We start from the raw sequence: 118,781 nt of genomic DNA, 5'->3' as shown, positions 1-118,781 counted from the left end.
TCTTTACAGTGCCAGAAAGGAAAGCCTCCACGCCAGCTCTTTCTTGGCCGTTGGACTGATTTCCCAAACAGAGCTTGTTTTTGGCATCTCCTCTCCCTCCCCACAGCTCTCTGCCCCCCTTTCTGAGACACAGCTGTTGTCTCTTGCAGACTAGAGCTAAGAGGCAGAAACGCTGTCCCTACAGGAGGGGGGCCCACCAGGGCAGCGGGGCTGTCACCCCAGCGCCCGTGTCTACTCTGGCAAGATTTCTGGAGAGTTCCAACCTAGATCCCAGCGAGGACTGTGGCTTGGCCTGGAGGAGAAGCTGGCTATCAGATTTTTCAGCCCACCGCCTGGTGGTTTTAGTATGCAGCTAGGACTGCAATCAAGAGGACAAGTAAATAAGATTCATGTGTTCTATTTTACTTTCAAAGGAGAGCAGGAGCCTGGGGTCGAGGCCCAGGGTCCTGGCCTGCTGCTGTGGATGGAAACTGACACATGGCAAATATGTAACGGTAAGTAAACGTGGTGTTCCCCTTGGCCTGTGTAAACTACTAGCTTTGTTCTCCTTTTATGACTTGTGCATAGTTCAGTGATCCCTATAAAAATATTTTGCTAATCTTTGCCCACAAAACTGAGAAAACCTTTAGTAGCCACCCATAGATTGAGGTATTAATCTCCTACTTAAAAAACTAAAACGGAGGACTGTTGGAGTTGTAGGCAAATGTTTAATTCTGCTCATATGCACATCTGAAAGCATGAGACACAGTCCACAGACAGCACGCACTGGAGCTGGTGAGGCAGATGGGCACTCGCCGATTAGGTATTAATGTCAATAATACTTGCATAAAGTGCTGATAAATAACTTAAGTGTTACAAAAACGGACGGTCCACGGTGAGTCCAGGCTGCAGGCACACGCAGGCGGGACTGGGTCAGACACTCCAGGGCTGCACGTGCTCCAGCTGGCCTGAGTCCGACACGTCGTAGCTGGCCTTGTACTTGGCCAGGATCTTCATGAGGGGCCGTAGCTTGAGCCACCACTGTTCTTTGGGAATCCTGTGCCTGTGGAGGGAAGAGGAGACAGCAGTGAGGCCTGCAGTCACCACGGGGAGATGCCTCCGCCTGCCCTGCGCGCAACAGCCAGTACAGCGAGCAGTCCTGCCAGAAACACGAGGTTTGTAGGGTCGGCTGAATCAAGCAGATGATAAAGCCAAATTCAGGGTCAAATGAAACCATTGTTTAAAATTATTCCCAAAGACCTAGTGGTGTTTTCTTTGAGATGGAGTCTCGTTCTGTTGCCAGGCTGGCGTACAATGGTGCAATTTCAGCTCACTGCAACCTCTGCCTCCCGGGTTGAAGCGATTTCTCCTGCCTCAGCCTCCTGCGTAGCTGGGACTACAGGTGTGCGTCACCACGCCCGGCTAATTTTTGTATTTTTAGTAGAGATGGGGTTTCACCATGTGAGCCAGGTTGGTCTCGATCTCTTGACCTTGTGATCCACCCGCCTCGGCCTCCCAAAGTGCTGGGATTACAGGCGTGAGCCACCGCACCTGGCCAAGACGTAGTATTTTTTTAACTGAGCTTCAGAAAAGCCAGTTCCTCAAACCCCTGAATGAGTTGCCGACAGCAATGGCCATTGCCCTGTCTCGTACTCACATTGGCTAGATTCACTGAGGCAATAAGACCCCAACTTACTCAAAATCCGTTTGCTTCTTCAGCTCTGCCACAGGTTGAAAAATAACGTTTCTTTTGCTTATTCCCAGCACACAAACGGAATCATCAGTGGTAAATTTTTTTCCTATAAAAGGTTTAAAAAAAAGATTAATAACACCCTGTCACATGGGCAGGTAGGGGAGCAGAATCACGGGGCGAGATGAGAACTGAGATTCCTCAGAACCATGCTGAACCTGGCCTGGAAGCCCAGGTGAGACTGAACAGCCGCACAGTGTGGCCAGTGCTCTTGTGGGACCGCCCTGATGGCTTCCTGGAAAGCAGCTTTTGTTTTTTCTCCCAGTGGAGAGAGAGAATTTTTCACTAAATAGTGGAATAGGGAAATTAGCTTAAATTACAGCAAAACACTAATTTATGCTCATGAATACACACACTGAGAGGCAAGAAGCATCCATAGCTAAATTAGCAAAAGAAAATCAGTGTAGAAAGAATCAAAGCCAAAGTCAGTTCTTCAAAAAGACAAACTGATTGAAACTATTCACATCACTGTTTTTTGTAGACTGTCATTTTTCTAAGTCGGACATTGGCAGTGATACGTGGTTTGCCGTAATAAAAGCACACATCTGCTATGGCTGAGGGGGTGGGGGTGAGAAAGATGCTGGCACAAATAGCCACTCTGGAATGAGTGGGGACCAGCCATGTTGGAACCATTAACAAGAGTATTATAAAAAATGTCATGTTTTTTGAAACTTTTCAGTTTCTAAAGATTTCTTAGAATATATAACTTACAAAACTGATTTAAGGAAAAACATGCATAGTTCTACAAACACGAACAATTCATTCAGCAGTCAAATCTTCCTCAAAACTGGAAGTTTTGATGGAGGTTGTCCTACCAAACATCCAAAAAATAGAAGGCCCCACTTAAACTGTGAGGGGAAATTGCTGGCCAACGTTCAGGACCTCCAGAGCAAAAAGCCTGCACAAAAGAACTGCAGATTGAATCTAGCAGTGATAAAAGAGAACATGTCATGCCCAAGCTGATCTTATCCCAGGAATCCAAGGTTGGTTAAATAGCAACACTCAGATCAGCAGGAGTAAAACATCACATGCAGCTCAGTACTGAACTGAAGAAGGAACCAGCACCCTACTTCTCCCCGATAGGACGGCCTCCATCACGAGGCTGTGGCCTCCCTCCCCGGACCCCTTACCTCTGCCCCGGGCCTCCTTGAGTTTCGCAGTGATCCACTCCATAGCTCTGGCAGAGATTTTGGTTCCAAAGTTTCTATCAAATGGAGAGGGTGCCCCACCCTGTTGGTGGTTAGAGTTATATGAAACATCAGTTATACAGTAACACTTTGCTGTTAAAAATTAAATAATGACAATTTCTATTTCACAGAATTCATGTTCTTATTTCTAGGTCCTTACAGATAGTTGGAACAGAACAAAACAAAACCTGTGATTCCCGTAGCCTGAACTTGGCCTGTTAAGCAAAAGTATCAAGTGTTCCCCCTACCAAGATAAGGATTTTAATAAACCAAACAAGTCAACTAACAATCTGCATTATTTTAAAATCTTAAATCAGGATTTCGTAAACTCATCTGGGGTGGGGATGGGTCACAACTTTAAGAATGTGATAACCGTTGTGGATTCTTTAATCACACATAGGCCTACTATTTCATCATCATTTCAGGTGATTCATGAGCCCTTTGACATAAATTCACGGGCTCTGGCTTAAAAGTATAAAGAATAGGAGATGGTGAGGAATGAGTGTGTGCGAGTTAGGAGGCCTGGACCGCTGTGTCCCAGGCTTAGCTCATAATACGCGTGTGCCCGTGCGCAGCTTATTCCAGGTCATTCTGATTTGGGGTGAGTGTCAAGTATACTACATGTCTGATAATCCATTTTAAATCTTAGGAAGCTCCAGTTTTTAACTTGATGAAGTGTTTAATTTGAATAAGCATTTCCAAGTAATGGGGGTATCACTGTTTTCATGAAAGCTGACAGTTCCCTTAAAATCCCCATACTCAAACCTCACCAACAAAAGAATCCTAAAGCTGGTGATGTTTGGCATGACTTAAAAGTTCAGATGTTTTGGCTGGGCACGGTGGCTCACGCCTGTAATCCCACCACTTTGGGAGGCTGAGGTGGGCGAATCACCTGAGGTCAGGAGTTTGAGACCAGCCTGGCCAACGTGGTGAAACCCCATCTCTACTAAAAATACAAGAATTAGCTGGGCGTGGTGGTGGGTGCCTGTACTGCCATCTACTCGGGAGGCTAAAGCAGGAGAATCACTTGAACCTGGAAGGTGGAGGTTGCAGTGAGCCAAGATCGTACCACTGCACTCCAGCCCGGGCAACAGAGCAAGACTCTGTCTCAAGAAGTTCAGATGTTTTTTATCATCTTGGGATTTACTTATACATTTTTCCCCAAAATGGCTAAAATAAGACATTAATCTTTTAAGTCACACGACAGGGGCTTTGCGGACCCCTCATGCGGTCTCAGGCCTACCTGCTGCATGTGGCCCAGCACGTTCTTCCTACAGTCAAACACGCCTTTGCCCTCTTCCGAATAGAGCTGGTAAATGAAGTCGGTGGTGTAGTTTTCACTGCAGCTCTCATTTCTGAAACGAGCAAGAAGGAGCCACTTTGTTTAGCGTGCAGTGGGCACGAGGCTCCCTGCCTGGGGAGACGGCCCTGGGAGGCTGGCCTCCCACATCCCCCGACCCTATGGTGATTCTACATCAACACCGGTCCCTCCAGTTCACAGGTTTGCTTTCTGCAGTTTGTTACCCATGGTCCAGTGGTCAACTGAGGCCCACAAATATTAAATGGAAAATTCCAGAAATGTGAGTTTTAAATTGCACACCATTCTGAGTAGCATGATGAAATCTTGTGCTGTCTTGCTCTGTCCCACCCAGAACATGAATCATCCCTGTGCCCTGCATCTCCATGCTGTCTGTGTCTCCTGCCCCTGAGTCACTCAGTAGCCGCCTTGGTTATCAGATGGAAGAAACCTCGTGTATACAGGGGGCGGGTACTATCCCCAGGTTCAGGTACCCACTGGAGTCTTGGGACACATTCCCTGAGGCTAAGAGGGATGACTGTATTTCCTTCTTCCTTCATAAAAGTCAGGTGCTAATTAGGGAAATGATTGCGAGATATCTAAAAGAATAAGAGACTATACAGCAAAAATTTTAGTTGTCTAAATGCAGGCAAGTCCTTAGAGCAACGCACCACAGCTCTCTTCTGCATCTGCTCAGTGTGTGTAGTGCACTCTAGCGGCAAAGAAATGAGCACTCATCCAGCCCAAGTCACAGACTAGAATCTAAGAACCGGGGTGTGGCGGTGAGGGTAAAATCAGCCCTGGTCTCTCCCACTCACCTGAGCACAAGCCCTCTCTGGATGGTGGTCTTCATTTTCTCCGTCAGGTGCTCCACATTGGACTAGAAGAGAGTATTTTGTTAATCAGACAATAAACCTCTACTAAGTACCTCCTGTGTGCCCGGCCCTGCAGGCCGGGAAGTGCCAACCAAGTGTGGCGGTGAGCGTGGCCCAGGAGGCTGCAGCTCTCACGGCTTGGGTCTTTGGAGGCCTCCTCCCAGACAGGGAGGGCATGTCTGCAGCGATGAATGCTGAGGACAGGGCATGGTAAGCAGCCCTCACGGCGGCCACTAGAAACACCTTCCAGAGTCAACAGGGTCCCTCTGAAAACGGTAATTCCGTGCTTTGCCTAGTGCTCAGTCATGGCGCTATTGCTCCTTGTTTATTTGCATGACGATGTTCTCTCGGTGCCCTCAGAGGAAAAGAGTGACCTGTGGCCTTTCTGTGGAGTCTCATGTGACGGCCTGATGAACAGTGTCTGACCAAAGAATTCTGTAGACTCACATTCCTCCACAGATTTCTTAAGGAAAAGATGGTCTTAGAAAAGAGTAAGAACATCCCATTTCAGATCACGTTGGGAGGATTACAAGAGGGAGGTAATTCTCTAATGATTCATCCTAAGAAAATGGAGGTTTTTACATCTAATCAAATCTGTCACTGGGCGCGATGGCAGAATTTCACAAAGTAGGAGGCCAGGCATGGTGGCTCACGCCTGTAATCCCAGCACTTTGGGAGGCCAAGGCGGATAGATTGCCTGAGGTCAGGAGTTTGAGAGCAGCCTGGCCAACATGGTGAACCCCCGTCTCTACTAAAAATACAAAAAATTAGCCAGGCGTGGTGGCGGGCGCCTGTAGTCCCACCTACTTGGGAGGCTGACGCAGAAGAGTTGCTTGAACCCAGGAGGCAGAAGTTGCAGTGAGCCGAGATTGTGCCACTGCACTCCAGCCTGGGTGACAGAGCGAGACTCCGTCTCAAAAATTAAAAAAGCAAAAAATAAAAATCTGTCATCATTTCTCTTCTTAAGCACTTGCCATGTTGAGTGCTGGTGAGGCAGGATCTCTGGACAGATTTCTGAAATATGGTCATGAGTCACGTAACAGTGGGATATGTTCTGAGAAATGCATTGCTAGGTGACTTAAGCCTTGTGCAAACATCTTACAGTGAACTCACACAAACCCAGGAGGCAGGGCCTGCTGCACACCTGTTGTTCCTGGCTACAAACCTGAATGTCTGGGACTGTTGAATACTGCAGGCAATTGTGTATCTAAACAGGTCTAGACGTAGAAAAGCACAGTAAAAGATATATATATATATATAAAATATATATATTTTTATAAAAAGTATATGTATCTTTTTATAAATTATATTTATTATAAAAAGATACATGTATCTTTATAAATTTATTATAAAAATACATATATTTTATATTATAAAAATATTTTTATAATATAAAATATATGTAATAGATATATCTATAATATAGTTTATGACTATATATTTATGACTATGTTTATAAAAAGATATATATCTTTTTATAATAAATATAGTTTATAAAAAGATACATATACATATATAAGGATATATATATCTTTTTATAAAAGATAAAAAACTGCACCTGTTTGGGGCGGCTCCATTATAATCTTATGGGACCCACTGTTGACAGAAACATCGTGATGCAGTGAGTGACTCCACAAGTATTTACTTTGACATGGTGAAGAAATTCGTGATTCACATGTCACATAATTAGTGCCAAGGCCCTTTTTACTTGATCTATTTGGCTCAGAAACAAGTAACATCCTAACTTTTTAAAAGACAATGGTGCCGGGCGTGGTGGCTCATGCTTGTAATCCCAGCACTTTGGGAGGCCGAGGTGGGCAGATCACGAGGTCAGGAGTTCGAGACCAGCCTGACCAACATGGTGAAACCTCATCTCTACTAAAAATACAAAACTTAGCCGGGTGTGGTGGCGGGTGCCTGTAATCCCAGCTACTTGGAAGGCTAAGGCAGGAGAATCGCTTGAACCTGGGAGTCGGAGGTTGCAGTGAGCCGAGATCGCGCCACTGCACTCCAGCCTAGGTGACAGAGCAAGACTCCCTCTCTAAATAAATAAATAAAGACAATTGTTCAAGTAGCATTTTATCTGCCAAGGCCTGTCATCTTGCATGGAGTTTAGCAACTTTGAACATTGCATGGTCCAGGACTGGATTCTGCTGTGTCGTCCAAGTAGGGACAGACCGCGGGGTTGGCGACACCCTTCCCTAAAAAAGCCACAGATGCCAAGAAACCACGGCCGTGTCTGTGTCAGTTTAGAGGCAGACGCAGCATCAGGGGCCTCAGGATTTAAAAGAAGCTGCAGCAACCTTCAGAGCCAGTCACAGATGTGGGTGGTGACTGTCAGCGGAGGCTCTCAAATCATAAGTGAGACAACATTAATTACACAACAGACTACGTCAAACAAACAAACTTGTGTTTCATGCGAGACTAGAAGGTGTCCTCAACCAGGCACACCTGCCGTCACCTGACACGCGGTAGAGGCACCTGGGCGATGCGAAGTGCATCAGGCGTGGCGTGTTCTGTAGCACCTCCGTCTCCATGCCCCTTGGAAAGCAAACCACCCTAGACACGATGATTCACTCCACAGCACCGAGTGGATCCCAAGGGGACGGGCCCTAAGGCCAGCCCTGTCACATACCTGCAGATCCCTGATGTCGAAGGGCTCTTCGAAAATGTATGCAGCATCAGCTCCGGCCGCGAGCCCCCCCATGTTGGCCAGGTAGCCGCAGTAGCCGCCCATGGTCTCGATGATGAACACGCGCCGCTTGGTTCCGCTGGCGGACTGCTTGATGCGGTCGCAGGTCTGGTCACAGAGAAGAGATCAGTCACTCCAGCCCAGGGCTGAGGTCCACTCACCATCCCAGAGCTCCCCCACAAGTGAGTGCAGCAAGGCCCCCCACCGCGCCTGAGCATGCGGCCCCAGCATCCCAGAGGTGAAGGGTGTGCAGCAGCCGGGATGTGCCCTCGGAGTGGGTGTGAACGTGGTCTCCCGCAACCCCACCGTGGCAGCCACCTGGAGGTGACCTCAATGACCCGTAGTGGGGGCCTGGCCATCTGCCGCTCCCTTCTCCCAGGCCCCATAGGAGGGGATGGAAAAGATGACCCCACAAGCCAGCTCACTCCACGCTGCTCTGTGACTGTCCCTGCTGAAGCCGCTTTCACTGGACATGGACACTGTTAGGTGTGAGCTGAGATATTAGGGGACTATCCCCTGCCAGCTTAGTCCATGGGAACCACTGTGCTATTCTACTTTCTTCTGAAAAGCTCCCTGTGATTTTAGAGGTGTGGCCATCTTCCATCCATTGGTGAGTGTTACGTTTATGGAAACTCTCCTCAAAGGCAGACGGTGGTTCTTAGACTCAGGCGCCTGGGGAAGTCTTCCGGATGCACAGGCATCGGGTCCCAGAGTGAAATGTCTGTCATCCGCCCTCCATGAGGACCCAAGCTCAACGGGGAGAAAAACAGCAAAGAAATGCATCGGCCGCCTTCCCACCCATACACCAGTCCGGGCTGCAACGCCCTCTCCTGGGACTCTGCAAAGCCTCTGCCTGGGCCTCAGCTCCCACCACGGGACCCTCCAATCTGTTCACACAAAATGGAGACCCATCTATAAAAAACATACATCTGATACAGTTCTTGGTTTATTCAAAACCCTTTGCTCACTTCAAGTATACGTCAAGCCTTTCTTGGGAACCCCCGGCCCCGCCTGCTCCCGGCACCAGGTCCCGCTCCAGCCACCCCAGGTCCTCCTGGGGCCTTTGGATATGCTGGCCACTGTGCATCACATTCCGGCACAGTGGTGGGTGGGAGAGCGGCCCCCAAAGGAATCCCAGTCCTAATCCCTGGAACCTGGGAATGTTCCCTCATGCGGTGATAAAGGTGAATCCTGAGGACTACCCAGGTGGGCCCTACATGCCATCACCTGCATCAGCAGATGAGGGGTGCAGAAGCTGAAGGCCCTGGAGCGGGATGCTGCACACCCACATGGGAGGCGGCGCCAGGGAACAAGGTGTGCAAGGCCCGCAGCTCTGGGCACCTGAACGGGCCACGAGGGACTCTCCTGGAGCAAACACTCTGGCCTCAGCCCATGGCTCCTGCCCTCCAGAGCTATGGGAGAGTGAGTATTATTTTCCAGCCCCAGGTGTGTGATCAGTGTCACAGCGGCCACGGGACACACAGAGCCACCTTCCTCAGCTCTGATCCAGAGGGAAATGTCATTTCCTCAGGAAAACACCATCTGGTTTCTAGGACCACAAAGTTCCCCCTGTCAGGGGCTCTCGGAGCACCCCATGTCCTCTCTTCATAGAAATTATCCCGGTGTCTCTCCCTGCAGTTACCTCGTGGTTATTTGACTTGGGAGGATCTTCCTCACTAGGCTGCAAATTCCATGAGGACAGGAACTGTGGGCTGGGCTTACACCAGTGCACCATCAGCAGCACCCGGCCGAGCCCCCACAGCAGGCGCTCAAGAAATGCTTGTCTCCGAATGACATAAGCACGGTATTCCCCAGCCAGCCATCCGTCTATCCTGGTCAACGGCTGATCCTGCAGGATTCCCTAACCAGCCTCCATGGGACTCAGCCAAGAGTAAGAGCATGAAGTGGGGGTGTGGACTTGAGACTAGGAGCCACGTGAGAGTCTGTGCACCCAAGTTTAACACCCATTGGGAAATTTTCACTTGAGTACTTTGGATGAAATCTAAAAGCGCACTTTGATTAATAAATGCAGGCTTGATTAAGCCATTCCAACCTAATTTCTTTGGCAGATTCTTTTCTTCCCAAAATAATTGGTTGATGTATTCAAAACTGAACACGGGCTCTAGTTAGCGGGCCACTTTGCACTGTGTAGAAGCCGAGAAGGGGAGAGAAACAGACAATGGGAAGAATTCCCTTCTTTGTGCTTAGGAGGACACAGGACAGAACCCCGTCAAGGGTCCAAAGAGCCGACAACTGCCTTCTTGAAGGGCCAGTGCAGAATTCTGAGGGTTTCACTGTTCCATCTGTACTGGGTCTCTCTCTAAATGTGATCTAAGACTTAAGATGCTGTAAGGCTTTAAGACTTGTCCTTTGTCTTAGAGAATCCCAGGCGTGGGTGGGGCCTCAGGACCCCCAGAGGCACAAAACCTCATGGGTTACTTTTCCAACTGAATCTCCTCCGCGGCCCACCCTGAGGTGGGGAATTACCGTCACTCATTCAAAGAATGACATCAACCGCTTAATGGCAAAAGAATTCTCCAGGCAAAGCAGCTCTCCCAAGAGGCTGAGCATGTCTGAGTTCTGGTCCCTCCAGCCTGCCACTGGGGGGTGTGGAACAGCACAGCCCTGACACCTGAGCCACGCCTCCGACTGTGTGCTCCTCTCAGTGTAAACGCAGCGACAGCTGGGACGGAAGAGGCCGCCTTTGCTGGAGCTTAGATACAGCTTTCCTGAACGCTCTCCTCATTACCTAGATGGCATCTGAAGCCTGAATTAGCTTCTAAAAATAGCAAGTCACTCCGGCCATGCCTCAGGCAATTAGTCAAAGTAGCACTGACAAGAAGGCGGCAGATCCCAAGCGTGGCCCTTCCTGCCTGCAGTGTCGCACGGAGGCGCCTCCCTGGCTCCCGAGTGGGCGGAAGGATGGCAGAGGGCTGTGTCCCAGGCCTGGCACATGGACAGCAGCCATGAGTGGCATTTATCAGGCAAAGCCTGTGACCTCAGCCATTCCCCCTGCACTATGGGATGTGCCCGGCAGACACCACCCCCTGCAAGGGCACACAGGCGATCCTGCTAGGAAATTCCCCGAGGAGTCCCATGGGAGCGAGAGCCCCAGGCTACAGTTCAAACATCACCAGCACTTTGCTCCATGGGTGTTAAGAAATATAAATTGGTGGTGAAAGATAAGGTGGCGTTTGCTACAGCGTTAAGGCAGAAAAAAGCCACTGACTTCTCTGTGACAACCACCTTGTTCGGTGAATCTGCAGGGAGGCCAGTTTTCCCACGACTGGTATCCCTCACGGCAGTCAAGCCTCTGCTGAAGTCGGTGGCCAGATGGGACAGGGGGTGGGGGTCCTGTCCCTGCTACAGCAAGGGACCTGCAGCAAAGCACAGCTGCTGGCCGGGGTAGGGCTGCGTTGCGTGTGGGGTGCGAGGGTGGAAGCGTGCATGGACATCTACAAGGTGCTAAAAGAGAGTGAAGCCAGCGATGGCCGGACCCTAATGGCATTCACCCAACAGGGGTCAAGTGCGGGGCCCAAGAAAGTCCTGGGAACAAGCCGGGGCCAGCCTCTGCAAGGCCACCACAGCACTGGGGAATGTGACACGCAGAAGCCCAGGAGAGAGATGGCCAGGACACGCCCCTCAGCTCGAGTGGGAGGCTGAGGCTCAGAGGCACAGGAAGCTGCAGCCGACCTCATGGCTTCTCTGCTCCCTTCCCTGCACTGTAACTCAGCTCCGAGGGAAGTACCCAGAATAGAACTGCTGTTTTCCGAGGTTCTGTGCCAAGCTGAACTAAGGAGTCTCCAACAGGGCTGGGAGTTTTCACTGCAAACTCCGGAGCTGGCTTGGACATCAACATCTAAGGTAAAGGCCAGCGGCTGCTGTCCCCGCACGAAATGCAGGCCTACCCCGGCCAGCAGCTGTGCTTTGCTGCGGGTCCCTTGCACCAGGCGGCCAAGTCACGGACGCGACCCCACATGCCACGGTGGCCACCGTCCTGTCTGCAGCTGAGTGAGGACCCTCTCTGCAGCAAAGGCCTGTGGAACTACCATAGGTCCTCATGTCTAGCTCATGACCATAGACGTGGGTCAGAGTATCAGGGACCGGAGGGGCCACCATGCAGATGTCAGCACCACACCCACGACCGGCAGAATCCACCCCTCCCAAGGCACATGTTGGTGAAACGGCCTGCCCAGGAGGGCGTGATTTCGGCTCTCTAAAGAGCGTCTCGTCTCACCAGGAAGGCTGTTTTCCAGGCAGCGGCCCCCAGTGGGTACGGCTCTGTCCCGGAGCTCGTACTTACCGGGCACTTACACCGCTTCCTGCAGGCTCCCACGGCTGGCCCTGCAGCCTTACTACTCAGCGTGGGCAGGAGAGGCAGCCTCCAGAGAAATGGTGCCTGCCTCCCCTAGTCTAGGTGGGATAGAAACACGATCCCAAGGACTGGATATATCATCTCATTTTTAATCAATAAAGACAGGCTCTCCCTAAGGCAGAGAAGCTGAAAAAAAAACTTACCCTGTTCTGGCCAGTGTGACATAAAGCCAAGCTAACAAAGGGGGGAGAAAGAGTAATAATAAATCTGGTTCATTCTTAGCACAGAAGAAACAAGTTGCTAAAATAAATGAAGGAAAGCAATGGGAGGAAACGGGGTTCTCTTACCTCAACAACAGCATTCAGGCCAGTGTCGGAGCCCAGGCTTATTTCTGTGCCTGGGACATTGTTGCTAATCGTGGCCGGCACCACACACAGGGGGATGCAAAGCTCCTGGTGGAGGCCTCGTGCCTCGGCCATGTCACATGCGCTCTTGTAAGCCTGAAGCAGCAGGGCCAAGCAGTTAGCGGGCGTGCCGGGTGCTCACCTGCCAGGCCCAGGGCCCGCGCTGAGGTCCAGGAAGGGACAGGAGGGGACTGAGTCGCCAGGGAAAGCCGGTTCATGCGGGTCAAGGGGCCGAGGGGAGCTCTGGAGGCCGTGCGGGAGCAGGACAGGCCTCGGCGACACAGGGGGCCACCTGGGCACAGCCCAGGTCCTCATGAAAGGGGGGGGCCTGCAGGCAGTACAGCGGAGTGGGTGCGAGGCAGGCAACAGAGCAGGTTGCAGGCAACGGCGAGTTAGTCACGAGCAGGACAACTCAGCCCTCAGCATCTCACGTTGGGTAAGGGAGGCCAGGGCAGTCAGGACGTTTAAAGGCAAAGCCAATTCCGTAGCTTTCTGCAGGCAGGCAAGGATCAGTGGATGGGGCACACGGCTGTAAGGACCATACCAAGTGACTGCCTTCATCGCGCAGAGGCGGCGCCTACGTGCAGGCAGGAAGGAGGCATGCAGCTGGATTACCAGTGGGCCACACTCAGCCCCATGCCACATCTCTGCTCTCTGGGGGGAAGCTGCCATTTCTGCCCTCGGCAAGCCACACACAAAGCCGCACAGGCGAGCAAGAACCTGAGTTGCTGCTCTGGGGTTCCACTGGGAAATGGGTTCTGGTATCAGAAAGGGGAGCGGTTCTCGAGCCTGTGTACACCGGGGTTTTTCAGACTCCACCTCAGGGTGTTAACCAAAGTCACAGCAGGACAGGTCCACACGCCCACTGTTCCCACCTCCAAGTGGCCCCACACAGCAAGGTGTTTTTGACATCCACTTGGTGGCAAAACCAACTATTTATGGTCTTGGACGTGTCGGTCTTACTGTGAATATCCCCACATCTGCTGCAGAAATGCTACTGGTGGGACACAGGGCGGGGCCCATGCCTCCCTGGGAGAGTTGGACAGTGAGCGATCTGGGCTCTGCAGCCCTGGTGGAACGCAAAGCATCCCAAGGCCTGGAGCCCGTGTGGGCCAAGGGCTTCAGACAGTGGGTGTAGACCCATGGCAGGTGAGTTCACAGTGCAGTGGGTAGGAGGGTGGGGCTGGTAGGTCAGTGCTGGGTGACCACAAGGTGAGCTGTGAGCACGGTCCGTGCTGGGTGACCACGAGGTGAGCTGTGAGCAGGGTCAGTGCTGGGTGACCACGAGGTGAGCTGTGAGCAGGGTCAGTGCTGGGTGACCACGAGGTGAGCTGTGAGCAGGGTCAGTGCTGGGTGACCACGAGGTGAGCTGTGAGCAGGGTCAGTGCTGGGTGACCACAAGGTGAGCTGTGAGCAGGGTCCCCCGCGCCCCATGGCACAGCCTCCACGTCCACCCAGGCCCAGCACATGCCCAGCTCTTGGGCCGCTCTGTGCAGGTTCTGCCTGGCAGGCTCTGGCCATAGCAGTTTTTGCAGGACTTCAATCCAAATGCCAGCTGCTTCCCAGCCAGCAACACTCATGTGGGGGCACTGGCTGGCCTGGTGCCCAGGATGCAGCCCCTCAGCACCACCACGTGAGAGGCTCCCTATGCTTTTCAGACAGGTAATGTCACTCACTTTACTGTGGAATACCTGAGCTCAGGACTGACCAAGACTGGCTGCGGGGAGCTGGCTGTTTCTCCGAGAAGCCCTCGCTGGAAGCCAGTCCGTGTGGGTGACCTGGGACCAGGAGGGGCCTGAGGCACACAGGAAGGCAGGTGGGGGTCTCGGCACCTTAACTCCGCATTGCAATCTGTGGGGACGGCCACATTGCTGCAAATCCTCTCTACCCTCTTCCCTATCACCTCTTTTCCTTTCTTCAGTCTCCAAAAAAGGGGAGGGAAGCTTCAAGACGGGGGAGACCCTGCCCAGGAAAGCATAAAATTCTCAAGACCAAGCACAGCCAGGCTGTGAATCACTCACGAGGCTGTGGTCACTGCCACCTTCGCGGCAGCTGACGGGAGCATGGCACCCAACTTACTCTGTTTCTGATGTGACCTGATCAAGCTTACAGGATGGAGTAATGCACCAGCGCTAAGGAATGAAAGGAGTCAGACTGAAACTCCCTGCAGCCATATCCTGAGAATGTGTAACACCTGCTCCGAGGCATTTCATTCATTCTGTTCTGCCCGGAAGACCACTCACCAGCACCGCATAGATTCTGAGGGGCTGCGTCGTAAGCTAAGCATCAATGCTGGCAAGAAGGAAATCACGAGAGAGGATGAGGATGCACGTGTCCAAGGAAGATGACGGCTTCACCACATCAGACCCAACCAGGGCTTCTGAAGCGCAACACGATGACGTCCTGAGCCAGACTCCTATTATGGAGCCTGCCCTGTGCTCGGAGGGACGTTCCACAGCGTCCCTTGTCTCCAGCCCCAGATGCTGGGAGCATCCCTTCTCCCAGTCCTAACCAGAAACCTTCCTGGACGTTGCAAACATCCCCTGGGGCAAAATCACCCCCGATGAGAATCACCAAATTTTCTGAACAATAGAAGCCAGTATACTGGAGCCATCTACAGACCTCAAACCTAAATGCTGCCCAGGGCCACGCCATGAGTCACTGGTCACAGAGGGTGTGGCCAGACAGGGAAGAGATGCTCACTTCCATGCGTCCTCAGCCTCCGACAGCTTCAGGACAGTGGCCAGGGGGACCTGGAGCCATCCACGTCCAGTTGCCTCATGCCCTCATTTCCTGAGGACGCCACCAGCTCATGTTCTTCTATGGCCAGACAAGCCCAGTTCAGACCCAAATCCAAACCTTCTCAGGATTCACCCCATTTGGCCATCAGTAAACAGGGCTCTGGAGAAAACAGCTGCCATGTTCACATCTCAGTCCCTCCCCCTTCAGGGTCCACAGAGGGACCCTCAGCGGCTTTCTCTTCTCTGCCCCAGCTCCCGAGCATCCGCAGCATTCACCACGGTGACCTCAGTCAGACGGCGTCACTCACCCATCACGAGACTAGAACCACTGCACCCCCAAGACAGCCTTGTTCCTTGGAGCTCAGGATCAGAAGGGCAACGAGGACACACACATGCACTTACCAAGGTGGCTGTGCCTGGCCAACGGGAGGCTCAACTAACTACACGCTCCAGTTCTTTCTCAGACATTGTAATCAGTTAACTTCAGGCCCGGCATGGTGGCTCATCCCTGTAACCCCAGGGCTTTGAGAGCCCAAGACAGGGGGATTGCTTGAGCCCAGAAGTTTGAGACCAGCCTGGGCAACACAGGGAGACCCCGTCTCTATAGAAATACAACAAACTAGCTGGGTACGGTGGCACGCACCTGTAGTCCCAGCTACTCAGGAGGCTGAGGTGGGAGGATCACCTACGCCTGGGAGGTTGAGGCTGCAGTGAATAGTGATTGCACCACTGCACTCCAGCCTGGGAAACAGAGTGAGGCCCTGTCTCCAAAAAAAAAAAAAAAGAAAAAAAAAGAAAAAGAAATTGTTTAACCTAGCTTTGAGAAACTCGAATGAATGAAAAACTGCATTTAAAACAATCGCATAAATCACACAATCCCTTCAAGGGAAGTAAAAGCGGGTGGAACTGATCATTTGTGGGGTGTTTGCCCCACGCATTTTGGCTTTCGTAAGTTTGACCCTACGCATTTGTTACATATTTACAATCTGAAAAAAAAATAATTTATAGCAGAGGACCCTGGAATTAAAAAGAGAGATTTTCTTCATGCCTGAAAGTACACATCACATACCACAAGGATCTATGCTTTGTGTGGAAACTTGAAAATAAAAACAGTCACAGGGAGATCAACACCAGCTTTGTCCCACATCTTCAGATGCTCAGCTAACCGCAGTGACTACTCTCAAATTCTCCACCCATTCCCTCTGGGCAAGTTCCAATTAGGTAACAATTAGGGAAAAAAGAAGCTTCAGTCCCTCCCATTGCACACCCAACTTTCACAGACCCAAAAATCTAGCTAAAGCAGGCGAAAGAGCAGTGAAAGCAATGAGGGAATCCACTCTGTGAAAGATGTTCATCTTCACATTCACAGCGCAAATGTCGGCCCAGAGCCGGGCCAGCCCCGCAGCAGCAGAACTGTAATGCCCATCACCAGGAGAACAGAAGCAACGTCTAGGTCAGAGATTAGCGACTGCCAAAAATAAGGTGAAAGTTGCCCCCAAAGCCAGTGAACACAGGAAAACCTGGGCAGGTTTCCTTCGCAAAGAAAATGAAGAAAGTTTAAGGCGCTCAGAAAAGCAAGAAACGAGTGCTAAGCGTTACTTACCATATGAGCTGTATGTTAAAAGCTTGTTTTTTTATTTACCAGTGCTAGAAATAAGTTTCATGCCAAGGGTTTACAAAAAAAAAAAAAATCTTAGAAAAATATTCGTGAGAACCAAGTCTCACAAGAAAAGTTAAAACTTGAGAATTACTGAAAAATTTTAGACATCAAATTTTAAAAAAATGAAATGCTTTCTGCATTAGGTACGGATCTTCAAACTCCCATGTCAATTACCAAGTGTGACACACAAACATGGGAACAGGCATTTATTTCTTTTAGCCGAGAATGGTGGCACTTGCCTGTGGTCCCAGGTACTTGGGAGGCTGAGGTGAGAGGATCACCTGAGCCCGGGAGGTCGAGGCTGCAGTGAGCCGAGATCACACCACTGCACTCAAGCCTGGGTGACAGAGTAAGACCCCGTCTCATAAAGAAAAAAAAAAAAAAAGAATATATTTCTATGTTTTATTATTGTCTCTTGGCAAAAAAACTAAACTAGCACCAATATTGCCTTAGACGTAATTTAACATCCCCAATTTACAAAGGGGAACATGAGGTCAACAGCGAAGAACACAGGAATAACAAACGCAATGGTGCATTCGGGGCAATGAACAAAATTATAAAATATTCAGTTCAATTTCTACCCTCAGCATCAAGGCAGGGGTTCGTCATAATGGGTATTGGAGGCTCAAAGAAAATTTAGGCTCAGCACAAAAAAAGAAAAAAAAAAAAAAAGCTATTTTAATGCTGGTGCAATCACAGGAGACTGCGACCCAGCCCTTCTCAGCGACGCAGGTGCTCACGGGCACTCCCGGAGTCTCGGCCACGCTACCTCCCCCTCGTGGCCACACAGAAGAAGAGGTGGTAAAACTTTTTGGGAGTGAGATCAAAAATTTTCAGAATCTAAAAAGATACTTTTCTGGGGGGGGGGTCGGAAAGAATGAGAAGCTCTCATTCAGGGTATTCGTAAAAGGCTGTTTCTAGCGCACTGGTAGATAAAAAGGGCCGGGGCCCGCCTGGCGGGGCGCGCACGGACTTACGTCGGTGATAGTGTTCAGGGCTGTGTCTGCCCCGATGCTGAAATCGGAACCCGGCACATTGTTGGACACAGTAGCGGGAACCATGACCATGGGGACACAGAACTCCTCGTGCTTCTCCCGGGCGGCTGACAGCTCCAGGAGTCCCAGGTAGGCCTGTCAGACAAGCGTGGGAGTTGTGGGGCGAGAGGGAAGCTGGGGAGGAGGGGGGTCTCGCTAGGACAGCCTGGGAGAGCCACCTCCACCACAGCACGCAGGGAGCACACTGGGGCGTCACGAAAACACTACGAGATCAACACAGAGTCGCGTTAAGACCACAGACAAGGATGGGCAGGTTCTAAGCACAAAGGGCGCAGGACAGACATGATCAGTTAGAAGACTAAACCTCTCATGGGTAAGAGTCTCATTTCTGAGGTCCTTACTTTGTTTTTTTTTGTTTTTTTTTTTTTTGAGATGGAGTCTCGCTTTGTTACCCAGACTGGAGTGCAGTGGTGCAATCTCGTCTCACTGCAACCTCTGCCTCCCGGGTTCAAGCGATTCTCCTGCCTCAGCATCCCGGGTAGCTAGGACTACAGGTGCCCGCCACCACGCCTGGCTAATTTTTGTATTTTTAGTAGAGACAGGGTTTCACCATGTTGGTCAGGCTGGTCTTGAACTCCTGACCTCAGGTGATCTTGCCCGCCTCGGCCTCCCAAAGTGCTGGGATTACAGGCGTGAGCCACTGCGCCCAGCCGGTTTTTACTTTTCCTAAAAGTAAATGGAAAGGTTACCATGGCACTAATCTTCATTGAATAGAAAAATATCAGGGTCTACAGTCCAATATGTGATTTTAAACAAAATTCTAGGTATAACTACCTTACTCTCTAAGTAGCCACTGGACTCTGGACTCAAGAGAGAGAATTACTTCCACAGGCCTGAAATACATCAAGAGCTCACTGAATAGATGAGGCCCAGTTAAGGAGTCAAGCTTTTGCTTCTCGGTTAAGTTGCTTTATTGGAACTGGGCCACTCGTAGGCCATGTCTTAGCACCTGCTATTCTGCTGTTCTACAATTCTCCAGTGGCCGCTGGGTCTGGGAACCTATCATCTCGGATCGTGGCCAGTAGCCAACAAGTAGCTTAATGTTTAGCCAACACAGGGCGCGGCTCACACCTGCAAGACCAGCAAGAGAGAAACGGTAACGTACCTCAAATCCACCGATGATCAGCAGCGCGTTGATGCTGTGCGTGCGCATCTGTGTGGCGATCTCCTCTAAGTACTTCCCCGGGAGAACACTGAAAATAGCCACATGGAGAATGATGTCAGACACCCCAAACTCCACGCGGTCCGCGGGACGCCACGCTGGGAACCCCCGAGAAACCACACCGGTCCCTACCCTGCCGCCTTCCCCAGTCTGTGGTTTTAAGGAGCGGTAAACGTTTGCCTTTTCACTCATGCCGTTGTGGCTGGCAGATGGCAGAACGACCAGGAATCTCATCTCAAAACAGTGTTTTCATGGGAAAATGGAATAAAGCATTTCAGCTCATACCTTGACCTAAAAAGAACTCTATTGCCCCATTAGAAAAAATAAAAAATAAATAAGTTATAATTATTAACAATTTTTTTTTTGAGATGGAGTCTCGCTCTGTCACCAGGCTGGAGTGCAGTGGCGCAATCTCGGCTCACTGCAAGCTCTGCCTCCCGGGTTCAAGTGATTCTCCTGCCTCAGCCTCCCAAGTAGCTGGGGACTACAGGCGCCCGCCAACACGCCCGGCTAATTTTTTGCATTTTTAGTAGAGACAGGGTTTCACCATGTTGCCCAGGATGGTCTCCATCTCTTGACCTCATGGATCCACCTGCCTCAGCCTCCCAAAGTGCTGGGATTACAGGCGTGAGCCAAAGTGCCTGATAATTGTTTAAATGGAAATTTCCAGTTTCCAAATAACTTACATATGCATTATCCACTATTGATCTCATTTAAAATCCCATCTGCTCATACCTGCTCTCCCTCCCCCATGCTCTCACCAATGTCACATGACAGGGCTAACAAGTGCAACACCAGACTGTGCCCCTCCCTGGATCCCATCCCAAGCCCACCCAAAGGTTTCATGTTGATTGGAAGAAGTACTTGTACTCTTCGTAGATTTATAAGACATCGTAGGGCAAAAACGTTCAGGCCAGGCAATCAGAGCAGAGAAGTGGATGCAGCTAACTGCAAACCTATGTTGGCCCCTAAGGTGAGGTTTCTTAAGCCTCTTCAGGACGAGCCCACAACAGCCAGCGAGTCCTCTCTACGTTCTCGAGAGCAGCGCCCTGGCTGGCTTATCAAGCACCTGTGCCCGGGGTGTCAGCGGCCAGTCCTCAGCCCCGGGACGCACACCAAGGGATCCACCTGCCTCTACCTAGAGGTTTACCGTCTGGGGCACCGACACGCAGAGCTCATGAGAACAGCCAGGAGGCAGCTGCAGAGCTAACCCAGCTCTGAGGCTCCTCGCCAGTGGCTGGGAGTACCAGGGTCCTGGCTGTAAAGCAAAGCAAAGCAAAGCAAAGGGTAAAGCTAACTCCCTTGGAACAATAAGCCAGAATTACGTGGAATCCATCATTTATTATATTTGCCAAAAACTACCTTCCTTCCATATGAGACTGTAATGTGTAGTGATGACAGATGTTAATATTCACACCCCTGACATGATCAAAGGCGAGAATCACTCAGGCTTCATCTACGTTAGAAAATCCCATCGTCCCCAGCAATGCAGGGACGCGAGGCTTACTGTAGGTCCGAAAAAGAGATTTCTAGACTAGAATTCCCTGGGTCCTTTCCTCGGCTATGGAAATCTGAGCCTCGAGTCACAGCTGCTCAGGGCTACTCTTCCCACCAATGCTACCTGCTATCCAGGCTGCTTTAGGGTTTGCTTAGAGTGGCGTCTCCACGGCTCCGTGATGCCACTCATCTTTATGACCTCCAAGTGGAGGCTTTAGGCTTGCCAGTAGGCTTTTCAAATGAATGGAAATATGAATTAGAGGGAGGCGTTCACAAGTTACCTCCTCATCTCTCTTACACCCTGGGATGAATCCCCAGCTCCCTGGAACACGGGCAGTTCCACTGGAGGGAGGACCGGTAACTGCCTGCTCCCCTCCCTTAGGGATGCCTTTACAGGAACTGCAAATGGCATCGGCACCCAGCGATTCTCTCCCAGAACACGGCTCTTCCTTCTTCCTTAAAAGCAGATCATAAGAGTTGAGATTTGGAAGTTACCGTTTTGTCCCAAGAATGGAGCCTCCTTGGCCGGTCCAGCCCCCGACATCTGTCCAGCCGATTTCTTTGATCTAATGTGCAAACACAGAATGAAACGGCTGAAGCGAACAACAAAAGGCAAGTTAGAAAGTGCTAAAAATAGCTTTCTGTACTTTTCAACAGGCTGCATTCCGGTAAAGATTTGAGAGGCGTATGAGACAGCATTTATCACGATGCCCGGATGAATCAAGGGGAGAAACAGAAGCCCAAGGTTAACAACTCATGAAGAACAGCAGAGGGGCTGCATTCTCCCTGCCTGTGGGGGCCTCTGCGTCTCATCCCGAGCCATGTGTGAGATACATCAGCTCCCCGTATCCCGCCACCGGCAACTAAAAGAAAAGTAATATGATGGTTTCTAAACTGGTAAAAGATTAAGGGAAAATTTCGTTTCTTACAAACTAGGGAGAAAAAAAGGAAAACAGATTATTAAGCAAACTAAGGTAATCGCAGAAAGAGGATGCCACTGCGAGGACGGCAGGGCCGCGGGACGAGAACCCATGGGGCTCGAACCCCAGCTCCGCAGCTTCCGGTCACAAGATTCTGGGTAAGTTCACGGATTTGGTGGACACGCTGCTATGCTGCAGGGGGATCTCCAGGTAAACTACATTAGAAAAAAGATCATTCTACATCAAAAGGTAAATACTATACAAGGTGTGTGTGTGTGTGTGTGTGTGTGTGTGTATATACACAAATATATATACACACAAATATACATACATATATATACAAATATACATACAAATATATATACACAAATATACATACAAATATACACATATATACATATAAATATATACACATATATACATATAAATATATACACATATATACATATAAATATATACAAATATATACATATATACAAATATATACATATATACAAATATATACATATAAATATATATATACATACACACACAAATATATATATATATATATATATTTGACAGAACCATATAAGTCAGGCTTTTTTTTTCCCACATAAATCAGTTTTGAAGGCAGTATTTCTTTAAATAAAGCAAATACCAGTTTTAAGCTAATTAATTTTCACAAGTCTGAACAAGAAAGACAGGGAAAGCAAGATCCACCCAGGACAGAACGGTTCCTAATCTGGTTCCTGCTGCTGAGATGCGGGTGGATGGGCCAACACGGAAAGGGGGCCAGCAGTGGTGGAAGGTGGATCATCTGTGTTCCCAGGGATGCCACAGGGCATCTCCACCCCACCTCTCTGCCACTCCTGAGTCTCCTGGGCTGGGGTTTCCTCTTCCCACCCTACTCTTAACAATGGCGCCCTGAGGACTCAGTCCTGGACCTGCTGTCTCTCCTGCCTGCACTCAGGCCCTCAGGGAAGCTCTGTGAGTTCTGCACCTTTAACTACATGGAGACGTGGAGCCGCTGAAGACTCCTAAACCCACGAGCTGAGCCAAACCCTCCTGAAGATGCTGGGACACAGGGGCTTACTGCACATTCTTGGCCGCGGGACACACACCTTCACCCCAGCATTCCCAGTCCTGTCCTCAGCTGAGGGACACACACCTTCACCCCGGCATCCCCAGTCCTGTCCTGGGCTGAGGGACACACACCTTCACCCCAGCATCCCCAGTCCTGTCCCCAGCTGAGGGACACACACCTTCACCCCGGCATCCCCAGTCCTGTCCCCAGCTGAGGGACAAACCCCTTCACCCCGGCATCCCCAGTCCTGTCCCCGGCCGTGGGACACACACCTTCACCCCGGCATCCCCAGTCCTGTCCTCGGCCATGGGACACACACCTTCACCCTGGCCTCATGAGTCTCCGCTCCTCATCCTTCCTGCAAGCAGTGTGTCTCAGGGCTTCCTAGTCCTCATAAGTTGCAACTCTACCCTTTCCATGTGCTCAGGCCAGGAACGGAGTGATCCTTGCCTCCTCTGTTTATGCCTGTGTGTACTTAGTGAGCAAATCCCTTCTGCCCTCCGTGCCCTCCATACCTCCAGACCCTTGGAGGTTTCTCGCCATCTGCACAGTAGCCAGTCTGGACCCACCATCTCTTGCTAGGTGACTGCAAAGCCCCGCTGGGAGCCCTGCCTCCTGCCTCCGCCTCAGTGAACACCACAGGGTCCTTTTAGAAAGCTCTTGGTGTGGGCCAGTCCCTGCTCAGGACCTTCGAATCTCACATAACATAAAAGCCAACCTCCTCAGGCTGCCCACAAACAAGCCGGCCCTGCCCCTGCAGTTCCCATCCTCACTGCCCTGTGTGGGCTCGGAGCCCCCGCCCCTGTGAGCATCAGCTCCAGAGCATCCTTTCCCTCCGCCTGGGATTAGTGTCCCCTGAGGGCCCCATGAGCCGCCTGCTCATCTTCTGACCTGCAGCCTGGGAGCACCTTCCCCAGCGTGGCTGTCTAGGGGATCTCCAGCAGGCCCTCCTCAGCATGCCTCTGAGCACTGCTCACTGTCCAGAGAGCAGGGGGATCCTCAGTCACTGTCCTCTCTCCCCGTCTAAAACGCAATCTCCATGGAACCAGAGAGTTGTGTCTGCTTTGCTCACTCATTTAATTCCTCAGCATAAGAATTCCACAAAGTAGGAGGCCGGGCACGGTGGGTCATGCCTGTAATCCCAGCACTTTGGGAGGCCGAGGTGGGTGGGTCACCTGAGGTCAGGAGGTCGAGACCAGCCTGGCCAACATGATGAAACCCCCTCTCTACTAAAAATACAAAAATGAGCTGTGCGTGGTGGCGTGTGCCTGTAATTTCAGCTACTCAGGAGGCTGAGGCAGGAGAATCGCTCGAACCCAGGAGGCGGAGGTTGCAGTGAGCCAAGATCGCGCCATTGCACTCCAGCCTGGGCAACAGAGCGAGACTTCATCTCAAAAAAAGGATTTCACAAAGTAGGTATTTGTTGGCTAATCAGACAAACAAATAGCCACAAGTTCAGCCCCTGGTCAGGAGCTCAGAATCCTGTTTCCAGTCCTCCCTCGTGCACCCAAGCCCAGTTGGCATCCCTGTGCCTCAGTTTTCTTGTAAGGAAAATGGGGATAACATCTTAGATTTAGTGTGAGGCTTAAATGGGTGAACACGTGTCAATCCCACAGAACAACTGGATACAGCACACATCAGGAGGTGTTACCTGTGTTCACTAAGGTTTGTATTTCAGTGGGTGCTTGTGCATACCAGACACCACCTGCTTTTCCTCCAGTGCCTGGTTTAAACCAACCACAGCCTCTGAGACAATGTCACCTTCCTTCTCACCTAATGTCAGGGCCATCAGACCCCAGAGGCACTGCCATCCCCCAGCACCTTTTCAGAAAATTCAAAAGCACATCATACCCTGGGCTCCATTTGAGGGCCTGAAACCTACCTTAGGGTGAGATTTTACTCCAGAAGCCATGCCTTAAATAAGTAGTCATTCAGTCACAATATCACAGGATCCTGGACTGAGGCGTGAAAAGATATGAGGGCCGTGGAGGGGGCCCCCCCCCACATCCACTGCGCTCAGAGCCAGGGTGTCTGCCTGCCTACGGCATCCTGGGTGACTCACCTGGCCCTTGGCGAAGCCGTCAAAGCCATCATAGATGGCGAGCATCCTGTGGCCGTCGGCAATGCCAACGCGCACAGCTGAGCGTACGGCTGCGTTCATCCCAGCCGCGGGCGCCCCCACGTTGATGACAGCCACGTTGCAATTGGTCTGCAAAACAGAAGGCAGGTGAGCGCTGGGTCACGGGCACACGAGAGCTCCATTTGCTGCACACTCTGGCAGTGGCCCATGCTGTGCCAGGCCTGAAAACAGGTGGCCTCATTCAGCGAGGCAGAGGCCATGAGGGGAGGCCGGGGCATCGCGGGAGGCCGGCCACCTACCTTGGGGATCTGATCATCTGGCAGCTTGATGGCAAGTCGCTTGTAGGTGTTCAGGTTGCCCGCAAAGCTCCTAAAGGAAGAGGGTGTCATTGGACCGGAGTCGAGAATACCGGACACAACTCAGGGCTCATGTGGAGAAACGGCGGCTTATCTGCCAGCACTCAATGTGTCTGCCTACTATCTGCGCAGAAGGAGGAGGCCCCAGAATTCCACGTGCACGGCAGAGCCCTTAGCCGTGACCCGCGGTGCTGTCCGTGTCTGGTGGAAATGGACTGAGAGAAAAGGGCATGCTTCTACACTTCATAACTTTCTCTTGCAAAACATGGGCCATGGCCGGGTGTGGTGGCTCAAGCCTGTAATCCCAGCACTTTGGGAGGCTGAGGCAGGTGGATCATTTGAGGTCAGGAGTTTGACACCAGCCTGGCCAACATGGTGAAACCTCGTCTGTACTAAAAATACAAAAATTAGCTGCACACGGTAACACGCACTGGTACGCGCTGGTAGTCCCAGCTACTCGGGAGGCTGAGGCACGAGAATTGCTTGAACATGGGAGGCAGACGTTGCAGGGAGCTGAGATGGCACCACTGCACTCCAGCCTGGGCAACAGAAGGAGACTCCGTTTTTTGTTTTGGTTTGTTTTTAAAAGGCCATAAGTCACCTTGTGCCTTAATCTCATTAGCTCCTAAGCAACCACCACCTTGCCAAAAAGGACCAATGGCAAATTTAGAAAATGATTTCTCTCTAACCAGTCACCAGGGCCTGCTACCGCAAAAGCGGTGCTGTGAGTACTGCCTGACTTTCTGATTTTTCATATTGACATAGAACAAGCACAACCCCTAAGCACATTTGCAGTGGCCGGGCCTGAGGGGTATGTGTTCCTGACAGGGCAGAGCTTTCTCCAAAGCACCTCACCTCCCTCGGAGTCGAACCGCATCTTGAAATCTCCTCTCGTCCATCGCCTTCTGCACATCCTGAGTCTTTTAAAACAATGATGAAAAGAAGAATGTGTCAGGACCTGGTGCATCATGGATGGGGTGGGTGGAGACTGGCTCGGTCCTTCCCACCAGCCTCCTCCAGTCTGACCCAGGCAGCTGGCAGCCCCAGGGTTAATGGTCTAGACGACCGGCCGCCAAGTGTGTCCTAATGCTGGTTGGCAGCCAGCCTCTCACTGCCCGGCTGTGAGGTCAGAGCCCTGGGGACTGCTTAGCTCAGGAGGCTTCTGAGGAAAAAGAGAAGGTGTCACCTGCTGTTTGTGGACACAACATTGTGAAGATTTAGCTCCAAGAGAACAAAGCCAGAGGAAATGAAATCTCTCAGGCATGGTTCTAAGGAATTCTCAATTTGATTATGGTGGGGAAAAACAAAACAAAACACACCAGCTCACTGGGGGATATGGGACGGGAGCAACGTCACAGCGGGCGGGGGAGCTAAGGGGCCCGGATGGAGGCCCTGGGACACGGGGCTGGGCCTGATGCACGCCAGGCAGCCCCAGGCAACGTCAGGATCTCGGGCAAGTTCTTTCTCGCTCTGAACTTCAATTTCCTCATCTGTAAGATGAGAAAAATACTCCTACTTCCAGCAATCTCTAAGGTTATTCAAACACGTCAGACCCTCAGGAAGACGCCTGACAAACAGCAGGTGCACAGTAGTGGCTCCCTCAGCTTTAAAAACAAAGCCACACAAGGGTGGTTTCAAGGTCAGGGCAAGTGACACCTACCACGGTCATCTCTAGACAAGCAGAGACACGAGACACAGGCTCAAAATACACGTACCGCATGTCGTTCAGTGCTCTGAGCCTTTTAAGCCTACTGCCTCTCACATGCACACAGGCACACACTAACATGCAGACACACACTACCTCACACTCATACCAACATGCACACAGATGCATATAAACATACCTGCACACACAAACATGCAAACACATGCTACCTCACACTCATGCCAACATGCACACATCTGCATAGAAACGTACCTGCACACACACACAAACATGCAGGCACATACTACCTCTCCCAAACATACACACACATGCATATAAACATACGTGCACAGACATGCAGACACATTACCTCACACACACATGCATATAAACATACATGCACACACTAACATGCAGATACATACCTCACACTCAAATGTACACATATGCGTATACACACATGCACACAAACATGCAGACACACACCTCACAAAAACATGCATACTCATGCATATAAACATACACACACGCAGACACAAACTACCTCACACTCACAAACACGCACACATATGCATAAACCTGCATGTACATGCATATACAGAGACACACATGCACACACATATACATACATACACAGAGACATAAGCCTGCACACACACACACACACACACACATACACACAAATACTATTTTCTCCCTTGGGCTTTTGGAAATTATGTTTACAAGGTGACTTTCAACAAGTCCCTGACTTGATTGCTTCATGACTTCTTTGTGTGTGTTAAGAGGCAACAAAACAGGAGTCATGAATCATGAATGAACTCTGAAAAATAAAACAACAGCCGGGCACAGTGGCTCACGCCTGTAATCCCAGCACTTTGGGAGGCCGAGGTGGACGGATCACAAGGTCAGGAGATCCAGACCATCCTGGCTAACACGGTGAAATCCCACCTCTACTAAAAATACAAAAAAAAAAAAAAAAATTCAGCCGGGCGTGGTGGCGGGCACCTGTAGTCCCAGCTACTCGGGAGGCTGAGGCAGGAGAATGGCGTGAACCAAGGAGGCGGAGCTTGCAGTGAGCCGAGATCGCGCCACTGCACTCCAGCCTGGGCAACAGAGTGAGACTCCGTCTCTAAATAAATAAATAAGTAAATAAATAAATACAATAACTTCAAATGCAGCTAACTCCACAGCCACCTCCACTACTGAGCAATGCCTGAAAAGCTGGAACTGCTTTTCCCTTTGTTCATTTGCAGGCAGGCAGTTCCCTGGCCCAAGAAGGGTGGTTGTATCTTCGGGTGACCAGAGCTATCCCTGTGTCCCATCACAGACCTGAATGTCCTTGGGGATAGGAGGACAGGAAGTGGCTGAAACTGGAGAAGTTTGGGAAGGTCCCACCTTCTGTACAAAATACCACCCCACAGATCTCTCTCACACCCGCCTCCCTGCCTCCCTGCCCCCTCTGCCCCACGGAAGTCTGTCACTCCCTCCTCCCCTGCACTCTGTCCATGGATCTCTCTCTCTCTCGGCCACCTCCCTGCACTGTCCTTCTGCAGCACCTGGCGCCCTGGGGCCACCTGCATCCTTGACTGTTGAGGATCCCGATGCTCTAGACCCCCCTCAGGGAAGGTTACGACTATGTGCCACAGAGATGGATGGTAACTTAGAAAACCAAAGAGTGAAGACGGCGCAGGCTCTGCAGGTGTGGGTGAGAACACAAGCCTGCTCCCTCCCCACAGACAGCTCACCTCCTTCTCAGAAAGGCCGTGTAACGCAGTGTGCACCGACGAGACACCCGAGGTGCCCAGGCTGGCCCGACAAGCAGCATGTGTCCCAGCCGTCCCCGCCCCGCCCTTGGCCATGGGCTGCCCACTCACCATCTGCACGCACTCCATCAGCGGCAGGCGCACGGCGTGGTTCCCGTTCAGTGACACGACACAAGCTGGGGTGTCCGGGGTGGCCTCTAGCAAGGCAATGACTGCCTCCACTCCCATGCGGCTGGCCTGGAAACCAGGTCCGTGTGGGTCAGGGGCCGCCTCCCGCCCTGTCCGGTCCCTGTCACCTCCTGCTATCTTTCCATGACCTCCAATGACCTCAGTCAGGTGCTCACAGTCCCTCCCACTTCCAGCCCAACTCTTTAGAGCCAAGGGATTTCCACTCCTTTAGAATCGGCAAGACGGGAACAGAGGGGCGATCAGAGCAGATGGAGAGCAGGAGTGTTAAGAACTGAGGGTTTGTACTTGGGATTCCTGCTGCCCCGAGTTGGGTTTCAGAAACTCACACTAGAAACACAGCCTTTCTGCCCTGGGGTTGTGCCCTCTGGGGTCCACGTCATGCCAACACCAGGCACTGCCTTCCCACATTAGGGAGCTCTCCCTGCATCTGAATGGCTGCAGGCCTAGAGACTGGTCTACACCAAAGGTCTCAAGGATCGTTAAGATGAGGGCCGGGCCGCTGGCATCTCTGGGGGAGGATCTTGCCAGCCTCCATGGCTGGCTGGCGCCTGTGCCTCTCCAGAAACGCTTCCTCCTAGAGACCTTGTGAAGATGTCCAACCCTTCCCAACTCACCAAGATCCTGTCGAATGCCGAAGGGGTCCCTCCTCTCTGCACGTGCCCGAGGATGGTCACACGTGTGTCGTAGCCCAGCTGCGTGACGACGAGCTGCAAGGAAATGTCTCATTAGGAAATGGAACTGTGATGTGGACACAGCAGCCCAGATCTGGAAGGAGGTACTGGGCACTGGAAAAGGTTTTTCGCTCTTTCTTCAGATCTAAATGGGAAAAGTTATTTCTAAATTTTGTTTCCTAGCAGAACGTTTAGTGTATATAACAGGCAGCTGAAACTTGGTTTTGAAAATAATACTGTTGTTACCAGACAAAATCTTGGCTCGCACCTAGAAAATGAACACAAGTAACATGTTCGTTGCTTTAAAAAAGAAAAATAAAAAAATAAAGTTTGAGTAGCTTGCATTTAAACTATTACTTATATTTTGCAAAAAAATGTAAACATCTTCCTTTAACCAGCTTAAATTTGTTCAGCTGTGATTTGAACAGCACAACCCAGTCCAATCAAGGCACTCCCCTCACCCCAGCCCACGGACACGCCGGCCCGGTGATCTGGAGAGGCCACTGACTGTCTCTAGAACTCAGCTTATTCCTCTGTAAGAACAGTGGGGCTGGGCTATGTGAATTCCTTGGTTCCTTCTTGGTCCATTGTCCTATAATTTAATTACAGTTAAGTGGGAAATAAAATCTTTGCCTCGACTTTATGGATGACCACTTATAAATATTGGCAGATGTCTTTCCCAGGTGTCCGTCACTGTTTTCATATCCGGAGACATGTTTTGCTCCTTAACTGACCATAACAAAGCACAATAAAGAAGCCGGCTTGCAAAGCCAGGTGGGGACGTCTTCTGCCCCGCGGCTGCTGCAGCCACAACCCATCCCCAGCCCCGGTAGCCTGCAGCCCCGTCTACAGCAGGGGCGCAGCGCATGGCATCAGAGTCCTCTGCAGACGGGCAGGCACCGGCCTGAGCAAGTCCCAGGGCATGAAGCCTGCCAGAGCCTGTCCCCGGGCAGGGCCACGAGGACACAGCGGCTTTCTTTGTGAGTAAGAATGTGCTCAGCTGATGCTCTGGGTTACAGGAGGGCACAGGGAACAGCAAGACGCCGCCTTTTCCCACTGCGGCAAACAGAAGCCTGGGTCGGCTGCCAAGCGGTCAGTCCTCATTCTCAGAGCAGCGCACGTTTAAGAGCCGGAACATTCCAATCCAAAGAACACGCGTGGCTACTCGAGCTGACCCCCTCTACGTCTGCTGGGGAGCCCAGAACCTCCAGGGGCTTGGCAAGAGGGGACGTAAGTGGAATGGGCTCCCAGGAGCGGAAGCTGCGTGTTTCCCCTGCCGTCCAACTTCTGAGTCATTATGAAAATGTTTTAAATATCAAGGACGAAAAGTTAATAATTCAATGTTCTAAACCAAGCCTGCCCATGACACTAGCCTCCCCTGCTTCCAGGCAGAAACCGAGGGAAAGTGAGCAGCTACACGCACTCACCTCTTTGATTTTCTCAGAGGTAATGGGTTTATTTTGGGTATCAATTGCTCCTTCGGCCACAATAATAATATTCAGCCTTTTTTTCCGGGCACGGTTCTGCGGAGACAGAAAATTAAAGCTCTCGAATTCCTAATCCTGTTCTTAGCAACAACTGCAACAAAACCACAGAAGTTTGTCTCAAACTGAACTGGCCTCTTTCTGGGTAGGAATCTTTGCCTAACTTCCTAAGAGCTGCTTCCCAGTGACATCAGAAGGTGGTGAAAGGTGCTCTGGGTGACAGCAGGGAGGGGCAGGGGTAAAGGGGGAGGGGCAGGGGTAAAGGGGAAGGGGCAGGGGTGAAGAGAGGGGCAGGGGTGAAGGGGCAGGGCAGGGGCAGGGCAGGGGTGAAGAGAGGGGCAGGGGTGAGGAGAGGGGCAGGGGTGAAGGGGCAGGGATACAGGGGTGAAGGGGCAGGGATTCAGGGGCGGGGCAAGGAGAGGGGCAGGGATGAAGGGGCAGGGCAGGGACGAGGAGGGGGCAGGGGTGAAGGGGCAGGGGCAAGGAGAGGGGCAGGGGTGAAGGGGCAGGGCAGGGACGAGGAGGGGGCAGGGGTGAAGGGGCAGGGGCAAGGAGAGGGGCAGGGGTGAAGGGGTAGGGCAGGGATGAGAAGAGAGGCAGGGGTGAAGGGGCAGAGCAGGGGCAGGGCAGGGGTGAAGAGAGGGGCAGGGGTGAAGAGAGGGGCAGGGGTGAAGAGAGGGGCAGGGGTGAAGGGGCAGGGGCGAGGAGAGAGGCAGGGGTGAAGGGGCAGGGCAGGGACGAGGAGAGGGGCAGGGGTGAAGGGGCAGGGGCAGGGCAGGGGCAAGGAGAAGGGCAGGGGTGCAGGGGCAGGGCAGGGGCAAGGAGAAGGGGAGGGGTGAAGGGGCGGGGCAGGGCAGGGGCAAGGAGAAGGGCAGGGGTGAAGGGGCAGGGCAGGGGTGAGGAGAGGGGCAGGGGTGAAGGGGCAGGGCAGGGAGGGGGGGCAGGGGTGAAGGGGCAGGTGCAGGGGCAAGGAGAGGGGCAGGGATGAAGGGGCAGGGCAGGGACGAGGAGGGGGCAGGGGTGAAGGGGCAGGGACGAGGAGGGGGCAGGGGTGAAGGGGCAGGGGCGAGGAGAGAGGCAGGGGTGAAGGGGCAGGGCAGGGACGAGGAGAGAGGCAGGGGTGAAGGGGCAGGGCAGGGACGAGGAGAGGGGCAGGGGTGAAGGGGCAGGGCAGGGACGAGGAGAGAGGCAGGGGTGAAGGGGCAGGGCAGGGACGAGGAGAGAGGCAGGGGTGAAGGGGCAGGGCAGGGACAAGGAGAGGGGCAGGGGTGAAGGGGCAGGGGTGAAGGGGCAGGGGCAGGGCAGGGGCAAGGAGAAGGGCAGGGGTGAAGGGGCAGGGCAGGGGCAAGGAGAAGGGCAGGGGTGAAGGGGCAGGGCAGGGACAAGAAGAAGGGCAGGGGTGAAGGGGCAGGGCAGGGGCAAGGAGAGGGGCAGGGGTGAAGGGGCAGGGGCAGGGGTGAGGAGGGGGCAGGGGTGAGGAGAGGGGCAGGGGTGAGGAGAGGGGCAGGGGTGAGGAGAGGGGCAGGGGTGAGGAGAGGGGCAGGGGTGAAGGGGCAGGGCAGCTGTGGCTCACTGGAAGAGAGCTCTTTGGGACTGGGAGCTCACATCACCACCACAGATAGAAATGTGGCCCCCAGTCAGCCCCAGGTAGAGGGTGCTGGTGTGATTGACAGGAGTTCCCATGAGGAAGGACACACAGGTGGACGCCCCACAGGCGCCTCGTGCACTCCATGCTTCCTGCCTCCCTCCAGAGTTTCCTGCCACCTTCCTGTGAATCACTCCCCCCCGGCCCCTCCCAGGGGAGGCCCCAAAGCCTGGCCACTGGGATGAGGTTGTATTGCGCACAGGCTCTAGCAGCAGAGAGTCTGGAGAGAAAACACAGCGTGAGTGGACACAGGGCCCAGACAGTGGGTTTCTGGCGGCCGCAGCTGCACCCAAAAGGCCTCACACTGCTGGGCCACCATGGCTGCTGTCCCCATCGTCCTTCCTGTGCTCACTGCAGTCACATGAGCCTAAAGAGGTCGCCAAAGGAACGTAGCGACCACTCCACGATGTGGATTAACTCATCCTCAATGGACTCGCTTTCTATAAAGCCCCAAACTAAAGACCCGCCCGTAGAAAATGGTAGGGGTGGCTGTGTGGAGCCTGGAGCCAACAGTGCCTGAAGTCCACCTGCCAGAGTTAGGCACGCATGGGGCATTCTAACCAGGCTCACTCTGTCTCAGCCTCAGGTCTTAAATGAGACCTCTTCTGCCTTGAGTCTCAGCCTCCATAGAGGAAAACATGCCCCACGCTCACAGTCCATAGACTGAAATACAAAGTGTGACAAACTGGAGACAGAGAAATTTTTTCACTTGCTTAAAATGCCGTAGCACTTGGGATCCTGATTAAAGCAACGCAGCCAGCATCGCCCGCTATCAACGGCCATGGGACCCACATTACCTCCGAGAGTTTGACACACATCTGCTCCTCCCAGCCTTCCTCTGGCGGAGATTCTGGAAGGAACACCCAGTCTGCACCGCAGGCCAAGGCACTCACCAGGGCCAGGTACCTATGTGGATAAGGCAACGACATCAACACCCCAGAAGGATCCTTCCCACGAGGGCACCCCAGGCACCCCACTCAGCGAGACGGGCAGACCTAATGCCAGGTATGAAGCGGGACGCCAGCCCCTCCAGGACTCTCCACGGGAGCATTCAGGATGTGGTATGCAGCCTCAGGGAGATGATGCTAAGGGTCCCCCACCTGAACCGCGTCCACCGGACCCACCGCAGGTACGTACCCACAGTGTCGTCCCATCACCTCCAGAACGAAGGTCCTCTGGTGGCTGGAAGAGAAAGAGAGGGAGCCCCGGACACAGCTGAGAAAGCGGAGAAATAGAGGGAGCACCCACTCAGCCCTGGACACAGCTCAGAAAGCAGAGAAACAGAGGGAGCACCCACTCAGCCCTGGACACAGCTCAGAAAGCAGAGAAAAGGGGCTTTGACAGCCGAGTTAGCCAGGAGGCCTGCAGGGACCTAGGCTTCAAAAATGGTCCATTTTCTACTAAGGCAAACTCTATGCAGTAGCCTTCCAGACTCCTGTGAGGAAGGGGACTTGAGCCACCTCTGTGCTCTCCAGTTGCACATTTAACACCGTCTGCCTGCCTGTGCCAGGACACACTCACACTCCCAGGCCCCGTGCTGGGCTCTTTCCCAGATACCTTCTCTATTGGGCACAGTCGGCAGCTGCTATCGAGAGCCACGGCTGGATCTCTCCCACGGAAACAAGTGAGTGCCAGTGTCCCTAAGTGGTTAATGCCCAGAGACTGTGGGTCTTCCCAGGGAATGGAAAAATCCAACTGCTCCCAGCAGCCTTCCAGCTTGGTGATTTTCCACCAACTGTGGGGTTCACGCCCACACACTGAGAATGTCCAGTGAGGCATCACTGGGAACAGGACATGCACACAGAGGACTGGGAGGCGCCATGCTGGGGACTGGATTCAGCACTCTCCCAGTCTCAAGCACCTCATCCTTAAGGGGAGACACTTATTCTATTTACCATTTCACATGGTTTCATGCAAATTGCTTCAGAAATTGTACAGTGCCCCACAGAGTCATTAGTGATAACCTGCTGAGCCTAGAGCACCTCGGATCAAACGCTGTGGCCCCCACGACACTTCGTGAATCCCTAGGTTACACAGGGCAGGACATCGCTGGCTGCATTTCTAATGAGTGGTGTGGAAAATCCACACGACAGTTTCCCGCTTGCCACTCCTTCCGGAGATGTTTGGGTAGGACATTTAGATGATAATTACTTTGTTTCTTCCTTCCAAATTCTAATCAACTGTTTTCTTTTATCATCAGGTTAAAAACAAGGAATGTTTTAAAATTAAAAATGAAAAGCAGACCAGAGAACAATTTTCTGGCAACAGCTCCTAAAAGCCAAGTTACGAGACCAGCACCAGGACACGCAATCTGCAGAATGTTCTAGAGCCCGTGGTAACGTCTGAGCTGGGCACACATCGGGCCCCACTGGCCTCCCGCCGGTTCCTCTGAGCGCTTTACCTCTGGGCCGTGGTCATGATGGCGTCAACAACCTCAATGATCCTGTGCAGGGCGGAGTCAGTGCCGATGGTCATGTCGGTGCCGCAGAAGTCATTGTCGATGGAGCCCACCATGCCCACCACGTTGAGGTAGGCGTACTTCTGCACGGCCTCCTTATCGATCTGGCCTGCGTGGGGAGCAAACAACACGTCTCGTCGCCGTAACCACGGCGCATTCGGGGGGTGCCCCACTAGGGGTGAGGCAGAATGGCCGTGGGTAGAGAAATCAACCACTCTCTTATTTGTTATTGGTATCATTTCTTTATTATCATTTTTTTTGAGACAGGGTCTCACTCTGTTGACCAGGCTGGAGTGCAGTGGCACCGTCATAGCTCACTGCAGCCTTGAACTCCTGGGTTCAGGCAATCCTTCTGCCTCAGTCTCCTGAGAAGCTAGAACTATGCCTGGCTGATTTCTCAATTTTTTTTGTAGAGCCAGACTCTATGTTGCCCAGGCTGGTCTTAAATTCCTGGGCTCAAGTGACCCTCCTGCCTTGGCCTCCCAAAGTGCTGGGACTATAGGTGTGAGCTACTGCCCTGGCCGATTCTTTATTTTCTCAGAACTCAAGGCAACCAGATTCTGCATAGTTAAGGAAAGAGAAGCCAGACAAAGCTGGCAGCAGTTACACACAATGGGCGCTGTCACCTGGCACTTAGACAAGAGCAGTGGATTAGAAAAATAAAAGAAAGGATCCACGTTTGCAATCGGTAAACAAAAATCTCAGTACTTCCTGGCAACAGCTTCAGAGAATGACACGGCTTTGAACAAGGATACGTTACAATTACGGAATTAAGAATCTAAGACACTAGGCCATCTTCACACTGGTTTCTCATGCATCTGTGGGAAGCTGGATCGTGGGTGGGCATCTACCTCGCACTCAGGACAGACCTGGGCTGGGCAGTTCTGCATAAAGGGAATCGGAACCATTGAAGGGCCAGGGGCAAGCTTAGGCCCAGACTCATGGCCACTGTCCCGGTCAGTGCACTCACTATGCTGTGCCAGACAGGATGAGGTGGACAAGCGGGAACCGTGAGGCCTGGCTGCTTCCAACAGGCAGCCTTCTCCATCCCCTACGAAGACGTTCACAAACCTGGGGACAGCTGCTTTGCCTCAATGCCGCCTCTCATCGAGTTGCTATAAACAATATGCTTCCCTGGTCATATTTAATATTGCATTGAAATTACATAATAACCGCTTCAAGGGAGAAAAACTACACTTCAGGAGGCCGAAGCAGGTGGATGACCTGAGGTCAGGAGTTCGAGACCAGCCTGGCCAACATTGTGAAACCCTATCTCTACTAAAAATAAAAAAATTTAAAAAAAGCTGGGTGTGGTGGCGCATGCCTGTAATCCCAGCTACTTGGGAGGCTGAGGCAGGAGAATTGCTTGAACCCAGGAGGCAGATGTTGCAGTGAGCCAAGATCGTGCCACTGCACTCCAGCCTGGGCAATGGAGAGAGACTCTGTCTCAAAACAAACAAAATCAAACAATCAAACAAAACAAACAAAAAAAAACCTCATACACACCGGGCTCTCAGAAATGCTTTCCTAAGTACTGCCAAAGTTAGTACTGGATGATGTATTGGCAGAGATTTATCATCTAAATAAATTAAAGTCCTGTGACAACTTCAGTTTTAAAGGACCCCAGCGAGCTGGAGGGATACAGTGTGAGGGCTGAAAGGTGGATGCTAGTGTCCCAGGCTGCTGGGGACCCGACTCGCCCCACGGCTGAGTGGCCATTTGATTCCTCATCTGTAAATGGGATGATCTAAAACCTGGCTTAGATGGCTGTCGTGAGGATTCCATAAAACCATCTGTGTAAAAGGTCAAAGGGTGCCTGGCACATGGTAAGGTTAAATTACTAGCATTCTTATGATCATTGAGGTTGTTTTTGAGATCATAAAAAGTCCTGAGACGGTGACCTGCAAGATCTGTGAGAACAGGTGCTTCTGCCACAGTGAAGAGCGAAACGTGTCTGTTCCAAAGCTCGGAAACAGGGCAAAAACCCGCAGGACAGAGGAGCAGGTGTCCACTCACTGTTCCTGGCCAGCTCCTCCAGCAGCCCGCTCCACTCCTTCCGGAAGAGGTTGGCCCCGGTGAGGCTCCCGTCCCCGCCGATCACACACAGGTTGGTGATGCCACGCTGCAGCAGGTTGCAGGCAGCCTTCAGGCGGCCTTCCCGCGTGCGGAAGGCCTGGCACCGCGCGCTGCCAATGATCGTCCCACCCTGGGAAAGACGACACCAGCTAATTTATCTCCTCTCAGTATGACAGAGAGCCAGGTGGATGGCACACACAGGCCGACTATAAACACGGGGTGCCGGAATTTACATTCTTCTCATTTTCATCTTGTGAGTTAGTAACTAGCTATGGAAGACTGTGATTTTCCTGTTTTTAGTCCCAGACCAGCATTCCGTGGACAAAGACAGGCGCATCACACCCACGAGGAGCCAGGGACGGTGCAGAGCCAGGCACACGGCAACCGTCAATTAAATACATGGAGCAGGAACCAGCCTGCGGTGTCACAGCAGCCGCCACAGCAGCCGCCTCAGCACCAGCCAACGAGTTCAACCAGGTGCACGTGGAACCAAAGACAAGCCCACTGACCACCAGAGCATGCCGGCCAGGACAAGGGAAGTGGTGTGACCAGCAGCCAGGCTTCTCCCTTCAGTCACCCCTTACAGCACCTGCAAGTAAAACCAGCAGGAACCTGGGGCCAGGGGGATTTTTTTTTTTTTTTTGCACCACATACCCACTGCCCCTTTTAAAGAGCTACATCTTCAGGATCATAAATTCTTTCATCCAAACTTCCAGCAGACATAGATCATGATTTGTCACACTTGGTTTTCCAAAAACTAAGAATTGTTGTTGGGATCCACAAATGCAGGATTTCTTTAAATAAAACCATGAATGCACCAACAAACTCCATCCGTACGGGATCCCTAAGCGCGTGCTGACTTTGTCAAGCAAGGTGCTCATAAGCACAGCGGGGGTTGTCTCTGCACTGGAGGCAAAGCTCTCCCTGACTTCGGTCTGCAGGCAGCTCCCAGGAGACCCCTGCGGTGATGTGAGTGCGTGTTTCGATACACCAATGGTGCACACACACAGCTCATTTTCACATACAGAGACTTACTAATATTCCAAATCCCAGAAAAGCTCATATTTTTACATGAAACCTACCACTAATTTATCAAAACATTATGAAAAGGTTACAGAAACTGGAATTCACTCCACACGATCCTACGTCACTGGCACCAAGCGTGACCGAGACCACTTACAACCCAACCCCCAAGGCAGGTAAGGGTGGGGGTGCAGAGCAGGGCAGGGGTGCTCTCTGGACTCTGCCTGGACAAAAACCTGGGGGGCGGCATGAGAGCCAGCACAATGGGAGGTAGAGCCAGCAACCCAGAAACTCCAACCAAAGAGACGAGGTGGCCGCAACTCAGGAACGAAACCAGGATAACTGGGCTGCAGAGGAGTGGGTGCCATTCCCATTCTCTCGCTCACTCTCTTTCACACACACACACACACCACACACACCTACACATACAAGGACACCACATATACACACACCCCACACACAGATACACATTCACTAGCCACAAACTCACACAGTTAACACATACACACTCACACACCTACATACAGACACACACCAAACTCACACAGTTACACACACACCGAGATTCACACACCACATATACCACACACAGAAACACAGACTCACTGATACACATACACACTTCAACTCTCCGTTCACGTCTTGTCTTCCTCCGTCAATCACGACCGCAGAACGGAAACGCTCCCCTGTGTGAATTCAGCCCACACTGTCCCGATGTTTTGTAAATGTTGCTCCACCTAACTTCCGTGGTTGTCAAAATTCCCTCCACCTCTCTTCTGATGTGTCAGAGCTCAGGAGGCACCCAGTGCAGAGAGAGCCTGGACCAGCACGAAGGTGTGGGCCCCATAAGCGTCTTCAGCAGGGAGGCACCGATTTGGATTATTTATATTAACAAGTACTCAAAGTGACTCACAGATTAACACATGCATTTCTAAAAATCAAACCACAAGTAAAGAGCTGCTCACAAAGTCTGTTCTGTCCACATAATCTCTATTTCTCAACTGATCTGAGCTCAAGTGTTCTGGGAACTTACTAGACATAAAAGAGTCTCTAACTCAGAGAACCCTGTGGACACAGCCCAGTACCTACCACTTGCAGGATGCTGGAGACGCTCTCCCAGTCAGCCTCCGCGATGTTCGAGCCTCCGTCCACCATGCCCTGGTAGCCCTAGGGGAGAAAGGGAGAATCTTTTAAAAATGAGATAAACTTCACTAAATGGGAAGTGATCCTTAAATTACATAAAACGGGAAAAACGACAGTGAATGTCAGTTCCTGAGCATCCGCTGGTCAGAAGACAGGGCAGTTCCAGCGCTGGATAAAAGCAGTGAATTGTGGGAAGGTCCTCACCTTGAGTCCCTAGTAATGGGAACGTCTGCCTAGACTCAGCCTCAGAGTGCAACGAGGAATCAAGCCATTCTCCTATGGCCCAGCGTTTCCCGAGAGGTTGAAAGGCATCACGTTCACCCAACGTGTTTATCATACTTCAGCACAAACTCACAGGCACACAGCATTGTCGACCACAGGACATACACGGGAGCATTTTGTCAGGGGCTCCATCTGCCAAGGCAACCTGGGCCACTTGGGATATATGTTAAATAGTATTAAACAGCACAGCTGAATAATAATTGTCTGCCTTACCCTCCATTAATGACACACTGCTGCATTAGGGAATCAGATATCAATATGTGAGGACATATTGATAGAAGAAGCCCAAGGACAATTACCTTTCTTTTTTTTTTTTTTTTTTTTTTTTTTTGAGACGGAGCCTCACTCTGTCACCCAGGCTGGAGTGCAGTGGCGTGATGTCAGCTCACTGCAACCTGCCTCCTGGGTTCAAGTGATTCTCCTGCCTCAGCCTCAGCCTCCTGAGCAGCTGGGATTACAGGTGCCTGCCACTGCACCTGGCTAATTTTTGTAGTTTTTAGTAGATACGTGGTTTCATCTTGTTGGCCATGCTGGTCTCGAACTCCTGACCTGATGATTCACCTGCCTCGACCTCCCAAAGTGCTGGAATTACAGGTGTGAGCCACCGCGCCCGGCCGACAATCACCTTTCACTGCTAAATGCATCCCCATCTTTATCTCCACGGAATACACAAGATCAGGAAATGCAGCGATGCCCACTGGTAACTTCATCTACGTAACTTGCTTTCCACAGCATTTAATCTTAAGAAGGAATAACTATTAAGGATTTAGAAAAGCTCATGACAGATTACTGTTGGATCCATAAGCCCACCTTAGTGATGGTCAGGAGGACGGGAAAAATGAAGAAAGGTTTTAAAAATTGAAATGACTCATAGATTATGGAGTTCTATATATAAATTAATCAATAGTGCAGGCACCTTGATAGCTGGCCAATTTGTATACTTATATTTATAAATGTAAATTTCTACCAGAAATATCATATATATACGTGTGCTTATTTTATTTTATTTTATTTTGAGACAGAGTCTTGCTCTGTTGCCCAGGCTGGAGTGCAGTGGCACGATCTCGGCTCACTGCAACCTACATCTCCCAGGTTCAAGCAATTCTCCTGCCTCAGCCTCCGGAGTACTTGGGATTACAGGAACACACTACCAACATCTGGCTAATTTTGTTTTTGTTTTTCTGTTTTAAAGTAGAGACAGGGTTTCACCATGTTGGCCAGGCTGGTTTCCAACTCCTGACCTCAAGTGATCTGCCTGCCTGGGCCTCCCAAAGTGCTGGGATTACAGGCATGAGCCACCATGCCTGGCCACCTGTGTGTTTATAATTTAGTGTCATACATGTAATAAACAAGAAAGGAGAAAACAGTCTGGAATGGAACAGAACCCAAAACAGAGCTGGTTCATTTCAGCACCGGCAGCCCCGTCTGCACCTCCTGAGACCCCCTAGGCACCTAGCCACTGGCTCACAGGCTGGTACAGGGACTGCCCATCACCAGGCCCCCTACCTCCATGACAAAGCAGTGGAACATCTTCTAAACACAGCCCAGTCTCACTCTAGGGATTATTATTATTATTATTGTCTCCCCTTGCTCTGAAAACAGATTTCCTTTGCAGTGCAGATGAGCCCAGTATAGCTGTCCCCCGGAGGGCAGGGGTGAGCAAGTGTGAGATCGGATGCAGGCCTCGCCTCTGCACAGGGCACCCTGGGAGGCACCGTTTATGTTCTGTCCTGCTGCGAGTGCTCTGTCCACACAAGGACTCACTAGTAACAGATGGCCACGTGCAAAGCCATGAATGACTCTTGGAGGCCATATTCCTTAGAATATTATAAGTACAATAGGTAGGTAGGTGGGTGGGTGGATACATAAATAAAGAGATAACCTAGCCTTGGGGTTGCATTTGTAGTGACCTCTACCACCCCAAACTCCCAGGTTTCTCTTTTTTTTTTGAGACAGAGTCTCGCTGTGTTGCCCAGGCTGGAGTGCAGTGGCGCGATCTCGGCTCACTGCAAGCTCCGCCTCCCGGGTTCCTGCCATTCTCCCGCCTCAGCCTCCCTAGTAGCTGGGACTACAGGCGACTGCCACCACGCCCGGCTAATTTTTTTGTATTTTTAGTAGAGACGGGGTTTCACCATGTTAGCCAGGATGGTCTCGATCTCCTGACCTCGTGATCCGCCTGCCTTGGCCTCCCAAAGTGCTGGGATTACAGGCATGAGCCACCGCGCCCGGCCTCCCTGGTTTCTGCTAAGAATTATGCTTCATTCTGCATGCACAATAGAGTGCTCCATTCTTCAGGTCTGGGAGCAACACTGAACAAACTGCCATCTGCAGTGATCCTGACTTTCCAGATTGACTTCCATGAAGCTCGGGGGGCAAGGAAACAAGGAAGCAGGCATGTGGCCTGGGCCGAAGAGACGGAGCCTGCACCACCAAGAAACGGACCCTTCTTAGGGTGACGATGTCCCATCCTCCAAGCCCACATCTCAGGAGGAGAAAAGATGACCCATGATGAGGCCTGAACTGCAGCAGAAACTGGGACCTCCCTGAGAGGACTGGGATGTAAAGCGGCCGTAACCCTGGGGCTCCGGCAAAACTGAAAACAGACAGCTCCTAAATTCCCATACCCAGAGCTGCTGCTGTCATTTCTGTGCATGCAGTTTTTTGGTAAATAAAGAGACTGAGGGGAAGGCGCCAGTCCCAGCCGCCGCCCTGCTGAAGAGGATGCCACCAAGGCTGCTGCAGCATCCTGAGGCCGTCTCAGGCCCAGGAGTCAACCATGCAACCCTAACGGCATCAGCTTTCAGAGTATTCCTGGAGCATGCGCTATCCCGGACGCTGCTTCCAAGTCAACCGCCACCCAGCATTTTACTAGTTAATATGCCATAGTGGGAACCATACAATTTCCTTTCCCTACATGAGTTCCCAGAATTTAAACATGGATTTAATCAAACATGTTAACGCATCCTCTTGCTTCTAGAGTAGTAAGAAAACTGCTCTGCAAACCACATTTTGAAAAGTAAAATGTTCTCTAAAAGTAATTTCATTATTTTGTGTTGCATAGATGCATGTGGCAAAGAAAGCAATTAAAAAATAATAAGGGAGGGCTTTCTGAGTGCCACTTCCGAAGCTCCCTGTCTAGTGCATGCGTGAGCTAAGTTGCTAGGAAATGACTCATTCTTTAATTTGCAAAGTCACGATGCCCATGGAACATGTGAAAAGTAACTACCAACCACAGTTCCAAGCTGTCTTTCACCAACAAGGAAGATATTACTAAATTAGGAAGACTCATTTTGCCCAAACGTACTACAACGTAGAAATTCAGATGAGTTTTCTCTTTTGAAGTCTTCTTAGAAGGCTGAATATTTATCTTACTACAGCCAAAGCCCGAACGTTTCCTAAAACACCCTTTTGGAATTTGCCTTCCAAGCCAGTTTTATGACTCACATAGGAAAAACAGAGCATAAAACCTTTAACCTTATCTCAGTTTTTTGGCCAACGTCACATTCTCCGTCTTGTTGACTCTGACTCACAAGATGAACCTTGGAGCTCCTTGTTGGCTGTATCGAATCCATCGTCGGACAGAAGTTTTTACGTTGAGTCATTCGATCACATCTAAGAACATGCCCCAGGCTCTGAAGTCATTTTAACTTATTCGAAATTGTTTTGAGCTGTGTCTAAATAACCACAGCCTTCCAACCATGTAGGAGATCGTTCTATGTGTAGAGGTGGTTTTGGCCAGAACTTTTAGGCAATCGCCGAATCCATCATAAATGGAGTAAGCTAGTTCACCTATGCGCGGCTTTCTCGGACATCTCATATGTATTTTTTTTTTTTAAAGTTACAGACAAAGGGAAATTATATTGTTGTGTTACAGCAGTAGGCTTTTTCTTTCAGAATGCTTGTTGGATGGGCCCATGTGTCTTCTCAACTGGATAATGCTTTTTTCCAATCTGATTTCCTGAATTCTTCACTCAACTAACTCCAAATGGTGAACATTCCAACTACCAGAAGAAAACAAGCTCCTAGAGATAACAGACTTTAAAAGTGTATTCCAGATAGTGTTATCACCAGCTTCCTGCAGACACGGTTACTGCATTCAGAGATTTAGGGGCTTTGCTGCTTCTGAGTAAATACTATTTTTTTTGTTTCCTACAGAATCAAGCTTTCCCTAGTTTAATCCTTTTCCCTCCCCCACAGAACCTAAAGCTACAACATTCCTTAATAAATTAAAGCATTTCACTTCTAGAATTCAGAGCAAGCATGCAGAGAGGTCAGCTCTGAACGGCTCTCTAGGCTTAGACTCAGGAAACACCAGCGTTCCAAACTAGGTGTGCAAGAAAGAGAGGCGGCAGGAATTTCACTATGTTAATGGTTTTCAAAGGCCAGGAATCATGGCTTTATCCTGTCTCTCGGAAATTCAGAGGTAGAGCCTGAGATTAAACAGCCCCTCGCCAACACACATCCCAAGCCCTGCTCACCTCCCCAACACTCTGAAGGAACGCTCTTGTCCAGAGACCCTACAAATCACCCCAGCAAAGCACCCTCACTGATTTCATTACTTGATAGAAAATTTCTATAGAGCGCCTCAGGATTTCTTCTTGGGAGACTCAGTCAACTGTAAAATTCTAAAATAGGTTAGAACACGACACACCATCATGTGGTCCTGCACTTGCTTCTTTGGAAGACCAATAATGCAACAGCATGATGTATTTAGCCCTCTGGCATCACAGATTTCTTTAAGCCAAAGCTAAGAGTGAACAATTCCAGGTAAGTTGTACAACCAACAGCCCCAGCAGGAGTGAGGCCTGTCGCCCTTCCTCCCCTGTAGAGAGATGGTCCCCAAGCACTGGCCCGGCGGTGACCTTACAGCAAAACCCCCCCTTGAGGCTCATTCAGCTGACCACAGTGGTGTGGAGGCGGTGGTGAAGGGAGACGGTGCTCTTCTGCTGCAGTTTGAAATGTTGACTGAAACTAGATTGTCTGAAGCCACAGACAATGGTGTAAATGGTGGTGGGATGAAGGCAGATCATACATGAAGAATTCAGCATGGGACGTGGCTGGCATATACACACGTAATAAAAGATAATGCTTGTTCCTGTGGTTATCATCACTCCGGGTGTGTCGATTTTGTTGGACAATGTTCCAACGATAGGCAGGGAGTGCAGAGCAGAACGAGGCCACCTGAACAGGCCTTCTGGGAGTCAGCCAGCTCGGTGAGCACGCACGCTTGTTAGTGGAAGGCATGGGCTCTGGTAAAGACCCTGTAGAGTCAGGTCGGGCACAGCTACACGTAAGAAACTGCACAGTGCTGTGCTCAAGCGTCACTTATTTTTAGACAGAAATGGAGTGGTTGAGTAGTTTTCACTTCAAGAAAGTTAACGGGCAGAAACAGTTATGTTTAAAACATCAAAGAGATGTGACTGAATGGGATGTGGACAACCTTGCTTGGTCTTTCAACAGTGTTGGGGGAAGGTGGGGGCGACAGTCAGGGATGGGAGGGGTGAGACAGAGATTTAAAAACAAAAAATCAGACACAGCCCCAGAAGTCAGGGCCAATGCTGTCACCTGTTCTTTGTCTTGCCAACTAGTTTCCACGGCCAGCCCCTTCCACACATCCCAGGAGCAGGAGCTCAGGCTTCCGTGGTCACCCCCTTCCACACATCCCAGGAGCAGGAGCTCAGGCTTCCGTGGCCACCCCCCTACCCCCATCCACACATCCCAGGAGCTCAGGCATCCTCCAGATTAGGAGAGGTACCCCACACCCCCTTCCTCAGATAGGGGAGCACCAGCATTTCTGGGGAAAAGGTGTTTATTTTGGGTCACAAGTGTGAGATTTCTCACTTTAAAAATTGTAAAAGCAGGAGCTTCATTTTATCCCAAAAGAAATATTTCCTATGGCAAATGAAGAATGAAGGGTTTCTATCAGGAAAGGAAAGGTTTTTTTCCCATATTTTTTCAATTTTATTGACACATATAATTTTACATATTTGTGGGGTACATGTGAGTATTTGTTGCACACACAGAACCTGTAATGACCAAATTAGGGTCCTGGGGTGTCCGTCACCCTGGGTATTTTTAACGTCAACCCATTCAGAACATTTCCAGTCCTCTTCCCCCAGCTGCTCTGAAATACATTAATACAATATGCTATTGCTAACACAGCCAGCCTACTCCGCTATCAACACTGGAACTTACTCCTTCTATCTAAGCGTATGTTTGAAACCGTCTACCTCTCTGCATCCCCTCCTGTCCACACCCCCTTCCCAGACTCTGCTATCTATCATCCTCCTCTCTACCTCCACAAGACCAACTAAGGAAGGGAAGCATGATGCCAATCAATTCATTGATAAGTTAATGGTTTGTTTATTGGTATAGTAAGTCAAGCTGTAATGCTCAGGGCTGAAACAAGGGAAGCTAAGATCACATGCTGATATTTCAAGCTCAGAAGGGTTGGCCAGTCTGGGTGCAGGAACAGGGCTGCTGACCAGGAGGCGTGGGGAGATAGAGACCCTCAGGCACCTGAGCTGAGCTTGGGGGCCGGTGGTGGGGGTCGGGTGGCACAGGCTCCATGGCAGCACATCTGGGAAGACCAGAGGCTGGATGCTGATGCTGTTCCAACACCCCTTATCCTTTCAACATAAAAAGGTATCACTTATCTGACACCTTTTGAATGTGTTGTTTTTAATCATGGAAAAAACTAGCTGATAAAATGATCAGAATTATTCCTAGCCTTTCTTTAGGGTGTGGACTATGACAAAGACAGCTCTGATATTGTTTACAAACAGCTATCCAGAGCAGAACCAAACTTTAAAACAAACAAAAAATTAAGATACAAGACTTTTTTCTTTTTCTTTTTTGACACAGTCTCACTCTGTCACCCAGGCTGGAATGCAGTGGCGCAATCTAGGCTCACTGCAACCTCCACCTCCTGAGTTCAAGCCTCAGCCTTCCAAGGATTACACCACGCCCAGCTACCTGTTGTGTTTTTAGTAGAGATGGAGTTTCGTCATGTTGGCCAGGCTGGTCTTTAACTCCTGACCTCAAATGATCCATCCGCCTCAGCCTCCCAAAGTACTGGGACTACAAGTATGAGCCACGGTGCTCGGCAAGAATCTTAAGTGAGTCATATTTGAAGAGCTATAATAATATGAACAATTGTTTAAATCTGCAGAAGAATATTCAACAACAAGATATGAAATTCATGAATGAAACCAAATGCAAGGAGCCGACTGTTTTCTGCAGCCACAGTGGCAGCCCTGGATTAACCAACTGACTCGCCCCAGCTTGGTTTTGACCCACCAGAGCCAGGGTAGTTTACCCTGGGCACGGCCTTTGGGTCAAAGCATCTGATATACTTAGTATCATCATCTCCAAGAAGCTAAAGACAGTTGTAGGCTTCTAAGGAAAAACCTTAGCTTAAGAGAAAAAAGAAAGAACCAATAATTGGTTCACCAGGTAGAAAGGAATGGGTTAACTGGCAAACCCTCCCCGAGTCTCCCTGGCACGGAGCCCAAGGCTTGGCATGCCTCACATGTAGGCTTGGCCCCGGTTTATAGGAGCGCACGCAGCGGCCAGACAGCAGAGCTCCGTCCATCAAGGCCAGGCTTTCAGCAGAAACGCCACTGTTCCCAGGTTAATACTTTCTTCATGCATGCACTATTAAAGGAAAAAACAAACCCCTTTAATTAATAGTAACCTGTTTAACTGTCCTGGTCTGTTGGTAACCTAGAGAGCTCTAGGTTAGAAACTAGAGTATAGGTGAAAAAATCTGTTGGATAAATTACTGAGTCATGCTTAAAAAAATAAAACATAATATCCTCTCAATTTGAGCCCAAATAGGTCTAGAACAGTGGTCCCCCAAAAGAGTGATTTTCCCCCCATAGGACATTCGCCGATGTTGGAGATACTGTAAGGACATCTTTGACTGTCGTGACTATGGGGTAGGTGGACACAGGGGTGCTGCTCAGCATCCTGTGGTTCAAAGGAGCCCCCACCAAGAATTGCCCAGCCCCAGATGCCGTAGCCCCGAGACTCAGAGAGAAGCCCAGACTGTGGGTATGATGCAGAGAGTAGGCCAGGGAGGGGCCTGGGCCTCTTCAATGCAGAGCCATCTATGAATAGATGTGTTCAGGTGCGGACCCCGTTTCCCCACCTGGCCACACACCCATGGAGTCAAAGGCACGTGCATCTCATCCCTGACAAGCAGACAAACAGCGCCTCTGCCCCGTTAGTCTCAAGACTTTTCCAAGTCCTTTCTCCCAGGGAGACAGGAGGGCAAACACCATTTCTACTGCACAGATGAACACACAGAAACGAAAGGTTGATTTATGCGTCCACGGTCACTGGAGTACGTCCTGCAGGCCCACGATGGCTCACCCAAAACCTAGGACTGAGAGGCACGCCAGGACTCAGAAGGCTTAGGATTTTAAAAAGCAGGCTTTTTTATGGCTGAAAAATATTCCATTGCATATATACACCACATTTTATCCTCTCACCCACTAATGGTCACTTAGACTGATTCCACATCTTGATACACAACGGAATATTATTCAGCCAATAAAAGAGAATGAATCCTGTCATTCTGAGCAACATGGATGGAACAGGCAGAAATTAGGTGAAATAAGCCAGGCACAGAAAGACAAATACAGCAAGCTCTTACTCATACGTTAAAGCTTAAATAAAAAATTGATCACATGAAGACGGAGTTAGAACTGATTTCGTGGAGACGGAAAACAGAATGATGGTTACCAGAGGCTGGGAAAAGCAGAAGGAAGCGGGGGTGTAAAGAAGGATGGTTAATGGGTAAAAAACAGTTTGAGATAGAAGGAATAAAATCCAGGGATGAGTGACACTATGGAGCAACTACAGTTAATAATGTATAATAATGTTATACATAATGTATAACACTGTATATAATATGTATAATACATATATAATTCATATTATACATAATGTATAATAATATATACATAATAATGTATAATGTTTCAAAATAACTAAAAGAGTAAAATTGGAATGTTCCTAACATAAAGAAATGATTGTTCTTGAGGTGATGGATATGCTACTTACCCTGATTTTATCATGATGCATCGCATGCTTGTATGAGAAGATGAAACGCATGGAACTCCCCCACGAGCCAGCAGCCCTGCTGCTGAGTATATATCCCGAGAAAGGGAATCGGGAACAAGAGACCTCTGCACTCCTACATTCACTCCCGATCACAACAGCCCAGTGTGGAATCAGCCTCAGCACCCGTCAGTGGATAAATGGACAAAGAAAACATGGTGCACGCCCACAACACAACACCGTTCACCCATAAAGGAGAAAACCCCGTCATTTGTGGCAACGGGGATGAAAGTGCTTTACTGTTAAGTGAAATAAACCAGGCATATGGGTGTGGTGGTTCATGCTTGTAATCCCGGCACTTTGGGAGGCCCAGGAGGGCAGGATCACCAGAGGTCAGGAGTTTGAGACCAGCCTGGCCAACATGGTGAAACCCCATCTCTACTAAAAATAAGAAAAATTAGCCAGGCGTGGGGGTGGGTGCCTGTAATCCCAGCTACTCAGGAGGCTGAGGCAGGAGAATAGCTTGAACCCGGGAGGCAGAGGTTGCAGTGAGCCAAGACTGCGCCATTGCACTCCAGCCTGGGCAACAGAGGAAAACTCTGTATTGAAAAATAAATAAGAAATAAGCCAAGCATAAAAAGAGAAACATTGCCTGTTCTCACTCATACGTGGGAGCTAACGGAGTTGATCTCATAGAGACGAGAACTGCAATTATCAGAGGTATGGAAGGGGAGGGGTGGGGAAAACAAAGGATAAAAGGGAAGAAAAGACTATAAATATATTTATTATTACTGAACTCTATGCCCACAAATAGTAAAGACGGTAAATGATATATGCATATTTTACTTCAATAAAATAAATTTTAAAAAATCACATGTACCCCATAAATAGGTACAACTATTATGTATCCATAATAATTAAAAATAAAAAATGTTTTAAAAAGCAGTGTGTGCTACCGCACCCATACTCTGGGCCCTCGGGAGTGCGTGGCATCAAACCCACCCCTGCAGAGAGAGGTGGGAGCCGTCACCTCGGCTGGGTGACGGGATCACCCCCAGGCAACGCACTCCAGGTCAGCCGGGTCTTTGCTGCCCAGTTAGGAAAACACTCACAGATTTTAGTGTGTTTTCTATCTTAAAGACTTGGAACCAACCCAAATGTCCATCAATGATAGACTGGATTAAGAAAATGTGGCACATATACACCATGGAATACTATGCAGCCATAAAAAAGGATGAGTTCATGTCCTTTGTAGGGACATGGGTGAAGCTGGAAACCATCATTCTCAGCAAACTATCACAAGGACAAAAAACCAAATACCGCATGTTCTCACTCATAGGTGGGAATTGAACAATGAGAATGCTTGGACACAGGAAAGGGAACATCACACACTGGGGCCTGTCATGGGGTGGGGGGTGGGGGGAGGGATAGCATTAGGAGATATACCTAATGTAAATGATGAGTTAATGGGTACAGCACACCAACATGGCACATGTATACATATGTAACAAACCTGCACATTGTGCACATGTACCCTAAAACTTAAAGTATAATGTAAAAAAAAAAAAAAGAATTAAAGATACAGGATTTTTCCATCTGTAACAGCAAAATGATGATACCCTAAATGGATTCAACATTTATTGCTACAACTGGATATAGAACCCACCACTCATACAAAGTCCTGGCGGTCTGAGGGTCCATGAGAATTTATGTTCCCAAGACGCCCAGAGGTAGGCTGATGCCCGGGCTACCCCTGGAGGGAGGTGAAGAACTGGATCCGTTCACTAGGATTTCCCACCTTCTGGGGTGGGTGGGGAGGGTGCCAGAGAGGCAATTTGGGCTCAAATGAGTCGATCCCCAGGCTGCTCCTATCTCCCTCAGTAAGATAATTCCAAAAGCCTGATCATTCTTTGTGCCAAAATTCATAAATAGTCCATTCAGCTCTGCTCCTAGACAGCTTCGAAGGTGCCACTTACTATAAAAGTTATCAGAAAAATTAGAATTCCCCCAAAACACCATTTGCACACAAGGATTCATTTTGGCCACATCTCAGCAGAAGAATTGCAGAAGTTCCTTGAATTTCCCTAAAGGAAATGAGATGTCAGAGTCAGAACCCGGGGGAAGGGGCAGGAAGAGGCGCTGTCCCCATCGGACGAGGTTGTCCAGACCTCGTCCAGACAGCACCTGCGGCCATGGAGTCACACGGATGGACCTCAGAGCCCCAGCCCTCCCAGCTGAGACAGAGAGAACATATGGGGTTTACCTCCAAATAAAGCCCAGGGCCTCCAAGCCGGGCTCCTGTAATCCCAGCACTTTGGGAGGCCAAGGCGGGCGGATCACTTGAGGTCAGAAGTTCAAGACCAGCCTGGCCAACATGGTGAAACCCTGTCTCTATCTAAAATACAAAAATTAGCCAGGCCCGTAATTCCAGCTACTCAGGAGGCTGAGGCAGGAGAATCGCTTGAACCTGGGAGGTGGAGGTTGCAGTGAGCCGAGATCACACCACTGCACTCCAGCCTGGGCGACACAGGACAAGACTGTCTCAAAAACAAACAAACAAACAGCAGAGAAAGCCCAGGGCCTCTGGGGTAGGCCTCCCAGTGTGTTCCATACCAACTCCTTAATTCTGGTACATACCATGCAGACAGGCATAGGTCTGAGGACATCTGAATCCCACCAGGAAACAGACAAGCGACTACAGCACACGATGACCAATAAAAATCAGACACCTGACAACCGCCACAAAAACACAACCCTTACATCAAGAGAGATTAAAGTGGGCTAGGGACTGCATCCAAGATTAGGCGCTCACACTCCCCTCGGCCTCACTCCCCCAACCCCTCCCCAACTAACAACATTCAAACCAAACACAATGTGCCCTTGGTTTAGTGCAGGGTCCCTCGGCCTTGTTTCTGCCAACGTTTGGGTCTGGACCATTCTTTGTGGGGTGTGGTCCTGTCCATCATAGGATGTGCAGTGGCATCACTGGCCTCTCCCCAGTACATTCCAGGGGCAATCCTTTCAATAATGGGACAATCAACAAACGCCCCCAAACACTGGTAAGTGTGGAGGACTGTGCTGGAGAGGAGGGTGGAGGACTGTGCTGGGGAGGGGGTGGAGGACTGTGCTGGGGAGGGGGTGGAGGACTGTGCTGGGGAGGGGGTGGAGGATTGCTGGGGAGTGGGGGTGAAGGACTCTGCTGGGGAGGGGGTGGAGGACTGTGCTGGGGAGGGGGTGGAGGACTCCCCTGGGGAGGGGATGGAGGACTCCCCTGGGGAGGGGATGGAGGACTCTCCTGGGGAGGGGATGGAGGACTCTCCAGGGGAGGGGATGGAGGACTGTGCTAGAGACCGACTGTGCTCATTCCACATCCCTGAGCAAGGGGCAGCCGCCGCCGGGGCCAGGGCCCAGGCAGGGAAACTCAGGAGGGCAATCTGACCTTAAAGAGACCCAAATGTAAAGTGATAACAGCAGCAGCCTGGGAATGCTACAGCTAGACCCACCGTTAAAACCGCCCAAATCGCATAAATACAAACAATAACCACATAACCAGTTTAATTTAATAAAAGCAAACAAAAAACAGAAAACAACAACAAAACCTCTTTCCAGCAAATGATAAACAAATGGATACACAGACAAATGAGCAAAGGATAATAGCAGCAACCATTTCACCAAAGGGAAAAAGGGCTTAGAAAGCAGACAGGGGAATCCTGCCAGTGCTCAGAAGGCCGCCACACACAGCGGCACACAGCATCGTCATGGGGAGCTAGTGCACCACCTTTCCTGCGCAGGGCTGGGATGAGGCTGGACAGGTTTCAGGAATCACTTAGGCAAGAAGCATCCCAAGCCATCATGATGACTGTCCCTTTTAGCTCAGTCAGTGCCTGATATTAGGACCAAGGTATTAAATAATACAAAACATCAAATCGCTTTGAATATTAACATAGATCTCGCAGTGTTACAATAGCTTAAAAAATGGGGAAAAAGCTAAATAGTGCAATACCACAGGAATGGTGGAATACAGGGTCCATCATAAATGATGAGACATCAATTCAATGAGACAGTATGTTGACATTTAAAGCAACAGTTGGCCGGGCGCGGCGGCTCACACCTGTAATCCCAGCACTTTGGGAGGCCGAGGTGGGCAGATCACCTGAGGTCAGGAGTTCGAGACCAGCCTGGCCAACGTGGTGAAACCCCATCTCTACTAAAAAACACAAAAATTAGCTGGGCATGGTGGCAGGCACCTTAATCCCAGCTACTTGGGAGGCAGAGGCAGGAGAATTGTTTGAACCAGGGAGGTGGAGGTTGCAGTGAGCCAAGATCAAGCCATTGCACTCAAGCCTGGGCGATAAAAGTGAGATTTCTCTCAAAAAATAAAATAAAATAAATTAAAGCAACAGTCGTGGAACCTACGTAGTGAAAAGTCATGACATAATCATAAACAAAAAACACAGTATACAGAACGTGTTTGCTATACTTTTCCTAATGTGTGTGTTTCCTTCTGGTGTTTTGCATACATCATACTGAGAGAAATCAGACTAAAACACTAATAGCCATTTTGGAGGCATTACGTGATTTACAAAAATACCTTCTCATTTTTAAAGCTATGTTTTATAAATTTAAACATTAAATATTTTTCCTAATAATTTCTGAAATCAATACTGTGATCCAAACTATATTGGTGCCTTCCTTTCAAATACTTTTTAGTCTTAAGTTGCCAGGACTTCAAAAGCGGCAGACAGGGAGTCACTCCTGCTATTTAACACATCAGCAGACACTAGGCATCGTTTCCACTTTACATGAATGATGAAAAGCTCAAAGTGGCTGTTTTTCCTCATTTCCCTAAATGTGTATTCAAATTCAGCCTACACTGGAAATTAATAAATCACTTCTACAGCAGTAAGAGCCTCAGACAAATATAACCAATCAACCAATACAACCAATTGGAGATCATTGGTTGATTTCTAATCCTATAAATCAACACTAGGAAGTTGATATCAAAATGGCCTTTTGTGGCCGGGCACAGTGGCTCATGTCTGTAATACCAAACCTTTGGTAGGCCAAGGCGGGTGGATAGTTTGAGGACAGGACTCTGAGACCAGCCTGGCCAACATAGTGAGACCCCTTCTCTACTAAAAATACAAAAAATTAGCTGGGTGTGGTGGCGGGCACCTGTAATTCCATCTACTCATGAGGCTGAGGCAGAAAATTGCTTGAACCTGGGAGGTTGCAGTGAGCCAAAATCATGCCTCTGCACTCCAGCCTGGACAACAGAGCAAGATTCTGTCTAAAAAAGAAAAAAGAAAATGGCTTTTTGGGCTCCCTCTCATCTCCTTTCTCCCCTTGTCTAACAAAAAACTTGCAGACCAGGCATTTGTCCCTGCAGACTAGGGGGCACAGCCTATGTAAACAGCCCCCACCAGGGGCTTCTGTGGGCTGAGGAAGGGCACTGGCTGGCAGGACCTGGCTCCCCTGCCCACCTCTTGGGCTGTGCTCGACAGGAGGAGGCAGGGGTGAGTGAGCACCGGTGACTGCAGGGCTCTGGGCAGGTGGAAGGAAGAGCGGCAGGGGGCAAGGGGCAGACACTGACCTCATAGATGAAGTACACCTTGGCCCCCACGTAGATACCCATGCGCACCACGGCACGGACGGCAGCGTTCATACCTGCAGTGGAAACAGGAGCAAGAGTCACTTAAGAGCCCGGGGCAATTCTGGCTCTGCCGCTAATTACCCACGACCATGGGTCCGTTTCGTAACCTCTCAATGCCTCATCTCCTAATATGAGAAATGGGTACACACACTCCTCTGGGATTAGGGTAAGGACTAAAAGAAACAGCCAATGTAACACAAGGTGCCCCCATGCCCAGGCGAATCAAAGAGCCCAGGGTACTTTCAGTTCAAAACATCACTGCCTGGACTTGGTACGAATTTGTAGGCCACTCCATCCAACTGCAAAACGAAGTACAGAATAGGCGTTTGTCTGCAGCTAGCCAAATTCTATGTGTGTGTGTGATTTGAGGAGATGAAAAATGGATTATTGCATCACTACCACTGTAAAAAAAAAAAAAAAAAAGGCAATGGACTTCAACAGAAAACAAGTCATGCAATTTTATTATCAGTAAAGTTAAAATAAACCAGCATGTTACAAATAACCATACCTCATGAAGATAAAGGGGGGCCCCCCTTGAGAAGAACAGTGTTATACAATGTATCATCATATAAGTCTGTTTACAATGTATCATCATGTAGGTCTGTTTACAATATAAGTCTGTTTACAATGTATCATATAAGTCTGCTTACAATGTATCATCATATAAGTCTGCTTACAATGTATCATAAGTCTGTTAGCCTTCATCGAGCTCTCCACTGCTGCTGGATTTGGGGGAGCTGAAGCCACTAGTGTCTCGGAACCACCTCTGGGCCTGGAGGGTCTGTCTTGCTGTCGTGGCTAATGAGCTCAGGCCCATTGGGAGAGGAGTGAAAAGGCACTAGGGCCGCACCCACAGCCATGCAGCGCTGCTGCTTAAGGATGAGGAGCACCTGAGCCTTCAGTGCCTTTACTCCCAAACACACCTGAGAGCACCAAGCTTCCTTCTCCGCAAAGTTAAATTTCAGAAACAGCTGTCAGAACTAAAGATGCTGCAGTTCGTGGGCCATGAAACCAGTGATGTTTCCAGTCAATAAACCACAAATGAAAGGACTGTGGTCCTGCAGGGGCATCTGTGACAGAGGCAGGCTATGCGCACTTGGATGGTGACTGGCTCAGAAGATGCTTAGAAGAATCTTCAATTACACTGGGCCAGGTTGGCGATGCTGGAGTCACCATTGCCTCTGAAAGTTGACAATTCTGAATGAGAATATCTATTCGGCTGAAAAACCTTGGGGATACATATTTTAGAGGTAAATGCATGTTTACTATATATCTAACATGTATGTATATGTATGCATATATATATTACGTATTCTTATTTACTTTATATTCAAACCTAGCTTATAGCAAAGAATTCGAATGACCTGCTGATTAACTAGTGGCCATCTCTCAAGAACAAACTCAGCATTTCAAAATGCAGGTCATCTCACCCTGATTATTTCCTCCTCCCACTGTAACCTCTCTCTTGCCGAACAGCACAACTTTCTTCTCTGTCGCTGGCGCTGAATGCTGCTGACACCCTTGCTGGCTCCTGCCCATACAACTGACCCCTGCTCCCAACACTGCCCCCGAATCCCTGACTCCCTCTGACATGAGCCACACTGTGGCCAGAAGGATTACAACAGCTTTTTCTCTTTTGTTTGCTTTTACACAAATAATTTATGAATATATTCTTCTTGTTTAGAAAAAACACAAATGAAGTAACGGCCACATGAGCCCCACCCCCTTGGAGAGCTGGGTATGGGGCCGGTGCCTTGCTGCCGGGCTGTGCGAGTTTCACACTTGTTATTTCTTTCTACACTTTGACACTATGTCTGAGATGTTTTCCATACCAGTTTCAATGTTCTCTTCTAAAGCACGAATATGACCGCGTTCCTCCAGGTTACCAGGGCTACGGAAAGAAAACCCAAGTTCCCCTGAGCTCCCGGCCATGCCCCAGGGACCTCCCACCTGTCTGGCAGCATTCGGAGGCTCCTGTTCCTGAACCTTGGTGGCAGTCCCACCAGCGCTCTTGCTGGGACGCTCTTCCTCCTCCTCTCCTCCTCGGCTCTGGCACCTCCCAGGAAAAGGGCCTGGCTTGCCTCCCACCTGATTCCATTTATTCCTGGCAGGACAGAGCCTCCCGCCCCCTTGGCCTCACACCTGTGGGAGGTCCTCGCCCATGTGTCCCATGGCCGGGCTCAGCAGTGCCTGGACTCTTCAACTCCAAGCATCGACGCATGCCTCTGGTTCCAGGACCTTATGCTATGGTCACTCTAATGGATGAATTAACCATCAAACACAGCCCGTGCCGACACTGGGAAGCAGGTGATGCAGGAGCACAACTAAGACCCAGTGGCGGCCCCTCACCCCTGCTCCTCTTCCCCCCCTGCTCTCTGAAGACCTCGTTCCCACCGGTCTTTCATAAAGGAATGATGAAGAAGTCGGGGATTTTAGAAAATGTTAAGTGGAAAGATATAGCAGAAGGAATAAAATTCTTAAAAGCTGGACATGAGGCTGGGCGCGGTGGCTCACACCTCTAATCCCAGCACTTTGGGAGGCCAAGGTGGGCAGATCACGAGGTCAGGAGATCGAGACCATCCTGACTAACATGATGAAACCCCGTCTCTACTAAAAATACAAAAAATTAGCCAGGTGTGGTGGCGGGCGCCTATAGTCCCAGCTACTCCAGAGGCTGAGGCAGGAGAATGGCGTGAACCTGGGAAGTGGAGCTTGCAGCGAGCCGAGATCACGCCACTGCACTCCAGCCTAGGTGACAGAGCAAGACTCTGTCTCAGAAAAAAAAAAAGCTGGACATGATACACAAGGTGACCTCAGGAGACTCCTGTGCAGAGTAAAAACGCACCCCAGCACTAAACTCAGTTGCTGAAGTCCCTGCTGGATTCTCCCCACCCCCACCCCTGGGTTCACCTGCACTCCCCTGGAAAGAACAGTGACACCACCCCACAGCAGGAGCTCACCATCAGCGGCCGCGGCACCCCCAGGTAGCTGGGCCGCCCCCAGCGTTTCACAGGTGAAGAGGGAGCCTGGGAACTTGCATTTCTAGCAATTTCCAGGTGATGGGGGCACCACACTTTTAAAGATACACAATTCTAGGTCCTGAAAGGACTTCTATTCACTTATGCATTGGTGGGATGGAAACCTACATTGCAAAGGGCTTTTATTCATGTGTCCTCCTTGAGCTCAGGGGCTGGCAGCACTCGGTGGGGCCCAGTAGGACATCCCTTGCTGACTGCACACCCACAGCCAGAGCCCTGGCCTGGCTGATTCTCACAGGAAGCCCGCAGAGCTCCTGACACCTCCCTGGAGGGATGAGAAGCTGAGGCTCTGAGGGGGATAAACTGATTACTGGAAGGTAACAACATCAGTAAGCGGCCAAGCTGCAGTGTAAACCCTAGTCTTATTTCATTTTAACTTTCAAGCCTTCCTAATTTCCTCTATTACAATGCCTGTGCCTTAGAGTCACCAATGGGAACTTGAAGGAAAATAATGCCTGCTGAGGCCAGATGCTCATTTAATTGCCTGGGAGTGGAGCCTGTTTGGTTCTAAGCCCTCCCTCTGAACTTCTGAACGGTGAGGACTGCAAGAACGGTGAGGACTGCAAATCAGCTGCCTCCTGCTGGGCTTTGCAAGGTGAAACCTGAGGAACATTCAGTGAGGGGTCTGGAGGGAGAAGAACACTGGTGGATGAAAAGCAAGGGGGAAATACACCAGCATTTACTGGTGGGCTGTCACCCACAGGACAGGGACGAAGACGTACACAACTGCAATGCGGGCAGACGTGCACACCTGCAATGAGGGCTTTCACAGCCTCACAATGTGGGCTTTCGGCCTCACGGGTAAACGGTTACCTGTTTCACCATTTCCTTAGGGCTGTCCGTGGGCCCTGGCACACAGCCATTAAGGGACAAAGGGCAGTTTCAGAGTCTTTCACTCCACACTCAAGCCACAGATTGTCCGAATAGCTCAGGCATCCTGGGGCTAATCCATCTCATTTTGTTTTGGTTTTGGGAGCCCAACCCAAGGATTTCCAGGAGAAAACAATGTCTTCCTACCAAAGAAGAACCTTAACATTTGGAAAATCACCTCTTCATAATTTGCAAAAACCCCAGTTTTCAGGGAAGTGATAATCTTGTCATGAGAACCAAAAATAAAGTTGGAGATAATGAGGGAGTGGTTTCATAGGAAATATCTGGTCATTACTCTGACCAATTATTAAATCACTTTCTTCATATGGCATACTTTTTAATAGCTTCTTACTAAACCAGTGCAGGTAAGAGGGTCACAAGACGGCTTCTTCCTTGAGTCAGAGTCATCCTCAGCCCACACCAGGGCCTAGCAAGCATGACTTAGGTCATCCTTATTTCCTGGCTACTTGGAGGAGCTGGATTTCCCAGTTTACAAATCTCAGCTTCCTGGGATTCTGCTCTGATAAAATCTAAATTGCATTTTTTAAAAAAAAGTAAGGAATAGGCCGGGCGCGATGGCTCACACCTGTAATCCCAGCACTTTGGGAGGCCAAGGCGGGCGGATCACGAGGTCAGGAGATCAAGACCATCCTGGCTAACAGGGTGAAACCCCGTCTCTACTAAAAATACAAAAAAAAATTAGCCGGGCATGGTGGCAGGTGCCTGTAGTCCCAGCTACTTGGGAGGCTGAGGCAGGAGAATCGCTTGAACCTGGGAGGCGGAGCTTGCAGTGAGCTGAGATTGCACCACTGCACTCCAGCCTGGTGACAGAGTGAGATTCCGTCTCAAAAAAAAGTAAAGAATAGATGAACGCTAATGAAATAATCTGGGTCTATCCTTTTACCTCCTCCGTTGTCTGGAGTAATAAAGCTCCCTGCCTCGCCCCCTCTCACAGCACTGAACCGCTTTTCCTGAATTTTCCCACACTCCTGATCACTCACTTGTTAATTTCAATGCATACATTCTTTTTGAGAAATAAAGTCAGTTTGCCGACTCCTCCTGCTGGTTTGTTAGAAAATGAGCTTACACCACGCTGATCTCACTCCTGCTGCCAAAGCTCCTTCTAGGGGTCTTTCCTTTGATAATGTAGGGATTCTGTAGGCATGGGGAGGTGGGATGACAAAGGGGGATTCTGTCAAGGTGCTGTTCCCTCCCCAACCCTGCCGGTTCAAAGTCGTCGAGCCGGGGGGCCTCTCTGACCTCCTGGACTGTGCAGACCACCGTGTCTTCTAGTAGGGTCAGGGGAGGGCTTGAGATAAATCTGTAGGGCTCTTCACTCAACCACCAGCCCACTGTCCAGCTCGGGTGCCCCAAGCGCCACCTCTGCCGGGCTTCGGGTGGATGCATTGGTGACAAGACGGGAAGCCTCTGGTCCTGGCGGAGCTTGTTCCGATCAGGAGAGAACCGAAAGCAAGAAATACAGTGAACAAATGCACGATGCCCATGGATGGATGGCCATAAGTGCTAAGGAGAAAAATAACAAGTGGGGTTGGGGGTGTTAAGGGTGTGGAGGACAGGGAGGGGCTGCCATTGACAATCGGAGAGCCTGCAGACCTGCCTGAGAGTGACGTCTGGAGAAAGAAGGAAAGGGAAGAAGGTGAGGGAGGTTAGCCAAGTGGACATCTGGGAAAGAGCTCAGGCAGCAGAGGGGCTGGTGTGGGGGCGTGGCGGCAGCGTGCTACACTCCAGGGTCCTCTGCATGGCTGGGACAGTGTGGCCCTCCCGTGCACATTCCTCAGAGCCTTCACAGAAACACCCACATGGGGACCTTCTAAATACAGGCAGCACACGCCACCCATCGCTGTGACCACACTGTCCCTCAGAGAAGCTGCTGGCCACGTGCGTCCCGTTCACATGGAGATGTGCTTTAAGCTTCTTTATACACTGGGTTTCAAATACTTAGTATGGAAAATGGTGTAAAATATTAATAATCAATACAATAATTGATTATCAAAATAGTGGGTTGAATATAAAATATAGTTTTTGCTCTTACCAATTTTTTACTTTTTTTTTTTTGAGATAGGGTCTCACTCTGTTGCCCAGGCTGGAGTGAACTGGTGCAGTCACAGCTCACTGCAGCCTCCAACTCCTGGGCTCAGGCAATCATCCCACCTCAATCTCCCACGGGGCTGGGACTGTAGGTGTGCACCACCAGGCCCGACTAATTGTTTTGTATTTTTTGTAGAGACTAGGTCTCGCCATGTTGCCCAGGCTGGCCTCAAACTCCTGGGCTCAAGTGATCCACCTGCCTTGGGCTCCCAAAGTGCTGGGATTACAGACGTGAGTCATGGCACCCAGTGTCCCCCACTCCCGGCCCCCCACCCCGCCTTTCTTTAATGTGGCAACTAGATCATTTAAAATGGCATATATAACACAGGCCACCCACATGCAAGCCTCACTCCTGGGAGATTCTCCCGTTAGAGAAACCTCCAAGAAGCTGATCTGCCTGGATTTGCAAACTGCCCCACTAGCTCCAGGGGGAAAGCTGCTCTGGAATCTACTCTTCAATACTGCCCTCGAGTATACTGTGTACCTCTTGACTTTCGACCAGCACAAAGCTCCTCATTAAACACTGACAAAAATTCCTTCCATTCTGTTGGGAGCAGGCCCCCCAAAATCTGGCCATAAACTGGCCCCAAAACTGGCCATAAACAAAATCTCTGCAGCACTGTAACATGTGCATAATGGCCCTAATGCTCAAGCTGGAAGGTTGTGGGTTGACGGGAATGAGGGCAAGGAGCACCTGGCCCACCCAGGGCGGAAAACTGCTTAAAGGCATTCTTAAGCCACAAACAATAGCATGAGCAATCTGTGCCTTAAGGACATGCTCCTGCTGCAGTTAACTAGCCCAACCTATTCCTTTAATTCAGCCCATCCCTTCATTTCCCATAAGGGATACTTTTAGTTAATTTGATATCTATAGAAACAGTGCTGATGACTGACTTGCTGTTAATAAATATGTCAGTAAATCTCTGTTCTGGGCTCTCAGCTCTGAAGGCTGTGAGACCCCTGATTTCCCACTTCACACCTCTATACTTCTGTGTGTGTGTCTTTAATTCCTCTAGTGCCGCTGGGTTAGCGTCTCCCAGACCGAGCTGGTCTCGGCACATTCCAGGTGCCATAATGGAATTAATTAATCTCCTATTGATAGTTTTTTGCTAGTTTTCCCACTTTTTGCTATTCTAAGCACTGCTATGAATATTCTCCTTTAACCCCCACCTGCCTGTGTCTGTTGCAGCTCACATGCTCTGCCTTCCAGCTGTAATAGCTGAGTGTCCATTTACCCCACGCCCTGACACACTCAAGTCTCTGGGTCCCCTTGGTGGGATGTGTCTGTGGGCACAGGGCTGCCCTGCCACGTGCCCCACCCCATAACCTTCCATCTGTGGCCTGCTCCTTGTGAGTCCCTAAACTCATGGCCTCCCCTCTCCTCTCCACAAAGCCACCCTTATCGGAGACAGTCAGTCTGCTTCCCTCCACCTGCTTCCCAGTTCACCCAAGGCAAAGCCAAAGTCCTCCACTGGGCCACTCTCTCCTCTACGGACTCCTCCCTCACTATCAGGTCAGGTCAAAGGGCCCCAACCAGAGGTTCCCCTGGGCCCTTTCATAAGACAGGAGCTTTTCTTTTCTTCTTTTTTTTTATTATTATACTTTAAGTTTTAGGGTACATGTGCACAATGTGCAGGTTAGTTACATACGTATACATGTGCCATGCTGGTGTGCTGCACCCACTAACTCATCATTTAGCATTAGGTATATCTTCCAGTGCTATCCCTCCCCGCTCCCCCCACCCCAGAACAGTCCCCAGAGTGTGATGTTCCCCTTCCTGTGTCCATGTGTTCTCATTGTTCAATTCCCACCTATGAGTGAGAATATGCGGTGTTTGGTTTTTTGTTCTTGCGATAGTTTACTGAGAATGATGATTTCCAATTTCATCCATGTCCCTACAAAGGACATGAACTCATCATTGACAGGAGCTTTTATTCTCAGGTCAGGCTACAGGCACATGGTACCTGCGCCTCACCGCAGGAGTGAGAGCTCCAGGCGGAAAGGGCCTGGTTCTTTTGCCAAAATCCTGCCCTGACTCACCCAAGGTGGTCCATTAACATGCACAATGATTACAGAAACACAGAAATAAGGCTGGGTGCAGTGGCTCAAGCCTGTAATCCCAGCACTTTGGGAGGCCAAGGCAGGTGGATCACTTGAGGTCAGGAGTTCGAGACCAGCCTGACCAACACGGTGAAACACCATCTCTACTAACGATACAAAAAAAATCAGGTGGGCATGGTGGCGCATGCCTGTAATCCCAGCTACTTGGGAGGCTGGGACAGGAAAATCGCTTGAACCCACAAGGCGGAAGTTGCAGTGAGCCGAGATCAAGCCACTGCACTCCAGGCTGGGCAACAGGGCGAGACCCCATTTCAAAAAAAAAAAAAAACCACACACACAGAAAAAAATCTTAATCATAGTAAGACACAGCTGAAAAGATATGAAGGACTGACTCCCCGAGGCTACTGCATGCCACCCTTTTAATCATTTTCCATTCAGCAAACTTTGGATCAGATCATTTACATATGTACGTTTAGACAAGTGGTCCTATATTAATGAATCTTCTCTGTCAAAATCCTGGCCAAAGTCAGAAAACAATCCCATGGGACTCCTGGGAGCATCTCACGTTGGAGAAACCTGGAGAAGTGGAGAAGCTGATCTGCCCAATTTGCAAACCACCCCACTGGCCCCAGGGGGACCAGCAGCACCGGCGCCCTCCCCATGAAAGTCGGAGCCTCACTCAGACCCACAGTCAGGATCTACACCTCAGCAGGCTGCCCCAGGCGTCTCTGGGCACACAGAGGCTGGGCACACAGAGGCATGGGCCCTGGGGTTGGGGGTCCCAGCACAGTCCAGCCTATTCTCTTTTGCGTCCTGAACACTTTCACTGTGGATGTGTGTTAGGGAAGAGGGGAGGGAAGACAGAGACAGGGAGAGGAGACAGAGACTTAGTGATGCCTCCATTCTGCAGAAGAAAACATAGAGACCCTATCTCAGCACTCGAGACAGCAGGGCCAGGGCCAGGACCTATAAATAAGTCCCTGCCTCTCAGTGCTCTGGTCTGCCATGTGTCTGGCTGCCTCTTCCTGACAAGCACAATGACTGTAATTCCAAACACAGGACTGGGAGTTGGGGGTGAAGACGGAGAGAACCGAGGAGTGGGGAGGGAAACTGCAGCCTTTGGGCAGCTACTCTCTAATAAACAAAAACACAACACCAGAAAGGGCTTGTGGAAAAGAAACACAAAACGGAACCCAACCTACTGACATACGGCCCTCTGTTCTATATTCACCCGCACATTCTTTGCTGAAACGCCATTGTGAACGTGCAATCTGGTATCCTGATGTTTGCCCTGACCACATTACCGTATCTTCACCTTTCTAATTTTAATTGCTTCTGATGGCCCATCCGATTGGTAGAGCTTATTTAACGAGCCCTAATTCTCCCTGATAAAAGGCTGGAGTCCTGTATCAAAAGCTTTTAGCTTTCTGTAACCAAGGGGGAAAACATGCTTCTTTTGAAAGATGACAAAATGTCTAGCTTCGAAGGGTCATTCGAGTATGGCACACAAAATGGTCTGCATTCACAGAAAATGATGCCGTTACACAAATCTCCCACTGTGCCACAGGGTGACACCATCATTCCAACACACTGCCTCCCAGACCCAGTAATTTTTGCAAAATTAATTACTGCACTTTACACTTAAAAGATCCCATCAAAGAATGTGTGTGCACAGGAAGGTAAGGGGCCCAGAGCTGCAGGAGGCAAAATGGCACTGTTCTCAGTTTCCCCTTCCACCCTACTGGGCTCTGAAGCCAGCATTGCTTCAGACACCAAAGGTGCCCATGTGGGGCTCAAGCCTGGTGTCCAATAAATATGTGTGTCATTGACCTAATGCACGTCCAGTCAACTGAAACCTCACACTTCTGACTTCGGTTTTAAGGTTCTAATCTTGAAGTCTTAACAGTTTACACATACTGACCTGAGGATATTGGATATTTTTAATTAGAGAGGGTTGAATTCCTCTAAAGGACTTCATGAATGAAGAAGACAGCTAGAACCCCTGGTTTCCTGCTCCTCAGTGGAGATTCCAGGCGGGAGGCAGGCAGCAAACACTTGCGTTCCTGCCAAGCGCCAGGCATGGTGCTGGGCGCAGGAAAGACACCAGTGAAGACGCAGGTACGTGCAGCCCTGAACATCTGTGCTGCAGCCACAGGGCCCGGCCCCACCATGGAGCTCTGTGAACTCAAGGAAGCCAGTGCACCTCAGGCGCCCCTTGCTCATGTGTAAAGTGGGGATAAGTCATTGCCCAGAATCACTGAGGGCCTGCCACATAACAAAGAGTCACTAACGCTAGTTATTCTCACTAGGATTGGAAAGGTTTGTACTTAGTCAATTTATGTGGACTTTCTATAAATACTGTATTGATGTGCACCTCACCACAGGCAAAAAGGACACAGCTTTCGCATCCAGCCTACCCTAAGGATGCACCTGGACTTCCCAGTACACTCAGCTCCACCAGGCACCAGGCCCTGCAGAAGCCACAACCTGTGACTAAGACAATGAGTCACTCTTGGTGTGTGGCACAGTGTTCTGTGGCAGTGGGGACTTAGTCATGGTAAGTCCGCCATTCAGAGCTATGGAGCTTATTTTAGGTTGAGTGAAAATCAATTTAAGTTTCCAGACATGTCTTGGGACAACAGAAGATACACAAAGAGGCAGAAGAAAAGAAAAGAAAAGAAAACAAAACAAAACAAAAAAAAACAGCCTGAGACAGAAGATATCCAAAGAAGTAGAAAAAACAAACAAACAGCCTGAGAAATACTTTCTTCATTCAAGGCCCAGGGAGTCAGGAATATAGAAAAGAGATTTTCAATTGTATCTTATAATTAAATAATATACACTCTACTGAGGGAAGAAAAAGCAGCCCATCACATAATATCACTTTTGCAACCTGGACTCCTATCACTATAAAAAGGCATTTTCCGTTCCCCTAACAAAACCACCCAAAGAGTATCTGTGTAATTTTGGGCAAGTCAGGTTTTGCTCACTTTTGAGCATTAACTAGATTAAGCAGCTTCACCAAGAAAGGCCCCTGAAAAACATGGTGGAGATGGCGGAGGCCTGACATGATGGCTCTTGTCTATAGTCCCAGCTCTTTGGGAGGCCAAGGCAGGAGGATCACTAGAGGAGGCCAGGAGTTCAAGGCCAGTCTCGGCAGCATAGTGAGATCCTGTCTCTACAAAAATAATAATAATAATAATAATAAAAATTAGCTGGTCATGATGGTGCATTCCTGTCTTCTCAGCTACTCAGAAGGCTGAGGCAGGAGGATCACTTGAGCCCAGGAGTTTGAGGCTGCAGTGAGCTATGATGGCACCACTACACTCCAGCCTGGGTGACACAGCCAGACATAAGTACTCTTCGTGGTCTACGGGACAGTACAATATTTGGGATTAAGATCTGTTTTGCTCCTATCACAATCACGTATGCACCTCATGCCCTTACCTAACTTACTTTTCTTTGTGAGTCTTTCTCCCCACTTCCAAAATGAGGACATGCCTCTCTTGGGATCATGTATTTAGGCTTGGAGATAAGAAGTGTAAAGCTCCTAGAATACAAAATGTTTTCAACAAATGGTAGCTATGGTCATCTTAATATATGGAATTTTACCATAATTTCACATCTGACAGAAAATTCCCCTGAAATTAATACGTGAATGTGAATGTGCTCTCTCATCTCTAGCTACAAGCAATAGTCTTCTATGTCAGAGAAAATCAAGTACTAATATAGAATCAGAATAAAATGGTAAAAGAATGGGGGCACACAGATAAATTCTCAAGGAATAACCTACTTACTGTAAGGGTTTGTAAATCTGTGGCAGCTAAGACCAGGCCCTCTGAGCACATCTGGAGGTGAACTTCCTTCAAAGAAATGCGTCCAAACGCTCCAACAGGTTCAAGATCATATCGCGGAAGGGTAAAGCTCTTTACAGAGTCTACAAAAAAATTGTGACTTCAGCTCTGCCAGGGAAAAAATGCCCAGGCGACCCGCCATGGCGGGCTTCCCCTGGGACAGCCCAGGTGTGACCCACGTGGGCTCGAGGCCACCATATTTGATGCCACTTGCAGAGCTGAGGGCAGCTGTCTCCCATTAACCTGAGGCTGCACCAACCAAGCCGCGTTCCCACGTAATACTGGTTTCCAAAATACCTTTTTCCCCAGAAGAGAAAAGGCGTGGACTTACTAACCTTCAATATGTCTAACTCCTCCCAGGTGGCAAAATCAGGGTAACAGAGAACACCGCGATTGTGCCAATGTATTCTAATCTCACATGCCTGTACACAAACTCCCACGCATTTTAGCAAGCTTTTGGACACGGAGCTCAAAAGAATGACCCATAAATATTTTCCAATACATACAGCATCTTAGTTTTTTTTCTTTCTTTTTTATTTTTTTGTAGACACAGAGTCTCACTATGTTGCCCAGGCTGCTCTGGAACTCCTCGGCTCAAGCGATCCTCCTGTCTCGGCCTCCCAAAGCACCGGGATGACAAGCATGATCCACCGTGTAGGGCCCACAGCACCTAAATTCCAAAATAACCTTGAAACCCTGACTTTCCACCCGCCCTGGTGGCTTCCAGAGATCAGTTCCTCTTCCTGTGCCAAAGGTTTCTTGTCTTTGGCGGCCCAGGTAAGGTCACTCAAGGTGCTCCCTCTGCTGCTGAAGGCCTTTGACTGAGAAGCCACTCTGGGTCCTATCCCGACCCCAAGGCGGCTCCATTCGTACCCGCACATCTCCGGGCCGGTTTAAGTCACGCAGGCCAGGCTATTTCCACTTCACTCTCCTGTTTCTCCAATCCCAGCCTCTTCTGCATCACGTTTTCTTTCTCTGAGAACCCAACCCTGCAGGAGGAACGCTGATGTTGGGGTCCTTTTACTGGAATGCTAACGCCAGAGCACTTCCCAGGGGCGCTGGGGGGCGGGCTGCGGGGCGGGGCCTGGCGCTGCCACCCGGGTCTCCCGCGGGGGGCGCTGGGCCTGGGGAGGCTGCGCTGCGGGCCGGGGAACGCGCGGCGCACGGGTGTCGGGGCCGGGGCACGTGGAGACGACGGGCCGGGCATCACGTAGGCGCTCGCGGCGGGCGGGGCGGCGCCTACAGCTCCTCAACCTGCGGCACCCGCGCCCGCTCCACGCGCTCAAGGGCGAAGGGAAGGTCACCGGCGCCGTGGGCGAGGGGCGCATCCCCGCTCCATCCCTGTGCAGTGCGCGGTCCCCAAAACGGGAGGAAATCCGCCATCCGGGCCTTTCCACGCATCTACGGCGGGAGGAACCGGGAAAATAAAAATCAAAACCCAGCTCGGGGCGCGCCGCGTCTCCAGCCTGAGCGATCTCTAAGGCTCCCAGGTTGCGTTCGCCTGGGAAGCGCCGATCTACCCGCCAGGGATTGTATGGATCGGGACGCTCCACGGTCCGGGCACCGGCGCCCCCACGTGCACCCGGGGCCTGGGGCGCGCCGAGTCTCCGCCACCTTCCGCTCTTCAATGTTAAATATCCTCCCAGCGCGTCCGCGTCCGTGGGCCGAGCCTCGGCCCCCTCCTAGAGAGCAGCTTCCACATTGCAGGGCAGGGAAGCCCGGAGCCGGCGCCGCGGCGCCGCTGACATCCCGGAGTCCCCGCTTCCTGATCCTTCCCGTCTGCGGAGGCTGGCGGGGAGGGCCTGGGACCCATTTTGGTTTTCGGTTTTGTCACGAGCCGGAAGGCGACAGCACATGCGAGCGCAGGAAACCCTTTTTTAAAATCTCCCTGCGGAAACGCGAGGGGCTGCCGGACCGCCCCGGAGACGCCAGGCGGGAACCCCGCGCACCCCCGCCGTGTCCCGCATTGCAGCAGCCGGGACCCCGCCCACGCCGCGCGGGGAACGAGGCGACAGGAGGCGCGCGGGGACCCAGCCGTTTCTTCCTCGACATTCTAGGGGGTGGCGTGGGGCGGAGTTGGGGGTCAGGGGAGCACTTAGGAAGTGATCGCGCTGTACCCACGCTTCGGAGGGGATTCCCCGCCCCGTCCTACAGCTCAGAGGCAGAACGACCCCCGAGGGCGCTCCAGGCGACTCCCTCTGCCAGGATCAATTTAAAACATAAACCGGAGGTGGAAAGCTCACTGATCTTCCGGATGGAGGTTCCTACCGCCATGTCCCTTCCTCCCCCACCCGACCCGGCAAGGACCCCGGGGCTACCTCGCCGGCTCATGCCGCCCCGCAGGTACCCCTGCCGCTTCCGGGCGCGGGCTTCTTCCCGGTTCTCCCCATCGCTTCCCCGCTCTTCTCCCCGGTTCTCCCCATCGCTTCCCCACCTTTCCCCGGGTCCCCCCCATCGCTTCCCCCCTCTTCTCTCTGGTCCCCCCATTGCCTTCGCCCGGTTCTCCCCAGCTCCGTCTGTCCCTCCCTCGCCGCCGGGAGGGAGGCGCGCACCTTGAGCATCCCCGCCGCTGGTCAGCACGCCGATGGCCTTGCCGGCCCCGGAGAGGTGCTCCAGGAACTTCCGCAAGGAGCCCTTGGGGGCCCGGGAGTCGTCCACGTCCATGGCGAGGAGGCAGAGGGGAGCCGCTCGTCCGGGTGCGCAGTAGGCAATGGGGACCCTACCGCGCGCGCCCGACTCGGAACCGCCGCCCAGCCCGCGCCCCCGCCCGGCCCCAGCGCCAATGGGCGGTGACGGGCGGGGCCCGAGCGTACGGGAGGGACTGCGGGGGCGGGGGCGCGGGCGCGGCTAGGGGCAGGGGCCGGGGCCGGGGAGGGTGTGGGCAGGAGCACCTACGCGGGGGTCGTCGTAGGTGGGGGCCGCGCCAGCGGTGGGGGAGGCGGCAGAGGCAGGGATAGCGCCACAGGTGGGCGGGGTCCCTGCTGGTGGAGCCGCGTCGCAGGTGCGCGAGCCTCGCGGGTGGGCTGGAGGACTCTGGTTGGGGGCTCTAGAGATGACGGGAGCGCCACAGGTGGGGCAAGGGCAGCGTCCGGAGGAGGGGACACCGCAGGGGGGCGGGGTCACATCGTTTGCGGGGAGCGCCAGGGCGGGGCGGGATAGAACGCCGGGAGCATCTCGGGGGGGTGGGGGGCGAGCGCCTGGCTGGGAGGCGGAACGACTCTCCCTCCCCACGGACACGCGCGCTGCTGTACGTTCGGCCCGACCTCGGCCGGCTCCGCTGGCCAACTCCACGTACTGAAATACGCACATTCAATGCGCTGTGCGGTTGCCCATCCACAGCTTAACAGCCTGGTGCCAGTTACCCTGCGATGGGAGAGGGGGCAGCCCCCACAGAAGCACGGGCTTATGGGGCCCCGGTTCCTTCAGTGCTCACCCCACGAAGAAGGGCTCCCAAGCGGCCCCACTCGACGGCTCACCGGAGGATGTTCCTACGCAGTGGGTGTTTGTTGAACAGATAAGAGACAACAAAAGAGACTAAGAAGAGGCTTGTTCTATGAATCAGGGAAAGTGAAGGAATCACAAAGGAGCGGCTCGCCTTAGGGCGATCCTGGGGAAAAGATGGAGAGGCATGGATTTTTCTTGGATGTGTGCCTCATCCTGGGGCTCATCCCTCTGAGCATCAAATATTCATTGCAAAAGAGGAAAAAAAAATCTGTTGCGGACAATGCTGGATGGTCTGATTTCTCCCTTGGCCAGAATTAACGGGACAATTCCTAACCCCTCGTGGTCCTCAGAATCATGCACACTCCCGCCAAACCACTGAAGTCCAATTTCTGGGAGCGCAGCCAGGGAGTGTGTATTTTTAAACAAGCCCCCTAGGTTACTCAGATAAGTGCAAAGTCAGAGAGCGCTGCTCTCAGCACTGAGCCTGAGCACTATTCTATTAATAAAAAAGGAGAGGAGAATCCTGGGTGTCTTAAGGTGGCAGTTGGGTGGCCTTCGCCTTCTGGCGGCAGAAGAGCAGAGCCAGGCTCTAAGCACCTGCACCCACCGCTGGGCTCAGGATCTGTGCTGGAGAATAAAAGGGCTAATTTAGTTATTCATGCCTTTTTAGAGCAAATTACCTGTGGAGAAGGTGGGGCACACTGAATTTTATTTTAGCCAAATGCCCCTTATCTCCTTATACAATTGATATTTTTATATTGAACACTAGAGGATTGGTCATTTGTCATCAAATCGTCTGTAATACAGAAAACGATAAATACAACCTAACAGTTCAAACATGACGAGTTAAATAAACGATGGTTAAAAATATACACAGCAATAATATTTAATTGCTGTTACCACTACGAAGATAAGTGTCGACTGACACGGAAATATGTTCAGGTCATACAAATAAATGAAAAGGCAGGCCTGGACACAGTGTGAGCCTGTGTTTGCATGTGCGCATGTGTGCATGTACGTGTGTGTGAGTGTGCATACATACGTAAATGTTTCTGAGCATTTTATTTCCTTTCTTTTGCTTAGTATAGGTAATGCCATTTTTCTCTCCGATGAACAGGTATTGTTTGGGGAATAGAAGTAGTTAATTAAAAACAATAAAATTTAGAGTGTCCAGACCCCCAGGGTTATGGATTATGTTCAAAAGTTTGTCTGTATATAAGGGCTGGGGTCAGGGTGGTCACTGACCGTCCTCACACATCTATTCTCATGAGTTTGGCCCATTGCTCAGTCAGCCAAGGAATTAACATATATTTATATATACCTGTAGCTAAGATGGAAAATCATAGCTATGGCTCTTTTTTTCTTTCTTTCTTTCTTTTTTTTTTTTTTTTTTTTTGCAAGTCATGTATTTTAATGGTGCTACAGCTAGAGATTTTTTTTTTTTTTTTAATCTTTGGCCTTTGCAATGAATCTTCTAATTCAAGAGGAAGATACTACATGCCTTGCTGACTGTATAGCTTCCACCCAGTAGGACGTGACATGTGTTTGTTCTTTATTGTCCCTTGACAGATTACTGCAAACTGTGGCCCACTTATACCACAGGAATTATTACTCCTTGGACCAGGAGTTCAGGCAGGCTTCACTGGGCCTTCTGCCCCAGGGGCTCTCCATGGCTGCAACAGGTGTCTGCCCAAGGCTGCAGTGTCTTCTGAAGGCTCAGGCTCATCAGGGGAGGAGCTGCTTCCACATTCACTCCTGTGTTGCTGGCAGGATTCTGTTGCTTGCAGGCTGTTGGACTGAAGGCCCCAGTCTGTCCCTGGCATCAGCTTCAGGCTGCCTTCTGCCCTGGGCAGGTGACTGGCTTTGCCAGAACTAGCACGTGTCAAGAGCCAGGGGGAGAATTCCAGTGGACGGAACCTGCAGCCCTTCCCAATCCAATCTCAGGAGAGACCGGCATCTCTTTTGCCTGATTCTATTCATTAGAAGTGAGCAGTTGAGTCCAGCCCTCTTCGAGGGTCTGTCTGTGAACACCACGGGCAGGGAGCCACTTGGGAGGGGAGGTGCTGCCTGGGACAAGGTGAAGGAGAACATGCATAGGGACAGCTGCCCTTCCCACTTCCCCTCTGCGGTGAGCACAGGAGCTGCCGATGTGCCCTAAAGGAGTTCTGGCATCCCAGGAGGGAAGCAGCTCCTAGCCAGGAGGGCACCATAACCCAGTGCTCCGGCATGTTGGGCTGCACATTCCACCACCAGGGCTACCTGAGCTGCAGCCTCTTCCCTTCCCTTGCTGTTTCTGCCTGTGCATGGAGTGGGCATCTCAAATCTGCAGGGGCCAAACTGAGCTCAGGCCTCTGTACCCCCACACAACCCCCCACCCCTCGGCCTTCCTCACCTCAGCTCCTGGTGACTCCATCCTCCCAGGGGCTCAGGCTGACGCCTTGCAGTGCTCCTCTACCCTGGCATCCAAGTCCCTCAGGAAAGTCCCTCCTGGCTCTTCATTGCATCTGGAGCCACTGGGGCCATGCCACCACCTGTGACCTGGACCGACACAGGCTCCCTCCCTATCCCTTGCTCTGCCCCCACTTCCACCCCACCTCCATGCCTCAGGTGTCCTCAGCTTCAAAGTCAGGGTGCACCTATCAGGATGTAATTCAGGCATCTCCTCTGCTGACTTGGAGTCACAGGCCCCACACATGGCCCACTGGCCTGTCCACTGGTCCATGGGATCCTAGTGCTGCCCAGAGGCCCATGCGGGCATCCAACAACCTCAGGCCCAGCCTGCTCTTTCCTCAGCCTGGGCCCTCCTCTCCCTACCCACTCTGCCCACCTTCCTCAGGTCTGTCCTGCAAGGTCTCCTGCATGGTGAGGCCTCCCCAGATCACCCTCTTAGAAATTCGGGCTCCATGCACACTCCTGTTCCCTCCCCGCTTCTCTTAAAACAGCTTCATGTGTGTCACACATGGGGCATTTCACCTATCTGCTGGGCTTTTCTCGACAGGCCCACCTGCTGAACTCCGAATGCTGTGGATTCAGAGATCTTTGACTATTCCCTGTTGCAGGCCCAGGGTAACAGGAGAGCCCAGGACAGAGTGAACCTGTCATGGGTGCTGCTGAATGAATGGAGTGAGTGAGTGAGTGAAGCAGTAAATGAGTGAAGGAGCAAATGAGTGAGTAAATGAGTGAATGGGTGAATGAGTGAAGGAGCAAATGAGTGAGTAAATGAGTAAATGGGTGAATGAGTGAGTCAGTGAACGAGTGAGTGAGTGAGTGGATGAGTGAAGGAGTAAGTGAGTGAGTGAGTGGGTAAATGAGTGAGTGAAATGAGTGGGTGAATGAGTGAACGTGAGTGAATGAGTGAGTGAATGGGTGAGTGAATAAGTGACTAAGTGAATATGTGAGTGAATGAGTGAGTGAGTGACTGAGGGAATGAATGAGTGATGGATGAGTGAATGAGTGAGTGAATGAATGACTCAGTGAATGGGTGAGTGGGTGAATGAGTGAGTGAGCAAATGAGCGGGTGAGTGAGTGAATGGGTGAGTGAACAAGTGAATGAGTGAGTGAACAAATGAATGAGTGAGTGAATGAACGAATGAGTCAATAAATGAGTGTATGAGTAAAGGGTGAGTGAATGAGTGAGCGAGTGAATGATTGAAGTGAATGAGTGAGTGAAGAGGTGAATGAGTGAGTAGGTGAGTGAGTGAGTGAATGAGTGAATGAGTGAGTGAGTGAATGAATGACTGAATGAATGAGGGAATGAGTGAGTGAGTGAAAGGGTGAGTCAGTGAATGGCTGAGTGTGTGAATGAGGGAGTGAATTGAAGGGATGGGTTGCCCCTCCACACCTGTGGGTGTTTCTCATTAGGTGGAACAAGAGACTTGGAAAAGAAAGAGATACAGAGACAAAGTATAGAGAAAGAAAAAGGGGCCCAGGGGACCAGCGTTCAGCATACGGAGGATCCACGCCGGCACTGGCCTCTGAGTTCCCTTAGTATTTATTGATCATTATTGGGCATGGCAGGATAATAGGACAATAGTGGAGAGAAGGTCAGAAGGTAAACACGTGAACAAATGCCTCTGCATCATAAAGTAAAGAAAAAAGTGCTGTGCTTTTGATGTGCATATACAGAAACATCTCAATGCCTTAAGGAGCAGTATTGCTGCCAGCATGTCCCACCTCCAGCCTTAAGGAGGTTTTCCCCTATCTCAGTAGATGGAATATACAATCGGCTTTACACCAAGACATTCCATTGCCCAGGGACGAGCAGGAGACAGAAGCCTTCCTCTTATCTCATCTGCAAAGAGGCGTTTCTTCCTCTTAACAATCCTCCTCAGCACAGACCCTTTACGGGTGTGGGGCTGGGGGATGGTCAGGTCTTTCCCTTCCCACGAGGCCATATTTTAGACTATAACATGGGGAGAAACTGGATAATGCCTGGCTTTCCTAGGCAGAGGTCCCTGCGGCCTTCCGCAGTGTTTTGTGTCCCTGGGTACTTGAGATTAGGGAGTGGCTTGGGATTATCGAGTGGTGATGACTCTTAACAAGCAAGCTGCCTTCAAGTATTTGTTTAACAAAGCACACCCTGCACAGCCCTTAACCCATTTAACCCTGAGTTGACACAGCACGTGTTTCAGGGAGCACAGGATTGGGGGTAGGGTTATAGATTAACAGCATCTCAAGGCAGAATAATTTTTCTTAGTACAGAACAAAATGGAGTCTCTTATGTCTACTTCTTTCTACACAGATACAGTAACAATCTGATCTCTCTTTCTTTTCTCCACAGTGAATGAGTGAGTGAATGGGTGAGTGAATGAGTGAGTGAATGGGTGAGTGAATGAGTGATTGAGTGAGTGAGTGAATGGGTTAGTGAGTGAATGAGTGATTGAGTGAGTGAATGAGTGAGTGAATTGGTTAATGAGTGAATGACTGAGTGAAAGTGAATGAATGAGTGATTGAGTAAAAGGGTGAGTGAATGAGTAAATGAGTAATGAGTGGGTGAGTGAGTGAATGAGTGAGCGAGTGAAGGAGTTAATGAGTGAGCGAGTGAATGAGTGAGTGACTGAGTGAGTGAATGAGTGAGTGACTGAGTGAGTGAATGAATGAGTGAACGAGTGAGTGGGTCGCTCAGAGGAGGTGAGGACCGGAGCTGCCCTCTGACTGCTTCAGGAGACAGGAGCTGAGGGAGGAGCCTGAAGGGTGGGTGGGATGTGCCCACTCAGTATGTATACCCTGCTCGACACATCCCCACAAAAACCCAGTCTCACCAGAGTGGTCTCTTGAGAATTATTAGTAACAACCTTTTTTCCCAATATTTCATATATTCAGGGTGATTTCTTACTTTCCTTTAAAATGCCAATTGTTTTTCGGACTTGGAATTCTCCACTGCTGCTCCACGCCACTGTATTCTCCCATAGGGGCATCCCCCGTCATTCCCAGGAATGGATAAAAGCCAGAAGGGCAGCATCAGGTGGGGCCCCTTCTCCTATCATCCTCGCCTTCCTGCTTGGGTTACCCTGAGTGACTTTGTTTGGAGGTCTACAAAACGCGGACACAGCAAATTTGGATAAAAGCCTAAGCAATTTAAGAGGTTGCAGTGCTAGCCGGAAGGTCTTTGGCTGCCTGCACCCTCCTCCCCTCCAGACCCTGCTGGACCCAGGACTCTGACTCTGCCTTTGGCCTTGGGGGTTTCATTCCTTCCTTCCTTCCCAGCCACTGAGCCTCCTTGGGCTAATCTGCAACCGCAGAGGGGCAACCATCCTCCTTTCCTCTTGCCTCTTCCTCCCTTCTTCTCACTTTCCTTCTGCTTCTTTCGGGACTTTGGAAAGTCCAAGAATAAGCAAAACTGTAGACCAGAAAATGCTGCCTTCAGCCTATTACCCTCCCACCAGCTTCCCTGCAGATTCTTTGATCTTTAAAAATTATTTTGCTTTGTATCTAGATGTTAAACTTTATGTAGAAAACAGGTGGGGTTGGTTTCTTGGCCGGGTACAGTGGCTCACCCCTATAATCCCAGCTCTTTGGAGGCCAAGGCAGGAGGATTGCTTGAGGTCAGATGTTTGAGACTAGCCTGGGCAACATAGGGAGACCTCGTCTCTACAAAATCCAAAAAAATTAGCCTGGAGAGATGGCACACCTATAGTCCCAGCTACTTGGGAGGCTGAGGCAGGAGGATCACTTGAACTCAGGAGTTTGAGATTACAGTGAGCTATGATTACATCACTGCACTCCAGCTTAAGCAGCAGAGTGAGACACTATCTCCTAAAAAAGTAAAAATAAAAAGTGCTGGAGTCCATATCCAAGCCCACAACAAATTGAGACATGTGGATCTTTTATTTTTATAATCCGCCTCTCTTGTCTAAGTGCCAAATGATGCTCACATTGTGTGTAACTACTTCCACCTTTGTCTGGCTTTCTTTCCTTAAGTATGCAGAATCAGGTTGCATAGAGTTCTGAGAAAATAAAATAAATCAGCTGTGTGCTGTGGCTCATGTCTATAATCTCAGCGCTTTTGGAGGCTGACACAAGGATTGCTTGAGACCAGGAGTTTGAGGCCAGCCTCGGCCACATAACGAGATCCTGTCTCTACAATAAATAAATAAATAAATAAATAAATAAATAAAACATTAGCAGGACTTGGTGGCACAGCTGTAGTCCCAGCTACTCAGGTGATGGAGTTCTGAGGATTGCTTGAGCCTAGGAGGTTGAGACTGCAGTGAGCTGTGATCATACTACTACACTTTGGCCTGGGTGACACAGTGAGACTCTATTTCTAAAAAAAATAAAATAAAAACAGTTGGAAGCTTTCCCAGACTTTGATGCAGAAACAGGTTGCCCTGAACCAATTAAAATTAACATCTAAAAACTGGAAAGAAAGGAAAGAAAGAAGTTGCATGATTTCTGTAAAGTATTACTTTTTATTACAAGTTTATTATTACAAGTTCTACTTTCTTTAAGACATTTTCTCAGTGGTGTCAACTGAAGTCTACTTCACAGAATGACTTCATCTCCTGAGCACTTTGGAGAATGACGATTAAAGAGACTTCCTGGCACTCCTGATACTTTTAGTGTCATATGGAAGCAGCAACAGTCATATGTGTTAAATAAATGGTATTACAGTGGAAGACATTGGTTTGTGCTTTCATGAACATCATCAGAACATTTCCCTAATTACTAGCGTTGTGTCAGAAAATGGGGGGAGAGAGATGGCTCTTTATTGGCAAATAAGTTACATAAATTTCCCAGTTAGAAAAACAATCATGATTTTAGCCATGTCAGATGAGGTCAGAGATGCCCTATGACTCAGTTATGGAATGCTACATCTGAATATTGATTGACAGGTATCTTCCACGGACCTGTGACCTGTCACTGTGTACAAGCTTGACTTTATAACTACGAGTCCTTGAAGCTCCCTTGCTGTCCGCGCTGAACTGAAATGGCTCCTGGCGGAGGCATTCAAGGGAAAACTCACTGAAATAGTTGAAACTATCACCATGAGCAAGAATGCTCTTCCAGTGTGCCAGGATGTACACCCAGAGCATTATCCTCGTTAGTTGTATATGCCAGCATCCAGCAGGTGCTTTTATCTTTTTTGGGTGTCAACTTTGAGATTCTTATGTAAGCCGCGACCTCTTCCTCTGCCTGCAAGCACATCCACCCACAACCACGTGTTGCCTGGTTTAGAGAACTCCGGAGCCTGCGGCCGGGTCCACCTGCAGGAGGAGGAGTGACTGGTGCAGTGAAGCTCAGACCAGGGACAGGATCAGAGCTGCGGTCACATGTCCAGGGGCAGACAGCTCTGCATTCTTGGGAGGGCCCAGGTACCCTCTTCTCTTGGAAGGCCAAGCCCAGAGCCTAGGTGGTCTTTGAACCCAAATAGACTTTGTGGTCCAGGGAATGGGAGCCTCGCTCACCAGCGGAAGAAATTAGGGATCTTGGTCCTGAGTTTGTGGGGCAGACTTTGCCATTTTCCTCCCCCTTTCCCTGCCATGCCCTATTTAAAAAGAAGTCACTTCCATTTCAGTGAGCCAAGATCGAGCCACTGCACTCCAGCCTGGGCAACAGAGTGAGACTCTGTCTCAAGAAAAAAAAAGAAAAGAAAAGAGGTCACTTCAAAATTTCCCTGCTCAAACAGTTGACCCTTGAACAACAGGGTTTGAACCATGTGGGTCACTTACTTACACATGGATTTTCTTTCGCTTCTGCCACCCCTTAGACAGCAAGACCAACCCCTCCTCCTTTCCTTCCACAACCTCCTCCTCTGCCTACTCAATGCAAAGATGTGGAGAAGAACCTCTATGATGTGGCACTTAATGAATAGTAAACACATTTTCCTTAGGATTGCTTTATTTCCTCCAGCTTACTTTACTGTAAGAATACACTATACAATACATATAACATACAAAATTTGTGTTAACCAATTATCTGCGTGATCACTGAGGCTTCTACCCAAGAATAGGCTATTAGTAAATCCGTTTTTGGGTAGTCAAAAGTTATTGGCCGAATTTTGACTGTGTGGCGGGTTGGTGCCCCTAACCTCTGCATTGTTCATGGGTCAATTGTATTGCTTAAGAGGTGGTCATTGGAACACTCCTTAGGGGCTGACTATTTTTTTGTTTGAAAAAGTTTTTGCCACAGTGGGCCACTTGTTTAAGGCCCTAGGATTCCTCACTTCTGAGCTCCTGCTACCATAGACCAAGTGCTGATCATTATTGTTGCTCAACATACTTGTCGCTTCCATCCACCACAGGACCCACTCTCACCTTCCAAGAACTGCTCCTTCCACTGCCTGTGGTCCTGAGGGTCAGCATGTCCAGCCAGGCCAAGTAGGGAGATCAGTCCTCTCCTCTGCCCCAGTTCATGGATGGGCACAGGATGTGGGTGGTGGGGGTGGTCCACGTGGTTCCTGCTAATCCCACTGATCATCAGGTGGGGAGAGTCATCTTGCATAGTGAAACCAGAGAGCTTCGAGATGGAGAGTGAGAAACCAACAGAGTGAGACACACACACACACACACACACACACACACACAGAGAGAGAGAGAGAGAGAAAGAGGGAGAGTGAGAGAGACAGAGAGACAGAGAGAGAGTCAAAGAAGCAGAGACACAGAGAGACATAGAAAGATGGAGAAAGAGATGAGGGGAAGAGAGAAACAGAGACACACACAGAGTCTTAAAAAGAGACAGAGAGAGACAGAGCAACCAGGAGAGAGACACAGAGAGGGAGAAACAGACAGAAAAAGTGAGAGGCAGAGATGGAAAGAGAGATGGAGAGAAAGACAGAGAGAAGCAAAAGCAAACATTCCTTGAATCGCTTCTCCCTGAAGTCACCATTCTATTTGTGCACTTCAATCACCACCAGGAATCTTTCCAAGTCACCTGTCCTCCTTCCTTCCCCATCTTCCCCACTCACTCTTCCTAAAGCCTCCTGCAATCTGCCTTCGCAATGACAACTCCTCCTTGAAGTGTCACCACGGACTTCCAAACAAGCAGCAAATGAAAAAGGTTTTTAAAACAATTACTTCTACCAGTTTCTCAGTTTTTCTAAAGGTTATGGTGCTTTCTTAATACCTCTCTCGAACATCTTTCTCTTTTTTTTTTTTTTTTTTGCACGAATTAACGTGAAAATAGAGCACAACATATTGTAGTGAATATAGACTATAAATGATGTTTTGTGCCTACTTTATTATTAGTGATGAACACTGTATAAGTAATTTATTTTTGCCGTTTCTTACTTACTATGGTTTGAAAGTGTCCCCCAAATTTCAAGTGTTGGAAACTGAACCCCTCATGCAGTAGTGCTGAGGGGAGGGACCTTTAAGAGGTGATCAGGTCATGAGGGTTTCACCCTCATGAGTGGATTAATGTTTTTTGTTTGTTTGTTTGTTTGTTTATTTTTTTTTTGAGATGGAGTCTCACTCTGTTGCCCAGGCTGGAGTGCAGTGGTGCAATCTCAGCTCACTGCAAACTCCGCCTTCCAGGTTCACATCATTCTCCTTCCTCAGCCTCCTGAGGAGCTGGGACTACAGGCGCCCACCGCCACGTCTGGCTAATTTTTTTGTATTTTTAGTAGAGATGGGGTTTCACTGTGTTAGCCAGGATGGTCTTGATTTCCTGACCTTGTGATCTGCCCACCTCAGCCTCCCAAAGTGCTGGGATTACAGGCGTGAGCCACCGCACCCGGCTGGATTAATGTTGTTATTGGGGGAGTGGGTTCATTATCACAAGAGTGGGTCTGTTACAAAAGTGAGTTTGACCCCTCTTACTCCCTCATGCTCTCTTGCCCTCCCACCTTCCTGTGGGATGACACAGCACAAAGGTCCTTGCCAGACTACCCTTTAACCTTGTACTTCCCACCTCCAGGACTGTGAAAAGTGAATCTCTGTTTTTGTAAATTACCCAGTCTCAGGTACTCTGTTAAGAGAAGCCGAAAACAGCCTAAGACAAAATGTTTTAGGATCCTCTTCTCTCACAGTTGCCGTGAGAAGTTTATAGCTTTGTTTTGCTTTGTGGCAGATAAAGTGCTAAATAATAGGCATAATTTTGAAGGTTTCTCCTTCTATCCTAATATTTGATCCATTTAAAAGTTTCTATTACACTGAGTTGTTGACTCTTGCTTCTGATGCCTCAGAGATGTCTGAAAGAAAATCACGGAGGGAGCCTTGAGTGCCATGTAGTCTGTCTTATCTAAGTGCCCTCTGGACTTCGAGAAGGCTCTTTCTGAGAACCAGGGAGCTAATGATGTGGCCCAACTCAAGATACTTTCCTGGAAAAGCTTTCAGAACATAGCCATTCCCTGGGAGCATCACAGCTTTTAGACTTCACAACAGGCACCAGGGAGCAGTCAGAAGGCCGTGGAATGTTTCACCTGAGTTCCTTCCAGCGTTGTGTTCTAGGAAGCTTGAAACTTCCTCCCCCTCCATGTAGGTCTTAGGTTTCTCTTTCCAAACCAAAACAAACTTGTTTTTGAATTATCTCCAAGAAGACAATGTCTTACCATTATATATAATTGAATTGTAAATCTTCTAAATTTAGAAAGAAACAATATGGAAATAATTCAGAAGCCCTTGAGTTTTTAGCAAGAAGACTCTGCAGTGGTGGGGGGACTCTTTGTATCCTGCAAATTCCTGGCATGCTTCTTCCACAACGATCCTTGCTTGTGTCTCTCTCCAAGCACGTCTGTAAATAACCCACTCATCCTTCCAAGCTCAACTAAAACGCCATGTGACAGAAACAGTTGGTTCAACATTCATTTCCTCCTCCTCTTCTGACTGAGGCTCCGCACTAAATGCTTCATTCCCCAGCTGTCTTTGTGCACCCATGTGGCCGTGTGGGTCCATTCTGGCCCATGTGATATTAGTAGACTTGTTGAGCACGACTTCCAAAAGGACTCCTTAAAAGGAGTTAAACTACTGAATATGGCTTTTTTTTTTTTTTTTTTCCTGCTGCTTTGAATGCAGCTGTGATTGCAGGAACAAAGCTGCTATCTTGGGGCATGAGGTGATCTAGAAGATACAACCACCTTCAGTCAAAGTGCCTGAGGGAATGATAGGAGAAGCTGGGCTCTCTGATAACATCACAGATCCAGTGCACAGGGGAGGATTGCCTGTCTTCAGATTCCTTTCATGTGAAAAGACAGACCTTTCTATGTGTAAGCCTCTGTTAGCTTGAGTCTTCCATTTTATGCAGCCTAACTTAACCCTAACTGACACACACCATCTGCTTATATTTTATGACGCTCTCTCTAATCTCTTAGGTAACTGTGTCCTCCCAGAAACCTATGGAGAGCTGAAGGGGTTTTAGGATTGTGGAATCCACCCTTATCCTTTGGTAAAAGAGGACAAAGGCCAGAGAGCAGTGTGCTGGCTGAGGCATGTGACTGTAAACCAAAAGGTACCTGAGACCGAGCTCAATCCATTTAAATGTTAATTCTGCCAAGGTTAAGGACATGCTTGGAAGAAAAAAACATGGAATCACAGAAACAGTCTGTGGTCTGTGCCTTTCTCCCAAGATGATTTGGAGGGCTTCAGTATTTAAAGGGGAAGGGTTGGCTGGAGGGGAAGAGTGGGCTGGAGGGGAAAGAGGGAACCTGTGGTCATCCTCAGGTTGCAAGAGAAACAGAGCAGGTGGGGATGGTCAGCTATGTATTCATCTCACATGTGGTAAATCAGCCCTGTACATAAGATAAAGTGAACATAGACCAGCTTCCTGTGGAGATATGTAACCCTTTATCTGTAGCTATCTGCTTAGGAACAAAAGGAAAGGCAGTTTCTTGCATGATTCAGCTTCCAGCTTAATTTTTTTTTTTCTTTTTGGCTGTGAATTGGGGTCCCGAGGCTTTATTTTCCCTGCACACTGTATTGTATCTGAAAATTGTTGTTCGGGACCTAAAATTGTTTACTTACTCCACCTACATCCCTTAGCTCAGTTTCCATTTGGAATGGCTTCTGGAAGGCTGGAAGTGAAATCCACCAGTGCCCATTTCAAGGTGCTCCCAACATAGCCTGGAAAAAAGGAGCCCAGATACGCTTCCCTGTGGACGCAGGTCAGTCATCAGAATGCACAGAAACAGCGTTGCCCTCGGCTTGGACCCATTGTCCTGAAGGGGGATCCTTCCCAAATGGGGCCTGAGACTGATCCCTGAGAAGTGGCCGCTCCATCCCTGAACCCTTCCTGCTTGCGTCTCCTTACTTCCTGGTGATCACTGCATTCAGGCTCAGAATGCCGCAGGCCTATCCCACTGGAAGCTGCCAAGGTGCCCAGCGCCCTGTTGCACTCTTGTCACACAGGACGCCGGGCACAGCAGCAGCATCAAGGGACCAGCAGGGAAGAGGCTGCAGTGATTTGGGGAAACAGTGTGAAAATCACCTGGGGCCTGGTGACACGGGGTCCCGCCTCCTCCCCCATATTAGGTCCCAGAGAAAATGACAATATGAACAGCTCATGTCACCATTATTAGGCAGAGTCTTTTTATTCTTTTCTTAATTTTTGCCATTAAAGTGAGCTCTATAGGCCCATTTTCTGCTTTTAATGCTAATAAATGAAATTCCAGAGCTAATTCTGTAAAAAAAAGTTTCATTTTCATTATTATTAATTACATTACTTCTATTATTTTATTCTCTTTTTTGTTAGAAAACTTCAGCCTGAGAGGGGCTATCCCTGCTGCCTTGTGGCTGCAGAAGGAGAGAGAATGAGTCTCTCCAAAAAAGGGTTTCATGAAAGCACTGAGGCAAGATACTTGCCTCAGAGGGTTCAGGACAAGGACACTCACTTTTTTCTGTGCGGTGTGGAGACGCGGGTGAGCATTCCTCAGTGACACTAACTGGTTCCCTCTTGTCTTCAGCTGCCAGTGCCTTTGGACATGTCATTTGGACAAAATACTTTTCCATGTCCTGCCATCCATTCGACGGAGGCAGGAGAAAAGGGTCTGGAGGCAGGAACATAAGGCCGATTCACCCTGACTTCAGAGAATTAAATCAAATGGAAACTCTTGGGCTATGACAGGAAATATCCTCTCCATTTACACAGGGCGTACACCGAGTACATGACTTTGTAATATTTTACTTCATCCTCTTTATTTACTTAGGGTGTACACCAAGTAACCAATGGAAACCTCTAGAGGGTATTTAAACCCCAGAAACTTCAGTAACGGTCTCTCCGTGCTCGGGCGCTCCCACCCGGTGGGGTGTGCTTTCATTTTCTATAAATATCTGCTTCTGTTGCTTCATTTTTTCCTTGCTCCATTTGTGCATTGTGTCCAGTTCTTTGTTCAAGGTGCCAAGATCCTGGACACCTTCAACCGGTAACATTATCTTACTATCTTGTTTTATTTTTATTTTTTATTTTATTTTATTTTATTTTTTTTTCGAGACGGAGTCTTGCTCTGTTGCCCAGGCTGGAGTGCAGTGGCGCGATCTCGGCTCACTGCAAGCTCTGCCTCCTGGGTTCACGCCATTCTCCTGCCTCAGCCTCTCGAGTAGCTGGGACTACAGGCTCCTGCCACCACGCCCGGCTAATTTTTTTTTGTATTTTTAGCAGAGACCGGGTTTCACTGTATTAGCCAGGATGGTCTCGATCTCCTGACCTCGTGATCTGCCCGCCTCGGCCTCCCAGAGTGCTGGGATTACAGGCGTGAGCCACCGCACCCGGCCTACTATCTTGTTTTAAAACTGAACTCAACTTTTCATCTGTTCACCTAGTTTTTAGATAATTACAATGAAATACACTTGGAATTTACCACAGCTTAATATGAGGGTCACTATGAGCTATACGACAGGTTTTATGTTTAAAAGTTTGCAACATTTTTTATTGCTCTTTCATTTACAAACTACAGTAAATACTTTTTTTTATGTTTAATCATGAAATATATGACACATAAGAGTCTATAAAACTTGGTTAGGCATGGTGGCTCATGCCTGTAATCCCAGCACTTTGGGAGGCTGAGGAAGGTGGATCACCTGAGGTCAGGAGTTCAAGACCAGCCTGACCAACATGGTGAAACCCGTCTTTACTAAAAAAATACAAAAAGTTAGCTGAGCATCATGGCAGGCGCCTGTGATCCCAGCTACCTGGGAGGCCGAGGCGGGAGAGTCATTTGAACCTGGGAGGCGGAAGTTGCAGTGAGCTGAGATTGCACCATTGCACTCTAGCCTGGGCTACATGAGCGAAACTCCACGTCAAAAACAAACAAACAAACAAACAAATGAACAAAACTGAATGCATAATCCAATAGAGTAATAATTGCACTGATGTCATCATCACCCTTTAGCATCGAGTGTCTTGAAAGGCTACAATATACCCTTCCTTGATCACCTGGGTCCCCCTTCTTCACCCAGACATAGGACTCATGTGTTAATGTTTGTCTTGCTTTTCATAAGGTTTATCATTTCTGTGTGTATTATTAAGCAAAGTCATATGATTTGTGTATATGGAATAGCAGTGTATTTTTCAGTAATTTCCTTTGTTCACTGTAATTTTTCATTGTTGATGCTTCTAACTGCAGTTCATTTTCACTGTTGTATAATATTCCACAATGTGACTATGCCAACTTTTTTCCTTGATAGAGGTGTATTTGGATGGCTTTCAGGTGTTTTCTATTTCTACAGTCACTGCCTAAATATTCTTGCCCCATATGTGTCTCTTGGAGAAGACAGTGCAAGGGCATTTCTGGGGGGACATGCCTGAGAAGGCAAATGTGAGGCCACAGAGGGGCGTGTCTAGCTTTTTATGAAATACAGTCTCTTCACAGCTGCAACAGCAGTGGACACTTTGCCAGCAGTTGATCTTTTCCACCTTTTGGATTTTTGTGGCTCTGCTGAATTTGTTTCTTGAATTATTGGATGTATCCATAGTACTTTGTTTACTTATGTTTTGTAACTTTTTGCATGTGGACTTATCTTCCTTGGAATTTTATGTGGGGAGATATTTTGAGGACAGGGTTGCATTGTTTCAGCAAGGATTTTCCGCTCACGTGGGGTAGAGGTGAGGTTAGCAGCCACCTGGTGCCACGTCAGTTTAACCCGTGCTCTCGATGTCTTCCAGCATGAACTCCTGGAGGACTGTTTCTCACTGGTTCTCAGGGTCAGTGGTTTTCCCTCCACCCAGCACCAATGCAGGGACAGGTGCTCTCCTTGCTGCTCCTGCTCTAAGGTGGGCTTTTATTTTAAGTCTAAGATGTCAGATTTCCAACCTCATTTTGGAGAGGCATCCGGTTTTCTTTCTGATGCCCTGTCCTCTGTGCAAATGTCTAAACAGAAAAAAAATTCCACTTTGGTTCCTGCCAATTGTTTATTGACTGCTGTGGATTCCATCCTTCAACGCCAGCCCAGTCGTGCACTTACAAAGATGTATTTTTGTAGGTTTTACCCAACATCTCAGTTGTTTTTGTTGGGAAAGCTATTTAGTGTCCCTTATGTTCGAAGTTAGAAGCTCCTGGCAACACTGTAGGCGAGACAGCTGCTCTTCCCCCTTTTCATCATCTTCGTGCTGGGTCCAGGCCTTCTTTGCTCTGTGATTAAGATGCCACAATGGGCTGGGCACAGTGGCTCATGCCTGTAATCCCAGCACTTTAGGAGGCCAAAATGGGTGGATCACCTGAGGCCAGGGGTTCAAGACCAGCCTGGCCAACAAGGTGAAACCCCATCTCTACTAAAAGTACAAACAATTAGCAGGGCATGGTGGTGGGCACCTGTAATCCTAGCTACTGCAGAGGCTGAGGCAGGAGAATCGCTTGAACCAAGGAGGCAGAGGTTGCATTGAGCAGAGATCACGCCATTGCAGTCCAGCCTGGGCAACAGAGTGAGACTGCATCTCAAAAAAATGTATATAAATAAATAAAAATAAAAATAAATTGCTGCTATAGCCTCTGAGCTGCTAGCTCTGCCTCTGGCATCCGTTCTCATGCCCCACATTAGCAGAGATGCGCTCACAGCCAGTGGGAAGGCAGGGAGACTGAAGAACTATTATTATTAACAAGAAAGACAAAATTATTCTGAGGACAATGTAATTCTGTTTCCTAGAAATATTAAAATGCTTTGATAAATTATTAGAATTAACAAAATTCAGTTTAGCACTCATGTTCAAAATGATCACCAACTTTAATATGCCAACAGCAGCCAGACTGAATAAGAAGAGGGAGTGAGGGGTCCACTCACAAGGGCCGATCCTCTGCATGGAGGGCAGGAAGGTCGACTCACTCTGCAGCCTCCTGGTCCATCAGCGTTTTCTGTGGTGACAGCCTGATGGGGCCTGGCCCTCCCTCTCCTGCCTGGGGCCTCCAGCCCAGTCTCAGGGCTGGGCAAGGAATAAGCCCCATGTAGGGCATTTCCTCACTTGACCTTCTCCTGGGCTGAAACGCATTTGCTTTCCAAGTGCTCATCAGGGAGCTGCACATAGAAGCCCTTGTTTTCTCCCCACTGCTGACTGATTCTGGTTCAGGGGTTTTCTCCCCACTGCTGACTGGTTCTGGGTTCGGGGGTTTTCTCCCCACTGCTGACTGATTCTGGTTCGGGAGTTTTCTCCCCACTGCTGACTGATTCTGGGTTGGGGGGCGCCCCCCGTTCCCCAGGCTTCTTGGCCACTGCATCTTTGGCTTTCGCTCCAAGATTCTGACCTCAGTTAAGGATTCAGAAACTTTCTTTTTACACTTTATTCTCATATTGTTTTTTTAAAAGTCAGGCCAAAAAAAAAAGACACACAAAGTGGGGTGAGTCAAGCGTGAGTGTAAAGTTCCGAGGATGAAGCTGAACACGCGTGAGCCTCTGTCAGGGTGGTGTCTATGCTCAGGAGCCATGTTCATCCCGGAGCTTCCCAGGACCCAGACCCTAAAAAAAAAGAAATAAAAAAAAAAAATGTGGATAACAGAAAGTAAATGCTAAGATTCTCCATAAGGTCCTATTTTTTTTTTTTTTTTTTTTTTTTGGTGAATGGGCTTTTCCCTTAATTTCTAGGCATTTGGCATTATGCAAATAGAACAGCAGCATCTTCTACCTGCAGGGTTGAGCTTTTTTGGGTGGACAGAATAAACCAGGGACCAGTATACAGATCAGAGGGTGGGTTGGCAGGGAGGTGGGCACAGAGGACGTGGGATGATACTAAGGGGCGTTTCTACCATGATGTGTGTGGGATGCGGGGAGGGGAGAGAGGAGCAGGCAGAGAGTCAGAGAGAGAGGGGGAGAGTGGGAGAGGGAGAGAGAGAGAGGAAGGGGGAGATAGAGAGGGAGAAAGGGAGGGAGGGAGAGACAGAGAGAGAGGGAGAGAGAGAGAAAGGGATGGATAGAGGGAGGGAGGGAAGGACAGAGAGAGGGAGAAAGAGAGTGAGAGAGAGGACCAATTCACCACTTTTGTCCAAAGAACCAGGCCAACTGTCTGGAGCCCAAGCGTACCTTCTCTAAAGGGTTTTGGAGCATATTGTTTTTGATTCCCTTATTCCTGCAGCTCTTCTAGAATATAACCATCTTCTGACTGTTCTATTATTTTTTAAAAAATACACTCCTATGATTAGAGCTTGTTTTTCTATCTTGTAAGCTATATCCTGGCAACATTCCAGGAATGACTCTAATTTTATTAGCAATGGGTCCTCAAATTTCTTCCTACAAAATAGACTTTTGGAACCCTTCCCTGGAGATGGCTAATTTCAGATCATGTTTATGAATTCCTGAGATTCTCATTCAGAGTTAATGATTTTCCCCCGACTTCTGCTCGTTGCTTCATGAGGATTTGTCTTAATTCTCTGTGGGTCGAGGGAGCCATCTTCTCTGGAACCTGCAGCCTTGTTTACAGGGGCTGGTGGGTGTGTGTGTGTGAGTATGTGTGTGTGAGTGTATGTACGTGCATATATTCACATACACACACACACTCACTTAGGAGGTTAAGTAAACTTCATTAGTATTCCTGTCTTTCAAAACGCAGTGGGAAGGTGAAGCCCTGGGCAACGTGCTGGCCTCCCGGTTCAGTGACTCCAGGCTCCCAGCCCCGGAGACAGGCCCCGCCTCATGGATTTACCCCTAGCATCTCTCTGCCTCAAAGGACGCTGGCCAACTCTGTGGTGGGAGCAGCCTAGAAGTCCCTGGGATCTGGGAACTTTTATCGTTCTGAGGAACAAGAAAAAAACCAGAGACACCTGGAAAAGCTTTACAGAAGGAGTGACCACGTCACCTGGTAGCATGTACATGTCTGCAGGGCCCAGCTGAGTTCTGGGGGATGGAAGGTGGCTCCAGGAAATGGTGACATGAGGAACAGGTAGGGGCTGGGAACGTGGGGCCTCCTCTGGGAAGACCATCGAGAAAGCAGGACGTGAGTGGGGAGGGGCAGCATTGTGTGAGGGAGCTGGGCAGTGCCGGGCAGTGACCAAGAAGGGTGTGGGGGAGCTGGATGAGTGGGGGCAGCCAGAGCAGAGAACAAATGTAGACAGCAGTGAGAGAGCAGGTGGGAGGAGCAGGTGGAGGAAGCAGGTGAGAGAGCAGGCGAGGGGAATGAGTGTAAACAGCAGGTGGGGGGAACAGGTGTAGACAGCAGGTGATAGAGCAGGTGGGGGGAGCACGTGAGAGAGCACGTGGGGGGAATGAGTGTAAACAGCAGGTGGGGGGAACAGGTGTAGACAGCAGGTGAGAGAGCAGGTGGGGGGAACAGGTGTAGACAGCAGGTGAGAGAGCAGGTGGGGGGAACAGGTGGAGGAAGCAGGTGAGAGAGCAGGTGGGGGGAGCAGGTGGAGGAAGCAGGTGAGAGAGCAGGTGGGGGGAGCAGGTGGGGGGAGCAGGTGAGAGAGCAGGTAGGGGGAGCAGGTGGGGGGAGCAGGTGAGAGAGCAGGTGGGGGGAGCAGGTGGGGGGAGCAGGTGAGAGAGCAGGTGGGGGGAGCAGGTGAGAGAGCAGGTGGGGGGAGCAGGTGAGAGAGCAGGTGGGGGGAGCAGGTGGAGGAACAGGCTGACAGCTGGGCAGGTGCCTCTTCATCAGGACTCTGTGAGTTTCTACTGTGGACTTTGCGGTGAGGTCAGTGGGAACCACGGAGGGTGTGAGAGAGAGTGTGTGTCCTGAGGCTGGGAAGCTGGGGTTTCTCCACTGAGGCAGGCATTGCTGTGAAGGTCAGGCCAGATCTCCCTGCCCCTGGGAGCCCCGGGGAGGCCAGGACAGACCCGCTATCTCTGTGTGGAACTAGAGCTTGGGGCCCGATGTCAGTGCAAGGCCGCGCCTCCACCTCCAGACCTTGAGGCTCACTTCACTCCTCTCAGGGAGCAGAGAGGTCAGGTGCTCCCTGGGTGGAGGCCTGGGACTTTTCACCACAGGACAAGCCCGCAGGGGCTGATGGCTGGCAGGAGAGGCCGGCCCTGCCTCCTGCTCCAGGGCTGCCCTCCCCCGCCCCGGGTCAGCTGCTTAGTCATCCCCATACTGGACTTCCTTGTATGGCCAGAAGAGGAGCCGGAGGGTGGCGCAGGGCTGACTGACCCCCGGGACCCCTCCAGCGTCTGGGGCTCAGCCGGACAGATTCCAATTCCTGGAGGAGAAAGGAGAGCACTTAAAATAGCCTCAGGCAGCTTGCTTCCTAGAGAGGAGAGCCGGGTGGGCTGGGGACCAAGTGTCCGGGAATGACAAGTACCCCGAGTTAGTCAGTGAGCTGTGTGAGCCTCTTGGTAGGCAGTGACCAGCATTTTTTTTGTTTAATGCAATGAAATAGAACAAAAAATACCTGAATGCACCACAGTTAGTAAGAGTAACAACCGCTTTGTGAAACTGATTTCATCCCGCGTGTGGGTCAAATTAGATTCATTTCTTTGCGTGATTCATGGTTTTAAAAAAATAGTTTGAGTGAATCATATTTAAAAGAAGGTATTAAAATATTTTGAAAGTTTCTTACTGATTGGGGAAATGATCCATCTGTTTTCTCTCTGTCTCTCTAGCTCTTTCTCTCCCCGTCCCTCCCTCCCACCTTTCTTTGTTGTGAGGAGGACGCCTTCTTGTTACTTCGTTACTTCTTTAGACTGGGACCAGATCCCAAATGGTCCATTTGTAAGACAAACAGCAGGGTGGACGTGGCACTGTGCTCGTAAGGGAAATGCCAGATTCATCCACGAGGCATTTCGAATAGACTTTACCCCACCAGGATGCCAGCCTTTTTGAGGATGGTGGCTGTGTTTCTTTGCACGATGTTCAGTAGGGGCCCCATCACCCCTATATCCTGCCTCAAACATGGGGCATCTTCAATCAGTGTTAGCTGAACTACTTGTCCTTTCCATGTTTATTGTATTGGAACAAATGGGGCTCTAGACACCTTTCTTTTGCTGCTTTCCGTAGCTAGCTAGACAAATGTGGAATTTAGAAAATATATACATATAAAGGCCGGGCGCGGTGGCTCACACCTGTTATCCTAGCCGTTTGGGAGGCCAAGGTGGGCAGATCACCTGAGGTCAGGAGTTTGAGACCAGCCTGGCCAACATGGCGCAACCCCGTCTCTACTAAAAATACAAAAATTACCCAGGCATGATGGCAGGTACTTATAATCCCAGCTACTTTGGAGGATGAGGGAGAAGAATTGCTTGAACTTGGGAGGTGGAGGTTGCAGTGAGCTGAGATCACACCACTGCACTGTAGCCTGGGCGATAGAGTGAGACTCCATCTCAAAAAAAAAAAAATTATATATATATAGAAAAAATTCTTTTTTTAAAAAATATGTTTTGAGACAGAATCTCACTCTGTTGCCCAGGCTGGAGTGCAGTGGCATAATTATAGCTCACTGCATCCTCGATCTCCTGCGTTCATGAGATCCTCCATCCTCAGCCTCCTGGGTAGCTAAGACTGCAGGTGTGTGCCACCATACCTAGCTAATTGTTTTTTATTTTTAGTAGAGATGTGTGCCACCATACCTAGCTAATTATTTTTTATTTTTAGTAGAGACGAGCTCTCACTATGTTGCTCAAGCTGGTCTTGAACTTCTGAGCTCAAATGATCCTCCTGCCTCAGCCTCCCAAAGTGCTGGGATCACAGACATGAGCCACCACGCCTGGCTTGAAAAGCAATTTCAAATAAATGAGTTTTATATACCTGTTACCATGACTCTAACATTGAGAAAAACAGAAATCCTGGCCTAGCTGACTTGGGACTTCTTTAGCTTTTGGAGAGTCTGGTAAGCTCCCTGCTCAGCTTCTGTGGAAGCCTCAGCTGCCCTCATGCTCACGGGGACCCCGGAGTCTCCACCCAGCCCAGCTTCTGTGGAAGGCTCAGCCGCTCTCATGCTCACGGGGTCCCGTGTCTCACTGCAATCCAAAAGGCTGGGACTGTGCATGCATGGGACACAATGCTAGGAGGCTTGGGGTTCAGCTCAGGATACTAACTTCAACCCTTGGGAATTCGTGTCTGTCTCTCTTCCTCACCTTCTAAGCCTGCCTGCTGCTCAGAGCCCGGCCTGCTATCTGCGTTGGGCATTCTGAATGGGGCATGAGACAGGCAGGAATGAAGGCTCCCCAAGAAATGCTGAATCACAAACTTCATTTAAACAGGACTTGTTGGGTGATTCTTATGCATAGTAAAATTTGAGAAACACTTTAATCGCTTCTGTATTATCGATTACAAAGTAACCTAAGCTTTTTTAAAAGACCCTAATCTTTACATAACTGTACTCTGACAGCCTGTGACGCCTTTCTCCCCTTCTTTCTCTTCTTTCTCGTGCTCTATGCTCCTGCTCCTCACCACAGGATGGCCCCAGAACCCCACAAAACCTGTAAAGGAGTCCAGAGGCCTAAGTTGCTTCTCTCAAAGGTCCTACTGATTTCCTGATTAAAAGATTAAAAGAGCCGGGCGCAGTGGCTCATGCCTGTACTCCCAGCAGTTTGCGAGGCCGAGGCAGGCAGATCACCTGAGGTCAGGAGTTCGAGACCAGCTTGGAAAACATGGTGAAATCCCGTCTCTACTAAAAATACAAAAATTAGCTGGGCTTGGTGATGTGTGCCTGTAATCCCAGCTACTCCAGAGGCTGAGGCAGGAGAATCACTTGAACCCAGGAGGCAGAGGTTGTAGTGAGGCGAGGTGGCGCCATCACACTCCAGCCTGGGGACAAGAGCGAGACTTTGTCACACACACACACACACACACATGATTAAAAGTGAATCATTCCCACGAAGAATAGATTTGGATATTTTCTCAGAAATTTTCTCTTCCAAACCTGTAGCTGTTTACAGGTCCCCATTACATAAGGCGGCTTTTGATCACTTTCAGTGCAATGTACTTTCTGATATGCGATATGGATTTAAAATAAGTCTCAACCAACTTATTATAAGAATGCATTCTCCTTTAGGACATGGACATTTGAGGAACCACCTCTGAGCTCAGTATTTTAGCATGAATCTACCTTCAAATCTAAAAAGATTATTGTATATTTTTGAGCCCAAAATAGGACGAAAAGTGTTTGATTTCTTGCCATTGTTTTAGTATTCTTTTTGTCCTGGCTTAGAGCTTTATTGTGGCATAACTGGTGCACAGTAAACTGCACATATTTAAAACCTACACTGTGAGGAGTTCTGACTTATCTCCACACCAGCGAGACTTAGACCACAGACAGAAAAACGAGGCTCCTATCACCCCAGAGTTCTCCTGCACTCACTCTCCGCGAGCCCCTCGCCAGGAAGAGCTGCTTCCTGTCATTAAAGATGTGTTTGCAACTTCTTGAATTGTGCAACGTGGAATCATACAGTGCCTGCTGTTCTGCCGCCAGCTCTTCTTGCTCAGTGTGATGTGTTTGAGATTCAGCAACGCACGGCACATCAGCAGCTGCTGCCTTTTCATTGCCGAGCCATCCTCCATTGCACCGATACATCCTGATTGGTTTAGCCATTGACTTGCTGGTGGATATCTAGGTTGTTTCTAGGTGTTAGTTGTCACAAATAAAGCTACAATAAATATTAGTGTGCAAATATTTGTGTAGAAAGAGACTATCATTTCTCTTTTTTTCTTTTTTCTTTTCTTTTTTTTCTTTTTTTTGAGACAGGATCTTGCTCTGTTGCTCAGGCTAGAATGCAGTGGTACAATTATGGCTCACTGCAGCCTTGCAGTCCTCCCAGGCTCAAGCAGTCCTCCTACCTCCACCTCCCTAGTAACTGGGACTACAGACACATGCCACCATGCCTGGCTAATTGTTTTTTCATTTTTTTCGTAGGGACAGGATCTCCCTCTGTTGCCCAGGCTGGTCTTGAACTCCTGGGCTCAAGCAGACCTCTTGCCTTGGTCTCCCAAAGCACTGGGATTACAGGCATGCACCGCTATGCCCAGGTGCTATCATTTCTTTTACAGAAATACCTAGGAGGGAAATGATGGGGTTATATGGAAGGTATATTTTTAATTTTTAAAGAAATGGTCAAACTGTTTTCCAAACTTATTGTACCATTTTACATTTCCACCAGCAGTATCTGAGAGTTCCAAGTGTTTTACATTCTCACCAACACTTGGTAGGATCATCTTTTGAGATGTGTGTGTGTGTAGTGGTATCTCACTCTGGCTTTCAATTGTGTCTCCCTAATTACTCTGATACTCAGCACCTTTCCATGTGCTTATTTCCATCTGTGTGTCATCTTTAGAGAAGTGTCTGTCCAAATCATTGGCCCATTTTTTACTTGGAATGTTTGCTTTCTTATGATTGAAAGTAAGGCTAGTTTGTAAACTGTAGATAAGATTCCTTTGTCAGATGTATGTTTTGCAAATAATTTCTCACCGTCTTTAGACTGAAGACTTAAAGCACTTTTGAATTTTGATGAAATTTAATTTAACATAAAAAATTTATGATGGTGTTTTGGGCGTCATATTTAAGAAGTTTTTGCCTAACCCAATTCCATAGTTAATTTTTGTATATAGTGTGAGTTAAGGGTTAGTTTCTCTCTATCTTCCTTCCTTCCTTCCTCCCTCCCTCCCTTTCTTTCTTCCTCCCTTTCTTCTTTTCTTTTTTCCCTTCCTCCTTCCCTTTTCTTTTTTTTTTTTTTTTTGATGGAATCTCACTTTGTCGCCCAGGCTGGGGTGCGGTGGCGCAATCTCGGCTCATTGCAACCTCCGCCTCCCAGGTTCACGCCATTCTCCTGCCTCAGCCTCCCGAGTAGCTGGGACTGCAGGCGCCCGCCACCATGCACGGCTAATTTTTTGTATTTTTAGTAGAGACGGGGTTTCACCGTGTTAGCCAGATGGTCTCGATCTCCTGATCTCGTGATCCACCCACCTCGGCCTCCCAAAGTGCTGGGATTACAGTCGTGAGCCACCATGCCTGGCCCTTTCTCTTTCTTTCTTTCTTTCTTTCTTTCTTTCTTTCTTTCTTTCTTTCTTTCTTTCTTTCTTTCTTTCTTTCTTTCTTTCTTTCTTTCTGTCTCTCTCTTTCTCTCTCTCTCTCTCTCTCTCTTTCTTTCTACATGCAATGCACGTGCTGCCAGGTTCTAGAACCATTTGTTGAAATGACTATCCTTTTTCTATCAAATGCCTTTACATCCGTGTTAAAAATTGACTGTTTTAAGTGTGAGTCTATTTTTGTACTGTCTACCATTGATCAATGTGTCTATCCTTTCTCCAATACCACATCCCCTTGGCTATTTTAGTGTTTGTAATACATCTTGACATAAGTTCTCCTATCTTGTTCCTCTTTCTTTTTGACTGGATCATATTCTTTTCAAACCTATGACAATAATAGCTTTCTAAGGAAATCTGGCCGCAGTTTCAATTTATTTTGCATTTCTTTTCTTTTCTTTTCTTTTTTCTTTCTTTTTTTTTTTTTTGAGACAAAGTTTCGCTCTTTTTGCCCAGGCTGGAGTGCAATGACATGATCTTAGCCCACTACAACCTCCACCTCCTGAGTTCAAGCGATTCTCCTGCCTCAGCCTCCTGAGTAGCTGGTAGTACAGGCATGTGCCACCACGCCTCACTAATTTTGTATTTTTAGTAGAGACAGGGTTTCTCCAGGTTGGTCAGGCTGGTCTCGAACTCCCGACCTCGGATGATCCACCCGCCTCAGCCTCCCAAAGTGCTGGGATTACAGGTGTGAGCCACCGCACGTAGCCCTGCTTGGCATTACTTTTCATTTGTCTTTCTTCATTTATGGGTTATTCCAGTAAAACTGCTTTTAATTGAATCTTAGATTCTATCTACTTTGACACACCACTATTTTATGTATCAGTCAGAAAGAAAGAAGTCTCTGATTGTAAGTTGCATCCTGAGATGGAGATGTTAAAATGTTAAGCATGTATTTTGTATTAATATAAAATGGCCAATGTTAGAAAATTATCATGAAAAGGAACAATTCATCCTGGTTTTTCCATCCTCAGAGAATTGGAGAATTTCTTTGACTTCATGAATAAGCAGAATATCTTTTAGCTAACTTGAATTTGTTTCCACCACTCTATAAAGTCTAGTAAATATATCTTTACATTTAGGCAGCTGTATTAGTCCATTTTCACACTGCTGATAAAGACACACCTTTATCAGGCTGGGTAACATAAAGAAGAAGAGGTTTAATGGACTCACAGTTCCAGTGGCTGGGGAGGCCCCTCAATCATAGCGGAAGGTTAAAGTCACATCTTAAATGGTGGCAGAGAAGAGAGAATGAGAGCCAAATGAAAGGGGAAACCCCTTATCAAACCGTCAGATCTTGTGAGACGTATTCACTACCACGAGAATATCATGGGGGAAACTGCCCCCCATGATTCAATTATCTCCCACTGGTTCCTCCCACAACACATGGAAATTATGAGAGCTACAATTCAAGATGAGATTTGGGTGGGGACACAGCCAAACCATATCAGCAGCCAAATACACAGATGATTTCTGGTGCCATCTTTCACATTTTATTTGTGTTTGTTTTTTTGGTTTTTAGAAGCATCTCGATTTCCTTCCACAGTAACCAATTTGTTGAGTTTGCTATGTGTAAAATGACTGGCACAGAGGCACACACATTGTAACTGCTCTTCTCCTTAGGGGTTCATGTCTTGTAGCCCTACTGGCTTTGACTTTGGGTTGGTCCATCAACCTTTACCGGGACTCCTTTTTCGCTAGGTTAATCTGCTTTTCACCTGAGAAACATACCAGGTTTATAGTTAAAAAGACATGGGTAATTTTGTGAGGATTATAGGATTATGTTTTTGTCATATGAACAGAGCTGAAGTGTGTGGAGGCACACTCTGGGTGCAAGGCATGGTCTGCAGGATTTATGTGTGTGATCTCATTTAAGCCTCATAAGGGTCTTAAAAGATTGGAGTTCCTGGCCCACGTGCTGAGGCTCAGGGAGGTGAGTGCCTTTCAAGTGGTCACATGGTGGTGCTGGAGGGGACAGGATGGAAGCCTGCATGCTTTCTGGTTCCAGAGCCAGGTCCTCACGCCCCTCCATCCCCCAGGCAGGTTCATCGTGGACTCTGGACACAAATTATGAATCTAAGTTGGCAATTCTAGAAGAGTCATTCTGCAGCATCTCAATTCTGATAAATGAAGCTTTTATAATAAACCACAATTTCAGGCTTATCTCTATTTAAACAGAGGGTATTTGGCTGCCAATCTTTTATTCATAATCTACCTTTACTTTTTATTTTATTTTATTTTATTTTTTTTTGAGATGGAGTCTCACTCTGTCACCCAGGATGGAGTGCAGTGGCACAATCTTGGCTCACTGCAACCTCTGCCTCCCAGGTTCAGGCGATTCTCCTGCCTCAGCCTCCTGAGTAGCTGGGATTACAGGTGTGCGCCACTGTGCCTGACTAATTTTTTTTTTTTTTTTTTGTAGAGATGAGGTTTCACCATGTTGGTCAGGCTGGTCTCAAACTCCTGACCTCGTGATCTGCCTACCTTGGCCTCCCAAAGTGCTGGGAATACAGGCATGAGCCACAGTGCCTGGCCCCTTCTTTTATTCTTATGGAATGGTTAAGAAAAATATGTATTTTTAATTTATCAATATTTGGTACTTGTGGCTACTGTTATCAGCCTCATTTCTGAAGCCAGGTGGATATTCCAGAGCAGGAAATATCCTAGCCTGTCACATCATTAGGGACACTTCCATTCTCCTGAACTGCTGTTTTTCCATGTTTTCCTCCTCCTGTATTTCCCTAGCCATGAGCTAGCATATTGTTCACGTATATTTACCATTCACTGAAGTCCATTTTCTCCTCCTTTCTTGAAGACTTGTTATCCAATACTCCAAAGGGATATGACCACCATAGATGCCAGGTCATGTGCTCGTCCTTCTTGTATTAAATGCACCTTCTTATTGTGATGCTTTGACATCTTGGGTTCTGTGGACTCTGGAGGAACACCCCTTCCAGGGTTACTCATTCCTGGAGAGCAAACAACTCACCTTTCAGATGCAAACCAACCAGTCCAGAGGCAATACCCCCAACCATCTCTTTCACTGGGCCCTTATGCTCCAGGGCTGCCATCCACCTGCCCTGCACCCCAGCGCCAGGTGCCAGACAACTAGGGATAGCTACTGTGTCCAGAGCCTCCGAACTGATTCAAATCAGCCAGCCCCAAGCCTGTCACCAAGCCTGTTACTCTGCCTCTCCGTTCCTTCCCAGGGAAACCACAAGGGAGGCTCTGGCCCATGTTTCCCCCCAACTCCTTCTGCCTCCTGACCCACCCTGGTGCCTGCCCAGGTACCCCCATGCCAGGCTAGGTGTACACCCTCCTCTTGGACACTGAAAGTAACAAACTACCTTTTAAATGATGGTTGTCTCCTGACATATTAGCTTCACCATGTCTAAATAAGAATAAAACGTTCATTATGACATTTCTCCAACATGTATTCCTTTCTTTAGTAGGGAAATATGTGCAAACCAAACTAGAAGCATACATGTCACACATTCTGTATGCTGTGGAAACATGGGTACCCTATGAACTATCAAATTCAAACAGAAACATTTAAGGCTAGAGACTGTGTGCCTCTGTATCTTACGCATCGAAATATTTGCTTTGGGAACAAAATGGGTCCTTCTTGCTTAAGGGTTTATAAGATAATATATTCACACAAAATATTTTCCTTTAGCAGGAAGTACCTTACACAGCCACGGCTTCATTATAATGAATGCTCAGTATGAGTAATTTGTAGACGCAGAACAATGTTTTCCTTCAGAATCTTACATTTCAAATTTGCTGAAAAATCTCTCTGAAGTGGACCATTTCCCTGCACAGATGGTGTTGCGCTATTAAAAAACAAGTAGCTATCCATCATGGTGTAGGTTGAAACTCTCTTTTATGATGCTAAGGCAATAATGTCACATAAAATCCTCCACTGAATGCTTCCCATTATACATCTGGTCAGCCAATATGTAAAGGTAATCATGGAGTCTTAGACGTTTTCTCATAATGTTTAACCCGTGTGACATTGAGCTTGAAATGATTAAATGTTCCTGGTAGTACTGGTGTGAGTGTGTATGTGTGTGTGTATATGAGTGTATATGTGTGTGTGAAAGAGAGAGACAGAGAGAGGAGTCTAATGTTATCACAGAAGGCACATCATGGTGCTACTCAAAAAAGGATTCATTTTCAGTTCCTCTTCTAACTAGAAAGTGATTTCCTGGTAAAAGTGAGCCTAAAACACCACCCTCATTGCTATGGTAGAGAGATGAAAACAAACCGCCTACGGGGAACACAGGACAAGTATGCCTGGGTTAGAGAAGCATAATTCCAAAACCACTCAGGGCCTGCAGGGGAGTCACGCAGCTCAGCATTCATCCTTGGATATGCAGACCATACCTTGAATAAGTTTATAAGCAACAATTAAATGTTGAAATAAAGATCTTGAAAGGAGAAGCAGATATTTCAGGGTGGAGGAGGTCTGAGAATTGAGTGGGGCTTAGACAAAAATGTCATCAGCAGAGAGCGTTCCTGGCTGATCCGAAGAGAAAGGTTCTCACTGATCTTTTACTGAGAGAAACAGAGTGAATGGGATCAGAATCTACTTAATATCTTTATAGCTCATAGTCTATTGCGTACTAGGAAACAATTGTTCCGTTATAGTTGTTTTCATGAAGCTTGACTTAAATGAATTGCTTTGAAAATACTGGGTTGACATTACCTAGCAGTGAAGGATGTGGTGTCAAGGAATATAAAACATCAGGTTAAAAACTACCTTAAGAAATTGGTCTTCAAGATTCCTGACTGAGGGTGTTGTGGTACATGAGGTGATATGGTTTGGCTCTGTGTCCCCACCCAAATCTCACCTGGAATTGCAATAATCCCCATGTGTCATGGGAGGGACCTGGTGGGAGGTAATTGAAAAATTGGGGCAGGTTCTTTCCCGTGCTGTTCTCATGACAGTAAGTCTCACGAGATCTGATGGTTTTATAAAGGGGACGTCCCCCACACATGCTCTCTTGCCTGCCGCCACATAAGACATGACTTTGCTCCTCATTCACCTTCCACCATGATTCTGAGGCCTCCCCAGCCACGTGGAACTGTGAGTCCATTAAACCTCTTTGCTTTATACGTTACCCAGTCTTGGGTCTGTCTTTGTTAGCAGTGTGAGAGCAGACGAATACATAAGGATACTCCTTTATTTTTCATAACCATCATTACTCAGTCCTAAGTGTTTCTCTTCATCGAATGAAGACAACGTTTGCTTTGGAGAGGGAATGAATTAATGACAACTCCGAGCTCTTTGAATGAGCTCCATAAGATGGTGCTGAATCCTGATGAATATCTTTTGGTGCTGGGAGTTCTCTCTGGATATGAAGTCCTTATGTTTATGGATAAATTAGGCCCATAAATACTGAGGTGGAAGGAAAGGAAAAGTCCTCTACAGATGTGTAAATGAATGACTTGACTCAAACTTTTTTTTTTTTTAAAAAAAAGATGTTCCAAGACATAAGAGTAATCAGTGTTACTGCTAAAGGAGGGGGCAGGCTTCAAAGTTATTGTGAAGGACACTGGAATGTTGCTGTTTATTAATTTTGGGTTGTTTTACTTTTGTAGAAGGGGAAGTTGAGATTGTTGGCATGCAAAGCACATGTCGTCAGCTTTAGCTATTTTAATCGCAGTGAGAAATGGAATTAACTGCTGAACAAAAACCACTGGAGAATAATCAGGGTCACTATTTTTCCTGAATCATGGATTTCCTAATCTTTAGAAGACTGGGGCGTTTTGATTCATTTGACTCCTTCAGTTTCCTCAAATTTTCTTATGAAAACTATTTAAAATAATATAGCAATAAAGAGGAACTTCCAACAATACCTCTTCACTGTATCTCAGCGTCTACTTTGTTGAACAAGAATACCATGAATGTCTGACCTTTAGATCATTGAAACTTTTTTCTAAAAATCAGTCATGCTTGATCCAGAAGAGAATTTATATCTTTAAGTCTCCTTTCACAAGAGATCTGTGGGTGCCCTGAGGAACACAGGGCTTTATCTATTATAGAAGGTAAAAGAATGTCCACGAACAACCTTTGGTTCTCCCAAGTTGGTCACTTTTACTAATTACATTCAGTAAGTCCTGGGCAGATCCTAATACGACATATCTCAGAATCCTATTGGTCAGTCTGGGGATCTTCTCCTAAAGAAGCTTGGTACTGGCAAATACTAGGTCTCAGTAACATGATCCCAATGTGAGCATGGTGTCTTGTACTGACATTTCTATTTTACTGATTTCTTTTTTTTGTAAGTGTTGTGCTGTGTGCCAGGCACCACGCCAAGCCCTTTAGCATTTCTAATTTACATAATCATCCTAATAACCTCATGAGGAAAGTGCCATAGTGTTCCCACTCGCTGGACAAGGACACTGAGAGAGATGCCATCTGCCGATTTCTCCAAGGTCCCAAGGCCAGGGGCTGGCAGGGCCGTGCCTCCCTGGGCTTGTGGGCCATGGCTGCATCACAGGCTCTGCTGTTATTCTTAAGGACCTCTTGATATGCAGTCAGTTTTGTATTTCCTTCTTTTTTTTTTTTTTTTGGTTTGCTTGTTTTTGAGATGGAGTCTCACTCTGTCACCCAGGCTGGAGTGTAGTGACATGATCTTGGCTCACTGCAACCTCCACCTCCTGGGTTCAAGCGATTCTCCTGTCTCAGCCTCCCGGGTAGCTGGAACCACAGGCACACACCACCACACCTGGCTAATTTTTGCATTTTTAATAGAGATGGGGTTTCAGCATGTTGGCCAGGCTGGTCTCGAACTCCTGACCTCAAGTGATGCGCCTGCCTCGGCCTCCCAGAGTGCCAGGATTACAGGTGTGAGCCACCTGCCTGGTCCGGTTTTATATTTCTAAATGTAATAGAACATAATTTCCGGATAAAGAGTTTGGGCTGTGGAGCCAGACTTGGGTTTGAATCGAGCTCAGCTGCTTATTAGCTGGGTGAAGTTCAGAAACATGGTCACTTTCCTTTGAGTCTTTGTCTTATCTGTGACATAAAAGTAAGTCAACTTGTAGGGATAACGACATAATTAGAAAAAAATACACCAAACACTATGGATGGCACCTGACCCTTAGTAGCACTTGGAGGGACCTATTTAATAACGATCGATTAAATATTAATAAGGCAAAAAGGGATAGAAAAAGTGTGGCTACAAACAAGAGATCTAGAAATCACCACCCCATCCACAAATAATTGGGTCAATAATTGAATGCTGTTTTGTTTTCCAATCCTACCAGCTTCGATACATATAGAACGCCATATCTCTATGCATCAGACACGTCTATCCTTTGGTTGAGCAAGACACAGGGTGAGTGAGTGTTACCGCATTTACTTTTCCCCCCTAAAACATGTAATCGGTCTCTTGTTTTCTCAAATTGATCAGTTTCAGAATGGCTTCCAAGATATTAATGGAATAACAAACTATTTATTGGTGGCAGAAATATCGTATCCTCACCCTTCAATGGGCTCAAAGGAAAAAACCCCTGCTCCTTGAGTCTCCACGGGCTCAGCTCTTGATCACCAGCTTCTTGAACAACAGTCCCATCTGTGTAGCTGTCCTGATGTTGTATTTTATATTTTATTAAAATACACAGGTGATAGGCACTCACAGGTGCATACATGTCCTATCCTGGTTTGTGATTTTTCTGTCCAAGGTGGTGGCTGTTGTACCCTTGACTTTCTGAAGTCACCAGCACACAGCCTCAGTGCCAGTGGTCATCAGCCGTGTTATCAGCTTTCAGGTATGAATTGCCATCTCTTTATTGCTTTCTTACTTGGCATGCTTTTTTTTCAATAGTTTTTGGGGTACAAGTGGTTTTGGTTACAAGTTCTTTAGTGGTGATTCCTGAGATTTTAGTGCACCTGTCACCCAAGCAGTATACACTGTACCCAATGTGTACTCTTTTATCCCTCAGCCCCCCACCTTCCCCCCGCCGAGTCCCCAAAGTCCATCATATCATTCTTATGTCTTTGCATCCTCATAGCTTTGCTCCCACTTATAAGGGAGAACACACAGTATTTGGTTTTCCATTCCTGAGTTACTTCACTTAGAATAATGGCCTCCAGCTCCATCTGAGTTGCTGGAAAAGACATTATTTTATTCCATTTAATGGCTGAGTAATATTCCACAGTGTGTATATACCACATTTTCTGCATCCATTCATTGGTCGATGGCCACTTAAGTTGGTTCCGTATCTTTGTTATTGTGAATTATGCTGCTATAAACATGCACGTTCAAGTGTCTTTTTCATAGAATGACTTCTTTTCCTTTGGGTAGATACCCGGCAGTAGGATTGCTGGATACAATGGTAGTTCTACTTCTAGTTCTTTAAGAAATCTCCATACTGTTTTCCATAGTAGTTGTATTAATTTACATTCCCACCAGCATGTAAAGGTGTTCCTTTTTCACCATATCCATGGCCACATCTATTGTTTTTTGACATTTTAATCATGGCCATTCTTGCGGGAGTAACATGGTATCTCATTGTGGTTTTGATTTTCATTTTCCTGATGATTAGGGATGTTGAGCATTTTTAATGTGTTTATTGGCTGTATATCTTCTTTTGAGAAATGTCTATTCATGTCTTTTGCCCACTTTTTGATGGAATTATTTGTTTTTTTCTTATTTGTTTGAGTTCCTTGTAGATGCTGGATACTAGTCCTTTGTTGGATGCTTAGTTTGTGAATATTTTGTGGATTTATTCTGCTGATGATGTGTTTTGCTGTGCAGAAGCTTTTTAGTTTATTTAGGTTTCATTTGTTTACTTGCGTTTTTGTTATATTTGCTTTTGGGGTCTTAGTCATGAATTCTTTGCCTAAGCCAATGTCCAGAAGAGCTTTTATGATATTATCGTCTAGAATTTTTGTGGTGTCAGATCTTAGATTTAAGTCTTTGATAAACTTTGAGTTGATTTTTGTAGAATTGGAGAGATGGGGACCCAGTTTCATTCTTCTATGTGTTTGCTGTCACTTCTGATATGCATCCAGCAATTTGAATTGACACTGTACATTAACCAGTAAGGTAAGTGTTTCTGTTTCTATTTATTCTAAAACTTCACATTGATGGTTAAGAAGGGAAGCAATAGGTCACATGTCAAGCTAAGAAGCCCTTTTTTCATATTTTTAAATAATTAAATAGCATGATCTCTGTCGAAAACAATCACTTAGGTTTTAATTTATTTAAAATACTGATATGAATGTGCAATACCTCTTCACTGTTCTGTATTTGAACATAAAAGCAAAGCCTAGTAAACTTGACATGTTTGTCCTAATGGGAAACATGACATTATTTTAGGATCAACTATAACAATCTATAATTTAAATATTGTTAATGTAATATAATGGGCATGTACAGCCAACTAAAATCTGGCAGCAAGAAGGAAATCTCTCTCTCTCTCTCTCTGTACTCCTTTATTGCAATTGTTTTTAACATTTAAAAACCAGCTTGAAGGAGAGATTCTCAAACAGTTTAGGTTCTGGATACAAAACTCAGGATAAACATGACATCCCTAAGATAACTAGTTTGTCTTGAATGAACATCTCCAAAACTATTTCCGAGGCCTTCGCTTAACGTGATAACAGCAGTGGATCCCACCCTGACTAATGCAGGCACCCCTCACTCTGCATCATGCAGAGGATTGAACTAAAAGCAGTCAGTGTTTATTTTTTTAAATGAATTAAAGAAAACTTGGCCTATCATTTCTCGAAGCTGCTGGGTTATATGGGTAATGTGTTGATAATTTGCTCTACAATCAAAAGTAAATATTTTCTTCTAGAAGAAACAAAGCACAAATATGATTGCGTGTTTCAAATCTAAGAATAAAGCAGCTTAAGAGTTTTAAGAATGGTATTTAATTATTTGTGGCATTCTGTTGACATTTAAAAAAATAAATTCAAAGCAGTTGATGTTGGGGGCGGCTAAATGCAGACTGTGACAATTATTTTCAGTTTACATGGCCTTTTTGATATTGTATTTCTAACGAGTATTGACAGACATCTTTGCCTGCACATGTTTTAGAGGTGAATAAATATTTAGTTCAATCTGATCACTGCCAGTTTTCTGATTTTGAGCCTTTTAAAATAAGGATTTATTTATACTAAATCCAATATTGTCCTTGGGAAGCAATATTTTACGAGCAAATAGATTAATGAGCAGACTATGAGTTAGTACCTAGCTGAGTATGCTCGAGCCAGTTTGAAGACATTAGTCTCCAAACTATGGCAATCCCATTCGGTTTGCCGTTTAAATTAATACATTGTACCAATGGTGGGACTGAGGGTCTATCTCAACAGGGGCATGTTCAGGAGAATAAGGAGATGGCATGGATTAATATTTCTGTTTTTTCTTTTTTTCCAAAATATACTTTCAAGATGAGCTCTGATTTTGCTCTGACAGCCTGGGGATGAGGAGCAAGATGACAAAATGCTGCAACTTCTGAGGAGGAAAAATAAATCTTACCTAGGAAAGCCTTAGCTTCCCTTAAATAAGGCAGAAGAATTGAGAGTGATCTGCAACACTGGTTGTGGTATGGTGGTCATTGCGTGGCATTAATTCTCATAGGTAGATGAGTTATTTTATTTGTTAAGTTAAATTTATTTGCATAATCTAGTCTAAATGAGCGAAAATGCTCAATGTGTCATTTTACTCTGAGCTATACCAGTTCTTTCTTTAACTGGACCTTTGAGTATTACATCTGCTCTCCTATTAAGTTGGTGCAAAAGTAATTGCAGTTTTGCAGTTACTTTTACACCAACCTAATATCTACTCTCCAATCGTAAGTGCCACTGCAGGGGTGTGCTGTGTGTATCCTCACTGGAATGAGTGAGACCCCGGAGCAGCATCTTACAAGGAAGCCTTTTAGGATCCTTACATGAAATCCTCCCCTTTTTCCTTCTCCCTCTATTCTCTGCAGCCCCGGTCACCATCTGTTACACTACACATTTATTTCCTGATTGTCTCCTCTCACCCTTACAGCCTGCACTGTCCAGTAGGGCTGGGATGGTTGTTTTGTTTTGTATTTTTTCCACTGGTTTTTAATGAATACCTTGGACAGTGCCTGACACCTGGCATGAATTCTATATGTATTTTTGGAATGAAGTTCATGAATAACTCAGCATAAAAAGCAGGAGTGGAGACACTGGTTCCCTGCAAGGACTTGCAGAATAGTGAGTTTCTTGACTATTTTTGAATTTCACAGACCAGTAACATTTTCAACATTTTGGAGAATGACAGAAGCTCATAAATTTCAATTTGGCTAATAAGGATTTTAAAGCAAACAAACAAAGCTATTATCTGGTATTACCATAATTTCATAAAAGAGTTTTAAAATTGGTGCCAGGAAATGCCCGTATTTCTGGAATCGGGTGGTGTGCTTGGGTGTGTGTGAGGTGCATGCACGGTGTATCTGCTTAAGCAAAGGCAACATCTTACTTTTGAACACTGTAATTCCATTATTCTGGATGTTGCTCTGAGGGTGTTTGTAGATGAAATTTACATATAAATCCCTGCACTTTGAGTAAAGCAGGTCTCCTTTCCTAATGCGGGCAGGCCTCATCCAAGCAGTTGAGGGCCAGAAGAGAACAAAGGCTGGCCTCCTCTGAACTGCCAGGATTCTGTGGCAGATGGCACTTGGATTTGAACCACAGTCTCCTCTGGGTCTGTGGCTTGCCACCCACCCCGCAGGTTTTGGATCTGCTAAGCGTCCAGGATCTCCTGAGACAATTCCTTAGTATCTCTCTCTCCATCCCTCCCTCTCTGTAGGCATCTCGTTTGCCTGTTTCTCTGCAGAAGACTGACTAGTGCCTTGGCCTGGGCAGTACTTAGCAGGTTGGGAGTGGGCAGGAATGGTGTGCATTTTGAGTGTGGCAGTGTGGGTGTGATGATACAGTTGAAGTGGAGGGGAACTTACAATCCAGCTGCCCGGGGTTCAAGTACCCACCTCCTGTTTATTAGCTGGGTGAACGTGGGTGGCTCACATAACCAGCCTGGAGGCAGGCTGCGTAAAATGGCACAGACCTGCCACATCAGTGGGAAAAGATGACTGAATAGAAACACCATTGTTAGGGTGATTGGGGAAAAGCCTGCCTGGTTTTGTTCTTGAGAAATCAGGAGAGATGACTGAAGTCATGATATCATTGTTATGTCATGATTATGTCACAAATGTGAGCATTTATGGTCCCAAACACTGCTTTCACAAATTTAGCCTTATATAGAAGGGCTTCATAGACTGAACGCTAAATTACCTCACTTGAACTTGCCTGAAGTTACATAACTCTTATCGGATAAAGGTAAGTTTCTTATTCATATCTAAGATATTTTTGATATTTTAAAAATAAAAACCTTTTATGACTGAGTGTGTTCGTCTGTTCTTGCATTGCTACAAGGAAATACCTAAGACCGAGTGATTCATAAAGAAAAGAAGTTTAATTGGCTCAGGGCTCTGCAGGCTGTACAGGTAGGATGGCACCAGCATCTGCTCAGCATCTGGGGAGGCTCAGGGAGCTTTCAGTCATGGCAGAAGGTGAAGTGGGAGTCGGCTTCTCACCTGGCGAGAGCAGGAACAAGAGAGGAAGAGTAGGGGAGGTCCCACACTCTTAAACAACCAGATCTCACATGAACTCAGAGTGAGAACTCACTTATTACTGTGAGGAGGGCACCAAGCCATTCATGAGGGATCTGCCCCCATGACCCAGACACCTCCTCCCAAGTTTCATCTCCAACATTAGGAATTGCATTTCAACATGAGACTTGGAGGGGACAAACATCCAACCCATATCAGTGAGTGCTTGAAATGTTACAATATATTCTTTTTTCTTTTCCTTTTTTTTTTTTTTTGACAGGGTCTTGCTCTGTCACCCAGGCTGGAGTGTAGTGGTGTGAATATGGTTCACTGCAGCCCTGACCTCCTAGGCTTAAGCAATTCCCCCAACAAGTAGCTAAAACTACAGCCATGCATCACCATGCCCAGCTAATTTTTTTTTTTGTAGAGATGGGATCTTTCTATGTTGTCCAGGCTGGTCTCAAGCTCCTGGCCTCAAGCAATTCTCCCTTCTCGGCCTCCCAAAGTCCTGGGATTATAAGCATGAGCCACCACACCCAGCCTTAGATTATTGATGTATGTTAAGAAATTAGTATTATTGACATAAAAAACCAAGCAACCTGATTAAAAATGAGTAAAGGATCTGAGTGGACATTTCTCCAAGGAAGATATACAAATGGCCAACAAGCACATGCTCAATAAGAAAACGCAAATCAAAATCACAGTAAGATACCACTCCGCACCTGTCAGGATGGCTACTATAAAAGCAAACAGAAACACACTCTAGGAAATACCAAGTATTGGAGGCCTTGTACGTTGCCAGTAAGGATGTAAAATGGTGTGGCCACTATGGAAAACACTATGGTGGCCTCTCAAGAAATTAAACATAGTCCAACCACATGGTCCAGCAGTTCTTCTAGGCATATACTCAAAAAAAGGTAAAATCAGGGCCTCAAACAGGCATCTGTATATCCATGTTCGTATCAGCATTATTCACAGTAGCTAAAATGTAGAAACAACCGAAGTGTCTGTTGAAGGATGAATGGTTCCATGCAACATATACACAAGACGGAACATTACTCAGCATTGAAAAGAAGGAAACTCTGGGCCAGGCGCGGTGGCTCATGCCTGTAATCCCAGTACTTTGGAAGGCTGAGGTGGGTGGATCATGAGGTCAGGAGATCGAGACCATCCCGGCTAGCGCGGTGAAACCCTGTCTCTATTAAAAATACAAAAAAATTAGCCGGGCGTGGTGGCAGGCGACTGTAGTCTCAGCTACTTGGGAGGCTGAGGCAGGAGAATGGTGTGAACCTGGGAGGCGGAGCTTGCAGTGAGCCAAGATCACGCCACTGCACTCCAGCCTGGGCGACAGAGCAAGACTCCGTCTCAAAAAAAACAAAAAAGTAAAAAAAAAGGAAACTCTGACCATGCCATGCTATGGATGAACCCTGGGGGGTGGTGTGCTAAATAAAATAAACCACACACAAAAATGCACTGTACGAGTCCACTTATATGAGGTATCCAGAGTAGCCAAAATCACAGAGACAGAAAGTAGAATGGTGGCTGCCAGGGGCCAGTGGGAGGAGGAATGGGGAGGGAGTTAGTCTTTAATGGGTAGAAATTTTTGCAAGATGAAAAGAGTTATGGAGATAGATGGTAGTGGCTACACAACAGAGTGAATGCACCTATTGCCATAGAAACAAACACTTAAATATGGTTAACATGGGAAATTTTATGTTATGTATATGTTGCCACTATAAAAAATAAATTAGTGTTGTTTCTTTCCATCTTAGCTTTCTTGTCCTGGTTTGGTAATTTTTTTTTTTTCCTAGGTTATGTCAACTTTATACTTTTGGTTCCTGAAAGCAAGTATCATTTTTACATAAATTGACTGCACAATACTACTTCCTAATTTAGTAGATAATCATCTCTGCTAATATTACAAATATTTATTTGGGACATTTTTCTGGAAGTTTCAAAATCACAGATTGAAGTTGGGTTCATAGCCACTGAAAGATAATTGGCTTGGTCAAAATTTGAGGAAGGAGAAGTTTAGCATGTTAGCACTCTAGGGAATTAAGGTTTGAACAGGGAATTTTAGGCTCTGCACGAACACCAAATGTCCCTAAATGGTGAGATGCATGAGGGTTCTCTGATTTAATCTCATATGCCAAGTCATGGCCTCTGGTACTTCAAAATTAATATTTGGCAAATAAATAATTGACTGTCCTTACAAAGTCACTTCTAGGTGGATTAATCATGAAGACATATTCAATTTATTCTTCAAAAGATTGGCTGAACTCATGTGAAGCCGGGTTCTGTGCTACAAATTGGCATTACAAAGGCAATTAACGCACACTTGGACTCTAACTTAGTTTGACACATGGTGTAGACAGACTCAGGACAGAAACTCTTCCTCTTTTTCAGAGAGGAGCAGCAAAGATTCAGACAGGCTCTCTCGCAGAAGGCACAGGCACAGAAGGGCTAGAATCGTTCTGCAACTTGCATCGCTTTGGTCTCCTTTCTGGTGGCTTTAGCTAAAAGAGCTTTGTGTCCTTAGCTGTAAATCAGCTCCAGGAAGCTCTGAGTCTTGTTTAAAGAACAGCATTGTGAACCGTTGTTCTCTGAGAGTTATATGTAATTTAAAGTAAATTTACATGGAAGCTTAAATGTCACTGTTTGAATTAAGAGATAGGCACTTAAAATAAAGTCAAATTGAAATCATGGCTCAACAAATGGTTAAAATACAGTCACTGACAAGCCATTGTGTCCATTACTGTGAACTCCAGTCCAAGTAGACAATGGAAGATTACCTCTTTTTGAAAACTTACATAAGGACACTTTTAACTCTGATGAGTTCATGAATTTCTTTGACATTCTAACCTGCTGGCATCCTTCTTCTAGCCTCAGAAGGGTTGCTCTGTCAGTGAGAATCCTCAACTGGGAGAAGAAAAAGTGCAGCTTCTCTGTCTTAAGAAGAAATAGCAGGCCAGGTGCAGTGGCTCATGCTTGTAATCCTGGCACTTTGGGAGGCCGAGGCGGGTGGATCACGAGGTCAGGAGATTAAGACCATCCTGGCTAACATGGTGAAACCCCATCTTTACTAAAAATACAAAAAATTAGCCGGGCGTGGTGGCTGGTGCCTATAGTCCCAGCTACTCGGGAGGCTGAGGCAGGAGAATGGTGTAAACCTGGGAGGCAGAGCTTGCAGCGAGCCAAGATCGCTCCACTGGACTCAAGCCTGGGCAACAGAGCAAGACTCCATCTCAAAAAAAAAAGAAAAAGAAGAAATAGTAAATAAATGACATAAGTAAATGATGTTCAATCTACTGGATTTCAGGAGCTCTGTTGTCAAAAGCTCAGTTCCTGCCTCATGGAAATGATGAAGGTAGAACTTTCTCTTCTGTAGTCCTTTCAACTGTGGGTAATGAGATGTTTAGCATTTAGTGTGTTCCAGATGTGGATGATGCTACACAAAGGTGAAGAGTTCTGGGTCTGCTTTGATTGGATCAGGAGCACCTGCAGCAGGTGTTGTTGGCTGCATGTCTACAAGCCGTCTCCCCGCAACTCCTTTCTTTCTATTGGTACCATTGTTTTGCGCCAATATGGGGAGGGAGACAATGCATTTAAAGATAATGAGTCTCCAGTCCCAGGGAGTGAGCTATGACTAGTCAATGACAGTTCTACTAATTTTGTTCCCCTTTGCCACTTTTTGTCTTTGAAAAGGGCAAACGACCTGATTCTGGCCAGTGGCCCTGAGGGAAGTCTAACAAGAAAGGCTTTCTCCATGAAAAAGAAGAAAATTTGGGAACTCTTGGCCTGTTTTCCTGCCTTGGAGATATTGCTTGAGGGTGTGATGTCTGGAGCTATGGCTGTTACTTTGTGACCATGAGGCAAAAGCCAAGAGCATCTAAGAACATTGATAGCATTCAGCTGCTGTTTCAGCTGCCCACCTCGGCTCTGAGCATTTTGTTATATGAAACAATTATGTGCCTTTAGTGTTTAAGCCACATTAAGTCAGGCATTTTGTTACTTACAACACAACAAAAGTAAATGTTACCTACTTGGCATAGTATCTAAATGATTACCATTTAATAAATAAACAAATCTCAGGTTTAATTTGACCAGAAAAACTGAGAGCATAAGATTTGGAATAAGTAAAGAATAGCTTCAATACTGTTAGTGTGTTTACAGCACCCGCACAGCTCTTTCCAAAGAGCAATGTGCCATCAATTATCCAGATATGTTGTGTATAAGATGCAGAATAGGTGAGGATGTAAATTAGTTCAATCACTGTGGAAGACAGCTTGGCCATTCTTGAAAGACCTAGAATCAGAAATACCATCTGACCCAGCAATCCCATTACTGGGTATATACCCAAAGGAATGTAAGTCATTCTATTATAAAGATGCATGCACACATATGATTATTGCAGCACTATTCACAATAGCAAAGACATGGAATCAACCCAAATGCCCATCAATGATAGACTGAATAAAGATAATGTGGTACATGCATATCATGGAATATTATGCAGCCATAAAAAGAAACAAGATCATGTTCTTTGCAGGGAAATGGATAAAACTGGAAGCCATTATCCTCAGCAAACTAACACAGGAACAGAAAACCAAACCGCATCTTCTCACTTATAAATGGGAGCTGAAAGTGAGAACACATGGACACAGGGAGGAGAACAACACACACTGGGGCCTGTCAGGAGGTAGGGTAGGGGGAGGGAAAGCATCAAGATAAATAGCTAATGCATGTGGGGCTTAATACCTGGATGATGGGTTGATAGGTGCGGCAAACCATCATGGCACACATTTACCTATGTAACAAACCTGTACATCTTTCACTTGTATCCCAGAACTTAAAATTCCATGCCATTTTACTGAACAACAAAACAAAACAAAAACAAACAAATAAACAAAAGATGCAGAACAAGAACAATGATTTCATGTCATCATTCTCATGATTTGGAATTCTTTTTTTTTTGAGACTGTGTTTTGCTCTGTCACCCAAGCTGGAGTGCAGTGGCATGATCTCGGCTCACTGCAACCTCCACCTCCTAGGTTCAATCAATTCTTGTGCCTCAGCCTCCTGAGTAGCTGGGATTACAAGCCTGTGCTGCTACACCTGGCTAACTTTTGTATTTTCAATGGAGATGGGGTTTTGCCATGTTGGCCAGGCTGGTCTCGAACTCCTGACATCAGGTAATCTGCCCGCCTTGGCCTCCCAAAGTGCTGGAATTCCTGCTCCCACTTTCCAGGCTTAGAATTAATGCCTGCTCCTCCACTTCTTGCTTTTGAAGACTGTACCACTTGTTAAAATTGGTCAACAATGGAGTAAGTGAGGAGCGCTGTGGTTCACGATTGATGAATCAGAGCTTCCCATCACAATGGTTCCATCTTCAACCCTCTTTTTGCTTGAGAATCTGCCACGTGCTTCAAACTGTGCACTGCTCTTGAGAACTGGTCTCCACTTCAAGGAATCTGGAATTGCTGGATAGATCAGAAAAAGACACACAAAGCTACAGGAAAAACACCAGGGTGTGGTGCTGTCATCCTGAGCCATGGGTCACAAGCCTGTGGGGACTTGGTAGTGAAGGTGGGCAGCAGGAGGGTGTGAATGGGAGGAGGGTCTATGAAGTGGATTTCCATGTGGGTTAGGATTGGGAGGAGAGCGTGGGACAGCCAGTAGATCTGAGCCTGTTAGCTCCAGCTGGCAAAGGTGATGGGAGGAGGGGTCAGGAGCAGAGACTGGATTACAGGAAACTCTGCATATGAACTAATTAAAAAACCAGATTTATAAGAACACATGTTAATGGTTATGATAGTTACTAAAGTAAGCTGAATTCTTGCAAAGCATGGACAGCATGATCTCCTGTCCTCAGAGGTGCACTGCTTTGGATAAATCTTTCCCCTCCCTTTGTTTGGATTTCATGTAGGAAACAGCCCTCTCTTCAGGATTTGAAGCTAGTGGATTGGACCAAGTATCTAGTAATTCTTGCTGAAGATCTTTGAAACATTTATGCTTTCGTGGTTTCATGTAGCAGTGGAATACTTTGCCATGAGTGGCAGCTCCCAGAAATACCTCTGAATGTATTCCTGTAAATTTACAGAATCAAAGCTGGCCATGGCATGCTGCTTTTGTATTATATTAGATCAACGGCAATGATGCCCTGTTTTGGGCAATAGTGAAGGAATAAGATTTTAAAGTTTGACTTTAAAGAATTAATGATAAATTAGCTTAATCACTTTGCCGTTTCTTCTTTTCATTTAAGTAACCGTGAATAAAGGTTTTATACAAAATTCATAAGCTTTGTTTATATTCTATTATGAATTACCCGTTAATTCAATTAAAAAAGTGTTATTGATTGCTTGAATTTCACACCTTCTAAGCAAATCTTTCTGTCACATAGAACGGAACCATAGATGCATTTTTCATTTAAAAAGCATTGTAGACATTCAGCACTCCGCCTAACTGGCCACCGATCTTCCCATGCCTCATTTTCCTCCATGTAGAGTGGGGATAATCATGGCTCCTGTGACTTTTACAGATGTGTCTTCTGCTGCTCGGGTTCCCCCTGAGAGCACTAAGTCAGGTGAAAAATCTGTCCCTCCTGGCTGCTGGGGAGGTGGGCAGGAGCAGTCAGGGGGGTTAGAGCGGGAGACTGGAGTTGGGGAAAGAAGGGAAGAGAGGGACAGAGTGCATGGCAGCGAGTCCAAGCCACAAAGAGTCTGGCCGGAAAGAATGATCACGGGCGTGCAGGCCGAGGGAGCAGAGCGGCATTGGAGGAGGTGCGCTGAGACCACTCAACTGCGGTCCCCTCAGCTTCGCGCCGAGGCATGGAGGAGCGAAACCAACAATCAGGGGCTTGCTCAGAGGAAGAGACAGAAAGCAAGCATTCACCAGCGGACCGGGGATCAGTTTATCGGTGAGACGTCTGACGCCTCCATCTCTATTTCCAGACCTATTACCCCACCCCGTAGACAACCACATTCGTGCGTAATCTGTTTCTCCAATGCACCCTACAGAACTCTCTCACTTTGAATTCTCCTGGAAAAAGACCCTGAGGCAAGGATTTGGGTTCGAGTCACCTCTTTGGGAGGTGATCCTGGGACACGCTGGAAGGGAAGAGGAAAACTGAGAAAGAAGACCAGGAAGATGCGGATGTGCCAGCGAGTCACCTGGTTCCCAGAGGAGCAGCTGCAAGGAGTCCCACTGCGGCCTCTGGGGAGCGGCATGCACACACCTCAGAGACAGTGATGGGGTGAAGGAGGCGGGCACTGCTCCTCAAATCCATTATCGAGGCCTCAGGAAGGGATGAGAACAGAAGAGGGCTGCAGATACCCAGCGCTAGCCGGCTTTGCTGTGCAGAAGTGAGCGCTGTTGGGGAAGACGGCGGCACAGGCAGAGGTCTCTGTAGTCCAGCCTGGCTCCACCGAGTCCCCTCACACTCTGGCTGGCTCTGTCCTGTCCCTCCTTGTCAAGGTGAAGGCTTGTCATAGCTTCTGGGGTCAGACATCACGGGACGGCTAGCAGGACATGCTGCACTCCCCAAACCCGTCTGTGGTCCCTCTCCCCCAGCCACTGCCTCGGCCTCTCTGTGGGGTATAGCAGGTATTTATCCTGGAAGAGTCTGAGCCCCTGGTCACCATGTCACCGTGAGCCCTGGTGGCTGCCATTGTCCACTGATGGAAATCATTGGGCAGGGCTTCCCCCTGAGGCACATAGTAAGCCCCCTGAATGTGAGGCAAGCCTTTCCCTGACTCGGTGATGTGGCAGCAGCCCTATGTCCTCCAGATAATCAGGGGTAATTACCCCTGCCTGTTCGTTTCTTTTTCTGTGCCTTGTTGTCAATTGGCACAAGGAATCCAGAGTTACTAGGCAGCGCCCATAACTTTAGATTTAGTAAAACCCTTCCTGGTTTCTTGGTAAGAAGTTCTCCTGTCCCACCCCTGAAGAAAGGACCTAAATAAAACAGACCCGAAAGTCCTCATCATAGTGGGGAACATGGCTGTCCATCTGAGAGTCTTCTCAGGCACAGCAGTTACCCTCCCAGATGGTGGTGGAGGGGCTACTGCTGCTGGCAAAGACTCAGCAGAATTTAGGGGCTCAACATCTCCCCTTCATCAGCATCTTCCTGAATGTCCCCATTCTAATTTTCCAATTCCCATTCCTTCCCAGTCAGTGCCCTCACTTTAACAGCAGATGCCCTGGGAGGTTGGGAATTACATTTGTGTTATCTTTCAGCCACTCACGTGATGAGACTCTGGGTTTGATTGTCAGCAATCTCAGCTCTGAGGTGACAGGAGAGAAGAGTTTCTTTCATGGCAGGCAAAGAAGTGTGTAATCCCAGCACTTTGGGAGGCCGAGGTGGGTGGATCACGAGGTCAGGAGATTGAGACCATCCTGGCTAACACAGTGAAAGCCCGTCTCTACTGAAAATACAAAAAAATTAGCCGGGCATGGTGGCAGGCGCCTGTAGTCCCAGCTACTCCGGAGGCTGAGGCAGAAGAATGGCATGAACCCAGGAGGCGGAGCTTGCAGTGAGCCGAGATCGCACCACTGCACTCCAGCCTGGGTGACAGAGCGAGACTCCGTCACAAAAATATATATATATATATATATATATATATATATATATATATATATATATATTCTTCAGGTCACTTAAGCTGGAAATTTGAAGCTCAGAACTCACGGTTTTCTTTCCCTACTTTGTCCAGCACAGATTGGAACAACCAGTCAATGTCATAACATTTATTAGTTTGACAGAAATGTTCTATAGTATCAAATATAGGGTCACCCAGAGAACCTGACCTGATACATATATCAGAGTCTCATTTCGTGAGTGGTTGAATGATAACAGAAATGGAGTTTTCAATCTCTGGGTGTCTGCTGTTAAAGTGAAGGCATTGATTGGGAAGGAAAAGGGTCCTAAAAATTGGAATGGGAATATATGAGAAGATATTGATGATGCTGGGGATATTGAACAACTAAGTTGAATAGATAGATAGATGATAGAGAGATAAATAGATAGATAGACAGACAGATAGATAGATTTCTTGTGAGGAATTAGCTCATGCTATTGTGAGAACTGGAAAGCCAGAAGTCTGAAATTTGTAGGACAGGGTGATAGGCTGGTGACTCAGGCAGAATTTCTATGTTATGAAGTTTAGGCAGAATTCCTTCTTTTCTAGGAATCCTCCATTTTTACTCTTAAGGCTCTTACTTAAAGTTGACTGACTGTAGATGTTAATCACATCTACAAAATACTGTCATAGCAACATCTAGATCAATATTTGACCCAAAAACTGAACATCATAGTCTAACCAGATTGATACCTAAAATTTAACCATCCCATCCACCTTCATCCACTGTGATGCACACCAGGGTCAGTACTTGCCCAGCTGGGTGAGCCTTGATCTTAGCTATTGCTCCAGCAGCAACCAAGGCAGGAGAGCAAATCTCCCCATGGTAAGAATCACCTTGGAGACTTCAGGGGAGGTCTTTCATGAGTCCTGGGAAGGGAGGCTTCTCTCCTCTAGGAAGGTGGGGGCATGTCTGCAGGCCCTGGGGATTCACAGAAGTCTGGCACTGGAGGTTGTCAACTTCATGAACCTTAACATCTCTACCCAAGGTTGTAAGGTTCTACCGCTTCCCTCTCAGGGTGCTGGTTTCAGCATGGGAATCTTGCCATAGCTGTGAATTCAGTACCTCAAACACTCTTACAATCAGAACCCAGGCCTGGTGTTTAGAAAAGCCAGCCCTTGAGATAAGGCCAGTGGTCTCTAGCCCATTAGACCATTTCTACAAATTTCTTCTAGAAATTTCTTCCAGAAAGCGTTCTTGCTTTTTTTTTTTTTTGACAGAGTCTCACTCTGTCACCAGGCTGGAGTGCAGTGGTGTGATCTCGACTCACTGCAACCTCTGACTCCCTGGTTCAAGTGATTCTTCTGCCTCAGACTCATGAGTAGCTGGGATTATAGGCATGCCACCACACCCAGCTAATTTTTGTATTTTTAGTAGAGATGGGGTTTCACCATGTTGGCTAAGATGGTCTTTATCACCTGACCTCGTGATCCACCTGCCTTGGCCTCCCAAAGTGCTGGGATTGCAGGCGTGAGCCACCGCACCCAGCCCACCTTCTTGCTTTCATACCACCCTCAGTTCACAGTTGACTGATCTGAGGGTGCCGTTTTCTCCCTTCAGTGCTTTGAGCATGATAACCTCCACCAGTGAGCTCCAGGGGCATCATTACCCAGGTCCTCACACCTGTCAAGCTTCAGGGGTCATGCTTAAGTTGGTGCACCCCTTCCTTCTACCTCTGCTCCCAGCCCACTCCAGGTGAGAGTCGTAAGAATGGCCAGGCTGCAGGGGCCAGGGCTTATCCCCATCTGTCCGTCCTCCAGAAATGAAGTCCTGTTGCTATCTGTCAGGTGGGTGACCAAATCCTGTAACCCAGCTCTGGAGACCTGCTTTCTGGGACCAGGGCTGGTGCAAATGGTCTTCAGTGGGTTTCCTCTCAAGGTTTTGTTTTGTTCTGTTTCCAAACAGAGTCTCACTCTGCTGCCCAGGCTGGAGTGCAGTGATGCCATCTCAGCTCACTGCAGCCTCCACCTTCCTGGCTCAAATGATTCTCCTGCCTCAGTCTCCTGAGTAGCTAGGATTACAGGCACATGCCACCATGCCCAGCTAATTTTTGTAATTTTAGTAGAGATGAGGTTTCACCATGTTGGCCAGGCTGGTCTCGAACTCCTGGCCTCAAGTGATCTGCCTGCCTCAGCCTCCCAAAATGCTGGGATTACAGGCATGAGCCACTGCGCCCAGCCTACTCTCAAGGGTTTTAAGGTGAATTCATATTACCATGGCAGTGGGAATGAACACACATAGAATTTCCAATGTGTGGTAATTGGGAATGGCAAGATTCCCATGCTGAAACCAGGGCCCTGAGAGGGAAGGGGTAGAACCTTACAGCCTTGGATGGAGATGTTAAGGTACATGAAGTTGAGAACCTCCAATGCCAGACTTCCCTGAACCCTGCTGAGACTTCTTTTAGATTGCTCTGTGATAGATTCTCGTATGCTCATACCAAATTTTATTTTTCTTTATTTTATTGAGGGATATTTGTTTCCACTTCTTACCATCATAAAAAATGCTTCATGGAATAATCTTACATGTATCTCCTTTTGTATCTATATAAATTTTGCCTGTCATCTATATTGGATCCGAATTGCTGGGTCAATGGATACATAGAGAGACAATTTTCTTAAATACTGCCAGAGTAAACCACATCAGTCTTGAATGGGAACAAATCTCATGTGTTATTACTTTTATACTATAAGACACTAGCGTTTAATATATATATATTAAATACATAGATATTAAACATATATAGATTGCACAGCCATGAAAGAAATGATTTAATCCAGACCTCTCCTGTTCTCAATTCTTCCTAAAGTCTGTTAGTGATTTTCTCAGGGAAACACCGTAAATTTGTACTTACAGAGAATGTTGGAATGTTCATCTTGGTGTGGTATTGTTTATGTGGGTGTGGAACATGTATGGGTTATGAGACAAAACTAAGCAAGATGTGTGTAAGCTGCAAATTGTCATTAAGAAAATGAAACATTATTTCTGAGGAGGAAAATAAAACTCAGGAAAAAAGGAGCCATTCAGTCCTCAGAGAGCCAGGAGAATTGGAAATGAAAGCTGGGAACCAAAGGAACAAAAGAGAAATTGCCACGTCGCCCGCTCTAACTTGCAGAAGCAGAATGTTCCATGGAGAGTACGGTAATGGGAATGAAGGATGAGAAGCCGGCAAATACAATTTCACTTTATTTTAATGTGCTCTACACCTACGAGTGAATGCTCTATTTGTAAGGCAAAGA

The 118,781-nt window shown here is 48.2% G+C and overlaps 1 protein-coding gene and 1 long non-coding RNA gene across 5 annotated transcripts; both read right to left on the bottom strand.

The window, feature by feature from the left end:
• Positions 1–687: 687 nt before the first annotated feature.
• Positions 688–69,115, bottom strand: PFKP (phosphofructokinase, platelet). 4 transcript variants are annotated; one of them, XM_054436920.2, is made up of 23 exons: positions 68,619–68,859; positions 54,075–54,148; positions 39,080–39,157; positions 36,908–37,097; positions 34,835–35,000; positions 33,571–33,615; positions 33,231–33,339; positions 30,732–30,827; positions 29,248–29,340; positions 28,556–28,681; positions 25,892–25,956; positions 24,980–25,049; positions 24,663–24,809; positions 21,110–21,180; positions 19,061–19,148; positions 17,878–18,030; positions 12,443–12,595; positions 7,724–7,888; positions 5,032–5,093; positions 4,160–4,271; positions 2,860–2,959; positions 1,676–1,778; positions 688–1,042 (listed from the first exon to the last, which is right to left on the bottom strand). In XM_054436920.2, the coding sequence occupies exons 1-23, from the start codon at positions 68,728–68,730 to the stop codon at positions 913–915; spliced, it is 2,508 nt and encodes an 835-aa protein (XP_054292895.1). In that variant the 5' UTR covers positions 68,731–68,859; the 3' UTR covers positions 688–912. The 4 variants fall into 4 exon arrangements, with proteins under 4 accessions (XP_054292895.1, XP_054292893.1, XP_054292892.1 ...); XM_054436918.2 differs by lacking the exon at positions 12,443–12,595 and having other exon boundaries at positions 68,619–69,115; XM_054436917.1 differs by lacking the exon at positions 17,878–18,030 and having other exon boundaries at positions 68,619–69,053.
• LOC134740136 (uncharacterized) lies at positions 66,579–68,485 on the bottom strand. Its single transcript, XR_010127371.1, has 2 exons — positions 67,681–68,485; positions 66,579–67,055 (listed from the first exon to the last, which is right to left on the bottom strand). It is a non-coding gene; the product is annotated as an uncharacterized LOC134740136 (long non-coding RNA).
• Positions 69,116–118,781: the final 49,666 nt, after the last annotated feature.

Source organism: Pongo pygmaeus, chromosome 8 (assembly GCF_028885625.2).
Source record: "Pongo pygmaeus isolate AG05252 chromosome 8, NHGRI_mPonPyg2-v2.0_pri, whole genome shotgun sequence".
NCBI classification, from domain to species: Eukaryota; Metazoa; Chordata; class Mammalia; order Primates; family Hominidae; genus Pongo; species Pongo pygmaeus.
The sequence above is the reverse complement of the archived record's forward strand: the minus strand, read 5'-3'. Positions and strand labels throughout refer to the sequence as shown.

Bases quoted from the DNA above. Each gene is read 5' to 3' on its own strand.
- PFKP (XM_054436920.2), bottom strand. From the start codon at position 68,730: ATGGACGTGGACGACTCCCGGGCCCCCAAGGGCTCCTTGCGGAAGTTC. The intron at 24,810-24,979 runs GTAGGTGGCCGG...TCTGTTTTGCAG, and splicing joins CAGATGATCAGATCCCCAAG to ACCAATTGCAACGTGGCTGT. The intron at 4,272-5,031 runs GTGAGTGGGAGA...TGCTCGTTTCAG, and splicing joins CAGAGAGGGCTTGTGCTCAG to AAATGAGAGCTGCAGTGAAA.